The following is a 144,179-nucleotide window of genomic DNA, read 5'->3' on the forward strand; positions in this document are numbered from 1 at the left end:
AGACAGCTATACACAGTTTCAACAAAGAAATTAATTTACTCTATAAAGCATTTTATTATTTTTTTCTAATTGGGACCTCTAAGAGTATTGAAAGTAGATAGTTAAGCAGAATAGCCCTACAAACAACATCCAGAAGCCATGTGCAAGTGAAGATTGTAATAAGAAAGAGGAGACATTTTGAAGTTAGGTTTGGATTTGATCCACAGCTACAATACCTTCCAGCTTCTTAATGTGTACCAGTTGTCTGAGTTATCAGAACCTTTCAAAATGAGAAAACTAAAACCTACCTTACAATAATGCTTTGATAATTATATGACAATCACACACACCCATAAAAACCCTAAACAAATATTACAAAACATAGTTATTCATTTACAAACTGTTACACATTTGAAAAAAGAACAATTAGGTGATAGTCGACTTTTTAAAGACAAGATAGATCAATTTCTTCATATCTGTATTATCTTTAAATGTGTTTGAATCCAATATCAAAGTATAAGGGGGAAAAGGTACTAAATTCAGTGGAAAATTAAATTATTTTTCTTTCAAGCATAATCCAAGGCTATGTGGAAATCCACAAAGAAATCAGATTGAATTTTGTTTTAAAATTGACTGCTTTAGGAAAGAAAAAAATGCAAGTGTTTGAGGGACATAAAATCAGAACAAAACGTGTTTGTGTGTGTGCGCAAGCGTGTGCACAGGGGTGTATGCAATGAGTACAAGATACTTAACAAGTATTTTTGGTTAGTGCTAAGTGTACGAATTCCCTTGGGTCTGTTCTATAGCAAAAATGCATTTTTTGACAGGGGATAAGTTTATATAACATACTTGCGGGGGCATTATCTTAAAGAGAAAACTGAATCTGCCCTTTTTATACTTTAAGTTATTCCATAGTTTAAAAATATTTGTTCTTGATTGGGGTAAGTGAATGCCAGTGGGTCAGTTTCACACTTTATATTAAATCTAATCCTTATACATTATAGAGTACTTAATTCAATACAATTTGAAAGCGTTTACCTCTGTTTGTGCTAATCATGTATGTTGGCTAACACACATCACCGTTAAAATGACAAATGTTTAGGCAAATTAGCAAATTGTTTGATCTTTATTTTTATAAGCATTCGGATAGTTGTATACATCCAGATGATTTAGCAACTTTTTTGCTAGTTTGTTTTTTGTGCCATGGGCACAATTTATTCTGTAAACGGGAAATTTTAAATATATTTAATTATCAAGGTATCTTATACTCACTTTCTTAGAGTTTCAACTATAACCTAGATCATTCATTCTTTTTAATGATATTTCCCTTATATATTGTAACTATTTAAGGTATTCAATAACTTTTTTTTTTTTTTGAGACAGAGTCTTGCTCTGTCACTGTGGCTGGAGTGCAGTGGTGTGACCTCAACTCATTGTAACCTCCATTTCCCAGGTTCAAGTGACTCTCCTGCCTCAGCCTCCCCAGGAGCTGGGATTACAGTTGCCTGCCACCGTGCCCAGATAATTTTTATATTTTTAGTAGAGACAGGGTTTCACCATGTTGGCCAGGCTGGTCTTGAACTCCTGACCTCAAGTGATTCACCTGTCTCAGCCTCCCAAAGTGCTGGGATTACAGGCATGAGCCACTGCGCCAGGCCATCAATAACATTTTTTTTTAAATTTAACAGAAATCACAAATAGATATCAGCAAAGAACGCAATAATACAGAAAGATTTTTGTTTTTATCATGCATTATTTCTTTTAGATTTTTTTGGTTATCTAGCTATATATATATAGTATATCTAGTGCATTTAACTAACATACTTCTTTATTTCTCTTTCTCATCAGGTTTAGAATGTAATAACTCAAGGATTTGATAAGACAGTGAAGTAGTATAACAACTGTCTATGTGCTTCCCATGATATGTTCTCTATATTGTAAGTATATATTTACTTTCTCAATCTAGCTTGACTATGGGAGAAATTGTTCAGTTAGAACTTATAGATGATTTATATTGTTTCAGAAAATTATGAACTAAAACCCATCCAAGGTACAGAATAATTTCAGAAGGTTAGCTTCTATGAGGAGATCTTCCATAAACTTAGTTTTAACATTCTATCAAAGTGAAAGTTTAAAATAATTTTCTATCATAGTAGGTAGGATAATATATCGATCATGTCTAATCACATTTTAAAATAAATCTTACAGTTAATCTTAAAATTTCTATACTCTTGTGTTTTCTAGAAAACTGTAAATAAATATTGGACATGGAAAATTTTATGTTCTCAATATAATTTGCAATCTAATTTTAAATTTAGGTCAATTTCTTTTTATATTAGTTATCTTTTGAAAATGGATTTTAATTTGGGGTAGATAATGCCTATACCACTAAATAATTCTTATATATGAATATAAGAATATATTGAGTATATATATTCATATATATGTAACTTAATAAGTTAAATAAGTTATTAAGTTAACTTAATAAGTTAAATGAAAAGAAGAAAAGTAATCTTTACACAGATGTGAACCTCTTACTGTTCATTTCACATTATTAAAAAATAAGGAAGGAAGTACAATTCTGGGATACTGTGCTTTGTTTTTGAGTTAAGAGATACTATGAAGCAATAAGTGTTACTCATGTCAATGAGAAAGAAATAAAACAGCCTAGTCCCTTTTCCTTGGGTGAAAGCAAACTATGAACTGGAACCCATCAGGAATCAGTAGTGTCCCTACAATTTACAGTATGTTTAGGGCATCAGGAGATGCTGTTCCTTAACAACACCTAATATCGTCAGACCTAAAATCCTTTCTCAAGTCTTACTCTCTATTCTCTTCAGCCCTTGTTTTGCTAAGCTTCTGTCTGAGGATATAAAGCTATCAGAGAATTGGAGGTGTGGTGGATAGGTTATTAACATCCCCGTTTCAGAACTCTGAGTCCACTGCAACACAAAATATGATTTAATACATATTATCATATTCTATAGCAGTGCTATCTAATAAAATTGTAATGTGAACTGCATATGTTATTTAATTTTTTCTTATGGCCACACTTTTTAAAAAGTAAAAAGCAGCAGGTGAAATGAGTCTTAACGATATATTTTATTTATTTACCCTGTACATTCCAAATATAGTTATTTTATCATATGACTAATGTAAAGAAAAGAACGAGACACTTTGCATTCTTTTTTTCACACTAAGTCCTTGAAATCCAGTGTGTACTTACAGAACATCTCAATTCGGATACTAAAGTTTTGTTGAATATACTTGATTTATACTTAGACTTAATAAAATTTACATTCGAAAAAGTAGATTCACAAGCCCAAATTGTCCTACAAATATTTAAAACTGTTCCAATAACTAAATCAAGTGTCAGCTTTTAAATTTAAACTGATAGTCATCTTCTCAATGATGCTAGCTGTATTTCAAGTGCTCAGCTGTCTCGTGGCTGGTAGCTTCCATACTGGAAACTCTGCTCCAGAGGATCACTGATATAATACTTTGGTTCTGTTACCTAACAGGAATTTTGAAGGCCAACTTCAGACCACATCAAAGGAGTATGACTTTAAAATTTCAATGAGAAAAAAAGTCAAACCCTAAACTTATTACTTAAAATGGAGTTTTATAGAATCCCGTGTTTATGAGAAATTATAGAGAAGAAAATATACCAAATGTGTACTTCTAAGCTATAATACATGTTGGAATTTGGGGGCTTTTTATTAGCTTCCATGTACTTGCTTTGTTGTAACTAAAGTAATTTGCTGATCACAGCCCTCCTCATTACAAGGAGTAAATCAATAGAAAAAAAAAAATCTAACATTTAAAAAAATTGTTCCATCAAACACATTCTTAAAAGAATGAAAATATGGGCATCAGATTTGTGAATCACATATCTGATAAAAGATTTGTGTCCATAATATATATAAAAAAAAACTCTTAAAAATAAGAAAGTAAATCCAATTTTCCTAGTAAAATATCTGAGCTTTACCAAAGAAGATGTACGGATGACTAATAAGAATAAGAGGAGATTTTCACTAGGGAGATACAAATGAAAACCACAATAAGGTGCCAGAACATACCTGTTAAAAATGGATAAATAAATTAAAAGTCTAACAATATCAAATATTCGTAAGCATGCAGAGCCACGGAGACTCTCATTCACTACTTTCGTTACTGTTGGCAATTCAAAATGGTACAGCCACTTTGAAAAACGTATATGCAAGTTTGCTATGAAGTCAGATGCTTGCTTAATATATGATCCAGTGATCCCACTCCTAAGTATTTACCCAAGCGAATTGAAAAACATATTTGACACAGAAAAACAATACGGGAATATTTACAGAAACTTTGACTTCAATTGCCAAAATTTGGAAATAACTAATATGCTGTCTTCAGCTGGTAAATGAATGAACAGACTGTGGTAAATCTATAAAAGGGAATACTATTCAAATATTTTAAAAAGATAATTATTGATGTATGCACATCATGGATGAACGTTTTAGTGCGTTTTGCTAAGTGAAAGAAGGGAAGCCCAAATGACTACATATTTAAGATATATAATTCAATGCATCTTAAACCCTGGAAAAGCCAAAACATAAAGATGGGAAATAGATCAATGGTTGCCCAAATTAGAGATATATTGAGTTAGAGATATAGGAGGGTTAACTACAAAATCGTTGATTACATGAGGAAATTTTAATGGCAGTGGAACTGTCCGTGGTGCTGGACAAATTACTGTGCTCGTCAAAACCCATAGAACTGTACAACACAATGAGTAATCTCTGCAGCATACACATTAAAAAAAAAAAAAAAAAAAAAAAAGGAAGAAAGAAAGAAAATGAATAAGATGTAATATCCCCAAATGGGGTGGAAAAGTGACAAGTGAACCTAACCATCTTACAAATGTAATATATAAGCTTACTGAAGGTGATGAAGTCAAAGGATCTAGCCTATATTTTGGAAAACAGTATTTTGAAAGGACAAAACCTGCAAAGGATGAGGCTAACTATACAAAGAACTATACATAGACATTGTATTTTAGTCGATTTTTTTTCAAAGGAGCGCAGGTTAGCAATTATGAAAGTACTTTGCATGTATATTAGGGTGGAATGCATAAGTAAATAAATTATAGATATTGGGAGATAGGTTTCATATTGCTAGAGAAAGAAGTCATAATTAGCAAGGAGAGATGGCTAAAATTAACCTTGTATTGCTAGTTTAGAGATGTAGATATTAATTTGTGAACCCATTCTTATTTTAAAATACATAGATACAGAAATGGGTCTACATACATAACATTTATTAGCTCTATCTACTGAAAAGCTCTAGAAGCAGTGATACCACATTAGCAATGAGCATACCTCATGCCTAAATTTTAGTCTCATGCTCAGAGTTTAGAGGTTTCTGTGTATACATCATAAAGCTTGAATCTTAGAGTGAGCATAGAATGTAGGAAATTCAAATAGCATTCTTTATTTAAACACAAGAAAAGTCTCTGAGAGTTTAAGTGACTGGCCTGGAATCAGCAACTTGTAAAGGATGGAGCATCTACATAGAGCAAATCTTACCTCATTCTTAATCTTAGCTTTTGTACCACATCAAGAAGCCTACACTGTATGGAAATATTCTTATTTGTTGAATTATTTGTTTTTAATTTCCAGAAATAATCAAGCTCTTTTACTGAATTTAAATAAAATTCTGGCAAATTTTATATCATTAAAAAACTATTATTCACATTTAAATTCAAAATTTGTACCTGATACGTCTGTTTCCTGTTGAGTTTCAAAGTCCCATCTAGAGGCCAGGCACAGTGGGCTCACTCCTGTAATCCCATCTCAGTGGGAGGCTGAGGCAAGCGGATCACTTGAGGTCAGGAGTTCAAGACTGGCCTGGCCAACACAATGAAAACTCATCTCTACTAAAAATACAAAAATCAGCCAGTGTGGTGGTGCACACCTATAGTCCCAGCTACTGGGGAGGCTGAGGCAGGAGAATTGCTTGAGCACAGGAGGTGGATTTGGCAGTGAGCCAAGATTGTGCCACTGCAGTCCAGCCTGACCAACAGAGTTAGAGTCTGTCTCAAAAAAAAAAAAAAAAAAAAAAAAAAAAAAGAAGGAAAGAAAGTTCTACCAGACTGGGAAATTACTATTGCTAATTTATTTCTGTCATGGACACACATATGCTTTCGCTTTAATGAAATCCTATGCAAGAACCAAAAATAAATTTACAAAATACAATCATGCACTGCATAACATTGCAGACAATGATTGACCACATATACAACAGCAGTCCAGTAAGATTACAATAGAGCTGAAAAATTCTTATCTGCTAGTAACTTTGTAGCCATCAGAATTTAGCAGCACACAACTCACATGTTTTTGATGAAGATGGTATAAACAAACCTATTGCACTTCCAGTTGTATAAAAGTGTAGTACATACTGTACAATTCCGTAAGGTACATAACAATGATAATAAATGATGATGTTATAGTTTATGTATTTACTATATTTTATCATTAGAGTGTACTTCTACTTATTAAAAAAACTTAATTATTAAACAGCCTCAGGCAGGTCTTTCAGGAGGTATTCCAGAAGAAGGGATTGTTATCATAGGAAATGAGAGCTCCAGGCATGTTACTGTCCCTGAAGACCTTCCAGTGAGACAAGATATGGAGGTCGAAGACAGTGATATTGATGATCTTCACTCTGTGTAGACCTAAGCTAATGTGTGGGTTTGTATCTTAGTTTTTACAAGTTTAAAAGGTAAAATAAAAAATAAAAATATTTAAAAATAGAAAAAAGCTTATAGAATAAGGATTAAAGAAATTATTTTGTACAGCTATACAATGTGTTTGTGTTTTAAGCTGTGTTATTACAAAAAATCTCGAAGAGTTAAAAATACTTTTAAAGTTTATAAAGTAAAAAAAATTACAATAAACTAAGGTTAAATTATTAAAGATAGAAAAATCTTTTTATAGGTTTAATATAGCATTTGTACAGTGTTTATAAAGTCTACCGTAGTGTACAATAATGTCCTAGGCTTTCACATTCACTCACCACTCACTCACTGACTCACCCAGTGCAACTTCCAGTCCTGCAAGCCCCATTCATGGTAAGTGCTTTACACCGGTGTGCCATTTTTCTATGTTTTATACTGTATTTTTACTGTACCTTTTCTATGTTTAGCTATCCAAGTACCATTGTGTTAAAATTTCCTACAGTATTCAGTATGGTAACATGCCGTAGGTTTGTAGCCTAGAAGCAATAGCCTGTGTGTAGCAGGCAATACCATCCAGGTTTGTGTAAGTCCACTCTCTGATGTTTGCACAACAATGAAATCACCTAACATCACATTTCTCAGAACGTATTCCTATCTTTAAGTGACACTGACTGTACATAAAGTGTTTTTTACTGCAAAACAATTATGTCTCACAAAAGCATTCATCATGTATTTTCTTAGATAACAATCTTCCCTGCTGCAATTTTGTTAGATTTATACATAGTATCTCAGAGGAAATAAAGTCATTTTATAAAGACAAGCTAACCTGTGATCCTTTCCTTCAATATCCTCATCACTATGCCCATCTGCTGCAATTTCTGTAAGTAAGTGTGATCTCATAATCCACACAGTTTTAATATGGAGAAAATTTATAGCATACTCTTACTAATCAATAAATCAAGCTTTCTCCCTATTGCTTTCCAATCACAATGATGACTTCTAAGGGAGCTTATTTTATTAGGTAATTTGAACGTACTTTATTAGGCCATTTGAGGAGCTTCTTGAATATGAGGGGATTATTAACAATAAAAGAAGATACACCCAATAGAGAAACAATTTCTATACCTTCAAACAATGGTGTAGTAGGTATAGGAAGCAAATGCAAAATCAGTGTGATCCATTATATATTTAAACCTCATTTGTTATCTGTTGCAATGCATAAATGTGTTTTGAAAAGAATATTATCAAATCTATTTGAATTTTCTACCATATTTAATGTTCAGAATTCTCAGTATTTTATTTTTTTCTGTTTTAAAGTCCTTCTACCATAGTAAAGGTCTGTTTTATCTGTTTTATTTGCTTGTTTTGCTTGTTTTATTTTTGTTTAAAAGACTATTCAGAAGAGTTCCTTTTTATAAGACCACCTTTTTCTGGGGGGTAGGGGGAACGGAGTCTCGATGTGTTGCCCAAACTGGAGTGCAGTGGTGCGATCTAGGCTCACTGCAAGCTCTGCTTCCCAGGTTCACGCCATTCTCCTGCCTCAGCCTCCCCAGTAGCTGGGACTACAGGCGCCCACCACCACACCTGGCTAATTTTCTTTTTTAATTTTTTTTTTATTTTAGTAGAGATGGGGTTTCACCATGTTGGCCAGGTTGGTCTAGATTTCCTGACCTCGTGATCCGCCTGCCTCGGCCTCCCAAAGTGCTGGGATTACAGGCGTGAGCCACCGTACCCTGCCAAGACCACCTATTTTTTTTTTGTACTAAGACTTTCTACTATTATGCCTGGTGAATAACAGGTACTTAAAATATTTGCGGTATTGACATCTAAACAAAATAACATTAAGCACATTTTTTTTTCAGCTAATTTTAGGAGTAATTGGAGTAGCCTGGGAGAAATCACATATAGGAGATGCTCCAGAGTTCCACGGTTTGTGATGATCATTCTATATGCAACATAAAATGAGTCTTGGTGGTGTCTCAAATCTGTCTCCTCCACAAGGAGAAGTAGATGGAGTATAGATGGATGCATGGGTGGATGGAGTAGGACAAATAGATGGACAAATAGTTGGATTGTTCTCACACATACCGTCCAATACCTTCCATACCATGGACAGTATTTTATCCTTACTTGTTTCTAGGAATTAAGGAACATACTTGGTAATATGGAATCCTGTGGAACTCCAATAATTTCAGAGAAAATTGAGGATACAGTATTTTTACCCTCTGAACCCAGGAGAGCATACTGTTTTGTTTTGGTAACTAAAAAATTAACATTAATTTACTTTCGCCTTGATAGTAGGGTCAAAATCAATGTCTATGGAAGACTGCCTATAATAGTGACTACTTTAAATTCTTTTCTTATCCCTTATAAAGATATATCCTTACTTTCAATATGCAGATATAAGCAGTTCTAAGTCAATGCTTCAAATTACATGCTTTGGGGAAAGAATTAGTCAACAAAGATGTCAAGAAAATCTGAATTTATTATTTTCAAATTGTTCTTAAATTTTATTTTTAGAGACTATCATTTCCCTATAGCTACTCTACAAAGAGACAAAAAAAAAAAAAAAAAAAAAAAAAAAAAAAACTTCCCAGTGAACTAGCCCTCCTAGGAAAAACACTGTGGAGTGAATATTTATGTTACCAAGTAGTTAGAATAAGTAGAGACAGATAAAAATACCCTAAACTCTTATTTAAATCCTGTGGGCTTTCTTGCTATCCTTATAAAGTCAATTATCACCCTATAGGTTTTTGAATTTTAATTTCAGTTTATTTTAAATTATCTTTATTTTATCTCTTCATATTAAAAAATTAATCTTCTCTTTTACTTTGTATGTTACATTCCTTTTTAATTCGTGTCACTTTTGTACTCTAAACACAGTAGGATGCTAATTTAAAATTTGTGACCTTAAATTCAAGTCATTTAAATCCCCCAAATGAATATAGTGATTCATCCACTTTTATGTTTGAAATATAATCTGCCTTAAAATAAATCTCTATGTTGCTAAAGGGTAAAACTTAGTATATGCCTCTTGATTTTATGAGAGCACAAGATCAAATCTTCATTATACTCAGAGCTTACACTGAAGATGGGAAGATGCTTTATGTGATAAAGTGAGGGAAACTTATCAGTAAGTCTTCAAGGAGGAGAAGATGAGATGTGCTGGGTAGCCAAAAGAATTTTAGTAAAGTGATGGACTGTGTTCAATATTAGCTTGTGCACTTTGCTGTGATATAACAGCTCTCCATCTAAAACTCCTGCTAACATTACATGTGCCTTGTGTGAAATTTTAGGGGAAATTAAAGAGACTCAGTTTCACATCCAGGTCAAAGCAATCAGAGAAGAAGGAACATTTATGGTAGATAACACATGAATAGAATTTGGAATTCTCTAGTGTAGAAGTTCAAGACCCTAAATAATCATGAGTTTCTAGAACACCTTTAATTCTCGGAAATCTTATGGGACATTGGAATTTCCAATACAATCTTGGATGGGTGGCTGGAACTCTCAAATGCAGAAACTATACTTTAGGTTACTTTTCTTACTACACAACATTAAAGCAATATTTAAAAGGCCAATCCACTCAGAATCCACCTACCACAGAAATTCACAGAATTATTTGCCTATGTTTCCTTTTATTTCTAATCCGTGGGTACACATAATTTTACATGGTATAGTTATAATTTTGTTTTGATTTTCTACTCAGTGTCAAGTCATAAACATTTTAACATGTTGGTTTTTTTGTGCCCTTCTAATGACTATTTGCCTAACCCTTTTCTTATCTTGGGTATTGGAGTGTACTTGAGTTTTTGTATATATAAATAACAATTCAATTTAAATATTTGTCAAATATTTCGCTTTCATCAAATAAAAATGGAAACAAAAACAAGCTTATATTGTAGAGTTGTTGTAAGGATTAAATGCAAAAAAAATGCATAATAAGGATTACATAGTGTCAGTTTGGACCAATTTCTAGAAATTAAATTGTTGACTCAAAGGATATGACTATATATTCTTTCTGAGACTGTTGCATGAATTATTAACTTCCAGAGTATTCAGCTGCCAAAAGATTAAAAACTGGCTGTCAATATCTTAAACAAACAAAAAAAAAAATCAATGCTGAAGTGATCACTTACTTTAAAAAGAACAAAATACAATTGTCAGGCACAGTCTCTCAGAGCAGAGAAGACTGCTAATATTATAGAGGGCTCTGAGGAAGAGTGTAGTTCAGTTACTGGTTGACTTCCAGAGACATAAGTGTGTTTATGTCATTTGTAGAAATATGGTTTTCAGGTGAGAATTCCTTTGATAAATCAACTTCCAGAAGTGTGTTCTTTGAAGTGAATATTTTTCGGATTAACTGACTTTAGGAAGTTAGGGTTATAACTAGTTGGTTGACTTGCAAATGCATGTTCACTGAGATGCAGAGTCATTAATTCTTCAACTTTGTGGAAAATCAGTTCTGATAGTTTCTGGAGCTGTCATTGATTCAGCGGTTTTAAAACCACTTCTGGTGACTACTTGCTACCATAGCTACAGAAAAATATCAATCATTTCCTAGGAGTGTGGGGACATTTTATTCTCAAGCTATAGTTGAAATAACTTATGTGAAAAAAGTCACAGAGGAAATGATGGAAAATGCCAAGGGCCTTTCATGAGGAAGAGGGGGAAATAAGTAGAAATTTGTTTTTAATGTAATCTTCTTCTGCTTGAGAAGTATTATATCAGTATCCAACAATGAAACAGATGTGGAAAGGTAGTACTCATTGAAAAGAGGAATAGAACTAGGATGGAAAGGTAAGCACATTTTATGTAAGTTAGTTAAATTGTTAAAGAAAACTTATTTCTTATTTTATTGTCAAGAAATCATATAATTATACATTTTGTGGGATCACAAATGTCTTTTTATTAAACTTTTTAGTTCTTAAGGCTGCTTTTCTCTAAATTCATACTTACATAGATTACTTGGTAATCTTTATTTTTTATTTATTTATTTTGCATTTTCTCTTGCTTTAATATAAATTGTGTTCTTACTTGCTTATATTCCATTCTAGAATGCCTTCCAGTCTCCTTCCAGAAGGCTGACCCTGCCACTTCTAAATTTTTTTCTGACTCTCATCCTCCTGAATTTTGCTCTCCTCCATAGTCAACAATTTTGAACACCTCCTTTCCTTTTTTTAAATGACATTCAGTTTCTGAAATATTGGCTTCTCTCATTATACTTCCACCCCCATTCTTTCACCATGCAAAAAATAACTCTTCTTTTCTCTTCTTTTGGCTAAACTTTCCAAAAAGATATATAATTTTTTTATTTTTGAGAAATGTGTTAGTGACATAAGTCCTGGTTAACTCATTCCAAGTGATGTCTCTATCTTGCATTCTGTCTTACTGTCCTACAACCTATTCCAGCACCATCAACAGATGACTCATTTCAGCCTGACCTCATGAAAAGAGCTTGCATTCTAGGTTCAGACAGAATAACAAGAGACTCCTATTTTTACCGTTTGCTGGCTGATGTAATCTTACATGAGTAATTTAAGCTATAGGGATCTCACCTCCTTTATCTGTAAAATAGGAATTCTAGTACATGGGATGGTAATGATGATGTAAAGAAATCATGTAGTGAAAACATATAAATAGCATACTCTTTCTACCCAGGAGGAGCTACATAATTGTTAAATCTTGTGTTTATTTCTTATTGTCTCTTACTATGTTAACTGTTCTTCCAAATTGCACAACCAGAAGATCCATGAGGCCTAGTGTCAGAAGCTCAATGTCTTTGTCGTCTTACGAGGCAAGTCAGTTTATCTCATCTCGTTCATTTAGGGATAATCATAATTCCTTCTCTACCTTAATTACATTGTGACAATGGCAAATTGAAATGTGATATTGATTACAAAAGTTTTTAATTATTATAATAGCAATAACTGTTAGCATTTTTAAATCTGGTGTTGTTTATGTGTAAGTCACTGTGCTGGCACTTAATACATGTAAGCTCAGTCTTTATCATTATCTAACAGGGACTAATATTATTTATAATGTTTATGTGAAGGAGCTACAGCTTAGAAAGATGAAGGAGTTGGGTCAAGGATACATAGGTGGGAGGGAACAGGGCTAGAATTGAAGTCTTCTGAACCTCCACCTGCACCCTCAGAGCCCCCTGCAACAGTGAATGATCAAATGCATTCAGTACCTTTCATTAAAAATGCTCCTTGACCACTACTTGAACCATGCTCCGTTACTACCCAGCTCATTTTCAAAGGCTCCTGTTAACTCTCCTAAAGGCATTATAGAGCTAGATTGCGACTTCATTTATTTTCATTATAGCTGCTTTCTTTTCTATGTCATTAATTCATGCTTCTCTTTTGTAATTTTACTGTCAGGTTCTCCACCAAGTGCTCTAGGCAATTAAAAACACATGCACACAATATTTAAGCTTTTCAGCGAGTGAAGATTGACCTCATTTCCTATTTTTCCTCCCTCTTTGTGCTGTCTTCAGGGTTGATGTGCCTCCCTCATCTTCTGCCTCCAATAGTGCTTAAGCCTCTCTCATATGGGCACAGGTTAAAACTCGTCCACAGCCTCTGGATGTTTCATTAGTCGTTTTACATTGCTATAAAGGAATACCTGAGATAGGGTAATTGATGAAGAAAAGAAATTTATGGTATGGCAGGCTGTACAAGAACCATGGCCCCAGTATCTTCTCAGCTTCTAGTGAGGTCTCAGGAAGCTTTTACTCATGGAGGAAGGCAAGGGGAGCCAGTGTGTCACGTGGCAAGAGAGGGAGCAAGCAAGAAGAGGTGCCGGGCTGTTTTAAACAACCAGCTCTAGAGCAAGAAGTCACACATTACTGCCAGGAAGGCACCGAACCGTTCATGAGAGATCTGCCCCCATGACCAAAACACCTCCCTTCAGGCCCCACCTCCAACAAGATGTCATTCTTTGCTTCCCTAAAGTTCTTAGGTCTTCAAAGCACTCACTCAACAAAGTGGAAAAGTATTTATACCATAGTTATGCTATTCTGTAGATCCAGGACATATTGCAAATTATCAGTTACATGCAATGAGTTGTTAGGCTTCAGTGCATTTTAAAGCAAAGGATTCTCTGCCTTTGCTTCAGACTAAGAGACTGAGTTGGTCTTTATATACACAGGTTTGTAAATTCAAACTACACTTTAATTCATGTTATTTACTATTATAAATGTACTTCTTTCACCTAAATAAGTTCAATGGAGGTAGACGCAATATCATTTCTGTATGCTTTAACTTTCCTGTGGAGATTATAGCATGGCCAGGCGGTGAATGAGAATTATAAAGTGATGATTAAAATGGAAATGAACCATCTGTAATAATATTAAATAATTGAGTAGAAAATTTCAATCTAAGTATCAAAGCTTATCAACCAAAATAATTCATGAAAAACTGTTATTAGGAGCGGTTTCAGGTTATTATTGGTCTGAGGATTAATAATCTCTTTTGCTAAAAACTACTTTTTTTTAAACGTTTATTTGAGGTTCAGGTGTACATGTACAGGTTTGTTAGATAGGTAAATTGCATGTCTCAGGGGTTTGATGGACAGATTATTTCTTTACCTAGGTAATAAGCATAGTATCCAAAAGGTAGTTTTTCAATCCTCACCCTCCTCCTACCTTTCACCCTCAAGTAGGCCCCAGTGGCTGGCTGTTGTTCCCTTCTTTGTGTACATGTGTACTCAATGTTTAGGTCCCACTTATAAGTGAGAATATATGATACTTATTTTCTTGTTCTTGCATTAGTTTCTTAGGACAATGGCTTTCAGTTCCATCCATGTGGCTGCAAAGGACATACGCTCATTCTTTTTTATGACTGCATAGTATTCCATGGTGCATATGTATCACATTTTCTTTATCCAGTCTATCATTGATGGGCTTTTAGGCTTATTCTGTGTCTTTGCTATTGTGAATAGTGCTGCAGTGAACATACGTGTTCATGTGCCTTCATGGTAGAATGATTTATCTTTCTTTAGTTATATATCTAATAATGGGATTGCTGGCCCTAATGGTAATTTTAACTTTTTTGAGAGATCCCCAAACTGCTTTCAATAATGGCTGAACTAATTTACATTCCCATCAGCAATTTCTCCTCAACCTTGTGAGCCTCTGTTATTTTTGACTTTTTAATAGCAGCCATTCTGATTGGTATGAGATGATATCTCATGGCAGTTTTAATTTGCATTTCTCTAATGTGATGTTGAGCATTTTTTTCAAATGCTTATTGGCCATGTGTATATCTTCTTTTGAAAAGTCTACGTTCATGTCCTTTGCCCACTTTTAAAGGGGTTGTTTATTTTTTGCCTGTTGATTTAAGTTCTTAGAGATTTGGGATATTAGACCTTTATCAGATGCATACTTTTTTTTTTTTTTATACTTTAAGTTCTAGGGTACATGTGCACAACATGCAGGTTTGTTACATATGTATACATGTGCCATGTTGGCATGCTGCACCCATTAACTTGTCATTTACGTTAGATATATCTCCTAATCCTATCCCTCCTCTCTCCCCACCCCCCCAACAACAGGCCCCAGTGTGTGATGTTCCCCTTCCTGTGTCCAAGTGATCTCATTGTTCAATTCCCACCTATGAGTGAGAACATGTGGTGTTTGGTTTTCTGTTCTTGTGATAGTTTGCTGAGAATGATGGCTTCCAGCTGCATCCATGTCCCTACAAAGGACAGGAACTCATCCTTTTTTATGGCTGCATAGTATTCCATGATGTATATGTGCCACATTTTCTTAATCCAGTCTGTCACTGATGGACATTTGGGTTGATTCCAAGTCTTAGCTATTGTGAATAGTGCCGCAATGAACATACGTGTGCATGTGTCTTTTTCTCCTATTCTGCAGATTTTATCTGTTTACTTTGCTGATAGTTTCTTTTGCTGTGTAGAAGCTCTTTATTTTAATTAGATTCCATTTGTCAATTTTTGAAACTACTCTTTTAAAAAAGAAAATTGTAAAGAGCTTTTAAAGCCAAATTTAACAAGCAATAAACTTTTTAAAGTAATTGATTCAACTACCTGATTATCAAAACTTCGGTATAACAACAAAAGATACTATAAACAAAATTAATTTTGTCTTTAAATTTAAAAACCTGAGAGAAAATGTTCCCCTCAAAATTAAACAAAGGTTCAATTTTGTAATATGTAAAGACTGTTCACAAATTAATTATGCAAAATGACATAATAAAAGACACAAATAAAGTACGAATAGTCATTTCACAAAGGAAATAAAAATGATCCCAATAAAGACAATAATGTCCAACCTTACCAATTAATGAACTGACAAACCCAATTTTGTGGTCTAATGGGGAATTTTTTCATTTGCACTGTATTAATTAGTTCATAACATTCATCATTATTAAGTGTGTGGAAAATTTGATTCCAGGTCAAGCAAGTTGGGCCCGTTTGGATGGCATACTGGTGATACTTACAAAAATTTTGAAAACATATATTGTTTGACCCAGTAATTCTACCTGTGGTGATTTATTCATCAAAACCACTCGTATTCACCACTAAGAAGCCTTCACCAAAATGTTTATTGCAAATTTAGAATGCAAAGTATTAAAAACAATCAAAATGCCCATCAATAGGAGAAAACTAAAATATATAATAATATATTCTTACCAGTCAGTGCTAAGCAACCATTGAAAATAATTTGGTGAGTATATAAAGACAGATTAAAATATCAAACTGAAGGGCCAGGCACAGTGGCTTACACCTGTAATCCCAGCACTTTGAAAGGCTAAGTAGGAAGGATCTCTCGAGCCCAGGAGTTCAAGATCAGCCTGCGCAACATGGTGAAACATCTCCACAAAAAATACAAATAGCCAGGCATGGCGGCATGTGCCTGTGGTCCCAGCTATCTGGGAAGCAGAGGTGGGAGGAGGTCACCTGATCCCAGAAAGTTTGAGGCTGAAGTAAGTTGCAATTGTGCTACCGCACTCCAACTTGGGTGACAGAGTGAGACCCTGTCTCAAAAAATAAAAATAAAAAATAAAACAGCCTCAAACTATTCACTATAAAAAGCAAGTCTCAGAATAAAATAAATGGAAGAGTCTCAATTATCTCTTAAAAATCATATATATGTATAAATATATCTAAATATATGCAAATGTGTATAAAGTTTTGAAAAAGTTCTAAAAGGATATAGGACACACTGAAACAAAAGTGATTACCTCTTGGGGAAGAGAATGGGTTGAAAGAGTGGCAATTAGTATTAACTTGGTATTTGATACTAAAATTTGGTATTATTTATTTTATATACACTTAAATTACTTACATTTTAATAATAAAAATAAATTCTTCTATTACTTTTATACTTCTTATAAGTCGGGCAAATATAGGTAGTATAACTGAAGTAAGTAAATGTTTCCAGAAAAGATTTGATGAATTATCAGTCAATTAGTGATAGTGTTCTGAAGAGTGGGCATTTTTGAACATTTTTCCTGTTTATGCCTTGAGTTTTTTTTTGTTTTTTTTTTTTTTTTTTGAGACGGAGTCTCGCTGTGTCGCCCAGGCTGGAGTGCAGTGGCCGGATCTCAGCTCACTGCAAGCTCTGCCTCTCGGGTTTTTACGCCATTCTCCTGCCTCAGCCTCCCGAGTAGCCGGGACTACAGGCGCCCGCCACCTCGCCCGGCTAGTTTTTTGTATTTTTTAGTAGAGACGGGGTTTCACCGTGTTAGCCAGGATGGTCTCGAACTCCTGACCTCGTGATCCGCCCGTCTCGGCCTCCCAAAGTGCTGGGATTACAGGCTTGAGCCACCGCGCCCGGCTGCCTTGAGTTTTTAAATTAAATTTCAAAAAAAAATAATTTTACCACACTTGTAGGGCTTAGCTTTGGCTAGAATCAAAATTTTATGTAAATTGAGCATCAGTTGGAAACAAATAATCAGAACCTCCTCAATAAAACAGCATTGAGAGGTGGGAGAGAGGGTACGAATCTCAGCATGGTTTTTGGGAGACCATTTTTTTAACTTTATATTTGAAAAGTATTTTTTTTAAAAATTTGACAAGTAAAAAAAGCAGTATGAGACAAAGCAGTATGAGAAAAATTAATTTAAAAAATAAATTTAAAAAAGGAAAAGGAAAAGAAATTAAAATTTGACTTTCTCTGCTATGAGAGATAGTTGTTCTGTAATTTTATAAATATTATAAGAAACTTAACCTGTCTTCATGTATTAAATAAGATGGAGTAAAAATGAAACCTGGAGTGAATGCTAACGTCGCATTAATAATGCCATTAGTTAATATTCTCTCTCCACCATCATCTTGAATGTCTCAGTAACACAATAACATGGTCTCCACTTAGTGCTTGAAAAATTAAACTCCCTTCCTTTTGGGAAAATATCTCTCTAAAAAGCAGAGAGATTGTTCCTGGACATTAAGGAAATTCTGTAGATTGACTGCAATTCATGAGCCTGAGTGAAACTTTCAAGCACTTTAATTGTTGCTACAATTATGAATATCCAAGCTGTTTTTACATATTATTTTTAAAGGATACAAAAGTAATTCTCTTTCCCCCTTCAAGATAATACAGTAAAATTTGTTTTCTTTGACACAATTTTAATTGAACTACACACGCATGTTTTCCAACTTAGTATGACAATAGAAAAAGTGATCATTATTCTTCTGACTCATTCTAAAACTCTTACAGTGTGAGACGACACTCTTGGAGGTTTGCTTTTCTCTTTACCATGACAGTGCAAACTTGTTGCTTGCTACTCTGCAACCATTTCTGAACTCAAATTATTTTAGAAATTCTTCAAAATTTAACATTTTCTCCTGATCCTTTTTGAGGAATCAGTATACCATTGTGGTCATCCCTGCTTATAAAACTGGGTTAATAATATTACCAACTACACTGTTGGTTTGAGAATGACACAGGATGGTGTGTATTTGTTATGTGCAGAACCCAGTACCTGGCTTGTATGGAGCAGCCCTTTCTAAATAAGTACTGCTAGCATGATTTTTTCTTCCATGAGTTCCTATTTCTCTTTTACTCTAAATTTTCATGACAATAGGCTATACATTACTTATTTTCCAAAATAAATGTTATGGTAACCATCTGCATGAAGAAAGGTGAAAAAAAATAGAATGTATTATGAATGACTATTTCCGAAAATTCAACTATCTAACATTGTATAAATAACACCTTGAAGAGCAGCTTGATTTTTCTCATTTTCAGCTTATTTTTTCTTTCCTTCTCTTTCCATATTTATATTGTAAGTGGTTGCCAGCACTGAACAATGCAGTTATCCAGACTACAAATGTACTGTTGTCATACTCCTCCAAACACACACATACACATGAACACACACAATCATTGTCAACCTTAATCATAATTGTTTAAGCAAAAGGAGGAATTCAGGCTACAAATCCCTATCTCTGAGAAGAAAGTTTTATAGAGAGCTTATTCGCATTCTACTGCTTCCAGACCTTCAAAGGAGATATGTGGTTGTTCCTTAATCTCAGGATGCTTTAGGGAATCCCAGCTTCAACATTCATTCAGTGATTCCTCTGGGAGTCATTCTCATAAGTACCCCCAAAGAAATTGAGATTGAGAAAAGATTTCCTATAACTTTGCAGACATTAGGAACCAAAAGAAGTATCCTTTTTTCTTCACCTGGTATACAACAAATTTCTTGCCTCTTCTCAAACAGGTAAACCATTTCTCTAATATGTGAAGAGGAATTAGGGAATGGAAGGTAATCTAAAATTTACTAAATTGCCTAAAACATGTCAGTAAATTACAACAGTTATTTTTCCTATCATCACAGTTCTATGGAGATGATATTATAGTCTTCATTTCTCATATGAACGAGTCTCAGAGAAGTTAGAGATTTTCCTGAGTCCCAGCATGAAATGCAGCAGGTGCAAATGGTGCCACTTATCAATTGCATTTCTTCCTGTCGCCCTACAAAATTCCCATGTTACTCATGATACATTGTGTTTTCTCATCCTAACATTTACATCACTAGATATTGGAATGAATCCAAAAGTCATTTGTTTTTTATATTTTTTTATAAATGCTAATATTTTATGGGAGACAGGAATTCTTTTCCGCTCCATGAAACTTTTTATTAGTACGCAACATCATTCGAGACAACTGACTGAAAAACAAAGGTTGAAAGAACATACATATCTGCTGTTCCATTTCTAAAAGCCTTTATAAGCTGCTCCTGAAAAGTGAGCGAAATATCAGTATTTCTGCCCCCAGTAGAATGCATCCTCTCTGGTTTCAGCGGCAGGTTAGTCATTAGTGTGTGTAAGCGTGCATTCCACAGCAGAATCATGAGGGTTTGGATAAGGAAGGTTAATTCGACTGTAGTAAGTACATAATATAGAGAAATATTTTTCTTCACAAAAAAGCTGAAAATTGTCCCTGGACTGACACCAAAAGAGAAAGGGTGACAGTTTTGGTGGACTTGTTAGCACTAAGCTACATACATTTTGCCAGACATTTACAGGTACTCATCTGTATTATGTTTCATTATGTTCTGTTTTTGGCGATTTAGACACACTCATTTTTTATACGAGAAAATATTTTACAATGTGTTTTGATATACTGTAATGGAATTTGTGCTAAAATGTAAAGAGCATATATTAGTTCCTATAAGCTTTCTGAAAACCTTTATGAAGTATAATTGCCCAAGCAAAAAACTGTTTGCAGACTTTTAGTGCAACATTCAAAGCAAATACACAAAAAGCATATTATTCTGTTCACTTCAGAGGACTTGATGTATCTATACCATTTATTTATTTATTTATTTATTTATTTCCAATAGGTTTTGGGGGAACAGGTGGTGTTTGGTTACATGGATATGTTCTTTAGTGGTGATTTATGAGATCTTGGCATACCCATCACCTGAGCAGTGTACACTGTACCCAGTGTGTAGTCTTTTACCCTCAATTCCCCTCCCAGCCTTTCCCTGGAGTCCCCAGAGCACTTTTTAAAAAATAATAATAATATTCTTGTCTTTTAGGGAAGGTGTGGACCATTTGTATGTGTGTGTACCGGGCAATAATATAAAATGTATTTCTTACTGTTGTTCTAAACTAATTTTCATTGCCAATAAAAAAAAATAGCTCTAGAGAGGTGGAACTTTTAAGAAACTTGTCCATAACCAGAAGCCACTTCTGTGGTGCTTCACTTACATCACTGAAAGCGGCTAGGAGTAGAATACAGGGATGAAGTAAAACCAAAAAAAAAAAAAAAAAAAAAAAAAAAAAAAAAAAAAGGAAAACAGTAGTGAAATCATTGTGAACATCTGAGTGATCAATTGGTTATTATTTTTTGAATAAGACAGATCTTATAATTCAGCTAACAAACGTTGGGTTCAGATCTCAGCTCTACAACTTGTTGGTTAAGGAACCCTGACCAAAATTATTTAACCACGCTAGGCTCCACATTCTCATCTATAAAATGAGGATGAAACTACCGTCCGTCTCCTCAGGCAGTTAACTAAATTAAGGTGTGTAATTCATACATTGAAATTACTGCTCGACATAGAATAAATTTTCAATGACTATAAACTACTCAGTGAACACCTCTACCGGAGGCATCACAAAGTGTTAATTTACAGACTAACCTAAAGTGTTTTTGTTTTGTATGTTTGTATAGTTTATACTTTGCTAAAATTACTTGCTAAATTAGTAGTCTCTCAAGTAAATGATAAATTTTGCTTTTTTATCTTCAAAGATGTATAATTTATTTGTAAGGTCTTATGGTTTTCTAACTATTGAATGAGGATAGTTTCATTTTGTTTAATGTTTTACTGTAGGATATTAATAGTTAAAGTAAGTAGGCATAATTTTTTTAATGATTTCAAAGACATATCCTTAAGTACTTCTTTTTTTGACTCCTAAGTATAGAAGCCCACACAATATGATAACAAGGTTTTCAGATATATGAGTTTTGGAATGAGTTAAATGAGGAAAACAAAAAGAAGATATTTGAACAAACAGAGAAAAAACAGTTAATAAAATAGTTTTCTATTATAGAATTAATACATATTCATTATAAAAATTTAGGTAATAGCCAAAGATAAATTAAACAATATTACTATTTAGATGTATATGTTTCAAATGCATTTGTTGTGCACATATACAGCTAATAACAGTTTTTTCACAAAATGAAATCATACCATACATAATTTTATAAGTTCCTTTTGTCCTGTGACTATATCATGGATGTTTTCTATGTCAAGACATGTAAGTCAATAGTATTGTTTTTAAGAGCAGTATAATATTCCATTCTTTGTTTGGACCATAGTTTTTTAACCAATTACTTATTCAGGAACATTTATCTAACATCTGATATTTAGAAATTGCAAACAATGCTCTGTTGTTTTATAAAACTCTCTGTATCCTTCTCCAAATATTTCAATATGATAAATTTCTCCTTCAGTTCATAAAAGTAGTCACCAATTACTGAACACTATTTGACAATTATAGTGTTGAAAGTTTTATATACACCATTCCATGGGATTATTACAATAATTATTGCAATAATCTGATGAAAGAGATACATTATTCACTACATTTTACCAAATAGGGCAACTGAAAATTAATAAAGTTGAATAATTTGCCAAAAGTCCACAGAAAGCAGGAATTATAACCAGGAACAACAGACTCCAAAACTCATGTGTATAACCACCACACTATACTACTCTCGTGTAGTATAGTTTGAATATTTTAATTTTTTTATTATTCTTACTTAGTTTCCAGTTAATTTAAATTATTTTTTGATGAATGACCTAAATTATACTTTGCAGGACCAATTTCAACTTATTTGTCCTTGGTCCCCCATGAATTGTCTAATATGTAATCTTGTCAAGTAGCTGCATGACACATTCAAATTACATGGCATTTCAAAAAGGTGCAGGTTGCTGTATTGCTACAAATATTCATTACTAAGTTGATGACTAATATGTTGCTTGGAGAGAAAATTATTCTATCAATGACTTTATTGAATGAGCACCACTTATTGGCCCCAAGTGAAAGGTGTTAAGGAGGGAATGGCAAGGTTTTCACCTTAGTGCCAATACTCAAACTGCTTTAGACTGGTAACCAGTTGGCCAGCCAATTTAATTATTCCTCACCATGATTCAACATAAAAGGAAGTAATGAGCATTGGGAATATAATAATATCATGGATGCTAAGTATACTGCATAAAGACATGCACAGCAAATGCAAAACTGCCAGTTGCAGTAAAAAAAAGGTACTGGGGGAGAGGGAAGTGGGAGGGGAGTTGCTGTTCAATGGGTGTCAAGTTTCTGTTACAGAAGATGAATGAGTTCTAGATATTTGGTGTAAAACATTGTGCTAATAGTGAACAAATACTACACTGTGCACTTAAAAATCTGATAAAGGTTAGATATTATTACATGTTCTTACCACAATTTTTTTAAATGTAAAGTAAAAGGAAAAGTACTTTTGAAATAAGAAAGTGGGAAACAAACATTTCTTTCCAAGACCAACACTGTCATCTCTGTGATTTCAAGTGGCTTTCTCAAGCAGCATATCTTAGTGATATATTCGATATCTAATATAGCCTGAATCAATTACCCATTGCCAAAGAAATGACTTTTCTGAGATGAAGGTAATAGAATTCCTTAACAAGTTCCAAAGGAAGTCATGTAAAAGAACTGATGGCTTATAGATTGATTTTTTCCAATCCTTAAAGATTGTCTTTATCTCCTACTTGCCTGAGAAATATATTGATAGGGTATCAGTGGGCATATTTAAAAATCACATCCATATACTGCATTAGATGATTGAGAAATGCATTTGAGTAAAATGTCACCAAGAGTAATTAGAAAGTGATTTGTCTTGACTTCCTAATACTTGAATGAGTAGAATCATTTAACCTTTTAGCTTTGAGCATGATATGTTGATATGTGATGGGGCACCAGAAGTTGGATTCAGTGAGAAATATCGCAGTATTCAAAACTATCTAAAGAGGTTCTGAATGCTTCCTGAAAATATTGACAGATACAATTAAAAGTTTTGACTTAATTTTACTAAGAAATGAACTCATTATGCTTAGGTCAGGTCATCCTTCTTGCAGTTATGAAATAATTTATGTTTATTGTATTTTATCTTTACATTTTCATTATAATAAACATTTTAATGTACCTAACACTGGCAATCCTTTTGAATACTATGTATCCATTAAGTGATCAGCAGATACAGAAAGATTTACATTATGCTTAGGAATATCTTCTTCACAGCATTTGTATGTTATCACAATGCTTTTGTGCACAGAAGAGAACAAATTCTATTCCAAAGAAATGTAGTAGTAAGTGTGGTAAAGCTCTGTGTTTGAGAGGGTAGAAGCATTGTGGGATTTAAAACAATAGCAGAAAAAAAAATAATTGCAAGGCTACTCTCAAACAAAATGCCATTCTCAAATTTCACAAATAACAAATTTGATATAACTTTTAGTATCCCTTATGAATATCAACTTTTAATGACTTATGAATCAGACTTGATATTTACAGCATGCAGACTGCGTCCCCCCAAATAGAATTGGATATGAGAAAATGGAAACCTTTAGACAGAGTTTATAAATCTTTGACATTTACCTTTTCTTCTCTTCTATATACATATCAAATAAAAATTTAGATTCATGGTTATCTGAGATCTATCAGCAAATATTTATCAAGAACTTATTAATTCCAGGCATATTGTGAGGTGCTGTAAGGCATGGAAACCATGAGACACAACAGTGAAGTGTTTAAAAAAGCAAAACAATGGGAGCCCAGCAAAAGAAAAAAATATGAGCCAACCAAAAGAGTCCCCAGTGGCCAATTTTGAGTAACACATAATGGAGTAATTTGATAAACAAAATAAATATTGTAGTATTATATTATACTCCAGTGTATAGAATGAATATCCCTGAGTGCATAGTTATATAAATAAATGATTAAATACATAAATGAGGGAGAAAGACAGATGTGTCATACAGAAGAATTCCCAACAATTTATGTGGATACTTCACCCTCAAGTAGAAGAAGCATAAATTTGAAGTCCATAATTGTGAGCTGCACATAATAATCTCCTCCCAAATAGTACAGTATAGAAATGGAGAAAAAGAGGAACTTTATAGTGGAAAAACCTGATAAACATTGCCTCAGCAAAGTAATAAAAGTTAACATCAAGAATGGTAAGGTGTATTAATAGCCAATAATAACTTGATATGATGTGATGAGAATGACATTTCACCTCCTTTTTCTAGCAACATAAAACAGAGGGAAAAATAAAAACTAAGAAAATAAGCAAAAAAGAAAATATGAATAAAATATTAGGTTTAGTGAATAATAATATATTAATATTGACTCATTAGTTTTGATGAAAGAACCATAGTAATATAAGAAGTTAAAAATAGAGGGAACTGGATTTGGAATATACAACAACTTTCTCTACTCTCTTTGTAAATTTCCTGTACATCTAAAACTATTCTGAAATTTAAAGTTTATTTAAAAGTTACATATTAAGAGATACCTGAAGGTTTAGTCTAAGAGGGCCTATGGAGCATCCCACTTATGACTAAAAGAAGGCAAACCTGTCTCTTTGTGCTCATAACTGCTCATCTGTTGAATTGCTATATAGTTCCCTGTTTATTATTTTGATGGACATTGTACATACTTTCCTACTTTCATATTGCTTCTTTCAGTGACAAGCTACTAAAAGGCATAAACCCTAGTTCTGAGTTACTCATGCCCTCTCTTGATTAAAAAATAGGGCAGCAATGGTTTTCCAATACAAAGCTGGGTTTTCTATATCTCTGGAGAAAATGACTTTGTAGACAAGGAAAGAGGAATTAAAGTGTTTGGATGAATGAGTCAGGATGATCTGAGCAAAGGTGAAGGGCAATTTTTGCTTGATTTTTATTTTTTACTCTTTCTTTTTTGCACGTCTATTTTTTTCTTTGTTTTATTATAAAAATAGATCAGAATTCTGACAAAGAAAAAGTATGGTTTTCCAAAAAAGGGTATGTGCAGGAATATTCTTGAATAAAAAGCACAAGCACCTATGCATTCCTTCCTCTTTTTTGACACTTGGATTTTGCAGGGAAAGTGAAATTAAAAATGGCACTTCTTCATGCAAAAAAAAAAGAGCAAAAACTCTTAGCACAGATGGTTAGCAACAAGGTTGAGGACACAATTAACAGTCTGAAATTATATCCTTGTATAGTCTGTCAGCAACTCCGAAGCTGGGCAGCAGCATCCAGGACTGAATTGGCTTTATTAATAAGGCATCCTTTCATTTCCTTTCTGTCTAACTCTTATGTCACTTGTCACTACAACAGATTTTTTTAAGTATCTGCAAATGAATTTGATCCCAAAAGCTTATCTTTTCTGCAGCATGTGTTATTTCTTCTAAAGTAGAAGTTTCTCTTAAACTTCTACTTACACTTAGTATGGAGCTTTCAGGTAAAACTCTCAAACAAAAAGTGCTTGACACTAGTAAGGCAGAGATCACCCTTTTGGAAAAATATATCTACTACTTATTGATTGCCTTAAATGCAGATAATGCAAATCTCAATTTAATCTCCATGTCTTAAAAAAATGACCAGCAGATAGAAATTAACATTACGGGTGTATATTAGTCCATTTTCATACCGCTGTGAAGAAATACCAGAGACTGGGTAATTTATAAGGAGAAAGCAAGCTAGGTACTTCCTAGATAAAACTGGGGTACAGGCATTGTGTAAATATACCTGTTCCAAGTGGGAGAAAACATCCAAAATGAAGGGCTTGCAGGCCCCATGCAATTCTGAAATTCAACAGGGCAGTCAAGTCTTAAAGCTTCAAAAGACTTCCTTTGACCCCACATCTCAAATCCAGGTCATGCTGATGCAAGAGGTAGGTTCTCATGGTCTTGGGAAGCTGTGCCCCTGTGTCTTTGCAGGGTACAGACCCCCTCCTGGCTGTTTTCTTTTTTTTTTTTTTTTTTTTTTGAGATGGAGTCTTGCTCTGTCGCCCAAGCTGGAGTGCAGTGGTGCGATCCTGGCTCACTGCAAGCTCCACCTCCTGGGTTCACGCCATTCTCCTGCCCCAGCCTCCCGAGTAGCTGGGACTACAGGTGCCCGCCACTGCGCCCGGCTCATTTTTTGTATTTTTAGTAGAGACAGGGTTTCACCGTGGTCTCGATCTCCTGACCTTGTGATCCACCCGCCTCGGCCTCCCAAAGTGCTGGGATTACAGGCGTGAGCCACCGCGCCCGGCCTACCCTGGCTGTTTTCATGCTCTGGTGTTGAGTGACTGCAGCTTTTCCAGCTAGGTGGTGCATGCTGTTAGTGTATCTATTCTTCTGGAGTCTGTAGGAAGGTGGCTTCCTTCTCACAGCTCCACTAGGCAGTGCCCCAGTGGGGACACTTTGTGGGGGTTCACATTCCACATTTTTCTTCATCATTATCCTAGTGGAAGTTCTCCATGAGGGCTCTGCCGCTGCAGCAAACTTCTGCCTGGACATCCAGGCATTTCCATACATCCTCTGAAATCTAGTTGGAGGTTCCCAACCTTAAGTTATTGACTTCTTTGCACCTACAGGCTCAGCATCATGTGTAAGCTGCCAAGGTTTGGAGCTTGCACCCTCTGAAGCAATAGCCTGAGCTATACAGTGCCCTCTTTTAACCATGGTTGGCACTGAAGCCACTGAGACACAGGAGGCACCATGTCCCAAGGCTGCATAGAGTGGGGCCTCCAGGCTTGTGGTGGGAGGGGCTGCTGTGAAGGTCTCTGACATGCCCTGAAGACATTTTGTCCATTGTCTTAGTGATTAACATTTGGCTTCTCATTACTTGTGCAAATTTATGCAGCTAGCTTGAATTTCTCACCCCAAAATGGGGTTTTCTTTTCTATCACATTATCAGGCTGCAAATTTTTGAAACTTTTATGCTCTACTTCCTCTTGCATGTTTTGCCACCTAGAAATTTCCTCCTCCAGATACCCTAAATTATCTCTCTTAAGTTCAAAGTTCTACAGATCCTTAGGGCAGGGGCAAAATACCACCAGTATCTTTGCATAGCAAGAGTGACCTTTATTCCATCCCAGCAAGTTCCTCATCTCCATCTGAGACCACCTCAGCCTGGACTTTGTTGTCCATATCACTATTCAGAATTTTGGTCAAAGTCATTTAAGTTTCTAGGAAGTCTCAAACTTTCCCACATCTTACTGTCTTCCGAGCCTTCCAAGTCTACAGGACGTTACAAATTTTCTAACATCTTCCTGTCTTCTTCTGGGACCTCCAAAGTATTCCAACCTCTTCCTGTTACCCAGTTCCAAAGTCGCTTCCACATTTTCAGGTATCTTTATAGCAGCACCTCACTAACCAGTACCAATTCACTGTATTAGTCCATTTTCATACCGCTATGAAGAAATACCTGAGACTGGGTAATTATAAAGAAAAAGAGGTTTAATCAACTTATATTTCCACATGGCTGAGGAGGCCTTACAAACATGGCAGAAGGTGAAGGAAGAGCAAAGGCACATCTTACATGGCAGCAGGCAAAAGAACGTATGCAAGGGAACTGCCCTTTATAAAACCATCAGATCTCATGAGACTTATTTGCTGTCACAAGAACAGCACAGGAAAACCCATCCTTATGATTCAATTACCTCAGTTACCTCCTACTGCAACCCCCCCATGACATGCTGAGATTATGATCTACTCTCATCACTGAGAATACTCATATTCTTCAATCATAACGTTCAAATATCTGAAGTATGTCATGCATTACTTACCTAAAATCTTCATAGAAATGTAGTTACATTTGAATGATAAATATTTGTTTTATGTTATATTGACCTTAGAACTAGGTAATAATTAAAACAAACACTTCAGTTTCTGGTTTGTAAAGAGGAGTTTTGATAGAATATTCAATTTTTGCTAATATAGCCAGACATGCAATTGTTTTCATTTCTTTGATTAAAATTAATGAGATTTTTGAAATTATCTCAAAGGCATTATGTTCGTGACAAGTTATCTATAACACAATATGGAAACTATCCTTTAATGATAAGTTTCTTCTGAAATGTATTTTTATTACTGTTTTTATACTTTTACAATATTAATCTTAATGGTAAAATCTAGACAGAATATATAGGCTTTTGTATCATTTTTCCAAAGTTTGGAATACTACTAGTAATCAGAGATTTTTATTGACTATTCTATGAATAAAGATAAAGCGTTCCATGAACAAATAAGTTTCAGAAATGTTTCCTATTGCAGTCCTCTATGTATCTTTCTATTAGCATACAAAATGTTCTGGTAAGTCCTGTAAAAAAGACTCTGAATCAGGTGGGATGCAGGAGAATAAAAAGCCTCAAGGGAGAATGAGGAAATTAAAGCAAGAAAGTGGAGGGTTCCAGGGGCATCAGAGAAGCTGGGGTTTAGGTCAAAAGGGAGGAAGGCAGAGCAGCATAGCAGTATAAGGCTGAACAGAAAGGAGAGGGCAGATATTCACAGAGGCTTGCACTTTGTGTAATGAACTAGAACAGTGGGAATAGGAAACATAATGAATTAACTCCCTTCAAAATTTTAAAGAGAACTCAAGAATTATGTTGCAAGCTGAGAATCCAGGGATTGTGGGAGATCTGGGAATGTGACAGTGATAAGCAAGTCTTTGCTAGGACTTATCCCACTGGCACGCTACTACTTCTCCAGATTCTGGCTGTTGCCTTTGAGATTTTCCTAACTATGGCTTGGCTACTTTTCTTGACTACAGTTTATAATTTCTCTCTTCTTGTCTGCTGTATACTCATCTTCCAATTTTAATTTTATCCCGTCTCAATTTTACATCCCAGCCCTCTGAAGTGATTACTTAGTCCAAACACACCTATAAAATATATGTATATTGGTGAAAATATATTTTAATGGCAGTGTCAGTAGTAAGACCAACAGCTTACACACTGGGATTCTTTGCTTGTGAATATTGCTAAGAAACTGTACAATTCTTTTAAAACCTAATAATTTCAGAGATTGAACAGGATATAGAAATATGGCAAAGAAAATCAATCCCATTTACATTTTCTAGTCCTAAGGCAAATTTCTAGGTCCTGAAGTTCATCAGTACAGCTGCTTCTTATATTAACAAGTGATAAGTGATACTAAAAGATAAGATTAATCTCATATCTTGAGAAATACTCAATTTTATTCCTTCTGGCTGTAAATAGAAAACAAATGAAGCACAATCCAGTTATGAATACGGGTCCTGGCCAGCAGAGGTCTGGGCTATGTCAATGTCAGATCTAAGGTAGTAACCTGGAGGGAAAAAGCTGGTGCCAAAAGTGAACAAGAGGCCAAATACCAGAAGATCTATAAAAGAAAAAAATGATCAGAATCGGGACAGACTTCGATGAAGTGCTGTTCAAAGGTTCATCATTAACGAAGATAACACAACTAAGTGAATCTAATCCTACATCAGAGGCTGTCTCTTCACTCTCTTCTGTGTGTGTCCCACCTCCACCTGAGAAGTTCATTATTTTCTGTATGCAGGTATGCTATGAGGTCAGCATTACAGGTTGTTAACAAAATTTTCAGAAAGACATAGCTAATAGAAGGATCATGATATATTATTTTGTTTATGCATGCTCAAAAATATTTTTAAAATACATGTACTATGCATACAGAATAGTATTTACATACAAACACTTTTTGACACTGTATTTTATGCTAATATAGGTTTCTTATTTTTTTCTCTCTCTCTTTTTTTTTAATTATTATACTTTAAGTTCTAGGGTACATGTGCATAATGTGCAGGTTTGTTACATATGTATACTTGTGCCATGTTGTCGTGCTGCACCCATCAACTCGTCAGCACCCATCAACTCGTCATTTACATCAGGTATAACTCCCAATGCTATCTCTCCCCCTCCCCCGTCTCCCCTCCCCAAAATAGGCCCCAGTGTGTGATGTTCCCCTTCCTGAGTCCAAGTGATCTCATTGTTCAGTTCCCACCTATGAGTGAGAACATGCAGTGTTTGGTTTTCTGTTCTTGCAATAGTTTACTGAGAATGATAGTTTCCAGCTGCATCCATGTCCCTACAAAGGATACAAACTCATCCTTTTTGATGGCTGCATAGTATTCCATGGTGTATATGTGCCACATTTTCTTAATCCAGTCTGTCACTGATGGACATTTGGGTTGATTCCAAGTCTTTGCTATTGTGAATAGTGCTGCAATAAACATACATGTGCATGTGTCTTTATAGCAGCATGATTTATATTCCTTTGGGTATATACCCAGTAATGGGATGGCTGGGTCATATAGTATTTCTAGTTTTAGATCCTTGAGGAATCTCCATATTGTTTTCCACAATGGTTGAACTAGTTTACAATACCACCAACAGTGTAAAAGTGTTACTATTTCTCCACATCCTCTCCCGCACCTGTTGTTTCCTAACTTTTTATGATTGCCATTCTAACTGGTGTGAGATGGTATCTCATTGTGGTTTTGATTTGCATTTCTCTGATGGCCAGTGATGACGAGCATTTTTTCATGTGTCTGTTGGCCATATGCATGTCTTCTTTTAAGAAGTGTCTGTTCATATCCTTTGCCCACTTTTTGATGGGGTTGTTTGATTTTTTTCTTGTAAATTTGTTTGAGTTCTTTGTAGGTTCTGGATATTAGCCCTTTGTCAGATGAGTAGATTGCAAAAGTTTTCTCCCATTCTGTAGGTTGCCTGTTCACTCTGATGGTAGTTTCTTTTGTTGTGCAGAAGCTCTTTAGTTTAATTAGATCCCATTTGTCAATTTTGGCTTTTGTTGCCGTTGCTTTTGGTGTTTTAGACATGAAGTCCTTGCCTATGCCTATATCCTGAATGGTATTACCTAGGTTTTCTTCTAGGGTTTTTATGGTATTAGGTCTAACATTTAAGTCTCTAATCCATCTTGAACTAATTGGTTTCTTATTTTTTTAACCCAAGAAAGGGCATAGTTATAGGGGAGAATATACATAGGATAATCAAGATTTTATTATAATTATAAAATAAATTCATAACAACATATAATTTTAAAAACTATTTTTACATAGATTATATCATGTTATCTTCATAAAAAGCCTGTGGTTTTGATGAGGTAAATATTTTGTCTACATTTCAGAAATAAAGAGAAATAAAATCTTAGTGAACTTTAGGGTTGCTGTGGTCTGAATGTTTGTGGCCCTCCCAAAATTCCTGTGTTGAAAACCTAATCACCAATGCTATAGAATTAGGTAGAAGAGGAGATTAGGTCAGGAGGGAGAAGCCCTTGTTACTGGTATTAGAGTCTTTATAAAAGAAGCCCTAAAGAGCTGACTCGCCCCTTTCTGCCATGTGACGACACAGTGAGAAGATGGCCCTCACCAGATACCTAATCTGTTGGCACCTTGATCTTGGACTTCCCTGCTTCCAAAATGATGAGACATAAATTTTTGTTGTTTATAAGACACTCAGTTTATGGTGTTTGTTACACAGTCCAAAAGGACTAAGACGGGAGTTTTTTGCTCATCAATGTCATGGCTAGAAATGAAGCCAAGAGAATTTTAACTCTAAAGAATTATGTACCCTAGAACTTAAAGTATAATAATAATTAAAAAAAAAAAAAAAAAAGAATGTGTTCTTACCTACTATCTCTTTCAGATCAAATTATCTGTATTCATGTGGTTGTATGACCTTGGACGAGTTACTTAACCTCTCTATATTTTAGCTCTCTACCTGGAAAATGCTGATACTAATACCATTGGCCTTGTAAGTTTTGTGATAAGGATAAATAATATAAGGAATCAGCAGCCTGAATCACACATGAATGCTATTCCTGTGTGACTCATGAATCACACATAAATGCTATGTGTGATGTTATTTCTTCTATGCAGTAGGAGGAAAAAAATATTGAGAAGCTGGGGATTCCTTCACAGACATTCATTCCATAAGCATTCATTGAGTCTTTCATTATGTCATTCATTATGCCAGGCACTGTGCCAGGTCCAAAAAGACCCAGAGCATAAAGGTATAACTCCTTGCTTTGAGTGGTTTCTGGCCCAAGGAAGGCAAGTACTCATACAAACTAATATTTGTCAAAAGCATTTCAATCACTAAGAAAGAAACAGCGGTGTAGGCATCAAACACAGTGGTGGTCAGGAAAATTCTAGAGGTTTAGAAACTGTTTCCTAGAATGTGGCATTTCAGATAGGGAGGAATATGAGCAGAGGCAATGAATGGAATGAAACAGGAACCACCTTAGTGTGCTTAGAAAACTGTCTTTCAGTATGGCTAGAGAGTGAGGTTGATAAGGACCCATAAGATAGAAACTAATAGTTAAATAAGGTTCCTTCCTTCATTCATTCCTTCTTTCCTTTTTTCCTTCCATACTTTCTATCTTTCATCTCCTCCTCCTTCTTTATCTCTCTCTATCCTTTCCTCCCATCCCCTCCCTTTTGTCCTTTCCTTCTCCTCATTTTTAATATACTCTTTCCCCATATCTCAACCCCTAATTATCAGAAATACCGCATCCTCAATACATGTGTGTTAAGCACAGGGCCATTTGGAACTGTTTACTACCAGTATTTGTCCATTCAGATTATTTTTAAAATATAAAAATATAAAATCATTGGGTGGATTGAAATTTTAGATAAGATGGCCGAGTCACTGTATTTTTGTCAAAGGTAAGTGGGAATGTACTATCCTGAAAAAGGTTGCTAGGAGGGAGTCATATAACAGAGGATAGAGAAATGCCCATTTAAATAATTTAAGCAGATTGCCCTTGCTTATTCCACACCACCCAACTGCATTTAATTTTTACCACTTGGAAATAGGTAACCCTGGTTGTGTACTTAGAAATCCCCAATTCAGCAAGTGAAGAGATGAGTCTTCCCAGATAAAATAGTGAACTGTCCCCCTTAATCCCTGTGCTCTTCCTCTCCAAACTGGCTCTCCTGTTTACCCTGCTGTTGTTCAGTACTTTGTCCTGGATATGTTTTCTCAACATGGAGCCTTCAGCTGCACACACACATACACGTAGAGTAATGCAAACTTGTTTATTATATCATCTGTGACTCCTGCTTTTGGGAGAAGTTAGTTTCTAAATCCTCTTTCTTCCTTAGTGATTTTTTTTCCAATTAGTTGAACGAATGATGGTATTTGTTTGCAGCTTCCAGTGTTGCCCATAAAAAAGAGTAGTTATTCATTTAGGGAAATTGCTTGATCAATGCTACGCAGGGCCATTATATCTTTTTTGTGCTGATAGGAGAAAAGAGTGATATTCCAGATTGAAACAACTGGAAAAACAGATTGCTGAATTAGAAGTGAAGATATAATTAGATGCACCCTCCAATAATTGGATAGAATTGAAAGCATTTAAGTCTGTACATAATCAAATATTGCCTGGAAATGCTACAGCATCCTCATTTTATGCTAAACAGATTTTTATGGAAGAGCAATAAAGGAGGAAATCTGCTTGCTAATTTGATTAAAAACACCATGGATCTCTGCGATTTCAGCTATTAAGATTCCAAATGGGAGGAGGCTAATTATAAAAGAAAATAAGAAATTGATTTCATCTTTAGGATTTATTATCAAACATTGCATATTTTAAGTGGAATTATTCATAACAATTAAAGATGCACTTTAACAATTACTCTAAGAATAGATATATTTTTAGTTTCACTTTAAAGTGAAAGGAATCTAAAGAAAAAGCAACACTGTAGCTTCAGTATTTATGGGAGAGAGATGTATTTTGTTAACCACATAAGCCCATTTTACTGAGAAGAAAGCAAATTGAAAGAATATCACTTGCTGAAACACAGATATGTAATGTCTCATAACTTAAGAACTGTATTCATTCTCTGTTTATACTATTTAATTTCTTTATTATATCATAGCTATTAGTAGACACCTCCTTTTTATCTTATTATTTATTCATCCATTAAACAGACATTTACGGAGCAGCTACTATGTGGCAGCCAGTGTTTCAGGCACAGGAGATACAGCAGAGAATGAAAGAGACAAAATTTCCTACCATCAAGAATCTTACATTCTGTTTGAAAAGGGATAATGTAAAAGATAAATAAGTATGATGTATAGTATGTTGGATGGCAATGAATGCTGAAGAAGATAAATATCAAGTGGAAGGGTGAGTTTTTTTTTTTTGAGATGATGGTCAAAGAAGGCCTCATTGTGGAAACTTGAGTAAAGATTTGAATGAAGTGAAGGAGCTGACCATGCTGATATCTTAAGAAAGCCTCTAGACAGATATGCAAAGGCCTGAGGCAGGCTGTGCATGGCTTGTTTGAGCAACAGCAAGAAATGATGTTGATAGAGTACATCTAGGTAGGTGCTGGGGAGAAGGCACAGGTTGTATGTAGGTCACAAAGCCACAGTAAGGATTTTGATTTCTATTTTAATTTATTTTACTTCATTGCATTTTAGTTTTTTGAGGCAAAGTCTCACTCTGTCACCCAGGCAGGCATGCAGTGGCATGACCACTGCTCACTGCAGCCTCAACCTCCCAGGTTCAAGTGATCCTCCTGCCTCAGCTTCCCAAGTGTCTGGGACTACAAGCACATGCCACCCTCCCCACTAATTATTTGTAGATAGTCTCATTATGTTGCCAGGACTGGACTCGAACTCCTGGGCTCAAGGGACCCCACCTAAACCTCCCAGAGTGTTGGGATTACAGGCATGAGCTACCACACCTGTCCAAATTTTGACTCCAAATTGAGATGGGAAGGAGTGGTAGCATTGAACAGAAGAGGCGTGATCTACCTTATTTCATCAGACATGAGCTTCTCAACTGCAGGGGCTTCTCTGGGCCATGCAGCTTTGTAAAAATTATCTTAGTGATATACTATTCTATCTACTGGGTTGTGGATAGCTCAAGAACCTTCTATCTGTTTTATAATTTAGTACACAGTTAATCCTGGAAAGTGTTTATTAATGATGCTGGTTACCTTTTAATGTGGGCCTAACTTAATCATAAAAATAAAAAATTTGCAAACTACACAGGAAAATCTGAGGGGTTACATCTTTTTAGTCCAGTTTAAATGCCTGTACTTCCTAAGAACTGAATAATTTGGTAAGTTAAAAAATATTTTTATTCATCATGCATATGGTAAATGTTCTTTGCTTTTCCTTTTTAGAACTACATTTAAAGAGAAATGAATTAATTCTGGAGTGCCACTTTGTCACAGAAAGAAGGCAAAGGGATATCTCTAGATTCTTATTTTATGTACCTTCTCATTCTTTTCCATGTTACCATAAAACAGTATTACTGCTTGGTGAAAGTTTTGTTTTATTGTAAAATGGTAAAATGCAGTTTAAATTTATTTCAAAGGATGAATCCAGGAGCCAGCTAAATATGCTCATGGGTCTGCTCAAGCCAAGGTTTAATTGCTGCTAATTGACAAGCCCAGTTGTACAGCACCAAATTTGGAACTGAAAATTCCCTGTCTTTGAATATCTGTAATTTAATCAAGCTTGCTTTAGCTCCTTTATTACATCATAATGAAATATAAAATACCTCACACACAAATGCTTCTCTTTCAGAAATTAAATAGAAAGCAAAGAATTAACAGGCCAAGAGTAACAATCAGTGCAAACACAATTACCTTCTCACATGCAAGATAAAGCAACTCTCCCCATTTTGCATGGCAAAAATGGGGAGAGTTGCTTTATCTATCATAGTAGCATGATCTTTTCTCCCTACTTGCCCAATTTTTTTTTTTTTTGAGATAGAGTCTGACTGTGTCACCCAGGCTAGAGTGCAGTGGTCTGATTTCGGCTCACTGTAACCTCCACCTTCTGGGTTCAAGCAATTCTCCTGCCTCAGCTTCCAAGCAGCTGGGATTACAGGTGCACACCACCATAGCTGACTAATTTTGGCATTTTTAGTGTATGGGGTGGGGTGGGGTTTCATCATATTGGCCAGGCTGGTCTGGAACTCCTGACTTCAGGTGATCTGCCTGCCTCAGCCTCCCAAAGTGCTGGGATTACAAGCCACCGCGCCTGGCCCCAAATCTTCGTTATCTTCATGTTTGTCCTAAAGCAAAAGAAAAAGATGAGCAACTGTGGAAAATAAAAATACCAAAGTGATTGGTATGTTTTCTGAGAAAACTTAAGCTTCAGGATGCTTATGACTATAATTATTAAACCCAAAGAAAGAAGTAAACCTTCTTCATGTATTTAGAAGCAATGTGAACATTTGCCACTAGTAGGATATAGAGTGAAGATTTCTTAACTCTTCATCCTTTCCATGCTAATTGAATGATGAAGACCTCAGGGGTTTTTCAAAAAATCTCATACAGAGTGCTAAAGCATCACTCGTTGATGGCCGGCCACGATGGATTCAGGCTTGTATAAATAATCCGCAGGGGTTCTTTGAATATATCACAGCCACGCTAGATAAAAGATGATCTGGGACTACAATATAGTTAATATTCCAGAAAAAAAGAAAGTGCATTTGATATGGTTCTACATCAGAGATTAAGGTAAAAGAACCACTGAACATGGGATAAAGAGTACCGAAGTGAAAATTAGTTTTAGAAACACTACAAAGCAAAGACTTTAAAAGCAACATTTATGTTGGAAAGAAAAAAAAGTGTTGAAACTGGGCAGCCCATGTGCAATTAATTGAAGTCCAATCCTTCCTTAAAAGCCCTTTCTAACACACCAAATATCTCACAAAGCTGATGGTAACTAAAAATCTTTCCAACTGTTTAGTGCAATAGACTTATCACTATTCTAGAAATGTAAAAATCTAAGTTCTAGTTGATTAAGTGATCTTGAGTAATTAACTACCACTCAGGGTCTCAGATTCTAACCTAGAGAATAGGAAATTGGGTCTAGAAAGATTGCCAAAGTCCCTCCTATCTCCATAACTATTTGATTCTAACAGCTTCATGGAGCTCTAGGGAATTTAATTATCAAGCAAGTCTCTCCATTAAGGTGGATAATTAAAATGAGTGAGTACTCTGTAGTGCATCGAAGCGGATTCAGATTGCTGGCTTTTTCAAATTTACAGTTTTGCTTTCAGTAAAAATTACACAGTATAATCAGTCCAGCTGTGGAAATGTGCTCTGAAGGCTATTGATTCCTGAGTTCTTGATACTTTCATTGACCCTATCAAAACACTTAAATATTCCAAAGCCTGGAGGGGCCCTGGAGAAGCTCAAGTTGTAACAATTTTGTACTGCCTGAGGTTTATATTGCTCCAGATAGTATATATTTTGTAATAGGGTTGAAAAGACAGTAAAATTTTTAAAGTGGCCACTCCTATAGTAGTGTAAATACATGAAAATCTAACCAAATGTTGTCTTTATTCTGAGTGTGTATGTGCACACAAATCCCAACAAAATGTTCTCTAACTAGTCTTATGTGACCCTGGCTTAAAATGTGGGCTGTTAGATTTTGAACTACTTGAGGTCAGGCATGGTGGTTCACACCTGTAATCCCAGCACTTTGGGAGGCTGAGGTGGACCGATCACCTGAGGTCAGGAGTTCGAGACCAACCTGGCCAGTATGGCGAAACCTTGTCTCCAACTAAAAACACAAAAATTAGCCAGGTGTGGTGGCATGTGCCTGTAATCCCAGCTTCTCAGGAGGCAGAGGCAGGAGAATTGCTTGAACTTGGGAAGCAGAGGTTGTAGTGAGCCTTGAGCCGAGATCGTGCCACTGTACCACAGCCTGGGCAACACAGTGAGATTCGGTCTCAAAAAATAAAAAATAAAAAAATCAAGATTTTGAACTACTTGAAAATAATAGACTGCTTTTATTATGTACAGAGTTAGTATTCTATGCAATTTTGTTGAATTAAATTTAATTCTTCTATCACCAGAGAACAATTTTTTTTTAAATGAGGAACATGATTACTAATTTAGATGACATGTAACCAAATTTAAGGCAGACAAAAAACAAAAAAAGTCTCTATTAGAAACCACAATGGAACATTTTTGGGGATAAAATGAAAATATTAACTTAAAATTCATTCTTCCATCCCTTTTAGCCCAAGTGAGTGAATAATTTTAAAACCTGAAACAAATGTTTTCTTAGTATAACCCTTCTAAAGAAGTCCTGTAATTTCACTAAATCACAGAACTCCCATTGCCTTAGATCAGGTGTGTGTGTATTATCAACATCAAACAAAACTTAATTATTTGTAATTGTCAGCAAAGCTGAGAAAAAACCTTATTGAAACGTGAACATTGTGAGAAAAAATATATCTATGCATTCCATAAAAAGCAAGCATTTCTTTGCCTGAATTTTTAAAAATTGTTTTATTTATAATTATTGTGGATATATAATAGTTGTACATATTTATATATATGTGATGTTTGGATACAGTATACAATGTGTAATGATCAAATCAGGGCAATTGAGATATCCATCGCCTTAAGCTTTTATCATTTCTTTGTGTTAGGAACATTTCAATTCCACTCTTTTAGTTATTTTGAAATATACACTAAGTTATTGTTAACTATAGTCACCCTATTATGCCACCAAACACTAAATTGTACTCTATCTAATTGCGTTTTTGTACTAATTAACCCTACCCTCCTTATGCCCCTTCTCCATTACCCTTCCCAGCCTGTGGTAACCAGCATTCTATTCTCTATAATTTGTAATAATTATACTTCTAGAGTAAAAGATAAACTCTGCCTACCTGGGTCTTGATTCTCTTAGGAGGGATAAGTCATGTCCAAGAATAGAATACAAAAAGAGAAAATGGGGTCGGTAGTATGATGTTATACTATACTTGGTGTGCTATACTAAATGGTGTCAGTTTCAGATAAAATGACATTAGAATTCAGGAGGGAGACATTCCAGCTGGAGCAATTAGGAATCAGGGAAGTCATTGTAAACAAAGTGGTATTTTTGATAGACCTGGACTTCAAAATATGGAAATTAGTGGGGAGGGTGATGATTCCAGCATTCCAAGGAAAAAGCAAGGGGAGAAGGAAGTGTGAGGCACCAACTGAAAAGAGGACTTGATCTTTCTGAGCCTCTAGTGTGTGAAAGAGATCAATGGGCTGTGAGGGGCTAGATGGTGTAAAGCTTTGGAGGCCTGACGTGCACTTTAATCATCAGACGTGGACCAGGTATAGAGGGTTTTAAGAAGGAGAATGACAGAACCAGAGCTGTGCTTTTGGAGATTTATTCTGACAGCAGTGTGTAGGATGGATTGAAGGAGGTGATGCCAGCTCAGGCTCAACAATTCCTTAAAGTGGAGAAAAGGCACAGTTGCAGTAGAGACTAACCCACGTGCCACTGAAAATTGTCCTGTGTTCCACCTGCAGCACCAATCTGAAGACTGTCCACCTCTTTCCAGAATACCATGGATCTGTGAACAGTTAAAACCTATTACATGAGCTGTGTGGAGCTGACCTGATAGGGATAATTATAATAAAAGGTTTATATCATTCCCTAGGACTAGGGGTAAAGGCGGTATAACACTCTTACACTCCTACTTTGTTCCTGTTTTAGCTTTTGAAGTTTTATAATAGCAAGTTACTTGATTTGTCTTGAGATTTGTGCTGTATCACCGATATAAGCTTTCTAATTATCTTTATCAACGTGGCTACAGAAAGGAAAAATGTGATTCCATAATTTAGATTTGTAGATAGCAAATAGAATGCTAATTGATACTTTGGAAATATGATTTTCAAACTTAGCAGAGTAGGTAACAGCAAGAAAAATGTTTTAACCTGAAGTCATTTTGAAGGCTAAAATAGATGTTAAATTTAACCTGAAAGGGAAAGTGAGGAGAACCCTGCTTGAGGCTTTAATTCTTTGATTAAACTTGATAGTGGGTTATCTTTAGGGTAACCTCTACTCCAATATGAGCCTCATTCTATGGGCCAAGCCATTGTAATTATATATAATAGAATTTTTTTTTCCAAAATACATTACAATATCTGAAGGAGATAATCACATTTTAGCAGAGAGAAATGAAAATCTGTCAAAGAGAATGAAGAAATTGTATTTGCCTTTCTTGTCTTTGGTGCCTAAAGTGAAATGAAATTGTTTTCCTGTTATCAGGCCAAGTGCAGACATACTTTAAGGGACCAGCCTTCCTTAACGATTTTACCAGGTAAAGACATCAGTTCTGCCTTCCTCCTTGCTTTAGGGCACTGCAAATGGCTTCAGAGCACATCTATATGCTAGTTCACTGGAAAGAATCGTTGTCCAAAGTTTTGCAGAACAAAACTCCCCTCAATTCTCAAGAGACCAGTTACACAAAGCTGTGAGCTGAGTTTTGTTATATTCAGATTCACTATCCAGATCTCTCATGAGCTTTGAGTTTCAGCTAGGATATTTTGAACCTAAGGAATATTTTACCCTTTCTCTTTCTCCAGGAAGCAACAATCCAGTATAAAAGGAGTTATATAAGCAAGACATAACTGTGAGCTTTGAAACTATTTTTAATCACCAGAGCCTGCTTCTTACCATAAAACGATTTCTCAAGCTCCATAATTTGGGATAGAAAACAATGGCAATCTTGAAGACATACCAGCAAGGACATTATTGAAGTAGAGAAGCATTCAAAATGGGATCAGAGGACGCATCTATTCACAGGTCCACTTGATGCCAAGGCTTATAGAAAAAAATCAGAGATATATTTAGTGTCATTGAAACTGTTCCCATTTTTACATAGGGAGAGATCAGCATTATATTTTGAGAAACCATAGGGAAGGAGCCTGTCTTTTAAAGTCTGGTGCTACCCAGGATTCTGTCTTTGGTCATGGGCTCATCTAATGGGTCATCTCTTACTCTGTTATAGTTTTACCTATTACACGCTGTATACGCTGCTAACATCCAAATCTAAAAATTCAGCCCAGACCTAATCCCTGAGGTTCAGATTTGAAGATTTGTGTGATGACCTAGATATATATGTGGATATCCCTCCCACAGGCATCTGGCACCCGCCCTGTCTTCTAGAGCACCCTGTCCCCACTCATAGCACTCCTTGTATTGAGTTCTAAGTGCTTATGTCAGGGCTTATCTCCTCCACTGGACCAAAAGCACTGGGAAGGTCAGGGTGAGGTCTGTTTTGTTCATAATTAAAAGCCTTGCTCCTGGTACATAGCAACTGTTCAATAAATATTTTTTAAATAAGTGAATCACTGGAGTGGGGCTTGAAAAATTCTGGAATAATTATAATTTTATAAAATGTCCTTCTAACGCAATCTGCTCTCCAGCCCCTGCCATTTAAGATGAAGGGACTGCATTAGGACTTACTTAAGTACCTGTCTACTTAGGGTCACAGCACACTGATTCGCTGTGTAGGCATTTTGGACTATGATTTGTTGTATGACTTTGCCTATGAATATTCTGCCAAGTACAAATACTTTAATATGATTGAACATTCAGTTGATGAAGTTGTAAATAGATAATTATTGCCTTTCAGAAGAAAGTTGCTAAAAATGCATATATATTCAAAGCAATACCTGAGAAGCATAACATAAAAAGCGTTTGCATTCCAATGAACACGGTTCAGTGAAAGCTGAGCTTTGCCTCACAGAGGCTAGGCAAACTGCATCTGGGAACCTTCTGGGAAAACTATAGAAATCCAATTAGGAACAGTCTTCAATGGACTCAGAATGTTTAGGTATGATAGAGAAACCAGTAATTCTTCTCATCAGTAAAAGTAATGAAGTGCCTTTTAAAAAGCCCTTCCGTGTCTCCTGTTTAATAAGTAGATATAAAATTGGGGTACTTACAAAAAGTATTTAATTGTCATAGGTAATTGCCAAGATACATTTTTAAGAATCCAAATTTGGTCAAGAAATACATATAAACAACTTTTGAAGAACATCAAAAATTGAAGAGCATATCAGACCATCTGGGACTGGATTCCCTTCAACTCGTCTGGGATGTGCTCTCTGCCCCTCCCTGAGCCAGCTGCTTCATTTTTCCCTGTCCTCCTGTCTTTAAAATCACAAAAGGACATTAGACATTAACTGATGCCTTGCATTAATTTATATTTGGGGGATACTGGAAAAACTGACATTTCTTCTAAGTGTGCAGGATTCTCCTGAGTAGACAGTGTGAGAAAAAGTTATAAATACTTTTCAGGTCTCTTTTCAAGTATGAAATTGAGAAATATCCTGAAAAGTCAGAGTCAGACTGAATTTAGCTAAGAAAATACAAATCCTATGATTTCTGCTACAATGGTATCTGAATCAAGATAATGACCATTAAATCTCAGACCTTTACAAAGGTCTTCAGTCAGGCAGAACAAAAACAGTAATTTGTTAAATGAGACTATGGGAAATACTACCCATCTCCTGAGGTCCCTCATTTATCACTTTGTCTTGAATCTTACTTCTCCAGTTTCCTTATAGTTTTCAATTACGAATGCTAGAATCACTGCTGTCACTTAAAAAAATAGAATGTCTTTATTTCTTTATACCATTTGCATTTTAATTTCCTGTCCCTTTCAGAGACATTTCTTTTGCTAAGTAATGGCTAGCAGCCAATCTCAATCTGGAGAGGAAATGATCAAAATCTTAATTCTCCTGGAGGGGGAGCTACTATATTTGTCTTTTGTTTCTGGATTTGATCATCAGACTGTATGTTTCTGCCACATTAACCTCATTTTAGCAGTAGTTTTCAATGAGTGAGAGGAAAAAGTAGAAGAGATGCTTTCGATCCAATGGTTAATTTGTTTGACACAACATTTGCTTCCACACAATGGGTGATGGTAGTTTATATTACTCTTTAAATCAGAGTTCAACACATGTTTTATAGTATCAAATTAATAATATTCATTGTGGATCTTAAAGTTGGATATTAGCAAAAGTGATAGAAATACATGAACACAGAGCAGCAAAATCATCTTCACAAATGGTGATCCTCTGTTAATGTTGAGTTTTTGTTCTTCTTATTCCCTTTAGTCATCTATATGGTCAAATTATCTGGTCAAATTTTATTTTTAAAAATTATGATTTTTCTTAGATTCCAATAGTAATACAAAAGCAAACAAACAGTACTTAGTTACTTTTTACTTGTTAGTTGAAAATTGTAAGGTATAAAAGTAAACATGTTTTTACTTTTTTGTAAAGTAAGATTGTATGAGACAGAATGTACATCTTAAATTCTCTTAAAGAAAGTAAATTTATTAACTTAAGAGTTCAGAGGTTAGTGGACTCTGGGTGTAGTCTGATCAAGTCACTCAATTTTTTATAATTCTATTGGCTCTTTTTTATTCCATGAAAAGCTTCATTCTGTGACTTTACTATTTTTGTGCCTGCAAAGAATGATTGCATTTGTAAGTATCACTTCTTCCTATAATACTGTCCAATTATAAAGAGAATGTCTTAGATTAAGTAAAAAGATAACTACCTTTTTCCCAATGTCAAAAATTTTTGGCTTCATCTTGTTTGAAACAAAGTATTTCATGTGAACACCTCTGAATCAATCAGTGTAACTGACAACTCCTGGATATGCAGATTGGAAGACAGGCATAGGCAGTGGATTAGGTCTCATGCACTGGGGTCAGTCCTTCAAAGTGCTTGCTGCTGTGCAATAGGAGAGAGGCACAGCACATGCTGAGGAGGCAATGACAGTCACTGCAGATACCCAAACTTTCTTAACATTTCAATTGGCTCTTAAATCACAAAAGTATTCTCTCTAGCATACAGAAAAATGACCCCCAATCATCAGAGCAAAGATTCTCTCAATTCTACAGCAGTCAAGGTTTACTTGCCTATAATGCCTGCCTTTTTTTTTGAATGCTCTTAGCAAGCTTTATAGCAATTTTAAAATCTGATTCTTTGAAATCCAGAAAGTTACTAATTGGGAGTTAGAAGGGGGAAAAAAAAGAGTCAGTGTCAAAAGGTTTATTGTAAAGGTCTTTCTTGTCTTTTTGGGAGAGGGGGAGAGAGCGTTATGGTCTGAAATGTGTTCTCAAATTCATGTTGAAGTCCCAATCTCCAGTATGTTTTTGGAGATAAGGTCTTTAAAGAAGTGATTAGGCCCTAATCTAAAATGACTATCAGAAAAGCAAGATGTCCCTATAAGAAAAGCAAGAGCTGGAGATCGAGACCATCCTGGCTAACATGGTGAAACCCTGTTTCTACTAAAAATACAAAAAATTAGCCAGGCATGGTTGTGGGTGCCTGTAGTCCCAGCTACTTGGGAGGCTGAGGCAGCAGAATGGTGTGAACCCAGGAGGTGGAGCTTGCAGTGAGCCGAGATCACGCCACTGCACTCCAACCTGGGTGACAGAGGGAGACTCCGTCTCAAAAAGAAAAAAAAGAAAGAAAGAAAAAAAAGCAAGAGCTACCAGAGGTAAGAGCACACAAAGGAATGACCAAGAGATGAGGCAGCGGGACGGCAGCCATCTGCAAGCCAAGAAAGAGTTTCAGAAGGACTCAACCCTGCTGACCCCTTGATGTTGGACTTCCAGCTTCTAGAACAGTGAGGAGATACATTTCTGCTGCTTAATCTACCCAGTTTGTGGTATTTTGTTATGGTATCCCTAGCAAACTAATACAGAACAGTGGTTTGTTTGCTTTTTCTTAACTTTTCTTTTGGAGGCTATAAAACCAACTGCTTCTTCCAACATTTTAATTTAGGATTTTGTTGCAGTAGGAGACTTGATTTCATAGAAGTAATAGTTATTTTGCTGGTGTTCAAAGGATACTTCTGGTACTTGGTTAGGTTGATGCGTTTCTCTTCACCAGTGAAGTCTAATGCTACAGGAAAGTTTTCAAATTTCACACTGGTCCAGGACCAGTAATTTTCCTTCCAACTGGCAAATACTTTGAGGATGACAGCTGTGAGCCAGTGCAACTTTCACCATGGTCTCTTTCTAATTTTTTTGTTGGTGTTTATGAGTATAACTTTTCCCCTTGGAGCCTTGGGTTCATTCCTGGTGATGCAGGATTTTATCTCCTTAGCTCAGCTAGGTCTGGGTTCTTGTCTTGTCTCATGACCAGGAAAAATCAAGAACACAGACACTTGAAGAGTGAGTGGAGTAGAATTTATTAAGTGAAAATGAAAGCTTTCAGCAAAAAGGGCATCCTGAAAGCAGGTTGCTAGTTGCCCTTCACAGTACTGATGGAGCTGGATTCCCTATTTGTATAAGGCACAAATTCCAGGTGGCTCTGCCCCATTCACCCCAGTGTGCATGTGGACACTTAATCGTCTCCGGGCATGTTTAGGCAAGCCCCTGTGCAAGTTCTCTTATCTGCACAAAATATCTGGTGTAGGTGCTTGTAGGTCAGGTCAAGTCAGATGTTCTTCAGGGACCCTTCCCTTACTGTCTGCCTAAAGCAAGCTGGTTAACTCCTTTCAGTGGCTTTGAACGTTTTTTGCTGTTGTTTTTCTAAGCACTATCTCTTTTCATTTTATTTCACCATAAATCCAGTTCTTATAATGTATAAAAGAAATATCTCCTTTTAATGTGTGCTGAGGTTTGGAACTCAAATGTACAAATTATGACTGCCTATGTATAAAAAATAGAAATATGTTACCATTAAATAAAATAATAGGCAGACAATGTTAGTTTGAAATGTTCTTTTTCCCCTCTGCTCCTATTAAATTTGGGTTGGTTCCTTGTTAGAGAAAAGAGAAAGAAATAAAGTGCAATGCTTTTGCCTAGAAACTTATCCCCAAAGGAACTGAGTTAACTGTACCTAGCCCCAGAGAAAGACATGAAATTATGACTGGCTAAAAAGGCTAACCAAGATGTGTGTTTTTCTAGAATTTCTTCTTATATTCTTTGAGCCTATATAATACAATATGATCAGTACCTTCACTTTCATTGTTTGTTGTAATTGTGAAATGAGTGTGATAATTCTGCCCATGATACCTCAGAGTCTGTTACCAAAGTCACTGAAAACATCACAAAGGAGGACCTTGTGCTCCTCAGAATATGTTGAATAAGTATTAAATGTGATAAACTGTAGAGAATCTGGGTGTTTTCATAATCTCTTCATTATTCTGGTGAGCTTATTTTTGTGTTATTCCTTTGGAAGAGAACGCCTAATAAAATGAGTTGAGTAATGTATACTGTGTCAGAGTGAACAATACTCCTGGATTTGGGAGTGTTTATTTTAGTTATAAAGGAAGCTGCAGTTTAGAATTTATTCTAGAGTAGTGGTTCTCCCAGCACGGAGTTTGAGATCTGAGAATGGACAGACTGCCTGCTCAAGTGGATCCCTGACCCCCGAGTAGCCTAACTCGGAGACATCCCCCACTAGGGGCAGACTGACACCTCACACCTCACACCGCTGGGTACACCTCTGAGATGAAGCTTCCAGAGGAATGATCAGGCAGCAACATTTGCTGTTCAGCAGTATTCACTCTTCTGCAGCCTCCGCTGCTGATCTCCAGGCAAACAGGGTCTGGAGTTGACCTCGAGCAAACTCCAACAGACCTGCAGCTGAGGGTCCTGACTGTTAGAAGAAAAAATAACAAACAGAAAGGACATCAACATCAAAACCCCATCTGTACGTCACCATCATCAAAGACCAAAGGTAGATAAAACCACAAAGATGAGGAAAAAGGAGTACAGAAAAGCTGGAAATTCTAAAATTCAGAGTGCCTCTCCCCCTCCAAAGGAAAGCAGCTCCTTACCAGCAATGGAACAAAGCTGGACAGAGAATGATTTTGACAAGTTTAGAGAAGAAGGCTTCAGAGGATCAAACTTCTCTGAGCTAAAGGAGGAATTACAAACCAGCGCAAAGAAACTAAAAACCTTGAAAAAAGATTTGACGAATGGCTAACTAGAATAACCAATGTAGAGAAGTCCTTAAACGACCTGATAGAGGTGAAAACCATGAAACGAGAACTGAGTGACAAATGCACATGCTTCAGTAACTGACTCGATCAACTGGAAGAAAGGGTATCAGTGATTGAAGAGCAAATGAAAGACATGAAGTGAGAAGAGAAGTTTAGAGAAAAAAGAGTAAAAAGAAATGAACAAGGCCTCCAAGAAATATAGGACTACGTGAAAAGATCAAATCTACGTCTGATTGGTGTACCTGAAAGTGACGGGAAAAATGGAACTAAGTTGGAAACCACTCTGCAGGATATTATCCAGGAGAACTTCCCCAACACAGCAAGGCAAGCCAACATTTAAATTCAGGAAATACAGAGAATGCCACAAAAGATACTCCTTGAGAAGAGTAACTCCAAGACACAAAATTGTCAGATTCACCAAAGTTGAAATGAAGGAAAAAATGTTAAGGGCAGCCAGAGAGAAAGGTCAGGTTACCCACAAAGGGAAGCCCCTCAGACTAACAGCAGATCTCTCAGCAGAAACTCTACAAGCCAGAAGAGAGTGGGGGCCAATACTCAACATTTTTAAAGAAAAGAATATTCAACCCAGAATTTCATATCCAGCCAAACTAAGTTTCATAAGTGAAGGAGAAATAAAATCCTTTACAGACAAGCAAATGCTGGGAGATTTTGCCACCACCAAGTCAGCCTTACAAGAGATCCTGACGGAAGCACTAAACATGGAAAGGAACAACCGGTACCAGCCACTGCAAAAACATGCCAAAAAGTAAAGACCATTGATGGTAGGAAGAAACTGCATCAAATAACGAGCAAAATAACCAGCTAATATCATAATGACAGGATCAAGTTCACACATAACAATATTAACCTTAAATGTAAATGGGCTAAATGCTCCAATTAAAAGACACAGACTGGCAAATTGGATAAGGAGTCAAGACCCCTCAGTTTGCTGTATTCAGGAGACCCATCTCAAGTGCAGAGACACACATAAGCTCAAAATAAAGGGACGGAGGAAGATCTACCAAGCAAATGGAAAACAAGAAAAGGTGGAGGTTGCTATCCTAGTCTCTGATAAAACAGACTTTAAACCATCAAAGATCAAAGGAGACAAAGAAGGACATTACATAATGGTAAAGGGATCAATTCAACAAGAAGAGCTAACTATCGTAAATATATATGCATCCAATACAGGAGCACCCAGATTCATAAAGCAAATCCTTAGAGACTTACAAAGAGACTTAGACTCCCATACAATAGTAATGGGAGACTTTAACACCCCACTGTCAACATTAGACAGATCAACGAGACAGAAAGTTAACAAGATATCCAGGAATTGAACTCAGCTCTGCACCAAGCAAACCTAATAGACATCTACAGAACTCTCAACCCCAAATCAACAGAATATACATTCTTCTCAGTACCACATTGCACTTATTCCAAAATTGATCACAGAGTTGGAAGTAAAGCACTCCTCAGCAAATGTACAAGAACAGAAATTATAACAAACTGTCTCTCAGACCACAGTGCAATGAAACTAGAATTCAGGATTAAGAAACTCAATCGAAACCACTCAACTACATGGAAACTGAACATCCTGCTCCTGAATGACTCCTGGGTACATAACGAAATGAAGGCAGAAATAAAGATGTTCTTTGAAACCAATGACAACAAAGATACAACATACTGGAATCTCTGAGACACATTTAAAGCAGTGTGTAGAGGGAAGTTTATAGCACTAAATGCCCACAAGAGAAAGCAGGAGAGATCTAAAATTGACACCCTAACATCACAATTAAAAGAACTAGAGAAGCAAGAGCAAACACATTCAAAAGCTAGCAGAAGGCAAGACATAACTAAGATGAGAACAGAACTGAAGGAGATAGAAACACACAAAACCCTTCAAAAAAATCAATGAATCCAGGAGTTGGTTTTTTAAAAAGATCAACAAAATTGACAGACCGTGAGCAAGACTAATAAAGAAGAAAAGAGGGAAGAATCAAATAGATGCAATAAAAAATGATAAAGGGGATATCACCATGGACCCCACAGAAATACAAACTACCATCAGAGAATACAATAAACACCTCTGTGCAAATAAACTAGAAAACCTAGAAGAAATGGATAAATTCCTGGACACGTACACTCTCCTAAGACTAAATCAGGAAGAAATTGAATCCCTGAATAGACCAGTAACAGGCTCTGAAATTGAGGCAATAATTAAGAGCTTATCAACCAAACAAAGTCCAGGACCATACAGACTCACAGCTGAATTCTACCAGAGGTACAAGGAGGATCTGGTACCATTTCCTCTGAAACTATTCCAAGCAACAGAAAAAGAGGGAATCTTCCCTAACTCATTTTATGCAGATGACACATCTTGATACCAAAGCCTGGCAGAGACACAACAAAAAAAGAGAATTTTAGACCAATATCCCTGAGGAACATTGATGCAAAAATCTTCAATAAAATACTGGCAAAATGAATCCAGCAGCACATCAAAAAACTTACCCACCATGATCAAGTGGACTTCATCCCTGGGATGTAAGGCTGGTTCAACTTATGCAAATAATAAACATAATCCAGCATATAAACAGAACCAAAGGCGAAAACCACATGATTATCTCAATAGATGCAGAAAAGGCCTTTGACAAAATTCAACAGCCCTTCATGCTAAAAACTCTCAATAAATTTGGTATTGATGGAGTATATCTCAAAATAATAAGAACTATTTATGGCAAACCCACAGCCAATATCATACTGAATGGGCAAAAACTGGAAGCATTCCCCTTGCAAACTGGCACAAGACAGGGATGCCCTCTCTCACTACTCCTATTCAACATAGTGTTGAAAGTTCTAACCAGGGCATTCAGGCAAGAGAAAGAAATAAAGGGTATTCAATTAGGAAAAGAGGAAGTCAAATTGTCCCTGTTTGCAGATGACATGATTGTATATTCAGAAAACTCCATCCTCTCAGCCCAAAATCTCCTTAAGCTGATAAGCAACTTCAGCAAAGTCTCAGGATACAAAAGCAATGTGCAAAAATCACTAGCATTCTTATACACCAATAACAGACAAACAGAGAGCCAAATTATGAGTGAACTCCCGTTCACAATTGCTTCAAAGAGAATAAAATACCCAGGAATCCAACTTACGTGGGATGTGAAGGACCTGTTCAAGGAGAACTACAAACCACTACTCAATGAAATAAAAGAGAACACAAACAAATGGAAGAACATTCCATGCTCATGGATAGGAGGAATCAAAATGGCCATACTGCCCAAGATAATTTATAGATTCAATGCCATCTCCATTAAGCTACCAATGACTTTCTTCACAGAATTGGAAAAAAGTACTTTAAAGTTCATATGGAACCAAAAAATAGCCCACATTGTCAAAACAGTCCTATGCTAAAAGAACAAAACTGGAGGCATCACATTACCTGACTTCAAACTATACTACAAGGCTAGAGTAACCAAAACAGCATGATACTGGTACCAAAACAGAGATGTAGACCAATGGAACCAAACAGAGCCCTCAGAAATAATACCACACATCTACAGCCATCTGATCTTTGACAAACCTGACAAAAACAAGAAATGGGGAAAGGATTCCCTATTTAATAAATGGTGCTGGGAAAACTGGCTCACCATAAGTAGAAAGGTAAAACTGGATCCCTTCCTTACACCTTCTACAAAAATCAATTCAAGATGGATTAGAGATTTAAATGTTAGACGTAAAACCATAAAAACTCTAGAAGAAAACCTAGGTAAAACCATTCAGGACATAGGCATGGGCAAGGACTTCATGTCTAAAACACCAAAGCAGTGGCAACAAAAGCCAAAATTGACAAATGGGATCTAATTAAACTAAAGAACTTCTGTACAGCAAAAGAAACTACCATCAGAGTGAACAGGCAACCTGCAGAATGGGAAAAAATTTTTGCAATCTACTCATCTGACAAAGGGCTAATATCCAGAACCTACAAAGAACTCAAACAACTTTACAAGAAAAAAACAACCCCATCAAAAAGTGGGCAAAGGATATGAACAGACACTTCTCAAAAGAAAACATTTATGCAGCCAATAGGCACATGAAAAAATGCTCATCATCACTAGCCATCAGAGAAATGCAAATCAAAACCACAATGAGATACCATCTCATACCAGTTAGAATGGCGATCATTAAAGAGTCAGGAAACAACAGGTGCTGGAGAGGATGTGGAGAAATAGGAATGCTTATACACTGTTGGTGGGACTGTAAACTAGTTCAACCATTGTGGAAAACAGTGTGGCAATTCCTCAAGGATCTAGGACTAGAAATACCATTTGACCCAGCCATCCCATTACTGGGGATATACCCAAAGGATTATAAATCATGCTGCTATAAAGACACACACACCCCTATGTTTATTGTGGCACTATTCACAATAGCAGAGACTTGGGACCAACCCAAATGTCCATCAGTGATAGACTGGATTAAGAAAATGTGGCACATATACACCATGAAATACTATGCAGCCATAAAAAAGGATGAGTTCATGTCCTTTGTGGGGACATGAGTGCAGCTGGAAACTGTCATTCTCAGCAAACTATTGCAAGAACAGAAAACCAAAGACTGCATGTTCTCACTCATGGGTGGGAATCGAACAATCTTAGACACAGAAAGGAAACATCACACACTGGGGCCTGTTGTGGGGTGGGCGGAGTGGGGAGGGATAGCATTAGGAGATACACCTAATGTAAATGATGAGTTAATTGTGCAACACACCAACATGGCACATGTATTCACATGTAACAAACCTGCACGTTGTGCACATGTGTCCTAGAACATAAAGTATAATTAAAAAAAAAGAAACAAAGAATTTATTCTAGACAAATAATGACTTTTAAAGGCAACCATGGTTTTAATGGTTCTCTCAATCAAGCGAAAACAATGTAGGAAAATGTAAACATTTAAACCTCAGAAATGCCAGTGAAGACTATAAAACTAATTCAGTTATGATTTCAAAATCGTATTTGATCTATTTATATAAATGTTTTATAAAACAGGAATGAAACCACTCCTCAGCAGGAACTACTCAGTCCTGCAATTATAATTTGAATCAATATCATATGAATATTGAGCAACATTGCCTTGCAATTTTTTCTCTGTTGATTCAAAAATCACTTGTCCTCAAACCTACTTCTGTCTTTTCTTTAGAGACAGGCTCATTTTTGCTTAATGATACGATGCAAATGAAAGGAATACATTTGGGAAAATACGATTTCTCTAGCTCTTTTTTTTTCTAACTCTATAATTTTACTTGTAAATATCAACTATATTATCCAGTCTTTAAGAATCACTAATAGAACAAGAATTATTAGAAAAGAAAATCAGATAAGGCCTCAACAATGGTGACTTTTAATTAGCACTTTTGCAATATGATGTTCTGAAGAAAATATGATTAGTGGTTACTATAATGTTTACAATGTCATTTACCTGAACTTTACATTTGTGTCATTTTTGTAGATAAATAAAGGGACACACTCTCAAAGATTCCATTTCTGATTTATATTTTTTAAAGCAAGGTGATGGTTTAATGGTCTTTAATTCATTTTCATATCATAATGGACAGATGGTGGAGAAGGATTTTCCCCACTGTGTAGGTGTATGATATTAAAGCAATAAACACTATACAAAGTAAGTTAAATTTTCTATAATATATATGATATGTGTGTGTATGTGTGTGTATTTCCTGAGACTAAGATATTTTATTAAGACAAGTTATTCTTCAGGAGCATTTTGTGAAATATCAAATATTAATCTATTTGAATTTATGATTTGATAAAGGGAGTTATTAACTTCTTTCTGATGGAAACCTTTTTGCAACAGGGCAAAATAGATTGGTCCCTAATTTCTTTTTTTTTTTTCTTTTTTATTATACTTTAAGTTCTAGGGTACATGTGCACAGCGTGCAGGTTTGTTACATACACATACATGTGCCATGTTGTTGTGCTGCACCCATTAACTCGTCATTTACATTAGGTATATCTCCTAATTTCTTAATCACTCCTTCAATAATTCTAGGGACAGACATTCATTAATCAGCTCTCAGATAAGAAACTTGCTCTGTTCTTTTAATGATCAAGTATTCTTGGGAGACTTGATCATTAAAAGAAAGCGGAAAGAATCTCCAACCACCTTTTCCGCTTTCATAATATTAGATTTGTTGCTTCATCACCGAAATTGCCTTTGACTTTCTTCTATACCATCAATGACTAAAATTCAAACTCTCGCTTCTTTTTCCTGAATCAGCCTCTTAGGCTTGAATCCTCAGAACTTTAACATCATTTGTTAAATTATTTTTAAGCACTTGCTTGTAGATTATCTGCTGCATTCCTATTGTTGATGGGATTGATGTTGATCAATGTAAAGGTAAAGGTCCATGTTCAGGTAAATGACGTTGTAAACATTATAGTAACCACTAATCATATTTTCTTCAGAACATCATGTTGCAAAAGTGCTAATTAAAAGTCATCATTGTTGAGGCCTTATCTAGTTACCTTTTCTAATAATGCTTATTCTATTAGTGATTCTTTTTTTTTTTTTTTGAGACAGAGTCTCTCTCTCTGTCGCCCAGGCTAGAGTGCAGTGACGCGACCCCGGCTCATTGCAAGCTCCACGCCATTCTCCTGCCTCAGGCTCCGGAGTAGCTGGGACTACAGGCCCCCGCCACCACCCCCGGCTAATTTTTTTTTTTTTTGTATTTTTAGTAGAGATGGGGTTTCACCGTGTTAGCCAGGATGGTCTCGATTTTCTGACCTCGTGATCCACCCGTCTCGGCCTCCCAAAGGGCTGAGATTATAGGCTTGAGCCACCGCGCCCGGCCTCTATTAGTGATTCTTAAAGGTTGGATAATATAATTGATGTTTACAAGTAAAACTTTAGAGTTAGAGAAAATAAATAGCTAGAAAAATCATATTTTTACAAATGTATTCCTTTCATTTGCATAGTATCATTAAGCAAAAATGAGCCTGTCTCTAAAGAAAAGACAGGAGTAGGTTTGAAGACAAGTGATTTTTGAATCAACACAGAAGAAAATGTTGATCCCATCAACCACAGGGATGCAGGGATTGATGCTGATCCCTCTGAATGATGATATACTGCTAAGTTGAGCCAAAGAAAAAAAAAATTAAAAGCATCTTTTCTCTATAACTTCCTTCCAAAAATCAAAGAATGAAATAAGACATGAGAAATTAGAACATAAATTATTAAGATGGGTTCTATAAGACCAAATGTGTTGGTAGACCTATATGTCTGTAAAATGACTTAAAAATGTGTAATTTGTAGAAATATCTCCCAAAATAAGCTTTCAGAAACAGGCTAATTATACTGACTAAATCTTTTTGACCTGTTTTCCTTCACTCATGTAAGATCTGCCTGTGGTGTTTCAAAGCACCCTTCATGCTTTAAACTGTTTCTGCTGGAGCCAGGATCCAAGTTCCATTCATTTTTCTCCCATTTTAGTCCTTAATATGGTATTTAGTAACTGTTAAACATGACTGAATGAATCAAGCATTATAATTTTATATATGAGTCTTATATCAACAGGATTCTAAACACATTGATTATTTTAGCAGTAGATGTAATAAATTGTCTTGATAAACTGCATCACTGATCCATGCTTTACTAGTGAAACAGTTAACCATGTCAACTTTTAGTTATGGCCACAGCTACTTTCTGCTATCCTACTTTATATTCATTGATTCTACCTTGAATATAATTTTCCATTAGCTTAAATTTATATTATCAAAGAAACAAAAAATTAATTAGGCTGACAGATAAAATCAGAGGATAGAAGAATTATCAGGACACTTGTTAGTTACATTAAGATAAAAGGTTTTAGACTTTTGCCCTTACAGACATTTTGATTGAGCTTTTAAAAGTACTGCCATTCCCTGTTTCCAACAGGCTCAAAGCTTAAACTACTAATTTAATTTTTGGCACACTGAATAAAAACTGGGAATTCTGAAATCTGTGTCAATGATGGAATTGTGTCTCTGTTGAAGAGTCGGGGGAAAGAGTGGGGAGGAAACTGTGAGTACAGTTCTCGATTGCCCAGTCCTTTCAGCACCTCATAATTTGTGCTGATGAAAAATACCACAGTTATGCTGCCTGAGTTTGCAGAATAAATAGCTTTGGTTTCCATTACTAACTGTGTTTCTATTTGAATAGCAAAGACTTGATTTACCTGATTTGTAGAACAGTCACTCTAGTCAATCCGGAGTGAAACAATTGGTAAGTGTAGTTGAAATAATATGTATGAAAGTTTTTTAAAAAGTAAGTGCTATAAAAACTCAAGGCATTATTTATTAAATTGTTATATACAATGATAAAAAATTTGTCCAACTTGATGATTCACTAAATTGTTCCAAATAAGTCAAAAAAAGGGGAAGAGAGAGGCTAATAATAGATATTGATGACTTTCACAAATACATTATCATAGATAACTAGCTCTTATCTATGGAAATAGACTTTGGTGATAACATAGAAAAATGAAAATGCAGATCTATGTATAAATTCATATTGATTAATATATAATCTTTTTACAAAGCAAAATTATCACATTTGGATTTTTCTTTACTATTGTTTATTATGTACTTAAAGTAGTAGAAATAATAATAATCAGAAGGTGCTAATGATTGAGAGAGAGTGTATGGCTGACAGAGAAAAATAATGAAAGACAATATTCTGTTTTTAAACTATGATTATGAAAAGGTGAATTGTAATTACTGGATAACCTCCATCTACTTCTATAGGGTAAATTAAGAGGGATTTTATTCCTCAGTAGAGGAAAATCTGGATTCATTTTGTAATACCAGAGTAGAAACAGTAATTGGCACAAGATCAAACTCAAGGAAAAGACTTTATAGCTAGAAATTTGCTATCATCTGAATGTTATATCCGCCCCAAATTTATATGTCAAAACTTAATCCCAAATGTGATGATATTAAGAGATGGGGTCTTTAGTGGGTGATTGGATCATGAGTACAGAGCTCTCCTGGATGGGATAAGTGCCTTTATTAAAGAGGCTCAAGGAATATCATTGGCCCCTCCAACCATAATCGGACACAGCTAGAAGATGTCCTCTGTGAGGATCAGGCGTTCCCCAGACACCAAATCTGCCAACACCTTAATCTTGGACTTCCCAGCCTTCAGAGCTGTGAGGAATAAATATTTGTTGTTCATAAGCCACGCAGTTTATTATATGTTGTTGTAACAGCCTGAATGGACTAAGACAGAAGTATAGATACAGATAAATATAGATATAGCTAGAGGCAGACAGATAGATAGATAGATAGATAGATAGATAGATAGATAGATAGATAGATAGATAGATGATAGATAACCAGGTTGATTTTGACATCTTTTGAAGAATATAAATAGTTTCACTGTTAGAGGTGACTGCCTGAATGTGGATGTGAATATCTACAGACCACACAAATACTTAAGGGATCTAAAATACAATTTCACACCTGTATCCTCTGAATTTACATTTTCTGTTCAATAAAAGCTGTATTATACATTATGTAGATATTTAAATCAGTACCTATAACTTCTGCATTATTAATATGTGAGCACCAGATATCCAAAAAAACACACCCACTTCACTTTGCCTTTTACCATGGGATGTGAAGAAGTGATAATCACCATTCCAATAATTTGTACTAGTGGATTTTGACTTCTTTCCTCTGTAAACTGAAAATAAAATTCTGAGCCCCACTACAACCATCTGAATGGATTCCCTCCTCTCAGCCAGCGTATTCCAAAATTAACCTGAAAAGTTGGCTCAGGCCATGGCGGGATGGTAGAGGGTGAGACATGCCTCATTATGTTATCCTCTGTTTTGGGATTCAGGAAAACTGATCAGCATTTAACATAAACATAGACCATAAGTATGATAAGAAACATTTGCAAGCTAGTCTCTCTGAATCTTGCTCCCTGGAGGTTTCATCTACATGATAAAACTTTGGTCTCCACAACCTCTTATTATAACTCAGACATTTCTTTCTACTGATAATAACTCTTTCAACCAATTGCCAGTCAGAAAATTTTAATATCTACCTGTAACCTGGAAGCCCCCCTGCCTCGAGTTGTCCCCTTTCAAGACCTGAACCAATGTACAGATTAAGTGTATTTGATTGATGTCTCATGTCTCCCTAAAACGGCACCATTAGCCACACATAGCTATTTATGGTGCTATTCAGGTCAACTATAATTTTACTGATTTTCTTCCAAGCTGTGCCCCAACCACATTGGGCACATATTTGCAGGAACTCCTAAGGCTGTGTCATGGGTACATCCTTAACTTTGACAAAGTAAACTTTCTAAATTGATTGAGATCTGTCTCAGATACTTTTGGGTTCACACCTCCAAACACTGCTCCAAACACAGTTTGCTCTTAAGCCCATCAGATGAGTTTTTAATTTCAGGCAATATATTTTCACTTCTAGAATATTCATTTGGTTCCTTTTTCACACATTCCAATTTTTGAAATTCTGCATTTTTTCTTGCAATTGTCCACTGTCTTAATCATAAAAGGGCCAATTTTCTTGACATCCTAAGAGATCAAAAGATTCTCCAGACTTTTCTTAATACTTGACTTTAGGCAGAATCCTAGGTACAAACAATATTTCAAGATTATACGTTTAATGCCCTAAATTTTTGTATGTTATCTGCATGATGAGTTGCATTTCTTATTAAATCTCTTTGTAATAGCACTACATATTCTCTGAAACATCCAGATCCACAGCCCAGACAATGATGAGATACAGCAAGATAGTGAAATATCACAAAGTACTAGCATTACTTCCTTGGAGCAAGTTCATCATGTATGCAGCAAAAGAGTGGCCTTGCTAAAGTAGAATAAGAGCATTCTACTTACAGACTCTTTTACTGGGGGACAGAAATACTGGCAATATCAGTTAGAAAGCAGTGTCCTTATCTTTCGAACTATTTGCTTGTATCTACCACACTTCAGATAAAATATGCAAAACATCCAGCATAATAAAATGTTTCTAGTCAACGTTTTCTTTGATGACAAACAGTATTAGCATGCTAAAAGTCAACTACTCCTTCTGCTTAAACTAACAATTGATTCACAGATCTTTGCTAAAGTAGAATGTTTACACATATTTTTCTAGACTAGAAAGAATCTTTGGCATTATACTGCTATTCAGGGATGTTGTGTTCAGAAACAAGTTGTGTGTAATAATCCTTAATATAATTCTGTAGTATCATCATTTGGTAATGATTTCTTAGCAGGTACATTCAACACATTATGGAAGGTCTCAATGTCAAATACAAGAGCCATCAAGACCCACTGAAATAGGCTCACGGTTTAGTCAAAGTTATTTGTTTATTAAAATTTTTGATAAAACTTGTGACAGTATGTCAAAGATGAGGGTGCTTTTTGGTCTGTTCACTGGGGGAAAATGTCAGCACCTCTGGATTGCTGGAGACTCCACTGGGTTTTGCTACGTGGACACTGAAGCAAGTCAAGTTATAGAATGTAGTTTGCTTATTTCACCAAATATTTTCAGGGGCCTTTGGGCATGACAGAATGTTGGGTCTAAGATTCTACCATTCCTCTGAAAATGTTTGCTGGGGTTGACCAGACAATTTGCTCTACTGCAAAACTTTTCAAGTTTTCTCATGTCTGCTTCCACCTCTTTTCTTCACTGTGTCTGCTTCCCATTCTTTCCTGTAGTTGTGCCTGTTACCTGTTAGGAAAAGCTAAATGCCACAATTTCTTTACGTTTTTCCTACTGTTTATCTCTTATGATCCCTACTCCTTATCTCTTATCGTTCTTCTCACTGAAAGGCTTGGCATTTTAGTAAGAACCAGTCACCTTTTTAGGGGAAAATTGCCCATTGATGTCATATGAATATTATTTGGGCCATCCATTGTTTTACATTTCTAGATTATATGAATAATCTCTTATAGACTGATGGCTATTTTTTCACTGCCTTAAAGCCTATGTCTCTTCTCTGATTCTGATGCTTTTCTGGATATGTGAAATTATCCATAAGACACACTCCATATATTTGAGGCACTACCACACATAAAATTTATGGTTTGAACAAGAAGAGTGCATATAAAATCTGTTCATAATCTGCTGTAGACACAGTCATAGGTGGTGTTTGGTGGAAAGTGTGTTTAGGAGCTTGGAGAATGACTGCCCTGAGAATTAAAAATGTGTTGCTTCTCTTTCGGCTTCTGGAGGATGCCAATTACCACCATGCTGTTTTTATTTCCTGTCTCCAGATATGATCCAAGGATATTTAGCAGTAGCCAGTGCTAATAATCAGAGTCAAAAGATAGTAGTAGTAGACATTTCAGTCTAATTCTGGAGAATGCTTTTGTTTTTCCTGATGATCTAGTACAATGTTTTTGAAACTTTAATATGCATACAAATTAACTGGGCGTTTTGCTAAAGATGAACATTCTGATTCAGTAGGTCTGGGGTGTGACCTGAGATTCTGGATTTCTAACACACTCCAAAGAAAAACAATGCTGCTGTTCCAAAGACCATACATTGAATTGCAAGAAAGTAGGGTCAATACAGGCGCCATTAGCCACACACAGCTATTTATGGTGCTATTCAGGTCAACTATATTTTTACTGATTTTCTGCCTGCTTGATCTGTCAATTATTGAAACAAGAGTGTTGAAATCTCCAACTACAAACATGAATTTGTCTATTTCTCTCTGCAGTTCTATCAGTTACTATCTCATGTATTTTGATACTCATTTATTGTTAGGCACACAGACATTAAGGATTGTTATTTAGCTTCTTGGACAGTTGAACATTTATCATTATATAAGGTTCATCTTTTCCCTGATACTTTTTCTTTTTCTGAAGTATGCTGTTTCTGAAATTTATAGCTATTCCAGCCTTCTTTTAATTACAATTAGCATAGTATGTATTTGTGTATCCCTTTACTTTTAAACTAGCTGAGTCCTTATATTCAAAGTAGGAATTTTGTAGGCAGTTTTCACTCACTCTGCCTTCTTTCAAGACTTTTTGTTCTGTCTTTGACTTTCTGTAGTTCGAATATGTAAACTGCCTAGATATAAAATTGCTGGCATTTTATCTTATTTGTTGTGCTCTGATCTTCCTGAATCTGTGGTTTGATTTCTGTTATTAATTTCAAAAATATCTTAATCATTATTACTTCAAATGTTTCTTCCTCTTTGTTTTCTCTTACTTCCTCTGATATTCTAAGTATGCATATGTCATTCTGTGTGAGATTGTTCTATAGTTCTTGGATATTCTGTTCTGTTTCTTTCTCATTCTTTTTTTCTCTTTGCATTTCAGTTTGGGAAATTTCTAATGACATATCTTCAAACTCATTGATTCTTTCCTTATCTGTGTCTAGTCTACTGATGAACCCATCAAAGGCATTTTTTCATTTCTGTTACAGTGGTTTTGATCTTTACCATTTCCTCTTTATTCCTTCTTAGCACTTTCATTTTTCTGCTTCCATTTCTCATCTTTTCTTGCATGTTTTCCAGAGAGCCCTTAACATATTCATCATTGCTATTTTAAATTCTGTCTGTTAATTCCAAAATCTGTGACATATCTGAGTCTAGTTCTGATGCGTGCTTTTTCTCTTCAAAACATGTTATTTTGTTGTTGCCTTTTAGCATGCCTCTGATTTTTATTGATATTTTTACTTGACATGTAATAATTGTACATATTTATGGAATACAGCATAATATTTCAGTATGTATGTCATGTGTCAAATCAGGGTAATTAGCATATCTATCACTTCAAATACAGACTTGCAATTTCCTTGTGTTGGAAACATTCGAAATCCTCTCTTCTAGCTATTGGAAAATATACTATATTATTGTGACCCATAGTTAACCTACAGACCATGAATGTCAGAACTTACACTTCCCCATCTAACTGTAATCTTACCCCTTCCAGTCTCTAGTAACTACTATTCTACTCCCTTGTAATTTTTTGTTGAAAGCCAGAAGTAGTGTATCAGTTGATGTGAATTGAAGAAAATAGGCCCTAAAAATAATCTAACTCCTGGTCAGACTAACATAAAACCACACATTTATGTTTAATGATTGTTATAGTATTATGTGTCACAGACCAACCTTAACTAGTGTCCTCATTTTGTCTCCAGTGTTGTTTTTGTGCTTACTTAACAATTCTTCCTTAAATAGAGGCTACATCTGGCACTCTTTCCGTTGTAATTCTCTGCTATTATACTGGAGCCCTTTTGGCCTGATATTAAGGTATAGGTGGTAGAGAGGTGTTCTTTAATCTTATGATTAGGTCATTCAGAAAGGCTAGAGGATGATAGGGAATGCCTTTCCTCTAGGCCAGATAAGGCTCAGGTAAAGTCTTTTCCCTTGGAGAGGAGACCTTTGTCATGGAGATTGCTCCAGGTGTATTTCACAAAGGTTATTTTCCTCTCCGCCTCTCAGAGCCTGGAGAGGATTTTGGCTCTTCCTTGTGAGATTCTTTTGGAAATTCTAAGAAAATGTGAGAGGTCCTCCAAGACTGCATCCTTTACAAGTTTCTCACTCTCATGCTAGTTCATAACCAGCTTCAACAATTCATGAAAGTTACTAATTTAAATGTCCCTACCAGTTTATGGCTCAAAGAAAAGTGATTAATTACAAGTTGTTCTTCTGTTTCCTTGTTTCAAAGATAGCAGTAACTACTTCCAAGCTCTTTTTTTTTTTTTTTTTTTTTTTTTTTTTTGGAGAAAGGGGATCTTGCTATGTTTACCAGTGTTAAAACAAACTAAATATAGCCTGAGAAGGACTTCATACTTCTATATTTGAGTACTTGTGGATGAACTGTAACTTAGCTTAATAGGCAGACAAGATTGAAAACCTAACAAGAGTATGTGCCTGTAACAATAGCTAAGCCGAGTCTTGGCCAATCCCAGTGGCTATACTTCAACCACTCACAGATTGCTAAGTGTTCAAATTGTGTTCAAATAAGGCAAACACCAACCTGTAACCAATCCAGCTGTTTCTATGCCTTACTGCCGATTTCTGTATATCACTTCCTTTTTTTGTCTATAAATTAGTTCTGACCACGAAGCATCCCTGGAGTCTCGCTGAATCTGCTGTGATTCTGGGGATTGCCTGATTCATGAATCATTCATTGCTCAATTAAACTCCTTTAAGAAGTTTCTCTTTTAACACCAGACCTCAAGTATTCCTCCTTTTTCAGCCTCTTGAGTAGCTAGGATTACAGGCACAAGCTACTGTGCCCAGCTAAGCACTTCACATATTGTAGCTAAAACCAGAATTTCCATATGTGTCTATTTAAATTTAAATTGTAAACCAAAAAGTACCTGAGACAAGTCTCAGGAGTTTGTTTTGCCAAGGTTAATGACACGCCTGTGACACAATCTCAGGGGATCCTGACAACATATGCCCAAGGTGGTCAGGCTACAGTTTGACTTTATACATTTTAGGGAGACATATGACATCAATCAATACAGGTGAAATGTGCATAGGTTCAGGATACAGAACTGCAGTGCAACTCTATGTTGGGGATGGGGGTTGACTCTGCAGGTCTTAGGTGTATTCAAAGATTTTCTGATTGGCAGTTGGATGAAAGAGTTTCTCTAAAGACCTGGAATCAATAGAAGGGAGTTTCTGGGTTAAGATAAACAGTTTTGGAGATCAAGGTTACTATTATTCCAGGTAGCAGACTTCAGAGAGAATAGACTGTAAACGTTTCTTATCAGACCTGAAGAGTCTGCTCTGTCAGTCTTAAGATCTCCATTTTAATGTTAAAGTTGGTCAGCTATGCCCAAATTCCAAAGAAAGGAAGGTAAAACGAGGCATGTCTGACCACCCATTCCCATCACGGCCTGAACTAGTGTTTCGGGGTTTTTGTAGAATGCCCTTGGCCAAGAGGAGGGATCCATTCAGTTGGTTGGGGGCGCTTAGAATTTTATTTTTGGTTTACAAAACTACGTGAAGTTAAGTAAAATGTAAACATTTGTTTCTTGGTCACACTAGCCATATTTCAGATGTTCAATAGCCATGTATGGCTAGTGGTTTCTGTATGAGACAGCACCCATGTAGAACATTTCCATCATCACAGGAATTTCTATTAGTCAGAGATGGGCTAGAGGAATTCTCTAAAGAAATCTCATGGGGCAATTAGAATCACAAGACAAAATGGGTCAGTATAAAGTAAAATCGTTTAGGGTGATGTAAATCTTTGTCTCAGATTCACTAAATGATAAGAGAGAAAATTCACAAGAGAGGATAACTAAAGAGTTGACTCACGGACCGGGCATGGTGGTTCACACCTGTAATCCCAGCACTTTGGGAGGCCGAGGCCAGTGGATCACCTGAGGTCGGGAGTTTGGGACCAGCCTGACCAACATGGAGAAACCCCATCTCTACTAAAAATACAAAATTAGCTGGGCGTGGTGGTGGGCACCTGTAATCCTAGTTACTCGGGAGGCTGAGGCAGGGGAACTGCTTGAACCAAGGAAGTGGAGGTTGCAGTGAGCCAAGATCCCGCCACTGCACTCCAGCCTGGGTGACAGAGTAAGACTCTATCTCAAAAAAAAAAAAAAAAAAAAAAGAGTTGACTCACAATAGTCTGCAGTGATAAAGATAAAAAGTGATCTCTACTTTATTATAGCAATTAACCTAAGGCAAAGAAAAAAAAAAAAGAAAAAAGACCCAACCCAATGCAAAGACCTTTATATTTTCATAATATAGCTAAAGCCAAACTTGGATTTTTCTGCAACTGACTGTCGCTTGTGGATTTAAAACTGAGTCTTGCTCTGTCATATGTCACCCAGGCTGGAGTGCAGTGGCGTGATCTCGGCTCACTTCAACCTCCACCTCCCAGGCTCAAGCGATTCTTGTGCCTCAGCCTCCCAAGTGGCTGGGATTACAGTTGCGTACCACCATGCCTGGTTAATTTTTGTATTTTTAGTCCAGACAGGTTTTGCCATATTGCCCAGGCTGGTCTTGAACTCTTGACCTCAAGTGATCCACCAGCCTCGACCTCCCAGAGTGCTGGGATTACAGGTGTGAGGCACCACACCTGGCCTTGTTTTTATATTATTAAGTATATTTTTCCTGTCGGACAAAAGTCTGAGAATTAGCTAGTAAATTCTAGCTTCAGCTTGTGGTTTTGAGTGTGTAATAAAATTCCCCAAGGATGTATGGTGATTCAGCCCCAGGAATTATTCAGAAATTAATTTCAAAAGCATATAATCCAGAATAAAAGTAAAAAATTTTTAAACGAAAGACAGAGCACGCACACAATTCACTTGCTTCAGAAACAATTAAAAAAAAAAAAAGAAAATGAGATCCTCTGTACTTTTACTATTAAAGAATGTCATATAAGTGACAGGCTTAATGACTGAAACCTTTGAGGTAATTATACTGCCAGGACAGTTAAATATGATAACACAATGTTAGACCGGAGAAGCATAGTAATGTTGGCATAGTCTGTGCATTGTCGGTTGTTCAAACATTGTCTTACTAGTATAATACAGCAGTTAAAAATATCTTTTTATATTTTTTCTTAATAATGCTGTATATAACTGATTTAAAATGCCAATATGCTGCTCTGAGTTCCTCACAGGAGCCGCAAGTTTTTACTTTGAACAATCTGTTTTTTAAATTGAATGTTAAAATTAGAAGTTTATCATTTTGCCTTTGATCCTTTACTGTTATCAGAGAGTTAAGAGCCATTCATTCTGGAATGCCATTGGTTGAAGAAAATAAAATATTTCCTATACTATTTTTTTAAATGTGATATTTGGACAAAATGTGATACTTATTAGTAAGAGGCTGATAAATGTATGTTGCACTCCATAGTTGTCCCTCAGTATCCCTTGGGACTTGGTTTCAGGATCTCCCACAAATCTATGAATGCTCAAGTGTCTGATGTAAAATGGTGCAGTTTTTTGTCATTGCATACATTGTACTATTTGTATATAACCCCTGCACATCCTCCCGTACTCTTTAAATCATCTTTAGATTACTTATAATACCCAACACCATGTAAATGCTAAGTGAATAGTTGTCATATTGTATCATTTAGGGAATAATGATAAGGAAAAAACATCTGTAGATGTTCAGTACAGACACATTTAAAAAAAAATATTTTCAATCCACAGTCAGTTGAATCCATGGATACAGAACCCATGGATACGGAGGGTTGACTGTATATTAACTTTGTACCTTCTTACTCACTGATTAAATGCTTTCATTACTGAGATTCTTAAAATAAATTCCTGAAAATGTAAAATGGTCATTTTAAGTTTGAGAGAAGCAATGTAATTAAGAATAATTTAAAGACTATTTCTGGGACTGGAAGTTATTGGATGTGAACCTTAATTCCTAATAAGCAACTATGTATCCTCAAATCTTGAAAATTGAAAATAATAATAAAGATCTTGAAAATTTCTAAATCAAATGCCTGGGCCAACTTGATGGCAAATATGTGTAGACATCAATAGAGCCAGCAATGAGCAAAGATATAAAGAAGGAAACAACTGTAATACCATAAGATCTTCTGCCTTCACTTGCAGCATCACGAGGTGGAGGGGTAATATGGAAATTGCAAATATAGCTAATGTTTATCAATCATTTACATGTACCAGGCACCAAACTAATTATTCATTCATTCCCTCAACAAATATTTATGAAGCACTTACCATGTGCCAGAAACTATCTAGACATGTGGGACACTACAGATGAGCCAAGTAGACAAGATTTTCTGTCCTTTTGTAGTTTCTATTTTAGTAGAAACCACATAAATAAGTAAATAATGATCTCAAAAGTACTATGGATAATAAAAAGAGTAGAGTAAGAAATTTGGAGGGTGCCAAGTAGAGGAGAGTAGTTGCAACTTGAAATCTGTGGGCCTCATTGAGAAGGTAAACATTTGAACAAAAGTGTAGGAGAGAAGAGTGCTCCAGGTAGAGACAATAGCTTGTACATGACCTAGGGTGGAGAGTGCTACTGTGCTCAAGATGCTACATGGAAGCCATTGTGGCCATAAAGGAGTGACCAGAGAACTGGGGGAAAAGATAGGGAAGAAGAAGAGGTCAGAGAAGTCATTAAAGGCGAAACTATAAATATAAGTTGAAGGTAGAGCCAACTGGATTTCCTGCTAATTGGGTACACATGCAAGTGAAGGAGTGGAGTCCACCATATATCCCAAGATTATAGCTTGAGCAACTGAAAGGATGAAATTGCCTTCAGGTAAGACAGAGAAAAAAACAAGTGGAGAAGACTGAGTAGAACATTGAATTTCAATTTTTCTTTTATCTGAAAACAAATTTGAGATTTGATGAGCTTTATTTGATGATTTTTCATGGATTTGAGATGTCTGTGGGAAATTCAAATGGAAGGATCAAGTAGGCATCTTGATATATGAATCTAGAGTTCGGGAGTGATCTACTCTGGAAATACATAATTGGTAACTTTGCACATATATGTGGAACAAAATTGGGTATGTGAACCAGGTACTAAGCTCTGGGACACCTGAATCTTGACTGCTAAAGAAGAATGGGCATTACCAAGAATGGAGCAGAGAAAGAGTGACCAGAAACGGAGAAAACTAAGAGAAGGTGGTATCTTGACCTAAGAGCAGAAAGTTTATGAAGGACAAGGGAAGAAAGCAATTGCATCAAACACCATTCATAAGTAAAGGAAGAGTGAATAAGATGAAGACTGAGAATTGACCATTAAACTTGGGAAATAGAAGAGTTTCATGAAGTAGCAAGGGAAAGTGGCCAACTGGAATGTATGTAATAGGCATAGAAGTAGAAAAAGTGAAGAAAGTGAACATGTAGACCACTAGTTCAGAGAGTTTTGCCGCAAAGTGAAATACAGGAGTGAATCAGTAGATGGCAGGGACGTGGAGTCAAGAGAAGTTTGATGACTTCTTTTAAGATGAGAGACGTCTTTGTATTGTGATGGGAATAATCCCATAGAAAGTGAAAAAAAATGATGATAGAACAGGGCTGAATTTTTTTTATTAGTCACAAGGTGATGGGACTTAGTGTACAAATCAAGGGATTGGTTCTCATAGGAATAAAGCTTATCCTGTCTGTGGCAACAGGCAGGAAAGCATGGCATATGGGTACAGATGCTGCTAGGTCTGAACAGAAGGGAGTAGAAGCACATATGTGGAATAAAAGTGAGCTGACATTCTCTTCTTTACATATATCGTCAGCAGTCAACATGCCCAGCAACTGGGGAAACCTGTGAGTACCAAGACCCTGAAGGAGGGAGCTGGGTGATGCCCTACAGGGTCCACTACAGTGACTTACCAAGCAGTGAGTAACTAATCTGCTGATGGGCGATTTAATATTGCCTACATAAATTCTGATGAATATGAAGCAAATATGCTGATTTTAATTCTAACTTCAAAGTAAGCTGGGCTGATGATTTCAGTTGTATTTTACATTCATTTCCCAATTAAATACAGTAAATTCATGTCATTATCATGGAGGATAAGGTTATTTGAGAGTTCAGTGAAATTGTGCAAATAAAGAACTCAGCATAGTTATGACACAGAGTAAGTACTAAATGAATCTCAGGTATAAGTTAAATAAAACAATCATAATTCTTAGAAAGTAATAATTTATTTTTCATTATTGCTAGGGGAGGAGGGGGTGGCTTTGTTGCTGATAGTGTTTTGTTTTTGTATTGGGGGAGGTCTCGACTGAAGATCAGAATTAGATTTATCTTTCAGGAAAAAAGTTTTATTTATTGGAGATGGGCATAATCATTTTAAATGTAAATCTTTCTCTCTTTAGGTTTTTTTAAATTGAAGAACTGTTCTAAAGGACTTAGGCATTATGATTAAGACTTTGTTTCTCTCATATTCAAATCTCTTTTAAATGCCGTGTGTTTACCAAATTTCTCTCTTTTGCTCCTTAAAATTGTTTATTATTTTGACCCATTTGGCGAAATTTAAAGAAACAATTTTTTCTCCTTTTGAAAAGAAAGGTAAATTAATTTCTTATGGCAAAGATGAGTGAGAGGTTAATTTTGCCAACCAAAGAAATTTGGAGAAAACTTGAGTGAGTGATTTCCCCCATTCGCCTGTGAACAGGTTATTTATTTCACATGAAATTATAAAACAAGTAATTCTGACTTAATGAAATAAAACCAATCCTGAAAACAAATAGGACTCATTTGCAGTTCTAACTGAATTAGATACTGAAAAATGCTTGCATTCTGATATGTTTTGAAAAGTCTAATGAAATTATAAATATAATATTTCAGAGAAGGAAATGTGCATAGACAGCATAATAAGAAGCTCATATTCACTTTGCCATTTGAAACATTTCTTATCTATAAGTTGGTGATGTGAAATAATTCAGGAAAATTGAGTTTCAATCCAAATCTCATGAAGTTGCTAAGTATATGTAGTTTATAATGTGTACAGTAGGTCAAATTGATGTTGTCATGCTTAGAGTTAAATGTTTTATTTGATAAATGCAGAAACCCAAGTTTGACTCTAATCGAAGTTTAAAATAAGTTATAAATAAGATTTAATGTTAACAGCAGGGATTTATTCTAACCATAAACTGAAACAAAAATACCCATATTAATAAGTTAGGATTATGTACAACAGTATATCAAAATCAAACTGTTCTTTTTTTTTCTTTCAAAAGAATAGCTAATGAGCTAGTTAGAGCTAGTTCAACCAGAATGAAATCCCTTTCTCACACAAACACACACACACACACACACACACACACACGTGCTATTGAATAGTAATAAAATAAGAAAATAATGTTATTGTCACTTATAATCATTGCCTTCTAGGTTGAAAACAGTGGTTTTCCTGTGATATCTTTATAAGTTAATAAAAATCAATAAAGTATATAATAATGACAAAAGAGCCACTGTCCTGAGATTAGTAAGAAATATCTTTTTCTAACTCTCCATTCATACAACATATTTTTAAACCCTGGAGAATGGGACATTTGGGGATTGTGTTCTGAGTCAAGTAGATATTCAAAGAAAATTCCAGTGATAAAACAAACTGTCCCACTTTCTCTAAGTTACTCGTAACAGTGATTTAGTTCATAAATGAAGTAACTGTCTACTCTTTTGAGGACAACATGTAGTTCACTCATTCTGCTTTTTCCCCCGCTTTTCCCCTACATTCTCACTGTTTCAGCTGTAGTACTTTTGAGAAAAGGGCCTGAGACAAAGACTTGATTGCCAGTCATTTGGAGGAGCATACAATCCTAAGAAACAGAAGTGCAGAACAGGGCAAGTGAAAATGAAAAGGAGCGATAACTGATTCCAGAATGCATTTTCAAGTTGGCAACCAAATACGTGACTGAGACTCAAGCCCATGGCACATTCTGAAGAGGCTTCAGAGCCGTTTTCCTGGAGGATGATAGATGAAAACATTTATCTGTCAGTTCCAACCTTCATTTGGATAAGACTGACTCCTCAGACATTAACTGCCATGCTCTTCTGGGTTGCTCATGCGTGAGTACATTGCAGGAGCTCAATAATGTTCTATACTCAAGGCAGTAAGCAGTTGGTTTGTAGCCCAAGAAAAGGCACTGTTGGGTTCCAACTGCCACAGCTAGTGGAGGGCTGAATGGAGGCCGTCACACCACAGAAACAGGGGCTGGAGTTCCCAGTAAGGCTTAGAGAATGGTGAAATGAGACACAATAGTTGTCTGAGACGCTCTTCCTCCTCCTGTAATCTAGACTCCTTCAAGCTCCTCCACTTATGGCCCACAAAACATTTTGCTTTTGTTGCTACTCTGTACATACCAAGATTATTTTATCTTAATGCATGACTTATTTTTCTGGAGCAGGATAAAAACAAAATAGTGATATCTTCAACCTTAAGTATGTAAAAATTCTAAATAGCAGCTTTAGCTGCATGCAGCATGCAGAAAACCTTTGAATCCCTCTACCTTATCAAAGACTTTCCATCACCTCATGGGATTTCTACTCTTGGTTCCCTTTATTCATCCTAACCCTTAAGTTAGTCAAGTGTCCTGAAACATCATCCTACCCTCGTCTTGAAATACCATCCTACCCTCGTCTTGAAATACCTAACAGAATAAAGAATTTGTCTGATGTAATATCTAAGACCTTTTGTGGTTCACTACTATTTGACAATTCTTGTGGTAGAATGTATTTCCTCCAAACATCAGTGTCTTAGTTCAGGTTACTGTAACAAATGACAGTAGACTAGGGGACTTAAACAACAGAAATTTATTTCTAAGAGCTCCAGGGGCTGGAAGTTCAGGATCAGGGTGTGAGCTTGGTCAGGTTCTGGTGAAGGATCTCTTCTGTTTGTATCCTCACATGATGGAAAGAGTTTTCTGGGATCCTTATCACAAGGCCCTAATTCTATTTATGGGAGAGGGGGCTACATTCTCAGACCTAATGAATTCCCCAAATCCCGACCTCCTAATACCAAAACACTGGGGTCAGGATTTCAACATATAGATTTGGGAGAGTAGGACACAAACATTCAGTCCATTGTAATCTGTGTGAGATAATTGAATGAAAGATTTCTTTTAACATTTTTCTTGGAAACATTGCCATTTACCACCATATACATTTTTCATATCATTTTATTCTTGTCAAAATGCTTAGTAATGATTATGGGTCTGAATACAATTTCAGGTGATTGTTGTTATGTCTTTTTGGAAAGCATCACTACCACACTGAGAGATGTTTAGTTTATTAAATACTTGACCCCTGTATATTTTTGCCCCTTTCTTGAAAATTGGGGTCTTAGTAGAGTGTGGGTTTCTACATCATACCACCAGTGTTTAGAGATTGCTGCCAAAAGTCAAGAGAAGGAGGAAAGGAAACCTGTTATTGAAAAAAAAAAAAACTGGACAAACACTAAAAGTTTAAGGTTGACAAGTAGCAGCAAACAAGCAGGTTCTTCATCAAACCAAAAGATTGTCTGTACAATACATTGATAAACATGCACGAAATTCTAATTTGTCCAAAAAGATTGGCACTATGACATAACATACACTCTGATTTAGGTGGAAGGTTCCCCGTACCATTGAAAAAAATTTAAAAACAGAAACATTTTTATAAGGCTGGAGTCAAAATGAATGGTTTTATGGATTTAGAGGAGGACTTGTAGAAAATGAGAGGTTTGAATTTGGGCTTGTGGAAAAGGCCAGAAAATGCATTTCTTGTGAGGAATAGTATATGAGTAATTACACAGACACACATTATTCTGTCCAGTCACAATGGCATTTTTCCATTTCCCTAAGTTCCTCTCTGCTGATTTTTCTTGAGATGAGGTGCTGGCTCCCACTTGTCATTTAAGTCTTGCCTTAAGAATCCCTGTATCATCTTACTTGTGTAGACACTAGTCTCTCTGTAGAATTATGCCTTATTTTATTTTCCTCAAAGGACTTGCCTTAACTGATATTGTCTTACTTACTTACTTGTGTTTGTTTTGTCTGCCATCCTCCGCCAAAATGTTAGCTACATGAGAGAAGAGAACTTTTCCATCTTCTTTACCTACCGTTCAACAGCAATTTGAACAGTACTCAACATAAAGTTCACGACTAATCATATTTCTTGGATAAGTTGAAGAATGTATCACACATAATCATATGACCTTGCCTCTTCCGTGGCAAGAATTGGGACTTCAGTATGTTCTTTTCTCAGTCTCTCTATTAACTAGAGGTTTCCTCGATTCATGTTCTTGCTTCATTTAAAATCTATTCAACAACAAAAAAGAAAAAAAAACTGGTGACTATTTTATCAGATAAAATATTCTTACATCTGTCTTATAAAGGTATGAATTTGGCAAGATGAAACATCTGGTCTTTTATATTTACAATATGATAAATAAGATAATTTAAAATGTATTATGGACATTTAAAATAAAAAAATCACACAAATTTTCTTTTGTTTTCTCTAATACTGTTTATCTTCTACGATCTGTTGCTGTCTTCTTACAGCATTGCTAAAAGAGTTTTAAGTTTTACATTAAATGTGATAGCCATATTGTTGTCATTAAAATTTTCTATTAAAAAACCATTTTGCGGCCGGGCGTGGTGGCTCAAGCCTGTAATCCCAGCACTTTGGGAGGCCGAGACAGGCGGATCACGAGGTCAGGAGATCGAGACCATCCTGGCTAACACGATGAAACCCCGTTCTACTAAAAAAAACAAAAAACTAGCCAGTTTGGCGGGCGCCTTAGTCCCAGCTACTACTCGGGAGGCTGAGGCAGGAGAATGGCGTAAACCCGGGAGGCGGAGCTTGCAGTGAGCTGAGATCCGGCCACTGCACTCCAGCCTGGGCGACAGAGCGAGACTCCGTCTCAAAAAAAAAAACATTTTGCAAAACAAAATAGTTAATAATTTATTTGTGTTGATTGTTGTTTAGTTTTTATAAAAAGGAATGTGAAATTTTACTATATGAATCAAGATTAAGAGAAATAGAAAAAGTATTTAGGACTTCTAAAATGAAGAATTTGCTCTACTGGTTGAGACAGGAAATATGCAATCCTGTGGCCCAGTAATTCCCTCACGGGTTTTGCAGTCACAGACCATTTCAAGCACTACCTTAAAAATCCACAAGCAACACATTAAAGAGATGTGAGTAAATAAATACAAACTTTTCACCACTCCTGTAAAATGACTCAAAATTAATGTCCTCACAATTCCAGCTTTATATTTACAGGCAGCACATTATTATAGAGATTTTAAAGAAACTTAGATTATTATTAAAGAAATGTGAACTGAGGGTTGTTAATAACTGTTTTCAAGCATATAAAAAGTGCCGTTAAAATGAACAGATGTTTTCCATCTACATGGGGACAGAATCAAATTAAATGATGGCAAATTATAATAAGAAAGAAGTAAATTACACCTAAAAATAAGCATCCCTACTGGATAAGATTATAGATTGACACAGTCATCTTTCACCAGTTACGTATAGCAATACTTGCAGGCAGAGAACGAAGAGGCAATACCCACCAGGATTTTTCTTCTGGCAGAAATAGACACAGGGGTCTCTAAGAGGCTCACTATCACCATGATTAACAAAATACACACATTTGGTCTTGTTTGTCCCCAGTTCATCGTGCTTTATGAACCAGGGAAAGAAACAATAAAGTGAACTGAGAAAGTGTGACTAGATTAGAAAAGTTGAAGAAGATGGAAATAAATGAGGGAAGATAAGAATGCACAGTTAGAAAGTAAATAATAGTAAACTCAAAGACTTTTGCAATACATACCAGTTCTGAAGTCCTAAACTGATGACCTAGAAAACATCACAAACCAAAGCTCCTTGAAATTCAATGCAATCCATTTCATATATGTGCATTTAGAAAAAAAGTCATCAGATTCTAAAGCATTCATCTATTCCAAAGGGGTGGCTGACTTCAAAAACTTTCAGGATCTTAGACTAAACATTGCTGTGGACTAAATAATTGTGTTGCTATTCCGATCACGATTTTACCTTAATAATTAGGCATTAGCTAGATTGAAGACTTTTTGTTTTCTGGAGCTGGACTGAGAAAATGTCCTCAGCAAGATATCAAGTGTCTTTCAGGGACTATTTAAAGCTAAAGGAATATCTTGTGGCTCCCAGTTACCTGACATTACAGTTTAGGAGAGAAATCTTGGAGCTCATTAAAGAGAAAGAAACAGTGCTTCTCCAAGTCCATGGCCCCGTCACCTGGTTCTCCTTCCCAGATAGCACATTCAGCTCTGTCTTTATTGAGTAAAGGGAAGGCATTGTATTTTTGTTTCCGATCTGTCTCATTCCATCTTTGGTCTCAACAAAATACATCCCGAATACTACATTGTCTGCTAATAAATGTGTAAGCTATATGGTTGCTTTGAAAAAAACAGAGAAAAATTAATGGTCTCGATGCTAAATATATAAATCAAAAACTAAATATTGTACCTGTTCTGTGGTTAGCTGTGATACTTACGTAAATACAAATACCACGGGGCACCTAGTTTAATGCAGATTTAACAGGCATGTAAATTGAAAATATAGAGTTTCTTGTTTAAAACTACTCTGGCCTTCTACCTGAGCCTCAAATATTATGAAACAATAAATAAATAAATGCGCATTACACTTTAAAATAAATTTTACCTGGTGCTATAAACCAGCAATTGAAATCTTTCTACAGAGGGCCAGAGAGCAAATATTTTAGGCTTTGTGGGCCATTCAGTTTGTAATGGTTAATTTCAGATGTTAACTTAATGGGATTAAGGGATAACCAGATAGATGGTAAAGCATTATTTCTGGGGATGTCTGTTTTGAGGGTGTTTTCAGAAGAGACTGACTTTTGATCAGCAGACTCAGTAAGGAAGATCTGCTCTCACCAATGTGACTGGGTACTAACAAATTTGCTGAAGGCCCAGACAGAACAAAAAGCAGAGGAGAGGAAAGAAGAATTCTCTTTCTCTCTCTCTCTCTCTCTCTCTCTCTCTCTCTCCCCTCTCCCTTCTGGAGCTGAGACATTCAGCTTCTCCTGCTCTTGTACATCAGAACTCCAGGATCTCTAGCCTTCAGACTCCAGGACTTGCGCCAGTTCCCTCTCTACCGGTTTTCAGGCCTTCAGCCTTGGACCGAGAGTTACACGGTGCACTCCCTGGTTCTCAGGCTTTGCACTTGGTCTGAGCCACACTACCGGTTTCCCTGATTCTCCAGCTTGTGGACTCCATACTGTGGGATTTCAGCCCTCCATAATCACATAAGCCAACTCCTCTAGTTAATCCCCTCCTATTTATATCTATCTTCTACTTTTATAAAATATGTTTTTGAAATATTTTATATCGTATATAATGATACATAATATGTAAGGTATATTTATATATATATATCTTATTGGCTCTGTTTCTGCGGGAAACCCTAATATACAGTCTGTGTTGCAACTACTCAACTCTGTCATTGTAGCACAAAAGCAGTCATGGACAATACATAAAAGGGTGAGTTTGGCTGTTTTACAGTAAAATATTATTTAAAAATTAGACAGTAGCTGGATTTGGCCACCAGCCATATAGTTTGCTGACTGTGGATTTCAACAATCCCTTCGGGAAATTTTGCTTTTTTACTCACTCAGATATTCTCTCCTTTCACCTATTTTTCTTGCTCAGTTGAAATTCAATAGAATGAGTAAAGGCATCGTCTCATCCGCCAACCTCAGGGCCACGCTTCCTGGCTCCTTGCTTCTGGCTTGCCCAGCTGGCTTTGGTTCTGAGGCCAGGATAATTTGTAATCTGGGACTCTCCAGGAAGGGCACTATGTGGAGCTGCCTGGCTGTCTTGGTTCTCCTCAGCTCCTTTGGTGCTGTGACTTTTCAGGGGTCTGGCTGTGACTGCCGCTTAGTCTTAGGCTCTGCAGTTCCACAGCTACTTCATCACTTCATCACATTATGGTAATCCCCTCTAACTAGCTTCCCAGCCATCTCTACATCCCACCCATACTATACATAAAACAAGGGCAATTTGGAGAACTGTCTTAAGATCTCAGGTGTCTGACTATACTGTTGGCCGTTCCTGTGGTTTGTGAGAGGCCGCTTCTCTCTCTTTGAAATATTACCCTAAATTATGTGATACTCCTCACTTAGGTCAAAGCCCAGAGAACTTCTCTCAGTCCTAAATCTTGATATGTTTAAAAGCATTAAACATTTTTTCTCTAAAAATAATTGAGTTTGTATCTTTTACTATATGTCAGAACCTGAAAATTACAGTCTTCTTTCTCTTCTTACTCCTTCTCTAATAAATCTGAATTTACTTATCCTACCCAACCCTAAGGTAGATTAGATGACAGGCCAGCTAGGATAAAGGTCATGCATTGACAAAGTTCAGAAAGGAAGATAATGTAATTACATGTTATGTTAAATTTCCCCTGCAGCAGTCCTCCTAGGTAGGTATTGTTATACTCATCTAGAGATGAAAAAATTAAGGTTCACAGAATTTGCTAAATAAAGCTTGACCAGTTACTTTATAAAAAAGCAGAAAACATACCTGTTTCTGACTACACTCCTAATTCTCATTCAACCACAATTCCTGGAAGACAGGAAGTTAACTCCTGGTAAAGCGCTTGGTTTGGGTTCTAGCCCCAAAGCCTCCAAATAAATGAACTTCTCTCCACCTTTGCATGGAATCATTGGGATTAAATGAGGTAAATATAGTAACAGCTATCTTTCATCCAGCCCCTGGGTGAGCCAGGTAGTTTCTAAACATTTAGATATATTATCTTATTTAATTCTCAAAACGATCCTATAGGGTATTAAAATTATTATCATTTTTTGGTTAATGTTACTAAGGTCCTCAACATAGAGTCTGCCACATACTAAAGGCTTAGTAAGAACTAGTTCTTCTTAAAATTATTACTCTTCCATTCGAATTACACCCACCAAGAATATTTATACAGACATCTTTTTCCCCAGAGCAGAAGCATCTTTGATGGGCAGCCTTTGTTTGCTCATAGTGTGAGGAACTCCCATTCTTAAAAGGACTAAAAGAGCATCACATTGAAGAACAAAGTCTGGTGTCTGCCTACACTGCCATTCTCCTCAGCTCCCATGATGCCAGACCTTGCTGAGTGCACAGGCCTAGAACATAATGGCAGTGTTGGAAGCAGGAAAATGATAGGAAAGGATGTGTACCAGGATGGCCAAGACAAGCCACTGGGTCAATTCAATATCCAGGGAAGACTTTTCCCTTTTCAATTTACATTTGTTTAAGTTTTAATCCTAACCCACTTGATGAATTCAATTTGGACTTTTTCCATTTTGAATTCTTAATATCACAACTGTATTTCCTCACTTTATGAAAAGGGGAGACATTGTATTATGGAAAAAGTCTTGAACCAGAAGCTAATATACGTGGTTTGTTGTTTCTATTGTGTCACTAAATATGTGATATTTAACTAAAATATAAGTGGAAGGAATATGAACTGTAGTATCTAAGGGTCTTCTTTGCTATCATTATGTTAATCATTTAATATAATAAACACAGAGATATCCATTACGCATCTCCCTTTTGCACTGTGCCAATATTTGCCTCACATCGGCATTCACTATTTGCAGTTCATAAAATCACATGGTGAAAAAAATATATTCTTTTGCTTTAAGGATCTCATTGTACTTTGATTTCACAATTTAAAAAAACGAAATTAAAAAAATTTAAAAAAGAAACAAACCTTTTGTAGTTTCCTACATTTTGGGATTTCTGAAGAATCTGGGTCTTATTTTATACATCAAGCAGCAAAAACCTCATTCTCTCAATGCAATGAAATCGTTACAGCTATAAATTTATAGTTATTGGGATCTTAGGTATAGTCATCCCGTATTGTATATGACCATAGAAGATTTGTCCTTCTTCATTCCAAAGAAAGAAAGAAAAAAACTATCAAGTTAGAATGTTTGATTGAACTTTCATTCATTCATTATTTATATTTATTTGTTCAATACATATTTACTCATTTAGTAGATATTTATGTCTCCTGTGTACCAGAAATTGTGCTAAGTACAAAGAATAGAAAGTCAAAACAAATTTGGTTCATGCCTTCATGGAGCTTATGGTCTAATGGGGGAGAAACACAGGCAAATCAATTATAGTGTCATTCTAATGCAAGTGCGATGTCAAAGATGCACAGCAGCTATGGGAGCACAGAGGAGGAGCACCTTTCTTATTAAGACAAAAATCTTTCAAAGGTGTTTATTATTCAACAGGATTTATATGTTACTTTAACAATTTTTTTTCACTTGTGCATTATTTAAGAGGGATTCTATTCAAAACACTATGTTACATAAATACAGGAACTTAAAAATATTTAATGAACATTTTTTATATGCAAAGTTTTGGTTAAGTTACTTTGCTAGCTGAAAGAAAAAATGGAATTATTATACATAAGAACAATAAAAATTAAGAAAATGATAATAAGTGAAAATCATTTATTCCCAAAGAGAATACCTGAAAAAAAATATGTTTTCATAAGTTGAAGGTCAAAGAGGGGCAAAGCACATCAGAGAAAATGAATTTCTTAATCTCGTACAGCCAGATTTGCCTACTGAACATACAGCTTATGACAAAATAATTGTGCAGCAATTACTCTAAAAGATGAGACAAAATCAAGTTAAAATGGAGCAAATTGCCTTTTACATTGTGGCCAATGACAATTAGTGACACATTCATGCTGTAAAATACCACTTTCTTCTTGTGAGAGGTGACCTATTGCTCGATGGTTAAGTAACTAGGTTACTTCATGGAAAATCTTCTGCAATCCTGTCTCTCAGAGGAAATGAAAAGTTTATTATTGCTACTGCTATTGGTGGCAATTTCATATTCAATAACAAAACAAGTATACATCTTAAGTCATGCATGTGTAAGTGCAACAATTATTCCTGGTCATGTTTACTGAGTGTTTGCTATGTCCAGGGACTGTCCCAGGGAATTTACATGTATCAGTTCATTTTATAGGCACAAATCTAGCATAGTGGTATTTTTTCAGTTTTTAGATGAATAACTGAGACATGGAAGGTTGGGGATGTTGCCCAAAAGTTTCACAGAGAGCCGACGTAGATCCAGGTGTGGTGATTTGAAACCAGGTGTGCTGTGTCCAGAGTAAGTGTTGTCAGAATAATGTGCCATGTGCCCCACATAGTCCAGAAACCAGTGGATGATCTTCCTGTTTACATTTTTTAAATGTAAGTGAAGGTTTTTTTATTATTTTTAATTAACATGTAATAATTGTAATATTTATGGAGTACAGTGTGATATTTTAACACATGCATACTTTTGTATCAGTTCACCAACCTTTGGCTTATCCCCCTGCCAACACTCTCCTCCCTCTAGTAACCACTATTCTGCTCTCTGCTTCTGTAAGAACAACCTTCTTAGCTTCTACATATGAATGAGAACATACAGTATTTATCTTTTGGTGCCTGACTTATGTCACTTAATGTCTTCCAAGCTCAGCATTTGTTCTTTTCTATGGCTAAACAGTATTCTATTGTGTATATTTTCTTTACCCATTCATTTGGTTATTGTAAATAAAAATGAATTTTTTTTGATGACTTAAGCAAATGCTCCCAACTTACTGTTAAGTAAAAAAAAAAAAAAAAAGAAAAGCAGCAGAAAAGTGATCTTTACCTACTGGTTCTCATTACTATTTTTAAAAATAACATACAGAGTTAGTCATTGAAACTAGATAGGTAAATATATAGTTAAGATAAGGAAATAGATCTATACAGTAAAGACTAGAAATTGTCATTAATTCTGTGAGTTGAAGTATAGATTGCTTTCATTTACTTATGTGTGTATTTTCAAAATTATATACAATAAACATTAAGTTAATATAAAATCAGATTGTCATATCAGACTCACTTCAATGAGAGATTGTGTCCAGTATGAAGCTTTACCTGTAGTTTAAGGGTTCAATCAATGAAGAGGCAAGAAGAGGTCTGAAACACCCTATTAGCCTCCACAGCCCTCTTTTTCACATTAGACATATAATCTCTGGTTGATGATAATAGAAGTCTACAATGTCACCTCACCCAATAGGAAGCATTTATGTTAGAAAGCATGTCCATTTTATTTTTTTCTCCATAGTTCTTTTTTAAAAAATTTTCCCCATAGGTTATTGGGGAACAGGTGGTATTTGGTTACATGAGTAAGTTATTCAGTGATGATTTGTGAGATTTTGGTGCACAAATCACCAAGCAGTATACACTGCACCCTATTTGTATTCTTTTATCCCTCATGCCTTCCTTCCCTTTCCCCCTGAGTACCCAAAGTTCATTGTGCCATTCTTATGCCTTTGCATCCTCATATCTTAGCTCCCATTTATGAGTGAGAACATACAATGTTTGGTTTTCCACTCCTGAGTTACTTCACTAAGAATAATAGTCTCAAATCTCATCTAGGTTTCTGCAGATGCCATTATTTTATTCCTTTTTATGGTTGAGTGGTATTCCATCGTATATACAACCCACAGTTTCTTTATCCACTCATTGATTGATAGGCATTTAGGCTGGTTCCACATTTTTGCAATTGTGAATTGTGCTACTATAAACATTCATGTGCAAGTATCTTTTTCATATAACAACTTTTTTTTTTCTGGCTAGATACCCAGTAGTGGGATTGCTGGATCAAATGGTAGTCCTACTTTTAGTTCTTTAAGGAACTTCCACACTGTTTTCTATAGTGGTTGTAGTAGTTTACATCCCCACTAGCACTGTAGAAGTGTTTCCTGTTCACCGCATCTACAACATCATTAATTTTTGACTTTTTGATTATGGACATTCTTGCAGGAGTAAGGATATCACATTGTGGTTTTGATTTGCATTTTCCTGATTATTAGTGATGTTGAGCATTTTTTCATATGTGTATTGGCCATTTGTATATCATCTTTTGAGAATTGTCTAGTAATGTCCTTAGTCCAGTTTTTGATGGAATTGTTTTTTTCTTGCTAATTTGTTTGAGTTCATTGTAGATTCTGTGTATTTGTCCTTTGTCAGATGTATAGATTGTGAAGATGTTCGCTCATTCTGTGGGTTGTCTGTTTACTCTGCTGATTATTCCTTTTCCCATGAAAAAGGTCTTTAATTTAATTAAGTCCCAGCTATTTATCTTTGTTTTTATTGCATTTGCTTTTGGGTTATCGGTCATGAAATCCTTGCCTAAGCCAATGTCTGGAGGTTTTTTCCGGTGTTATCTTCTAGAATTTTTAAGGTTTCAGGTCTTAGATTTCAGTCCTTGATCCATCTTGAACTCAGGTTTAAGTCCTTGATCCATCTTATGTACAGCAAGAGATGAGGATCTAGTTTCATTTTAATACATGTGGCTAGCCAGTTATCCCAGCACCATTTGTGGAATAGGGTGTCCTTTCCCCACTTTATGTTTTTTGTTTGCTTTGTCGAAGATAAGCTGGCTGTAAGTATTTGGGTTTATTTCTGGGTTCTCTATTCTGTTCCCTTGGTCTATGTGCCTATTTTTAAACCAGTACCAGGCTGTTTTGGTTACTATTGCCTTATAGTATAGTTTGAAATCAGGTAATGTGATGCCTCCAGATTTGTTCTTTTTGCTTAGTCTTGCTTTGGCTATGCAGACTCCCTTTGGGATTCATATGAATTTTAGGATTATTTTTTCTAGTTCTGTGAAGGATAATGGTCGTATTTTGATAGGAATTGCATTGAATTTGTAGACTGCTTTTGGCAGTATGGTCATTTTCACAATATTGATTCTACGCATCCATGAGCATGGGATATGGTTCCTATTGTTTGTGTCATCTATGAATGCTTTTGGCAGTGTTTTATAGTTTTCCTTGTAGCAGTCTTTCACCTCTTTGGTTAGGTATATTCCTAAGTGTTTCATTTTTTATTTTTTGGCAGCTATTGTAAAGGTGCTGAGTTCTTGATTTGATTCTTAGATTGTTCATTGTTGGTGTATAGGAGAGCTACTAATTTGTGTACATTAACTTTGCATCTGGAAACTTTGCTGAATTCTTTTATCAGTTTTAGAAGCTTTCTGGAGGAGTCTTTAGGGTTTTCTAGGTATGTGCAGTGGCAATCTCGGCTCACTGCAAACTCCGCCTCCCGGGTTTACGCCATTCAGCCTCCCGAAAGCTGGGACTACAGTGACAGTTGGACTTCCTCTTTACCGATTTGGATGTCCTTGAGCCACCGCGCCCTTATAATTTCAGCAAACAGTGACAGTTGGACTTCCTCTTTACCGATTTGGATGCCCTTTATTTCTTTCTCCTGTCTGATTGGTCTGAGACTTCCATTAGTACGTTGAGGAGAAGTGGTAAGAGTGGGCATCCTTGTCTTGTTCCAGTTCTCAGAAGGAATGCTTTCAACTTTTCCCCATTCAGTATTACATTGGCTGTGGGTTTGTCATAGATGGCTTTTATTACATTGTGGTATGTCCTCTCTATGCTGATTTTGTTGAGAGTTTTAATCATAAAGGGATGCTAGATTTTGTGGAATGCTTTTTCTGTGTCTATTGAGATGATCATGTGATTTTTGTTTTTAATTCTTTTTATGTGATGTATCACATTTATTAACTTCCATATGTTAAAACATCCCTGTATCCCTGGTAGGAAACCTACTTGATCATGGTGGATTATCTTTTTGCTATGTTATTGGATTTGGTTAGCTAATATTTTGTTAAGGAATTTTGCATCTATGTTCTTCAGGGATATTGGGCTATAGTTGTCTTTTTTGGCTATGTCCTTTTCTGGTTTTGGTATTAGGGTGATACTGACTTCACAGAATGATTTAGGGAGGATTCCCTCTTTCTCTGTCTTGTGTAATAGTCTCAATAGGATTGGTACCAATTCTTCTTTTCATGTCTGATAGATTTCAGCTATGACTCCATCTGGTCCTGGACTTTGTTTTGTTGTTGGTAATTTTTTATTATTACCATTTAAATCTCACTGCTTGTTTTTGGTATGTTCAAGGTATCTAATTCTTCCTGATTTAAGCTAGGAGGGTTGTATCTTTCCAGAAATTTATCCATCTCCTCTAGCTTTTCTAGTTTATGCATATAAAGATGTTCCTAGTAGCTTTGAATGATCTTTTGTATTTCTGTGGTGTAAGTTGTAATATCTCTCATTTTGTTTCTGACTGAGCTCATTTGGATTTTTCTTTCTTCTTGGTTAATCTTGCTAATGGTCTATCAATTTTATTTTTATTTTCAAAGAACCAGCTTTTTGTTTCATATATCTTTTTTTTGTTTGTCTGTTTCAGTTTCTTTTAGCTCTGCTCTGATCTTGCTTATTTCCTTTCTTCTTCGAGGTTTGGGTTTGCTTTGTTATTGTTTCTCTAGTTTCTTGAGGTGTGACCTTAGATTGACTGCTTGTGCTCTTCGGATTTTTCAATGTAGGCGTTTAGAGCTATGAACTTTCCTCTTAACTCTGCCTTTGCTGTATCCCAGAGGTTTTGATACATTGTGTCACTATTGTCATTCAGTTCAAAGAATTTTTTAATTTCCATCGTGATTTCATTGTTGACCTGATGATTATTCAGAAGCAGGTTATTTCATTTCAATTTATTTGCATAGTTTTGAAGGTCCCTTTTGGAGTTGATCTCCAGTTTTATTCTGCTGTGGTCTGAGAGAGAAGCATCTCTATTTTGTACCTAAGATTGTTGTATAGCTTATGTGACATTCCCTTTATGCCATGTCTCATAAATTCATCAAAGTTTAGGTTTCTTTACAGTAAGCAATTCTAAATCAAGAACAACTTTCTCAAAGTAGCTCATAGATAAAAATGCTTTTTTTTTTTTTTTTAGCAAACATTCTTAGTCTGTTGCCCTGGGCCCCAGTTGTTATGTTTACAAAGAGATTAGACCAGGTCACCAACCTTCCTTCCCCACTCTCCAGGGGAATCCCCTGATAGTCAGAAGGAGTTACAGGCTAGCTACTTTAACTCCTTCCTCCTCAACAATACTTTTAGAATTTTTTTTTAACAGAAGGAATGAAAGGGGGGAAAAACACTCAAGCCATCGTGTTTGTTTTGAATTGGAGGAAAGCAAGACTAACATCATTTATAATAGTGAATGGTTCATTATGATAATCCAGAAAATGATATAAGCCTAAACAATGAAGTAACAATAGGATGGAGACAGGGAGTGAGATTTAACAAATACCACAGCATTTCAATGGACTCAATATAGTAATTGACTAGATGTAGGATTTAGGGAATTGAAGAAATAAATAATGACTTCCAGTCAGAGCCTTAGGCAGGTATATGAATAACATGGCTATTTGAGAAAACAGAGGAGCAATGTGTGGGAAGATGGAGTTCTTTAATAGAAGATAAGAGAACTTTGATTTTATTTAAATTCTGATAGAAAACAACCAGTAAAAACATAGAAAAGGATGATGTAGCAAAAATATAAAATAATCTATGGAATGAGATCACTTTACCCATTTAGATTTCATAATTTAATGAGGAGAGATCAGCTTTAGGTGTGAGGACAGATGCCTTTTCCATTCTGGTGGGAGGGAAAAAAGCAAGAATGTTCTCTTTGATGTATTCTCTTCTAGTGGCCTCCATTTTCACTATTGTGTTCACAAAATTTGGAACTTTCTTCTGAGTAGTTAGCAACTTGGTAAACTTAATATTGACAAGATTGTTTATTAAGAATGAAATCAGACAAAAGTATAAGATGACCCTTGAGGATGTTCTGTTCAGACTATGGAGAAAGAAATGGAGCCAAAGAAATTTCCTGATATAAGAAAAATCCTCTCCTCTAAGGTTCGAGAAATTTATCTCTCTAAGATTAGTGATTTCTTATTCTTGGATTTTCACTTCTAAACTCTGCCTTTCCACCTTTTTTCTAGTAACATCAGTTTCTAAAAAGTATGTTCATTAGTTCATTTTCAGATTACTCAGCTGCAAGTTGATTAAACTTGCCTTTTTTCTGAAAATCTCTTTAGCTACACTTTTATCATATTATTTTTTAGGCTGTTGACTTCTTTGTGGCTTATTTTTTCCATTTAGTTTGTTCTCTTATTGTAAATTGAACTTGAAGTTTCAGAGCTCCTCATTAACTATAGTGATACATTTTTATTTAATCTCAGCAAAGCTGGTGCTAATTAGTTTCCCATGAGTTCAAAAGATGATCAGCCTGCAAAATTTGGTCTGATGCAGAAACTGTTGTCATAGCAATGCCCCATCTAAAGTAATACTCTCTTTCACTCCTGCAGCCTTCTTCTTAGTATGTTAACGTCCCTTTATATGCATGATGGTGTTTGTTTTGTAACTGTGTATTAGGGTTCTCAGAGAAACAGAACCAACAGGAAAGAGATTTATCATATATATAGAATACATATAAAATAGAATTATCTGTATAGGAAAAGATTTATTATAAGGTTTTGGCTCACATGATTATGAAAGCTAGAAAGTTTCACAATCTGCCATCTGCAACCTGGAGCCCCAGAAAAGCTGTGAGTGGTTTGAAGGCCTGAAACCCAGACAACCAATGGTGTCAATTCCAGTTCAGATCTAAGGGCTGAAAACCAGGAAACCTGAGGACAGAAGATGCATGCTCCAGTCCAACCAGTCAGGCAGACAGCAAGTTCAGTCTTTCTCTATCTTTTTGCTTTATTAAGGCCCTAAAATGGGTTGAATGATGTCTACCCACATTAGGGAGGGCTATCTGCTTTACTCAATCCACCAATTTAAATGTTAATCTTTTCCAGAAACACTCTCACAGACACACCCAGAAAGAATGTTTAACCATTTATCCAGGCATCCTATGGCCCAAGCAAGTTAGCACATAAAATTAACCATCACAAACTGGAAGAGCAAGAATTTTATGTATACATAATAGCAAAAGATTAGAGCAGGTTGCCGGCCTGGCCTAATGTTAGAAAAAAGGGTGTAGGAAAGAGTCAAGAAGGGTAAAGCAATTGGTTTCCCATGGATTCTCTACCTTGCTCTGTGAACTGGACTAAAACCTCTATCATTAGCAGATAGAGGACCAGAAATTAACGGAAGTGTTCTGGAAGAGATGCTGTGAGTGTTTCAGTGAATTCAAAGCCACTGAAATCAGCAACAAAGTTTGATGCAGATAGTCAGTTTTCCTCAGCTGCAACATGAAGCCAGACTGGCAGTTGCAGAGTTAGAGGTCAAGGAACTACTGAATTTGGGATTCTGGGCCCACACATCCAATAGGGAGGAGCAGAAGTGAGCTTGCATCAGACAGATTCTCAGACGAGTGGCAGCCAAATGATAAACGGCGAGTAGGGTGGGTGCAGACTGTAATTGCTAGAAATGTTTGGAATCCATATAAAACTCCTGTGGTCCTTTACAGAAACAACTGGGGAAAGAAGAGAAATGCCCAGTGGTAAGATCAACAAAGGATCAAACTATCACAATATGGTCAGTAAATGTCTGACCTTATACAGTAGTTTGGTAAGATCCAGGGAATTTGGATTATAAAAATTTACAGAGAGAGAATTCTTTATTTTGTTTTCAGTAATTAAAATAAATACTTGCAAATATTTAAAAAAATATATCAGCTGATGATGTGTGGAAAACTCTGGGACATAATTGAAATGTTTACTTACAATCTTCCTTTTCTCTCCCTATATTGTTTTTAGGCAACTTGGTTCTTTGAGGTTAGTTAATTTTCAAAGCTGACTCAACAGAGCAGCACATAAGGAATTTATCTGAAAGAGAATGTGGTTAGGAGGGGATACAACTATCACAGAGGCTTTGGATCAGCAATTAATGCATCATTAATCCTTGATGTTCCTTGAATTGCTTCATAAACACTCCAACAATAAAACAAATCTAGACTCCTTCACTGTTCTGATTCACCTTTCTATCCTCTCCTGATGGCACGTGACCACTGTTCCTGGCCATTGGCTTCCAGAAAGAGAACAGACAGGGAAGTGTTGGTGAATCTAGTTTGTTCTAATTAACAATGACTCCAGGGAAATATATATCATAAAATCAATTTTCAGTCATATAATTCATAAAAGTCTTTGCAACTGTTAACTGAAATCTTCATATTCTCTCTCTTTCATGTGTGTGTGTGTATGTATATATATAATTTTTAGAGATGGGGCCTGACCCGTTGCCCAGCCTAGAGTGCAGTGGCACGATCATAGCTCACTGCAGCCTTGAACTCCTGGGTTCAAGCACTTTTCCTGTCTCAGCCTCCTAAGTAGCTCAGATTACAGGCATTGTCACTACACCTGGCTAATTTTTCTTATTTTTGTAGGGAAGGTGTCTCTCTGTGGCACCCAGGCTGGTCTCAGACTCCTGGGCTCAAGCAATCCTGCCTTGGCCTTCCAAAGTGCTGGGATTACAGTAGTGAGCCACTGCACTCAGTTTATTCTTAAAGCAATATGTGTGGCCTGAGGCAGAAAGATGTACACCAGTTTCCTCATCTGGAAAAATTGATGTGATTCTAACCCGTATTTCATCTGGTTGTGAGATTTAAAGGAATTATTACCTGCAAAATGCTTGGAACCATGCTTGGCACATAGAAATAAATATACATATATGTTTGTGTGTGTGTGTGTGTTTAAACACATGCCCATATATTGTTCATCTAACAAATATATATATAAATATTTGTTAAATGAACAGTAAGAAATATATTTTTCCTGAAGATTAAATGGTAAAATTTATATAAAAATCTTAGTTTGGTGGTTTAAACATTGGAAATGCTGAATGATTGTTAGCTCTTTGGTCAGTCATAAAACATATGTTGAGAGCAAGAATATGACAAGTATGCTTTAGGCACTAGGGATTGAAATCTGAGTGAAAATACCCAATCTTTGCCTTATGAGCCTAGTTACAATTGAACAGAGATAACAACACTAATCATATACTCACACAAATCTAGGTAAACTTGATACTGTGGCAAATGCTGTGCAAAAATGACACGTGGTACTATAAAATGTGTACTTGGGGCTTTGATTTAGTGTGTTGGGGGAAGGTGGGGAGACTGTCAGGAATTTTTCCATAAGCTACTGCCAGTAGAACTGAGAGCTGAAAAGTGAAAAGGAGCATATCAGTAAAGAGAGGAGGGAATCTGCGCCAGGGAGAGGTGGGGGCTGGTGGAGCAGCTCTGTGAGAGGGACAAGTATGGTGATGGAGGGAATGCAACATTGGCATGTGCTGAAGCTGGAGACAAAAGCTGTGTCCCCATTATCCAGGGCTCTTTAAGCTACATGAAGACTTTTAACATTTTTTTTTAATCTTATAAGCAATTGGAATTCATCAACAGGCTTAAAACAGAATGGTAATATGTGATCTGCAGTTTGAAACATCACCCTGTTGGAGGAATCCTCAAATTTTAGTGTACATCAGATCCACTTGGAGAGGTCTTCAAAGCATGTTGCTGGGCCTCTTTCCAAAGTTTCTGATTTCATATGTCTGGGTTCCGGTAGGAGAATTTGCCTTTCTAACAGGATCCCAGATCTTGCTGATGCTGCTGGTCTAGAGTCATCCTTTGAGGACTACTAATCTACTGTACGGTGAACAAATTGAAAGGATCAAAAGGGAGCACCAGGTGGACCACTTACAAAGAAATATCAGTCTTCCACACAAGAATTCATGGACATTTGACCTAGGGAAATAGAGAGAAGTTTACTAATGTAAGGAATATTTTGGAGGTAAAATTGGCAGGATTTGGTTCTAGGTTAGGTATGGATATGAAGGACAGGGAGATGTCAAGATGTCACTGGGTTAGTTGCCCTACCTTATCATCTAGAAGGAAGACATTCTCATTTATAAAGTCCAAAAGACTACAGCCCAAAATGAGAGTTTTGGACTGTTTTTAAAAGGTTCTCCTGGCTTGCACTGGTTGGCTGCAAGGGACTAAAACCTGACAATAATCATGGAAAGTGCTGGTACTGACAGCTAAGTTATGAAAGACTGCTGGCCTCAAAGGGTGCTGGAAAGCTTGTTCTGAAAAAATGCCAGCAAGGAACCTCCTGGTCCTGTCTGTGGTATTCCCCAAGGGCACGTGAAGCATGAGCCAGGTTACACTTGGGCTCAATGTCAGATCGCATGGCTCTAGCTGCAGCTGAAGCCAATAAACAGAGCTTCTAAAGTTAACAAAGACAGTGATGAAGGACTAGTGATTGAGTGGAGAGGAGAGAAAGCAGATGAAAGATCAAACTAAGAGAGGCGAATCCCTGAATTTGAAAAGAAAATTTCAAAGACAGAGATGGTAGAAGGTGCCTAAAATAAAGAAATTTGCAGTACAGGAAAAGTGGTAGTTGCCAGCTCTCTTGCCTGTCGAAACGAATGTCTGAGACAAAAATGAAAGAAGAAAAATGAATATTACAAAGACATGCATTGGACTGTCTAAAGACAACCCCACTGCAGAAATGAATCAGGGACTTGTTACTACCAGAGAGCATTCTGAGGAATATTTAGGAAAAGTGTTGGTGATCAAAATTGGTATAATTTGGTGGCAACTTCCTCAGGGCTTGAGGAAATAAAATAAAGGTTTACCTGTGGAAATACCAGAGATTATATCTAAGGATCTTTGAGAAAGGTTCACAAACACAAATTTTATAGCATTCCAGAGATCAACCAGTGTCTTCATGCCAAAAAAGGAAATGGCATTTCTCCCAAAGGCAAGAGATATTTGGCTCAGAATTTAATGGAGAAAATTGTGAGAACTTAGAGGAGGAATGCCCATTAGAGAGGTTCAATAGAATTTGAAGTTTCAAGGGAATTTTTCAAAGCACAGTGATGAATATATAAAATTTTACAGGACTCTGAGACAGAATATAATTTGGTGTATAATAGCTAGCTAAAGCGTAAAGCTTTTGTTTTTAATCTTGCATAAAAATTGTAGGCAGGAGTAAAATAAAACAAAAACCAAAAAACCTAAAAAGTAAAGATAAGCCACCCAATTTAAATTATAAGCATTCAGTGTAGTATTCAGATTTTTGCAGAATCCTGTACTAATACTATGATAGTGAAGATCACAGTGATTATATGGGGAGCAAATTTGTATTTGAGCCTGCATAAACAGATTACTAATAGTTGAGAGTCAGATAACACCAATGGCTTATATAAAATAAAGAGATTTCCTTGTAGTTTTGAGAATTTACATATAGTATTGTTGTGGGGTGTTTCGGCTTATTTGAAAATCTAGATAATTATGGATATACTTTGAAGGATTCAATATACATACTTTGAATCCTGGAATATTAGGGGAAGAAGGGGAAGCGATTGCCAGTGTGGGAATAGAAAAGTGGTGGTCTCTTTCCTCCCCATGATAAGGGTCATGGCCAACTCCCCTCTAACAAAGACAGATTAATAGAAGAATAGTTGAGTATAATAGACAGATTAATTTAAAAATTAATAACAGCATAAGAAATTTCTCTGATCATAGCTTTATGTTACATGGGAGCCTTTAGAATTAAGACTCAAAGGCTCAAGGTGAACTATTCATTTTTATGCTTGGGATTAATGAAGAACGGACAGTCATATAGAAATGTGACTGGGCAAAAAAGGTCTGATCTAATAATGATAAACAAAGGAGGGACGGGCGCAATGGCTCACGCCTGTAATCCTGGCACTTTTGGAGGCTGAGGTGGGCAGGTCATGAGGTCAGGAGATCAACATCATCCTGGCCAACATGGTGGAACCCCATCTCTACTAAAAATACAAAAATCAGCTGGGCGTGGTAGTGTGTAGCTGTAATCCCAGCTACTTGGGAGGCTGAGGGAGAAGAATCATTTGAACCTGGGAGGCAGAGGTTACAGTGAGCCGACATCGCACCACTGCACTCCAGCCCAGTGACAGAGTGAGACTCCGTCTCAAAAAAGCAAAATAAAATAAAGTAAATAAACAAAGGGAGAAACCCAGCAAGACCAGTCTGTTAAGATTCTTCCTGGCTTCTCTGTAGCATTCCTTCCTTCTGGTAAAAGGCAGGATCTTCTCTGGAATGCAGGTCTTATGACCTACAATCGAACAAGGTAGGTCAGGAAATTTCTTCATGGCCAGTTCTTACACAGAAAGATGGTGCAAGGTGTAGGAATATTTTTAGGTTTTATTAGTGGCCTTGGAGGAAAAGGGTTCTTGTTTCTATGAATGCCTTGGGAAAGAGGGATTCTAGTTTGTACTGCTTGCTTTAGGAGATAATGAGTGGTGAAAGACAGGAGGGCAGAAGAAAGTCAGACAGAAACTTTGTTTCTGAGGTTGCTTCTGAGGCCTTTGCTAACTTTAATTCACCCTTCAATTTGTCAGTGATTCATTTGTTGTCTTTGGAGTCGGTATGAATTTATCTTGAAGATCCTCAGGTTGATCTAAAGTTCTGTTCAAATAGTCTACGTATTTCACATATTTTTACCAGCTATCAAAAAGTCTTATTAGGAATGGTTTGATAGTATACACACACACACACACACACACACACACACAAAAATAGTAAATGTACTATACAGTGACTGTCAAATGTGCTGACCCAACAACTCCTAATGGCATAAGGGAAAATCTCTTCCAACTCCACCATCCTGCTAATGAGAGATAGGGGAGGTGGGTTGAAGAGGTAGGTAGTGACTGCAATCTGGGTATAATGCCCCAAGTGACAAGTTACAAGCTCAGCTATCCTGTTCCATCTCCACATTTTAAGCAAGCATTGAACTTTGTTCTATAGTATGCTCTTGTTTCTTTCCATTTAAAATAAGGATTCAATGCCTACCTCCCCGCAAAATCAAAACATACAGTAGGACTGCCTCTCCTTGAGGGAGCCTCCTGTTCTCCTTAGTTTCACATTTTTTCTTCCAAATACCTTGATACGTATCTGTGGTTTGAGAATTACAACTCTAATCTTTTTCTATTTCAAGTTATCTTCCATTCTTTAACATTCAGTAGAGAGTTCTTAAAGAATGACTATAGATAATCTCTTAACAGAAAATTGAATCATACATACCACGTCTTGTTAAGCAGTACTTTTAGCACAGATTCTATTATTTTTGATGGTAAAGTCTTTAAGTTACATTCTTTCATAGTACTTAAAACTACTAAAAATAATTGAAAAGGTTTAATTATCCTATTTACTGTTACAATTTGCTTTGTGCTATACATTTATTGCTATCTCTAGTGAGTTATAGAAACACTGCTGCAGGTGTTTTTAAAATAGATTGTATTGATTACCAGTATAAGACACAGTGAGTATCCAACTGAATTTTAGTTATGAGGAATAGGTGAAAAGGATTCTGTCAAGGAGATGTCAATTTGGCCCCAAGGGGCAAACTTTTTTGACAGCTCTGTACAAAGTAGGGGTTACTGAATAACTGCCCCTGTTATTTAGTAATTGACCCTGACAGCAGTGAAAAATTGAGGGGAGAGGGTGAGCAGAGAGTTAACAAGGAAAACCTCAAGTTATATAAAATATCCAGGAAGCATGAAAACTGGAAATCACACCGTAGAAGGAACATTGTTCCTGTCTAGTGACCAATTCCTCATTTGACTAATAAAAGAGAGAGAGAGAGAGAGAGAGAGAGAGAGAGAGAGAGAGAAAATTGAGACATGAAACTAAAATGTTCTGGGTAGATACTAACTTTGAGACAAAACAAAGAGAGGACTGGGAGATTTTGCTCATCTAGTGGTAGGAATAGCCACATGCCAATTTTAATGGGAGTCATTCCATAGAGAGCTCCATGGTAAATGCACAGAGGAAAAAACAAAGTACATATTCATTCATTCATATTTGGTTCATTTTTGTGTATCTGGTTACCTATCAAGCATAATATCTGTACATAGTTGAGATGCAGCAATTCACCCATTCATTCCTATGAGATATACAGCATTTATTAAGCATCTGCTACATTCTGGTGATAACAATACAGCAGTGAAGAAAACATAGCTCCTCACAAAGCTTACGTTCTGATATCACTAAAATGATTGCATATTCTGGCTGCAACCTGGGGAAACAGTGATCTAAAATGTTAATTATCAAGTGCCCAGATTCTAAAGCCAGTTGGCCTGGGCTTGAAAAGTATTCTGTTCCATTAACTCTCTGTGTGGTTTTGGACAAGTTACTTAATCATTTTGGGCCTCAGTTTCTTTATCAATAAAATGGGGATATAATGAGTTAATACGTGTGTATGTGTGTGTAAGTTAATATAAGTGCTCAAATCAGTGTTTGACACTGATAAGTGCCATATATATGTGTCAGATATCCTTCTTGTTAAGAGAAAATAATCTTAATTTAACTCATGGGTAAATGGTTCTTAATTACAGAATAAAAGGTAGAGACCAGGGAAATCAAGACAACAAAACTTGAGACACGAAAAGCAAATGGATTATTCATGTTTGTATTATTTGTTCAAAGTAGATTATAGAAGAAAAGAGAGAGCACAATCCAGTGGTTAAGCTAGTTACCTGTATCTCTGGCCTTCAGTTTCCTCATCTGTGAAGGAATGAGAAAAGATGTCCTTTTTAGGGGTTCTGGAAGGATCAAAGGAAATGATGTGTGTAAAATGCTTGGCACAAGGCGTGGCTAAGGGTGAGCATTTATTAAATGGTGGCTATTTCAGTAGTAACCTGATTATATTGAACTGACGTCATTTATTTAATAGTTTTTGCCACTGCATTTCAGTTCAAGAAGGATTTAAGGAAACTGTCAATCAGAGCATTTCATTTCTAAAAACCATTAAACATTGGTCTCACAGGAAGAAAACAATGCAAAAGTCAGTCAAATCATGCATATTAGAAGTTAATGTTTTTCCAATGAAAAGAGACCCTTCCGGTAAGGTTTTTCAGTCTGTAAATTGTGGAGTCTAGGTGGAATTGAGAGATGGTCTAATTAGTTAAATTTATACTTAGGATCAAATGCAACTAAACTTCCATAAACTTACTCCTGAATCACATCATGATCTATTTCCAATACTTATTGTTGCTAAATTTTTGTATTTTTGCATCTGTGTTCACAAACACAAATGACTTTTTTTTTAAAAAGTCATATCTTGCTTGGGTAACAAGATTATAATTGACCTCATGAGTTCTTTATTTTTATATTTTCTAAAATGATTTTTTTAAAAAGGTGGATGGTATTCCCAATTTATTAAATTGTTGATATTATTGGAAAACTATTTAGACCTAGTATTTGCTTTTAGTTGTTATTGTTTATAAATTCCATTTCTTTAACTGTTATCTTTTGAATCAGAATTTTTCTTTTACAAATATTTGTACAAAAATACAACTATTTAGTAATATTTCAAATTTTTCAACAGAAAATTACTCAAAATAGTTACTGCCATTTTTATCCATGCTAAATCAACAAATATTTGCTATTTTTGATATTAAATTTGAATTTCTTTTTTCTTCATTATTCTTGCCTACAGTTTGAGTATTTTCAAAACTTGTGATGTTATTACTCATTTCAAATTTCTGGTCCTTACCTTAACATTTTTCCTTCTTATTTTTTTAGCATTTTACCATTTTTCTTTGTCTGGCGTCTTGAGTTGACCAATTTATTATTTTTCTGTAAAGTATGCAAACCTGTAATTTCCTTCTGTTTAAATATACAACAAAATTTGGCATGTAGAACCTTCAGTGTCATTTAATTCTGAATAACTGAAATTTCCTTCATAATTCTTTCCTGATTTTCTCTGTATTCCAAGGGTTGATTAATAATTTAGCTCCTAGACATATTTAATATATACCTTTTGTTTTCATTTTCTTATTGACTGTAGAACTAAAGCCAACTTTGACAGGAAGCTGCAATATTTGATTCTAATGTAGTTCTGGGAGTGATCTAGAATGCAATGTCCAAAATCTTTGGACTCACAGTCAAGCTTAGATACTCAGAGAGTCTCACATGCTTTAAAAAAAACTACACAGCAAAAGAATGTGCTTTTTTTTTAATGTTCACATAAATTTAGGTAACTAAATGAAGGGCAATTTCTCCCCTTTTTTGAAGGAAACATCTAATGTTCCTATCCTAGCTTCTATCAAAATTTCAAAGTACTTTAATGAGTCTGAAATTTATAGGCCATATTATTTTCATAAGAGAAACAACACAAATTTCAAAGATCTGTGAGGATTTTATCAAGAAACAGTTTTTGCAAATATATTTTTGTGTTCATACCCATAAAGAGGCATGAATGCCGAAGAGAAAAAAACTCAGAGACACTTTTTTTCTTTAAAAAAAAAAAAAAAAAGGCTTCACTCATCTTTTTAGCCACAATCTGTTAAAATCCTTGAGATCAAAGTTGTTCTTCATGAAATACAGCCCTTTTTTGAGAATTTGTTTACATTTATTTTTATAATACCAGTATCATCTTAATACAAAGGAAAACTGTTTTAAAGCCCTTAAGCTATATAAGTGAGAAAGTTGTTCCAATACAAATAGAACATTTGATTATTACATCTTGGTAGATATTGGATGTACTAACAAATTATTAAAAGTAAACAAAGAAAACTGTAAGAAAAATATATAAATAAAAACAAAACACTGTGAGTTTTAAATTTATAAAATTTGCCTGAGTGTACTTGTTTTTTAAAAATGTATCAAATCAAGAGTTGCCATTTTTTTTACCGGATGATTATAGTAATGCATTTGCAAACTGTGAAGATAAATTTATAACGAGAAAAACAAAAATGTAACTTTTTAAAAAACAGTTTAGTTTTCTATTGAATTCCATCTGAACCACAAAGTTATAGTACAGTCTGAATATGAGAGTAAATAAGTGATTATATCAACTGGGAAATGTTTACAAATCTGATGTGGTTACAAAATACTAAAACTTCTAGTCATGGCTTTAGAGATAACAGTTTAGGTTGTGCCAGTTTTCTACAAGCAAATAAAAATAGAACAGTTAAGCATAGCGTTGAAAAAAAAAGTTTCTTGGTTTGAAGATATGCTGGTACTTTTAGAAGAGTTTTTGGGAAACTTCCTTTTGAAAGCAGTTTCTTGGCTTTGAGGAAAGTTCTGTTTCTCTTAATGGTTTGATAACACTGAAAAGGAAAATGCAGTTGATTACTACCTGTTTATCTCATATTTGTGATTTTAAATATATCTCAAATATATTTATGATTATCTCTTCATTCCCACCCCACCTCCCCTTCTGTCTTTCTCTGTTTCATAGAAAAAATTATGACATCAACATCCAAAGGAATTCTTCGCCCATTTTTAATTGTCTGCATTATCCTGGGCTGTTTCATGGCATGTCTTCTCATTTACATCAAACCTACCAACAGCTGGATCTTCAGTCCAATGGAATCAGCCAGCTCTGTGCTGAAAATGAAAAACTTCTTCTCCACCAAAACTGATTATTTTAATGAAACTACTATTCTGGTGTGGGTGTGGCCATTTGGGCAGACCTTTGACCTTACATCCTGCCAAGCAATGTTCAACATCCAAGGATGCCATCTCACAACGGACCGTTCACTGTACAACAAATCCCATGCAGTTCTGATCCATCACCGAGACATCAGTTGGGATCTGACAAATTTACCTCAGCAAGCTAGGCCACCCTTCCAGAAATGGATTTGGATGAATTTGGAGTCACCAACTCACACTCCTCAAAAGAGTGGCATTGAGCACTTGTTTAACCTGACTCTGACTTATCGCCGCGACTCAGATATCCAAGTGCCTTATGGCTTCTTGACGGTGAGCACAAATCCCTTTGTGTTTGAAGTGCCAAGCAAAGAGAAGTTGGTGTGCTGGGTTGTGAGTAACTGGAACCCTGAGCATGCCAGGGTCAAGTATTACAATGAGCTAAGCAAAAGCATTGAAATCCATACCTATGGGCAAGCATTTGGAGAATATGTCAATGATAAAAATTTGATTCCTACCATATCTACTTGTAAATTTTATCTTTCCTTTGAAAATTCAATCCACAAGGATTACATCACGGAAAAGCTCTACAATGCTTTTCTGGCTGGCTCTGTACCTGTTGTTCTGGGACCATCTAGAGAAAACTATGAGAATTACATTCCAGCAGATTCATTCATTCATGTGGAAGATTATAACTCTCCCAGTGAGCTAGCAAAGTATCTGAAGGAAGTCGACAAAAACAATAAGTTATACCTTAGTTACTTTAACTGGAGGAAGGATTTCACTGTAAATCTTCCACGATTTTGGGAATCACATGCCTGCTTGGCTTGTGATCATGTGAAAAGGCATCAAGAATATAAATCTGTTGGTAATTTAGAGAAATGGTTTTGGAATTAAAATTTTTCATCACTTGCACACTTGATAAATATTTTGATGAAATATCATCCAAGTATTGAGGATAAGAAGAGATGCAACATACTACTATTGTGTCACAATTTATTTTTCTCACCCTCTGTAGGGTAACATGTATATTTTGGTGGAGATTTTTAAAAGCTCAGCATGAGCAATCATTTCATTTGGTTTTAAATTATCCTGTATATACCTAATTATGTGCACTGGAGAGTAATTTATTCTTCATTATCATTTGTAAACATTGTTTTTTCACATTTTTGTAGTTGTCTATAATGTAAGCTTGTGGTTTGATTATTGTTTCTACCCTGATCAGCTGTTTAATCTATTTGGGAAATGAAGATGCGCATCTTAAAGAATGAAAAATTTTCACTGAGTATTATAATGTCTAGTTCCAACTTTGCATACTATAACAAAGGAAGAACATGTTGCTATTGAATTCTAACCTCTTTGACTCTGAAGTTGAACGAAGTGTTTAACTGTCTCTATTTGATCTATTTTTTACCTGTTTACCACATTTGTGAAGGTGAAATTGTTCATGGAGTGAATTAGAAATATACGAAGCAGAACTGTTCTATTCAGAAAGCTATTAGACTTCTCATTTATTTTCATTAAGGTGATTTGCAACTACTTATTCGCATGATCTTAAATTATTCAAGTATTTTTAAATATCCAATTTGTTGTGATTTTCAGCACCTGGGAAGTAATCCCAATAATATTTTAGAAAATCGAAGACAGTTCTCTTTCTGCTACTGATAACAGTCATTGTCATAATAAAACAAATGATTTCCTCAAATAACAAAGAAAAATGATACCTATAAATATATTTATAAATGGTGTCATTTATGAAAAATGTTTAATTACTTACCAATTTAAGATTTTTTTCTGAAGCCCTATTATTTAAAATGGTCTTATTTTACCATATAGATATAAGATTTGGCTCATAATGATGAGCCCTATCATTTGATTTGAGTTCTATCATTTCAGAGAGCCTAAATAAAATTATCACCAAGGAATAAAATATAAGATGTTAAATATAATAAAGTGGGGATATATAGAAAACGCACAGTGTTAGCACAGAGTAAGATCTCAATGCACATTTGTTGGATGAATAAATAAATGCAATTGAATTCACAGAAAAATGTTTGTTTGTTTCAAGGAAGTGACAGTTCTACTTTAGAAGTACTAATTGGAGATGACTTTTATATCCCATTTTGGTAATTATTCATACATAGCACATACGACCATGATGTTCAGGGCTTTACAGAACCAAAATAAACCTACCATTACATGAAAATTTTGAAAGTATATTCCTGAACGTGCAGCTGCCTATAGCATTCTCCTCCATAAGGCTAGAGAAGAGGAGAGCTGGATATAAGCAGAGACAGTAGGTGAAAAAAGACGGGCCACTAAAGATTCTTCAAGGAAAGCATTCCTCAAAATAATCTTTAGTGCCTTTATTCCATTCAGGCCAAAAATCCATCCAAAAATTAGAATGTTCTGAGGACATCCATTTGGGTCTATTTGTGACTTATTCCAGTAGTCCTATTACAAGTTGACATCAGCAAAATTCAAAAAGAATTCAGTAAAAAGGGCGTAGATCCAGCTACCCAGACTATCTTGTGAGAGAATAAGCTCACCCTAGCACCAGAAAGATTTGAGCAGAGGAATATTCCTGTAATGAATAGAGGATTGTTTGATTCTCAGGTATATTTCTTAAGCCAAAATTGAACGCAGTGTCAGACACTGCCTTAACACCCACAGAAATAAGATGAACAAGGTACTATCACTGCCTAAAATGAGCTTACAATTAAGTGGACAGACATATAAAAACTTCCTTTCAATTCAGTCTGAGACTGTTTACATGCATGTGCTACTCTCAATGAAGTTTGTATGAGTCAATGCTGATTTAATGGGGCAAAAAAGTAGCAAATTTCCCCAATTGCTTAGCTGTTTGACATGTTTCTGAGTTGCAAACTTTGTTAACTCTTTTGACGCAATATATTATTCTCTCTGTATTACCTCTTCTAACCACAATGCATTAAGAAATAATATTTTTATGTGGATGTCCTCCTCAATAAGTAAAGATCTCCATCCATATTTAATTAATTGGTAAGACAGTCAAATTCATACATTTACATTTATTTGTCAAATTTTTGACCTGTAAAAAGCATAGAGATCTAAAGAGGATACACTGCTAACAAGTTTAGAAAGCACCTGCTTTTTTTTGTTGTTTGTTTTGTTTTTTTGTGATGGAGTCTCGCTCTGTCACCCAAGCTGGAGTGCAGTGGCATGATCTCGGCTCACTGCAACCTCAGGCTCCCAGGTTCAAGCGATTCTCCTGTATCAGCCTCCCGAGTAGCTGAGATTACAGGCATGTATCACCATGCCTGGCTACTTTTTGTATTTTTAGTAGAGATGGGGTTCTCCATGTTGGCCAGGCTGGTCTTGAACTCCTGACCTCAAGTGATCCACCTGCCTCAGCCTCCCAAAGTGCTGGGATTACAGGTATGAGTCACTGTGTCTGGGCCACCTGCTTTTTTGAAGGCAGAAAAGCATTCGATATTGTTTCAACCCACCTTGGCTCTAGTGAATGTTCATGATTTGAAAGGACTGAAAGACCTAAAGGCATTGTCTCTATTGTTGACTACAAATTTAGGCTCTTTGTTGGACTATGACTATAATCACACACTGATAATACGACCCAAGTCAAGGCAGTACTAAGTGTCTAACAGGTGCATTGAAACCCCATTACTAAGTCCCAGAAGACTGTTTCCTAAATTTGAAGTGAAATAATTAAACGACTCAGTGGAACCATTTAGCTCTGGTCCATTGATCTGTGAGTTTTAGGGCTAGAAGGAATTATAATTTTGTTGTTTATAATTGCTATAATATAAAAATTATAATTGCTTTTCTTTCTACTTATGAATTAACTAGATCCAGAAGTATCTATTCAAGACACACATTCACACACACATACACACACATGCACACACACATCACAGCTAGTGACAATAGTTAAGATTAGGATTTAAGGATCCTATTTCTCTAAATCCCACTTTTTTTTTCAATCGCATTCCTACCTTATCATAGAATTATGTCTCAATTTTTACAAATGTGAATGTCTTATTGGTATTTTTAGGACCTATAGAATGGTATACCTCGTGTAGAAGAACTTCGACTTTTGAAGGTATACGATAAATGAAACATCAAACTTGTTAGCATTCGTTCTGGTTTAAATATTTTAGGAGTTGAGTTCAGCAGAAGGAAATGGGCTATCACTATATTTAAGTGAAATACAGCCCTCAAGAAAGTGTATGGTTCACAGCCACTCCTTTAATAAATCCTGTGGATTGCAATGCTTTGTAAGAAACTTATGGAAAAGATATACTGATTCAACAAAATTGGTTTGCTGTTGATTATACAAACAAATAATTCTGCCTGAAATTAAATTGTGGACACAAAAAGGGAACAGACCGTTTAAAATGTTTTATTTCAAAATATTGAAAAGCTATTACCTTCAATACTCTAAATATTTAAATATTAATTATTGTAGTCATCAGTAAGAATGAATAAATATTAGTCATTATAGACCTTACTAATAAGAATATATACTGAATTGTCCACATCCAGAGTACCACACCCTGAACAAGAAAGACATGAGAGCCTGACAGCCATATATATTATGACAGCTGTATATCTGACAATATGAAGCAGAAAATGAAAAAAAAAATCATCTTAGTGGGAAACAAATACATGCTTAAAATAGTTATATTTACTGTAACACTCCTGATAATCTCAGATTGTGCAGAATTTTTTTTTTTTTTAATTGTGAGGGGCTTAGAAAGCTCAGAGCATTTGATGTGTAAAGCAACAGAATATTTAGGAATTATTTGCTGAGCCTTTCAATTCTTGCCTCCAATTGGAGGTTAAATATGAAAAGAATAGGAAACTATGCCTCTGATATTTTTGTCAGTCTATTTTTAAACTAGATTCCATGAGTCTTAAGGTAATCACCTAGAATTTTTTTTTGCATGAATTAAAGTTACCACAACTTTCAGGTCCTTACCTTATGACTGTGTTTGATCATATCTTTGAGCTCCCTTGAACTCCGATCTCATTTTAGAAAACTTCTTAACCATTACAATCAAGCTGTTAAATATAACAAACATCAGAACCTAAAGGATAAGCACAGTGCCTAATGTACAGGAGGGTCATATCAAATATTTGTTGAATAAATAAATGAAAGTCATTAGTTGTCGTAAAATATTTTTTAAGAGTACTGATGGTGTTTTTTGGCACCAACTGGAGATGATATTTTATATTTATTTGATTAGTCAGTTTGTCGCCTGGATGCGAAAGTAAGGCATTTTAACTCCTTTCTATCTTACCACATTGTAAATCATCAAAAGAAGTAACATCGCAAGAAAGATTAGAAAGGATTTGGATCATGTTAACATTCTATGCAAATATTAGCAACATATCAACTGTTTCTAACAGGAAAGAAAATTGGTATTTAAGGAGAGTATAAAGTGCAAGCACTGTGAAGGGCAGATATCTATTACCAAACCACATGGAGAGAAATATAGTCTCTCTCCTAACTTCATTCCATTGTATTGCAATCAGTCAATTAAAGTGATTTTTTTTTTCCTGGATGTCTCATTTAGAGATTTTGTAGCATTTTGCAAATGGGTATGCTTCACTACTATCCAAAGTGTTCTCCCCTTTAGTAATTCATATTGAATGTATCCATATTCATATTCATTTTATAAAATGATTAACAGAACCTAAGTAACAGCCTGCTAAACCTGGAATATGAGTGCTACCGTAGGTTATGAGTTCAACAAACTGATTTTGAAAAAGCCACCTAACCTCTCTGGACCTTGTTTGTAAAGTTTCTTATAGCACTATTACTCTTATCTAAGATCAAATTTGATATATGGATGAAATTCCTAATGGAATTTCAATAACCATCACAAAGTAATTTTTTAGAATATTCCATACAGATTTCCTTCTCATTTCTCTGGGTAGATACTTAAAGTATGAAACTGATTATTTAAACTAACATGTGGAAAGAACCTAATCCAGAGCTTGGAATATAGAAAGTGCTCAATTAACTGACATTCCTCCTGTATTTCCTCCCTCCCTTTAGTTGTCTATGACTTTTGAACTCACTACTCCCTGACACCTTAACTGCCTGCAGAAAAATCAATCATATTTGGGGCATTATTTTGAAATATTTTGAGTTTTCTGTACCATGAAGATTCTTATTACAAAAATCTGAAGATATTTATTGATGCAAAAAAATTAGGGAGTCATTGGAAATACCTAAGGCAATCCCAAGCTAACGATAAAATAGCATAATTTTAAGTAAGCTACATTGAGTTCATTTAGAACATTTAGCTATTTTTTAACTCATAGTCAACATATGTCCATGCATTTGATTTACTTTAAAAATACTTTTATTTAAAAATAACCTCTCTAACACCAGTTGCTTCCTCTCAGTTTTACTCAAAGCACGTTTCCTAGGTCACCCGACCTAGAATCACCAGAAATGTTAACAATACCGATTTCTGGGCTTTGAGCCATGAAATTAGAATTTCTTCAAATAATCCATGCCCTCCTGCCATCCAAAAAAAGAGCATGCTTTTAATACATTTCCAAAATTATTCTGTTTCTGCTATAACTGGTAAACCATCCTGTCCTAAACTAGCAGTTCTCAAACATGCATATGCCTTTGAAACTTCCTAGATCATATGCATAAAAATCATTTGAAAGATTGTTAATAATACACAGCTTCTGAGTCTCTGGGTGTGAGATGGGACCAGGAATCTTATTTTAAAAATCTCCCCAGATGGTTCTGGTGTCCTGCTAGTTTTGAGGTTTGCATCCCACCTGTTTAGATGGGAAGTATTCTATTACATATGAGGTATTATCTGTCTTTGGTTCACCTGGAATCTTCTTAAATACATAGGTAAAGTATTCTACCTCAAGATCCAAGACATTTTCTATGTCTAATTATTTCACACATGAGCATGGAACTCACCAGTCTTGTGATTTAGGGCAAGTTATTTCTAGTCTCCAGACTTTTTTTCCAGTTGCAAGTTGCTTATAGTAGTTCACGAACTTGAATGCACATTAGAACCATCTGGAGAGGATTTAAAATTGTAGATGTCTAAACCCCACCTCCAGAGAGTTAATCTATTTAGTTTGAGGAAAAGCCCAGAAGTCTAACAGGTGTAAAGGCTCCACAGGTAATAGTAATGTGGGCATACCTCAGGAAATCACTAGTTCTTGTCCTGGAGGAACTTTTAGGAAAATAAAAGGCTACATATCTTGAAAAAAATATCTCTAATTTACTTTCTAGGTTCTAACTGCATGTTTATATTTTGCAACAGGAAAGACTGGTCTAGACAATTACTGGGATATATGCTTCTGTGATCTGCTTTTCTATTGTATGTGTTTAAGAGATCACATTCTTGGGTTCCAAAGTCTCTGCCTGATAGATAGAAAGGTAATTTGCATTTGAGATATGGCAAAGAATTGCAGCATCCAAATTTTTGACAACTACAGATTTAGAATTGAATCCAAGGTCTGCCATTCACTAGCTATGTGCAAGTTACTCGACTTCTCTTACCCTCAGATTTTGCAGCTGTAAAATAGAGGTAGCATATTTCTGAGAAATTATATTCAAGTGACTAGATATGTGTTCAAGTGTTATCTGTTATTCTTATGAAAGATAATTGTGAGGAATCCAGGGCTATTTTCACAGTTTTAGGTCTAAAACTCTGAAGATGTTAAACAGGCAGCTTGTAGGAATCATTGAAATTTTATACAAGCCGAAGGAACAACACTCAGCAAAAGGGAAACAAATAAATACAGCGCTGAAGCATATATTCATGTTTCCCATAATTACTAAGTAATGGAAGAGGTGTGAGGAGCTGGCAGTGGTGGTGAATAGGCATTGTTTGCATTACTAAATACATATACCATTTCTTAAAATAATTGGAACTCAAGGAGGCCTAATTTTCTCTCCCTGTTATGAGCAATCAATAAATTAATAGTCAATTAACTTACTATCAATTGGTATAGTTCATTTCACAGAATAGATAGCAAGAAGATTCTCAGAGACCATTTTCTGGTAAAGAAAAATGCCTAGGAATATTTAGCAGTTTGACTTAATCTATCACTTCAGCTGGTTCACTAGTTTTGACACAGGACTAGTTAATGATTTCTTAGGAAGTCTCCATGTACTTTTCGTAAAACTAATTTTTAAAAAAGTTAAAAGTTACTTTAAAAATGTTAGGGTATAACTTCAATAAACAGGAATATTTGTCTAGTGGTGCAGAAATAAAATAATTGTTAGCCAGACTGTGATTAAGGCTACCCTAATTGCATAATAAATAGTTTTGACATGAATAATCTCAATTGTTCAAGTGTACAGTTTTAAAGCCGTACTGTGTTAGAACAAAAAAATAGGCTCAAGGAAAATTTCTATTTTTCTATATGAAAAAGGGAATGATATTCAAGATAGTATTTTTAAGTAGTTTCTAATTGTGTTCCTTTAAAGAGCATTAGAAATGTCTGTTATGTCAGTAACATTAGAAAACTTCAAAAACTGATTTATTTTTCTGAATTCTCTGGAAACCAAACAATTTTGAATTAGTTGTGTATGTAAAGTAAGTTAAGTTATAGCTTGCTGGAATTTTATTGTGGAAAACAAATATAGGTTTTATCTGAACAATTTTAAGGACCATTTCTACAGAAAGTTATGCTAATGTGCTAACTTTCTACACATGGCTGCATTCCATTTAGATTAATGAGGATTCAGGAAATAGTAAGGCGGGCTCTGCAGAAGCCGTATCCAAAGACTAAATTAAAAACCCAGGACTACTACTCATTATGTGAGAAATATGGGCCACAGTTACAATATCACATCTCCAGTCTCAGATTGGCCTCATTAGCCATCTTCAGTTCCTCAAATGAGATAATCCTGAAGATGCCATCCTTATCCAAGGTGAGATTGCCAGAGGATATGAGCTCATCTAGGGTGGAATACATGTCTCCAGGGACTGTAATGAGATCGGGCTTTTCATTTACTGGTTTTCTTCCTCAAGAGTCCTTAAGCAAATGAAGATCATCTGATTATCTATGTAAAGCTGGAAGTAGTTTACTTTTTAGATAAAAGATAATCTATCTTGAATATTTCATATATGATTTTTAAATAATTAATCAAAAAACAAAGACTGTCATATTTGAGAACAAGATTTTACTTAGAAGGGGGAAAAAAAAAAGAACTTTCAGCTTATAGATGCTCTACATTCAAATCAATGAAAGCTCTTGCTCTGGAAGTCTAACAGGCTCCCTGTCATTGGAAATGGATACGAGGAAGGAAATTAGGGAAATAATGATGCCTTTTTATCCTTAAATAAAAATGCAAATCTTTAGAGCTGTTGTCATTATGACAGCTTTCAAAACAATATATATTCATGTGCTTAAAAGAAAGATTGGGTTTGGTAGGAATCAGGGTTAAGGGAGTAATTGTGACAATATAAAAAATGGCATTGTTATAGAATCCCTAAGAGGTAAATAATGTATGAGATGAAGGTAGGAAGTAATGTATGCTTGCAGAAATGCAACTGGTCAAAATTACTTGAATGAAATTGTTGAGATTAAACATCTTCATTATAATAATATGTCTCATTCTGATTCCAAGACAATATGAATGTAGAGAAGAGATTTTTAAATGGAAAAAGTAAAGAGCTAACAAGTCTGTATCTAGATTCAAGCTCACAAAGCGGCAAAAAGGAGAAAAGTGTCAATGAGAAACAAGAAGAGGAGTAGTAAACTAAGGATCAAAGCCCAAGTTTCAGTTTTCACAATCTACTGTATTCACTAACATTTCTGGGCCATAGATTTTTAATCTGTAAAGGGAGTGTGGTGGACTGTACATTAGAAGTACATGAGAAGCTCTTAATAAATCTTGATGAATTGGTTAGAAATTCCAATTTAATTAGCCTGGCACAGTACACGAACTGCCATATATTCTTGCAGTTTTTTTCTTACTGCTCCTTTCCATGTGGCCATATCACTACAAGGGGTAGGGAAAAAGTTAACCTGTAATTGCTTCAGGAGCTCTGATTAAAAGGTTACTGAAGCAAAATACTCCAATGAAGTTCTGAAAATGAACAGTTGGGACTTTACACGATTTCTCTTTGTCTCATTCCCTCAAGAATGCACATATAGACACACATATGCCAATATCTTTTTTATGTAGTTCAAGTATAACTTTGAATAAAATGACTTACATTCAAGGAAGGTCAAAACTATTGTTCTGAAGCAAAATGTGCCAATTCTAGCCAATATGTGAATTGTAAGGGTCAGTAATCCATAAACTATTTGGATGGTAATTGTATGTTTTATTAATGTGATGTAATTTTGCACTATTGTATTGTCATATTTAATCAAACTCTTAAAAATACCCTGAAATGTAATGCCAAATGTACAGTTTATAGGTTCATGTTTTTTCTGATAAGAATTTAATTGCATTGTGCTAATAGTTGTTTCTTGCTATTAACTTTCTGTGTATGTATTATTGCGATGCAGACCCAATAGGGTTATTTTAAGCACACTAATTAGTCATCTGGATTTTTATAGATAAAAATCACACATTGATCAGAAATCATTTTTCTATTTATTTTTTTGTAGAGTATTTTTCCACACTTGAAAAAAAAAACATGATTATTTTATATCAAACATCGGCTTTTCTTTAAAATCTTATTTTAGTAGCTAATGCATGTTTGAAATAAGATGTGTTAGAAATTATATGACTATATTAAGGTTGTGTTTATATTAGGTGAAAAAATGCATGCAGTTGGTGAATCATGCAGCTTTGGGGACATTTGCACTGCCACTCACACACAGGCTCTGTCTCAATCCATTTGCATGATTCACGTCCTTTCAAAAGTCCTTTTTCAACATTTGGTAAAGTGAAAATGCTATTCTTAGTGCTAATGAGCCGATAAACAATGCTGCATTTCTTTTTTCTAACTTTGCAGCATATTGTGGTAAATTTTCTCCCAAAACTTTATTTTTGGAGTTATTGTTGGCAATAAATACAACAAATTATTTGTTGGCAAGTGATACAATTTACTGTATAGCAACTTTATAGCATAAAGCATGAAGATGTGAAAATATCATCTTAACCAGTTTCATTCTATGAACATAATATTCTGGCAGCTTTTTCTATAATGAGAATAGTATATCTTTTTATACACTGCCAAAATCAGTACTACTGCCAGTCACCTGAGGTCAGGTCTGCACAACAGTAAATTGGGCAATAACATAGAACATCTAGGCAGCCTTGACAGTCAACCAGTGTAATCACTAGGGGAAGAAAAAGTAGGCCTACCCTTTTACTTAGTAACTTAAGTAATAAAAATTGTATAAAAACACAAATGTTGGCTGCAGAGGAGCCTTTGCATGCAGATAATTTACAGCAGTCTTTGAAAATAACAAAAAATATTCCATTTAATGAAGGGTTTGTTTTGTTTAGCTTTTCTCTTTTATTCAGAAAATACACCTGTTCTTTTGAAAGGGCTTAATTCCAAACAGGTAATATATGTGGATGAATCATCTCTCCTCCTATGAAATTAATCATTCATAGTAATATATTAAGGCTAGAAAGTAGCTCTTAGTGACTTAAAACATGATGTAAGCATTTACACTGTTGGAAGGTAATTTCATTGCAATGTTATTAAAATGATGGGAATCCTATTTATACATTTATTTATTTATTTATTTACAGAAGATTGGTTCCTTCCAGTTCAATTTAACAGCTTCAGTGAAGTTAGTATAATGATAAGAAAAAATTGACTCTAGCTATTATTCCAAGTGAAATTCATGCAGCTGAGTCCTGCTGCATCCTGGGAGTAAAGCATTAATTCAAATGAGGAGTAGCCAGTCCTAGCACTATAGATGCCAACTTTACCAACCAAGATATGGTAAGTGTGTGACATTCAGCTAGCATTGATCTGGGCACTTAGTTTGCTACCACATTGTTCCCTTCATTGATTAAACTGTAAATAACATAACACTTTAAGGCAGCTAAGCAAATATTTTAATAAGCCATGAAAGGCAAGATACCAGAGGAAATCTGTATATTCAGCTATTTGGAGAACTTGTGTTTTCCACAAATTAAACTGGAGATGTCATTTGAAATTTTCTTCCCTTAAACATGCTGTCACAACATGGATTCCTGCTCATGGATGTCTTTCTAGGCTTATAAATACACGATGTGATTGCTATAATTTTGTGAAATTTTGTTCAGCAATTAATAGTGACTTCAGCAATATGTGCTAAGATTCCAAGGCAGAAATAAATGTATAAAGGATTTGAGCCTGTGTGTGTAAGAAGAAACTCTTCAGTCATATTTCCTAAATTCAGTGTAAGTACCTCGCTGATTTAGCACTGGAGTTATTCCTTGAATGTGTAAATAATGATGTTCTATTCTGACCTAATGAATTCCTGTAATGTGAATATTTAAAATAAAAGAATTCAATTTAAATGTATACTAGCTAGTGCTGGTTATTTGTAATTCTTACAATCAAAATTATTCACTTGAGAAGACTCATTTTTACTCAGATGCAAATCTAGATTCTATATATATAGTGAATTAAGATTTTAAAACTACATAAATATATTTTCCAGATTATACACTCATTACAAATATTGCATCAAAAAGGACAGTCAGTGTTCATATATAAAATGTTCTACATGCTTTGTTTCCTTACGCTTGCATTGCTTTAATGGATTCAGGGCTGCAATTAGACCCATGATTTGGGCTTGTATGCATGGGGAATAGGAGAATCCATTCAACCTTCTCTATTCTGCCTTGATCTTGGCTTTGCAAATGTCTCACCTTGCATTCTGAATTATCTGCCATTCTACATACTCTTTTGGTTGTTTATATTCAGGCCTACAGAATCAACAATTACCAATATGCTAAGATCCCAAGTGTTTATATCCAGTTTCCTACTGTCATCGAACTTCCTGCAGATCCATTAACAGGGATAGCCCACTGTAAGGGAATGGAAACACCAAATGGCCTCTAAACTTTTATTCCCTTAAGGGCACTATTATAAATTATGTTGCCTAAGCCAAAAACTTAGAATTATCCTTAATTCTTCTTTTTCCTTTTCCCCACATTGAATTGACTATGAAATTTCTCTCAAATATGTCATTTTCTTCTGATCCACTGCATGGCTTCATTCAGTCAATAGGGCCTTCAATATTTCTTACCTGGGGCAAAGCAGTAACTTCTTAAGTCTCAAAAAATCTACACTCGACACTGCCACCGCTGGAAAAAAACAGAGGAAAAGTGATACAGAGAGAATTCAGCTTAAAATGTTGATTAACCAGTAGTTTTTTTCCCCAAAGTCACATACTGATTACGATTTTTTCATTGGTTCCTCATAGTTTTTAGGACGAATTCTTTATTTGGGAGCGGATCATATACTGTCCGTTAACATTTGACTTATATTAAATTTTCTAAGCTCTTTTTCGCTCCCTTGTGTTACCCTATGACGTTTCATCATCTGTGATACCTCTCACACCTCCCAGGGCTCAGACAGCTTTTCTGCCCAGTGAATTCTCAGCATCCTTAAGATTATAGTCCAGGGTCATATTCATTGTGATGCAAAATACATTTCAGATGCAAAAGATATTTCAGATGTGTTCAAAGCCTAAGAGGCAAGTAAGGTTATTAGCAACATCCTGGAAGAAATGAGTTGTGAGACTGTCCTTGAAAGAAGAATTTAGTTAAACAAGCAGAGAGGACATGTGGATAGACCTTCCAATGAGGACATGAACAAGGTCTTGGGAACAGCATAGAATGAATAAAAATGGCTCATTTTAGTTGTACATTCATGAAGAAGAATAGTGTTAGATAAAGCATTAGTGATTTAAAAATGAAAAGGTCAGAATACTTGGAGCTTGACACTCAAACTGATAAATGTAAACTAGGTTGGTTGATTTGCATTGAGTTAGTTTGATTCGGTTCATACCGCTGCATGATTTAAAGTCACTGAATAATTATGAGCAGATGTATGGGTGTGTGCAAAGCCGTGAAATGTATCTTTTTAAAACTCTAAATCATTAAAAAATGTAAACTAGCATCATAACATCTTATCCACCCTCATGGCCGGTTCCAAGGTGTTTCAGTGGACAATGTCTCCCTTTGGCTGAGAGAAACCATGTGATATCGTGGCTCTAAGTGTTTGGGTTCTGAGGCTGGACTGCTCACATTCTACAGCTTCCACACATTCCTTGGGGACAGCCCTTCCACTTTTCTTGTAGTGGTGTGTAAAGATTAAATGAGTTAATGCACATACATTATTTAGGGCAAGTTATTTTAAAAGGAACACAAACATTTTTACAATACTTTACTTCACCTTAAAATTTGTCTTTTAACATATTTTTGTTGTTCTTGTTCAAAACATAGATATTCAGGCCTAGCATGTCATGTACCTAGTACTAACATGACTGGATGCTTCCTTTCACTAAGCTGTGATTATTGTGCCACTGCACTCCAGCCTTAGTGAATATAACCCATATTTCACTTTGATAGCTTCAAGTTACTGCTCATTCTGTATTCTAGTTAGGTACTCTATAAATATTTGATAGCCTATGCTCAATAGTTAGGTACTCTGAAAAAAAACTCCACACTGAACACATTCTGATTTGGGAATTACATCTGAAGTAAGCTGGCAATAGTGATAATTCAGAATTTCTCATATTGTAAGCAGTCCAACAACCTTTTTTGAGCATAGAACTGGCTTGAAAGAAACTGAAACTCCTTTCCAGATGGATGATGGAGTTTTGCCCTCCTTGTCTTTTGTTTTCACTCTATCTTATACTGTAAAAAGGATTTTTTAAAAATTGGAATACCTTTATCAACAGATTGCTCGCTATAATTCAGGAGAAAAATATGCCCAATTACCCAAAACCAGCAAGGACACAAATACCTATAACATACAATCTGGCAAAAGAGACCAAATGGATTATTCTCGAAGATTCAATGTCCATTTGGGATTGCCAGATTCTGCCAAAATGTTAAATATTATGCCCCAAAGCCAGAGGCAGATCTAAAACTCAGGATTTTAATTATTCAAAGCCAAATTATATCAAGCCAAAATTCTAATTTTAGAGTATAAGAGTTTAGAATTACAAGAAAATATTTGTATGGCCATTTGGCCATTTATTAAATTTGTCAACACATGTTACTTAGTTTAGTAAATGACCATGTTTGCAAATGATCACTCAGACTGAATACTGCATCAAAAGGTGTCCCTTAAGTCTATGTCCCAAATTATGCTAGTGCCAATGTTTTTTATCTTACTTCTTTCTCCTTGCCCTCAACCTAATCATCTCCAGGCTCAAGTGCCTTTACAACATGACCTAGTTGAGCGTAGTGAAACAGGACAAACTAGAATCTGTGACCTAGAATTACTTTTGCCAAGTGAAGCAGGGTAACTAGAGAGGTAGACCCAAGCTATAGGTGCTAAAAGAAAGTTTATTCTAGAAAGTTAAGGATTAATGTGATTTCACAAGTTAGGGAAACAGACAGCAAATAATATTCCAGGTACAGACAAGTGATTAGAATAAGATAGAAAAGAGAAACAAATGCATATATCATATATATGTGAAATGCAGTAGCAAAAAACGGTAGCAGAACATGGCATAGAAGGTAGGAGCAGATGTCAGGAAGAAGAAAAGGAGGGGAGAGGGAGTGGCTGGGATCCCATTCATCTGAGAGAAGGCTCACCAAGTGCAGATGTGGATACTACAGACATATACGTTTTATATTCTGTGCTAACTACACTTTAGGATGTCTATTTTTAAAAGATCACCTCAGGCCAGGTGCGGTGGCTCATGCCTATAGTCCTAGCACTTTGGGAGGCAGAGGTGGGTGTATCATTTGAGGTCAGGAGTTCAAGACCTGCCTGGCCAACATGGTGAGACCTCGTCTCTGTTAAAAATAGAAAAATTAGCTGGGCGTAGTGGCAGACGCCTGTAATCCCAGCCAATTTGGAGGCTGAGGTAGGAGAATCCTTTGAACCCAGGAGCTGGAGGGTGCAGTGAGCCAAGATTGTGCCACTGCACTCCATCCTGGGCAGCAGAGTGAGACTCTGTCTCAAAATACGTAAATAAAAAAAAATTTAAAAAAAAAGATAGCTTCGGACTAAGCAAGAAAAACAATTAAGAAGATAACTGTTGTCCTTACTTTATAAGTAGGAAAAAGCACTCTTTCGATCCTTACTAGGATCAAAATAGCAATGATCATTTTAGTGTGGAAATGAACTCTAACCATAAAATAAAACTATATCTGTTCTGTGTGCGTGTCTCTGTGTATGTGTGAATGTGTGTGTGTGTGAATGTGTGTGTGTGTGAATGTGTGTGTGTGTGAATGTGTGTATGTATGTGTGAATGTGTGTATGTGTGAATGTGTGTATGTGTGAATGTGTGTATGTGTGAATGTGTGTATGTGTGAATGTCAGTTTAGAACTAAAGTGACACAAGATAGTGCTAGTTTATTCATTAAGTCTTTAAGAATTGTATTTCCACATTTTTTAATGTTTTAACTTTCCATTTTATAAGAACTAAAGAATTATAAAAAAATTAAAAATTTTTGCAGGGTTCTGCTATAACCCTCATCCAACTATTAATTATGTGTGTTCCTTAACTATTAACATCTTGTCAAATGTTAACATAGTTTAAAGATCAAAAACAAAAAGTTCGTACAATATCATTAATTAATCTATAGACATAACCTGAATTTTACCAGTTGCCCCACAAATGACCCTTATCAGGATCAGGATCTAATCCAAGTTCACACATAGAATTTAGTTGTCATGTCTCCTTAATTTCTTCCATTCTGAGATACTTCCACAGTCCTTTCTCTTTTATGACTGATACTTTAGAAGAACACTAGCAAGTTATTTTGTAGAATATTACTTTTCTTTTCTTTTTTTATTGTACTTCAAGTGCTGGGATATATGTGCAGAACGTGCCAGTTTGTTACATAGGTATACATGTGGCATGATAGTTTGCTGCACTCATCAACCCATCATCTAGGATTTAATGCCCTGCATGGAGTAGGTATTTCTTCTAATGCTATCCCCCTCCTTGCCCTCCACCCCCCAACAGGTCCCAGTGTGTGATGTTCCCCTCCCTGTGTCCATGTGTTCTCATTGTTCAACTCCCACTTATGAGTGAGAACATGTGGTGTTTGGTTTTCTGTGCATGTGTTAGTTTGTTGAGAAGGATGGTTTCCAGTTTCATCCATGTCCCTGCAAAGGACATGAACTCATTCTTTTTTATAACTGCATAGTATTCCATAGCGTATGTGTGCCACATTTTCTTAACCCGGTCTATCATTGATGGGCATTTCGGTTTGTTCCAAGTTTTTGCTATTGTTAATAGTGCTGCAATAAACATACATATGCATGTGCCGTTATAGTAGAATAATTTATAATCCTTTGGGTATATACCCAGTAATGACATTGCTGAGTCAAATGGTATTTCTGGTTCTAGATCCTTGAGGAATCGCCACACTGTCTTCCACAATGGTTGAACTAATTTACACTCCCACCAACAGTGTAAAAGCATTCCTATTTAGCTTCTGCACAGCAAAAGAAACTATCATCAGATTGAACAGGCAACCTACAGCATTGGAGAAAAATTTTGCAATCTATCCATCTGACAAGGGACTAATATCCAGAATCTACAAGGAACTTAAACAAATTTAAAAGAAAAAAAAAAAAACCACATCAAAAAGTGGACGAAGGATATGAATGGACACTTATCAAAAGAAGACATTTATGTAGCTAACAAACATATGAAAAAAAGCTCATCATCACTGGTCGTTAGAGAAATGCAAACCAAAACCACAGTGAGATATTATCTTGCGCCTGTTAGAATGGCGATCATTAAAAAGTCAGGAAACCACAGACGCTGAAGAGAATTCACATTCAAATTGTAAGGAATTTTACAACTTTACAGCTTGTAAAGTAGTCATTCAAATCTATCTATTTATTTATTTATTTATTATAGGTGAGGTTTTGCTATTTTGCCCAGGCTGACCTTAAAACCTGGGCTCAAGAGATCTTCCAAAATCAGCCTAATGAATAGCTGGGACTACAGGAGTATAGGACCACGCCTGGTCTCATCTAAGTCTACTTTCTAAAATGGTAAATCAGCAAATGTTGTATCTTCAATCAGATCCAGAAATAAAAACGTTAACGTACTTCTCACTAGGTGTCTTAGAAAAACAGTAGAATCATTGTTTAGAGTTGCCAATGAATTAAGACACAATAAGATATTTTTCAACAAGTCCGAAACCCAAAATTCTCTGATATTGGCACCCTAGACCCTCAATAGTTACTTAATAACAGGAAATATGCAGATGAAAATCTTTATTCTACCTAAAAGTAGGAGAAGACATTGATTTTATGTTATATCATTTATTTCACCTGAATTATTCAGAAAACTTTATGCAGTTAATCACCTATGGATTCATATTTGGATTATTTCATAAGAGATGCTTTATTTACAGTCACTTAATTTGATGGCAAAGTATTTCCAGTTTTGCTGGGAATGTGATTTCATGTGAGTTTTCTAACTCACAAAATTCACCTCAGAATCTTCTTATTTGTATCAATCAGTCAAAATTTTCTAATTATGTCCTTATGGGCCAAATCATTAATTTATTTATAAAATTTTAAAGTAAAATTTAAAAAATCATGATTTCATTAAGATAATTAAGCAAGCATATTAATAATCTCTGTTGACACTATCTTTAGTTTTGTTACTAAACTACTTTCTGATTTCCAACTTTTATACATGATACATAAGTGTGTCATGTTTCTATCTAAACCTCTAAATAAAGGATTTTTAAAACTTTGAATTTCTATGGGTTCATAGTAAGTGTATGTATTTACAGAATGCATGAGATATTTTGATACAGGTATGCAATGTGTAATAATCACATCAAGGTCAATAGGGTATCCATCACCTCAAGTATTTATCCTTTGTGTTACAAACAATCCAATTGTGTACTATTTTCGTTATTTTTAATTGTACAATTAAATTATTTTTACTATAGTCACCCTGTTGTGCTAGCAAATACTAATTCTTATTCTTTCTATATTTGGTACCCATTAACCATCCCCACTTGTCCTCCCCAGACCCCTCCACTCTTCCCAGCCTCTGGTAACCATCCTTCCATGATCTCCATGAGTTCAATTATTTTAACTTTTAGCTCCCCCAAATAAGTGAGAATATGCAAAGTTTGTCTTCTCTGTCTGACTTATTTCATTTAACATAATGATCTCCAGTTCCACCCATGTTTTTGCAAATACCAAGATCTCATTCTGTCTTATGGTTGAATAGTACTTCATTGTGTATATGTATGCCATTTTCTTTATCCATTCATCTGTTGATGAATGCCTAGGTTGCTTCCAAATCTTGGCTATTGTGAGCCTGGTGTGGTGGCTCATGCCTATAATCCCAGCACTTTGGGAGGCCAAAGCAGATGGATTACTTGTGGTTAGGAACTTGAGACCAGCCTGGGCAACATAGCAAACCCTACGGCTACCAAAAAATAATAATAATAAAAATAAAAAAATAAAAAACAAAATAAAAATAAAAAAAATTAGCCAGGCATAGTGGTGAATTCCTGTAGTCCCAGCTACTCAAGAGGCTGAGGTGAGTGGATCCATTTCAGAAGTCAATCATGACACAGCGTTCCAACCTGGGTGACAGAATGTGACCCTGTCTCAAAAAATAATAGATTAAAAAAAAAAACAAGCAAATCTTGGCTATTGTGAATAGTGCTCTAATAAACATGGGAGTGAAGATATCTCTTCACTATACTGATTCCCTTTCTTTTGGGTAATTACCTAGGAAAGGGATCATAGCGTAGCTCTATTTTTAGTTCTTTGAGGAACCTCCAAAGTGTTCCCCATAGTGGTTGTACTAATTTACATTCCCACCAACAGTGCATGAGGGTTTCCTTTTCTCCATATCCTCACCAGTATTTGTTATTGCTGCTCTGTGGGAGTTACAACTCCTACAGAGTTGTTTGAGTTTCTGATATATTCTGGTTTTTAATCCTTTGGCAGATGGGTGGTTTGCAAATATTTTCCCCCATTCTGGGCATTGTCTCTTCACTTTATTGTTTCATTTGCTGTGCAGAAACTTTTAACTTAATGTGATTCTATTTGTCCATTTTTGCTTCGGTTGTCTGTGCCTGTGGGGTAAAGATGAGTTTTTTTAAAGCTCAAAACCATTTGTTTAATCCAGTTATAAGAAATCTCATGTTTATATTGATTTATTGATCTCTACTTTTGAAATTTGAGAAGAATTTGAGGTTTTACCAAGTTCTTTTGTTGTAATGAAATTTGTGATTCAGGTATTTCTGAAAAAAATGCTAATAAGATATATTAACATGAGCTAAAATAAGCCAAAAAGGGGGCTTAATGATATTATTCTTAAGTGGCTTAGAGAACTCAAGGTGCCAGGCCTTCTGAGAGTCCTGGACTTGGAACAGGGAAGCCTGCAGGAATCTCCGCAGTGCTCTACAGGTATGAGTATGACTTATGTGAACAAGTTTGGATTTCTACACATGTGTTTTGATGTGTGGGTTGGTGTGTGTGTGTTTGTGTGTGCACGTGCACATGCTCATGTGTAATTGTGTGTGTCTGTGTTGTGCACGGGTGAAGGGTGTTAACTTCTTTAATTTTTCTCATCTTCATGCCTTATTCTTTTCTCTGGATATAGAACTGTTATGTTTCTCAGTGTCCATGGGGGTAGACGAAAACTCAGCTCCATAATTCTGAGTTTGCAACTTGTTTCCAGTCACATACAGGCATTAACTGTTCCCTGCTTAGGTCAGTTATCTTTCCCCCAGGTAAGCACTCAGAGACAGGAAGTAATTTATCTGGGCAGACTTCCTTCTATTGGCTACTGCATCAAAATCTTTGTAACAGTCCTCGCAAAGTTTGTATACCACAGTGATTCCAATAGTTCTTTCTCCAAAATAAAGAAAAAAATCCTGGTCATATATAAATGATTATAATAGTAAATATAGACTGAGAGTTTTCAGAGGGCAAGGTTGTATTCTAAGTACTTTACAAGTATTATTTCATTTAGTCCTCCCAACACTACAGTTCTAGCATTACCTCTTTTTTTCCTAACCAAAAAGTTGGGAAATTCACCCAACTTTACACAGCTACAAAGTGTGAGAGCTGGAATGTGAGAGCAGGTCATCTGCCTCCAGGACGTCAATGTTCAACCACTAAATTCTACTGTTTGGAAACGCTGGATTAAATGAGGTTGAACCAATATCTCATTGATTAATTTTTGCCGTAGGATTTCTTATGACCTTTAATATGTTACAGTGAATTACGACTTTCTCAGAGCAGGATATACCATAAAGTTTCCAAAATGTATATAATCGTTTTAATTCATTTGTATTTTTATGAACTACTGAAAGGCACTAGTAGATGATTCCTTCTGAAATATGGCTATAATTTGCTTTTATTTCTGAGTTAATAAAGTAATACATAAGAAACAATTGTGTCATAAGGAAAACTGAACAAAAATTGAGTATATTTCTTTTCAGGTTTAATTTTAATTAGTTATAGAATTCTCTTCTCATAGATTCTAAAATTAATGAATATTTCAACACTGGCAGAAAAATCAAATTTTGTGCAAACAACCCAACTCCTAAAATTGTTCAAAAAAATCAAGAGTAAAGAAGGAAAGAAGCTCATTTTTCAGACAAATAACTGGAAGCAAAATGTTAACTAGTCCCTATATGGGACATAATGCTTCAAGAATTTGTAGTTCACAGAAATAGTAACTTAGGAAGAGTATAATTCAGTTGAATTCTTGGATGATAAATGTATAACGAGTCCATAATGGAATCTAAAGAAGCAGTTCCTTTCAAGAAGAAGTTTAGGAAAGACAATCAGTTTCCCCTCTCACAAAACAGCAGTTAACTCATTTAACAAACATTTACTTGGTCCCTACTGGACTCAGGGAACTCTGATGTATTTTTAGAAGACAACGCATGAATACAGTGAATTTTGTCCTCACATCTTTCATGATATATCTTTATATATATATATAAAACTCACACACTCAGGGGAGAAACCGCATTCAAAGGAGAGAGAAATGCACATGAGATGATGAGGAAAGGCTTTAGAAAGTACATGTCATTTAAACTGGACAGGATGGACAGGGCAGGTATTAGGACAAGAAATAAGTGAATTGTAAGGAAAGGGAACCCGATGACATGTAGAAAATGTAAAATACAGGGCCAGGCACAGTGGCTCACACCTGCAATCCCAGTACTTTGGAAAGCTGATGTGGGCTTTCAAATCATGAAGTCAAGAGATCAAGACCATCCTGTCCAATGCAGTGAAACCCTGTCTCTACTAAAAATACAATAATTAGCTGGGCTTGGTGGGTGCACCTGTAGTCCCAGCTACTTGGGAGGCTGAGGCAGGAGAATCGCTTGAACCCAGGAGGCCGAGGTTGCAGTGAGCCAAGATTGTGCCATTGCACTCCATCCTGGTGACAGAGCAAGACTCTGTCAAAAAGAAAGAAAGAAAGAAGAAAGAAAGAAAAGAAAGAAAGAAAGAAAGAAAGAAAGAAAGAAAGAAAGAAAGAAAGAGAGAGAGAAGAAAGAAAGAGAGAGAGAGAAAGAAAGAAAGAGAGAGAGAAAGAGAGAGAGAGAGAAAAGAAGGAAGGAAAGAAAGAAAAGAAAGAAAGAAAGAAAGAAAGAAAGAAAGAAAGAAAGAAAGAAAGAAAGAAAGAAGAGAAAGAAAGAGAGAGAAGAGAAAGAAAGAAAGAAGAGAGAGAGAGAAAAGAGAGAGAGAGAGAAAGAAGGAAGAAAGAAAGAAAGAAAGAAAGAAAGAAAAAAGAAAGAAAGAAAGAAAGAAAGAAAGAAAGAAAGAAAGAAAGAAAGAAAGAAAGAAAGAAGGGAGGGAGGGAGGGAGGGAGGAAGGAAAGAAGGAAGGAAGGAAGTGTAAAATACAGAGAAGAAAAAGAAATAATTCAGATTAATTATAGTTTTTTGTCTGTAAAATGAGAAATAAGCAGTGGGATAGAGAGTTAGTGGAAACGAGTGTATTCCCCAGGGCAGAAAGTACCAAGTAGACGGTGCAGTATCATGGTTATGAGCATGGGCTGCAAAGACTGGAAAATGCCTTCCTGCTTCCAGTAGCAACGGTTCTCACTAGGAGTAATTTTGCTCCCCGTGGGATATTTAGCAAATTCTGGAGACATTTTTAGTTGTCATAACTAATATATTATTTAATATTTAATATTGTGATAATTTAGAAGATTCAAAGTAATACTACATTTAATATTTAAGACAGTGACATTATAGCTACAACACACTGCTTACTGATATTTAAAGGGAAAAATAGCATGACTTTCATTTCTGAAATCAGTGGACTAAATGTTTCAGAAAAACTTTTCTGTTGAACATTAAGATGCTGAATGAACTCTAACGATCATCTTCTGAAAACAAATAGCTTGATGAAAAAGAATTAAAAGGCCAAGGCACTGGAAAGAATGTGAATCCAGTGATTTTAACTTGACAATTGGGAATATTTTACTCTGCATTATTATCTAATCATAATTGTTCACCACTAAAAGCTGAGCTGCTTTTTATTTCAGGCATTTCTAACATCATCACAAGTCTTGGGTGGCAAAAGTCAGCACTTAGGACCAATAAACAACGTAATCCTGCTACACTTCACTGTCTGCTTTGAGCTGGGGTCCAAAGAACCACATTGCAGTATTAGGAGGAAAGAAGGAACTGCTCTTGTACAGAATGCAGTCAGATCATGTGGGTAGAACAGGAAACCTCATGCCCCAAGCACAGTTTCAAGTTATGTGGTCTAATAGTGATCTCAGGTATCCAGTAGAAGCAATAAAAATCTTCTTTAAAGGATGGTAAGTCATCCTGAGCTCCTGATTGTTTTCTATAAATTATCTTCTTAAGACATTGTCTATTATGCAAAAATAAATAGGAAAATGAGGAAATTAATTATGGGTGAAAAACAAGTAAAACTACTTCTGAAACGTCAACAGAAATAGATTAAAAAGATCCCTGAGTTGAGGACACAGAGTTGGTAGTCTGGAGAGGCAAAGGCAACCAGTCATATTTTCAAAGCACAGTACCAAATAGCAGGAGAGACAGAGACAGAGATGGAGACAGAGAGAGAGAAAGAAAGAGAGAGGGAGAGAGAGAGACAGAGAGAGAGAGAGAGAGAGAGAGAGATTGAGATCTGAAGTTCTGCAGAGGGTTCACGTATTCAGCTGAGAAATCAGCTGATGCTCTTTAAAACATGTATGTGGGGAAATTATCTGAGGCCAGGGAAAGAACAACCTCAAAGGATTCATGTGTGCAATCCTTGGAAATAATACAAGGCTGAGACTAGTTTGTGTTCCTACCAGTGAGTAAAGGAAAACCTTGAAATTAACAGGACTTTCAGTAAAGGATTCAAAATATATTGCCTCGGTAGGAGGAAATATTAACCCTTGAGTACGGGCTGCTCTGATTCTGCCTGACAAAGCTTAAAAGCAATTCTTAACAGAGCAAAACCATCTCCAAGTACTTTAACTGTGTCCAAACCAGAGTTCAAACACATTTACAGACTTAAAATGTATATATTATTCAACAAGATAAAATATTTAATGTCTGGCATCAAGTCAAAAATTAAATTCAAATTAAGTAGGAGAAAGTAAATAATAAAAATGAGGACAGATACTAACAAAACAGAAAATGGAAACTTTATAGAGAAAATCAGTGAAACCAAAAACTGATTCTTAGAAATGATTAATAAAATTGATCAATTTTTGGCTAGACTGGCCATGGAAAAAAGAAAGAAGACATAAATTACCAACACCAGAAGTGAGAGAAGTTATAGAACTACATATTCTAGAGTTATTAAAAAGCAAATGAGGGAATATTATGGACTACTCTATGCCAATAAATTTGACAACTTAGATGAAATGGAAAAAATTTTCAAAGACACAAACTACCAAGGCTCATTCAAAATAAAAAAATAATCTGAATAACCCAATATCTGTTTTCAAATTTTAAGTTTGTAGTGTAAAATATTCCCACAAAGACATTTCCAGGCCTGATGACTTACTGGCAAACTCAACAAACATTTTCAGAAATTCAACAGGATATGTTTATTGTCTTTAGTGCAATGATGGCTTCACAAGTGTATACATATATCAAAACTTATGAAATTATATACTGTAAATATATGTCAGTTATACCTCAATAATCTGTTTAAAAAGGTTTTTAAAAAATATGCTTCCAGTAAATAAGCAGTGGACAGTTCCCATAGGAATACATCCAACATTTATTAAGAAAATGCAAATAAAATAATAATGAAAAATTATTTTATACCTCCCACCAAATTTTAAAAGATCAAATAAATGCTGAGAAAATTGTGATAAGAATTTTATATTTGATAGTGCTGGTGGAATCATAAGCTTTTTTACCCATATGGAAAGTAATACGGAAATACATGTCCTCAGTAATTTCTTGGAAATTGCAACTTTAATCAGAATGACATATAACAAAACCATTTATTTTCTCATCTACATTATAACAAAAGTACATTGAATGAAACAACTTTATTCGGGATCTGCTACATGTCTTTTTGCTTTTAAAGACATAGTTTTCAAGAACCTATCAACAAAGTGAGGACTTACTATATTGTAGTAATGTATGAGATATATGTGTGTATGCATGTGTGTATGTATCAGCTGTCATAAATAAATTGATACTTATGTTTCCAATAAACTTGCTTTTATCATAGTGTAAGAAAATGATTTTAACTGGATCAAGATGTTTAGCTTCTGTAATGGAAAGATAAATTTCTAGGGAAACCAAACATATCACATCTAAGTAGCTATTTTAAACACATGTTGCATATGGAAACAAGATGGAAAACACTGTATTATGAATTTATATTTTGATTGCCAACATTATTAAATTTGCGCTTGTGTGAAATATAATATTTAACCCCAAATCATTTTTTTCAGTATTTGAAAGAAGTTTACTTTTGAGGAGAATGTGTTGACTCTAAACTAATGCTAACATGATTGCTTACTTTTTAGTGCCTGACACAAAGTTATGATTCAAAAATTATTATTCAAATGAGCTAAAAGCCAATTTAAGAATACAAAAAACTTAGAAAAAATTGCTCAATTTTAATTTAGAGTCAAGAATAGAGTCTATACTACAATGGAATCTAGGGAAATTCTTGGCACACTTAAGGAATACTTCAATGTTCACTAACTCCTCTCCTTCAAAAGTTATCATGAAACAAACATGCAAGCAGAGACAAAGTGAATAAATATTTATTTATTTATTTATTACATGTTGACCACCACTATTCTTCTTGCTCATCAAACCAAGATTCAGCCAAAATTTCCACATGAATGTAATTGTAACAAGAAAATAACACTGTAAATAATTATTGTACTGGACCGTTCTGGCATTTCTTTATAGAAATTTCTATAGAGAAAATCAATGAAACCAAAAACTGATTCTTAGAAATGATTAATAAAATTGATCAATTTTTGGCTAGACTGACCATGGAAAAAAGAAAGAAGGCATAAATTACCAAATTTCTATAAAGAAATGCCTGAGACTGGATACTTTATACAAAAGGAGATTTAGTTGGCTCATGGCTCTGCAGGCTGTACAGGAAGCATAGCAGCATCCGCTTCTGGAGAAGCCTCAGGAAACTTCCAATCATGGCAGAAACCAAAAGGGGAACAGGCATGTCACATGGTGAATGCAGGAGCAAGCAAAGGAATGGTGGCCACACACTTTTAAAGGGCCAGATCTCATGAGAACTCACTCACTATTGCGAAGATGGCACCAAGCCATGAGGGATCTGCCTCCATAAGCCAAACACCTCCCACCAGGTCCCACCTCTAGCACTGGGGATTACAGTGCAACCTGAGATTTATGTTGGGACAAATATCCAAACTATAGCATTTATTTTTAAACATTTGGCATTTCAATCAACACAATGTTTTAATTCATCTTCACTAATCTTCCATCTTTTGGTTATTAATTAGCAAGAGGTCTTACATTTGTATTACATATGGAAGTATGGGTAAAAATCACACTCATTTAATTAGGTAATATTTATTTAATTCTTAATTGCAAAAATGCCTTCAGTAGAAACTGAAAAATAAAGTGATAAGCTAAAAGCATTAATCCAACTATCTTTTTGTAGAACTAGAAGAGATTATACGAATTATTGAGTTTCAGTGTCTTCATTAAAGAAGAAACTGTAACACAGAGATAATGCACAGCTGTAAGGCTTTGATGGCAAGAACAGAAATACGCTTCTTGTGTCTTGCTTATTCTTTCCTGAGATGGTTGAATATATCTTAAGTTATGTATCTAAAAATGTAAAGCCCCAGGATTGGGTTCTCAAGTTGATAACTGCATGACTATAAGCCCAGAATGATTCTATTGATAGCGTTTTCAACTCTAATCTACCTTTAGAACATGTAATAAATAAAATAGGATCTTAGACATTTGCAGTCAAGCTTATCTCAGCTTTCCACCTTAAAAACTGAACTTATTGAATTTGCTTTATATGTCACAAGCCAGGTCCCATCGAAGAAGAAAGAACAAACCCAATGATTGAAATAAAACAGAAAGCAATGGTAAAAACAGGAAGATATGAAAAAATAATTCTATTAAAGAAGCTTAATGTGCAAAAAATAGAAGTGCCATTTTTGAGAAGGAATAAATACATCATGAAGGTGGATGGTTATAATAGATTACAAAGAAGCTCAAGAAGCATAATTTACTAGAAACAAAAAACAAAGGCATACTTAACCACTGACAGAGGAAGAATCTTCTTTCATACATATAATTAGCCTGTAGGTTCTGGTGGGAAAGAGATATAAGAATAAAAAGACATCTTTAATAAAAGATAAGGAAAGTCATGTTTGGCTCAAATGTCAGATGGCAAAATCAGCAAGCATAGGACTTCCCATACACCTAGGGCTCCCACCACCATAGGTAGAATAAAATGAGGGAAAAAGTCCTCTATAAACACCTTGGGTTAGTAACTCACACATACACGCACATGCACACATGCAGATACGCGCACACACACAGCCTCCTCCCCACACACACGCATACACAATGTGAAAAGAGGAGGAGGGCCGTGGGCAGAGACATTGCACACATTCTCATTCCTAATGATGAATCAGTTCCCTAGGATGGGCTCCTGTTTCTAGAGCTCCTAACAGTCACCATCTACGTTCTTCTAATCCAGGCCTCTTCCTGATTCCATCTCCATGTACCCCTTCATGGACTAGTGGGTTAGGATTCTAAAAATCTGTCCTGTTCTAGTAGATTAGTTTAAAACTATTAGTGTCACATAATTAAAATAAGTGAAGCAGTAAACTTCACTAATGGGCCCAAATGAAAAAAAGATAGCAAATATTGAGAGAGATCCATCTGGCCACCAAAGCCATCTTTCTAACTTCAAATAAAGAGTATTTAATATTAGAATCTAAGGATTATTAAATTTGGAATAACTGGAAATGAATCTGTTTTCAGATATATAAGTAGTAGGGCCTTTTCCTACGAGTTTAATTATTGGCCTAGAGTTAATAAACACATATTCTGGCCAGATGTTCAATGGTATTATGGCAAATTATAATTAATATACATACATATTGTCTTCACATACAGGTTACAGGATAAACAACATAGAAATACCTACACTCTGAGGTCGTGGATTGTTTCTTCTTGGGCTCAGGATCATCACGAGAAATAGCTTCCATCATCTATCATTCATTGCACAGCACTGAAAACTGAATGTCTTCCCATCTTACTAGTTTTTCTAAAAGCAACCATGGTGAGTAAATCCAAACAACTGATTTTCAGATGAAAAAACTGTGGCCTCTAACTAGAGGGCCCCACAAATCAACAACATAAATAAATTTAAAACAATCTTCTTTGTGTTGTGGACATTCAAAATCCACTTTTCTAGCCTTTGAAATCATACAATAAATCCCATAAATGTGTACAATTATTATGTGTCGACTAAAAATAAAAGGAAAAAAGAAGCAGTCTTCTGACTCCCCTACATCGCATATGATAATACTGATACACAATACCTCATTCAGTGGCTCACATTATTCAGTGATGTGGCTGAGGTTCTCAATTCATGTTTTATCTAGTAACCTTGAGATTTTACACCACTTAAGTTTTATTACCTGGAAATTACATCTAATTTGTCTCCACAAATACATTGGAATCAAATAACGTAATGTAAATCAGTAATCAGGTGGCTTTAGGACCGTCTTTAATTAGACCTGCGGTAATTTGTCTAACAAATACATCACTGTACAATCAAATTAATGTATATAATAAATTCTAAAGTGGCTCCTCTGCCATTGGAAGACTGTAAAGCATGCTGCATACCAAGTAGTAATAAAGTGTTCTCTGGCCTGCAGCTTTTCCACAATGAGTTTTTCCTCATTAGGGAGTTAGTCACTAACTCATGTTCCATGCATATTCCGCCTCTTGTTTGGGTAACCCAAAGCCACAACATGACTAAAGATTTCCCATGTAGCTTTTAAGTGATGCTTTCTGCTAGTGACATCTTGCCCAGCCCACAGCCTTTCTGTTATTAAAAATTCTCGTGGACCTATTTATAAATTTCAAAGGCCCCTTTGTCAGCCACAGCACTCCACCTGTGATGATGGAAGTCAGTAGAAGGAGAAAATTGATCAACGGCTCCTTCTTATACAGGAGACTCTTATATAGAGACAAAAGTATCAAATAGATTAATCCTTTCTAAGCACTTAAAGCTTCATAAACCTACATAAAGCAGGGTCATATGGAGAAGGAACAAGTCTGTCTTCAGCTCTCAAATGTATCTCTAATCTGCCTTTCAATTTATCAGAAGCACCTTTAGTAAAATGGAATTACTACTTGTGTCTTTCACCCTAAACTAATAACTCAGTTATTTTCTTCGAATACTCCTTGCTCCAAAAATCCTTAAGACATCATGCTCTGTCAACTACTAACGTGTTTTACTTGTTGGCTCTACTGGTAACTTGCTCAAAGCATACTCCTAGGCTGCATTCTCTTGAATTATTCAGATAAAAATGCTGTTGCCATTCTTTCTAGCTACTCTAGAGGAAAAAATATGCCATTGCTCCTTATTAAATTTTAATGATTATAAGCAGATTACATTTAACTTTAACATAGAATGAAGATTTTATATATGATATGGACAATTATTTATTTAATGTATATATTATTATAATTATTACTATGTGTATTTAACACTATCATTTATTGTATGAATACCAAATACATGTACTAAAGTAGGTCTTTCATTTACATTATCCTGCTTAATACTCAAAAGACAAAACTCTATGCTGAATATTTTAGCCCCATTTTCCAGAGGTAGAAACTGAGTTTCAGAGAGGTTGTCTAAAGATAATTGGTTCATTGACTGACAGAACAGAACCCAGATTCATCTGACTCCAAAGATAGCATCCTGTCTATTCAACAATGCTGACTCTGTCCACAAAAGTTTTGAAGTATCTTATATTAGAATTTAAGAACTCTGTTTCTCCACTTCATTCAGTTATACATTCAAGTATTTTCTGAGATTCCTAAGTGCCAGGTAAGAAGTAGAGACAGGTGATGCAATGAAGAGAAAAACAGACCTGACTCCTACCCTAGTGAAGTTTACCAACCCATAATCACACAAATAAATAGAAATTGCCAGCTGTGACAAGTGCTATGTAAAAAGAGTATGTATTTATCAGGAAGATAGGTATTTGCAATATCTCTGGAGCAGTGGGGTGAAAGGTATTTTCAATGAATGGAAAAGGCTCAGTGGCCAAAGCTAGGCTGGGACAAGATGAGACAGAGCAAAATCATGTATGTGGTCAAGAATAGAGAAGGCCATGGCATGGGAGCAAACGGAGCCCTGCTATGAATCAGAAGCTCAGGCTGCTAACATAAACTCATACCATTAACTCTCATGATTGTGTTTAGAAGGATAAATTATTGGCCTCCTCTTACCCAGGTGGAGATGGAAATTACAATGACTATCGAGTCCCAGAGCCAGGAAGCAGAGGGCTGAGTTAAATTGGAGACTGCTTCACCTGAAAGTAGACATGTTGTCACCACGCTACATTGCCTCAGAATTTGCCTTTTAGGCAAGCTGTTTTAGACAAACACACATAGATGACCATCAGCTAAAACTTTTCAAAACTGATTAAGAACTTTGTGACAAGGTTCCACTGAAAAATCTCTTGAAATGAGAGGAGCAAAAGGATGAGAGATCTATTAAAAGTGAAAATCATTTTTCAAAAGTATCACTGATGTGAAATAACACTTGGATGTGAATTTGATAAACATATCAATCCTTGCCTCCTCTTTTTTCTTTCTAAACTTCAACTCAATGCACACTTTTGAAAGATTTGTTCAGAGAGAGGTTCCAAGACGGCTGAATAGGAACAGCTCCAGTCTACAGCTCCCAGAGTGAGTGACACAGAAGACAGGTGATTTCTGCATTTCCAACTTAGGTACCAGGTTCATCTCACTGGGGCTTGTCGGAGAGTGGGTGCAGCCCATGGAGCATGAGCTAAAGCAGGGCAGGGCATTGCCTCACCCAGGAAGCACAAGGGGTCGGGGAATTCCCTTTCCTAGCCAAAGGAAGCCATGACAGATGGTACCTAGAAAATTGGGACACTCCCACCCTACTACTGCACTTTTCCAATGGTCTTAGCAAATGGCATGCCAGGAGATTATATCTCGCGCCTGGCTCAGAGGGTCCCATGCCCACAGAGCCTTGCTCACAGCTAGCACAGCAGTCTGAGATCGAACTGCAAGGTGGCAGTGAGGCTGGGGGAGGAGCATCCACCATTGCTGAGGCTTGAGTAGGTAAACAAAGCAGCTGGGACGCTCAAACTGGGTGGAACCCACTGCAGCTCAAGGAGGCATGCCTGCCTCTGTAGACTCTACCTCTGGGGGCAGGACATAGCCAAACAAAAGGCAGCAGAAACTTCTTCAGACTTAAATGTCCCCGTCTGACAGCTTTGAAGAGATTAGTGGTTCTCCCAACATGGAATTTGCAATCTGAGAACATAGAGACTGCCTCCTCAAGTGGGTCCCTGACCCCTGAATAGTCTAACTGGGAGTCACCTCCCAATAGGGGCCAACTGACACCTCATACAGCCAGGTGCCCCTCTGACACAAAGCTTCCAGAGGAAGGACCAGGCAGCAATATTTACCGTTCTGCAATATTTGCTGTTCTACAGCCTCCACTGGTGATACCCAGGCAAACAGGGTCTGGAGTGGACCTCCAGCAAACTCCAACGGACCTGCAGCTGAGGGTCCCAACCGTTAGAAGGAAAACTAACAAACAGAAAGGGCATCCACACCAAAACCCCATCTGTACATCACCATCATCAAAGACCCAAGGTAGATAAAAGCACAAAGATGGGGAGAAACCAGAGCAGAAAAGCTGAAAATTCTAAAAATCAGAGCACCTCTTCTCCTCCAAAGAAATGCAGCTCCTCACCGGCAACTGAACAAAGCTGGATGGAGAATGGCTCTGACGAGTTGAGAGAAGAAGGCATCAGACAATCAGTAATAACAAACTTCTCCAAGCTAAAGGAGGATGTTCAAACCCGTCACAAAGAAGCTAAAAACCTTGAAAAAAGATTAGACAAATGGCTAACTAGAATAAAGAGCATAGAAAAGACCTTAAATGACCTGATGGAGCTGAAAACCATGGCACGAGAACTATGTGATGCATGCACAAGTTTCAGTAGCCAATTCGATCAAGTGGAAGAAAGGGTATCAGTGATTGAAGATCAAATGAATGAAATGAAGCAAGAAGAGAAGTTTAGAGAAAAAAGTGTAAAAAGAAACAAACAAAGCCTCCAAAAAATATGGGACTATGTGAAAAGACCATATCTATGTCTGATTGGTGTACCTCAAAGTGACAGGAAGAATGGAACCAAGTTGGAAAACACTCTGCAGGATATTATCTAGTAGAACTTCCCCAACCTAGTGAGCCAGGCCAACATTCAAATTCAGGAAATACAGAGAATGCCACAAAGATACTCCTCAAGAAGAGTAACTCCAAGACACATAATTGTCAGATTCACCAAAGATGAAATGAAGGAAAAAATATTAAGGACAGTCAGAGAGAAAGCTTACATTACCCACACAGGGAAGCCCATCAGACTAACAGCGGATCTTGCTGCAGAAACTCTACAGGCCAGAAGAGAGTGGGGGCCTAAGTTCAACATTCTTAAACAAAAGAATTTTCAGCACAGAATTTCATATCCAGCCAAACTAAGCTTCATAAGTGAAGGAGAAATAAAATCCTTTACAGACAAGCAGATGCTGAGAGATTTTGTCACCACCAGGCCTGCCTTACAAGAGCTCCTGAAGGAAGCACTGAATATGGAAAGGAATAACCAGTACCAGCCACTGCAAAAACATGCCAAATTGTAAAGACCATTGATACTAAGAAGAAACTGCATCAACTAACAAGAAAAATAACCAGCTAAGATCATAAAGAAAGGATCAAATTCACACATTACAATATTAACTTTAAATGTAAATGGGCTAAATGCTCCAATTAAAAGATACAGACTTGCAAATTGGATAAAGAGTCAAGACTCATCAGTGTGCTGTATTCAGGAGACCCATCTCACATGCAGAGACACACATAGGCTCAAAATAAAGGGATGGAGGAAGATCTACCAAGCAAATGGAAAACAAAAAAAGCAAGGGTTGCAATCTTAGTCTCTGATAAAACAGACTTTAAACCAATAAAGATCAAAAGAGACAAAGAAGGCCATTGCATAATGGTAAAGGGATCAATTTGACAAGAAGAGCTAACTATCCTAAGCATATATGCACCCAATACAGGAGCACCCAGATTTATAAAGCAAGTCCTTAGAGACCTACAAAGAGACTTAGACTCCCACACAATAGTAGTGGGAGACTTCATCACACCACTGTAAACATTAGACAGATCAATGAGACAGAAAGTTAACAAGGATATCCAGTAATTGAACTCAGCTCTACACCAAGTGAACCTAATAGACATCTACAGAACTCTCCACCCAAAATCAACAGAATATACATTCTTCTCAGCACTGCATCACACTTATTCCAAAATTGACCACATAGTTGGAAGTAAAGCACTCCTTAGCAAATATAAAAGAACCACAATACAATCAAACTAGAACACAGGATTAAGAAACTTACTCAAAACCACTCAACTACATGGAAACTAAACAACCTGCTCCTGAATGACTACTGGGTACATAACGAAATGAAGGCAGAAATAAAGATGTTCTTTGAAATGAATGAGAAAAAAGACACAACATCTCCAGGACACATTTAAAGCAGTGTGTAGAGGGAAATTTATAGCACTAAATGCCCACAAGAGAAAGCTGGAAAGATCTAAAATTGACACTCTAACATCACAATTAAAAGAACTGGAGAAGCAAGAGCAAACACGTTCAAAAGCTAGCAGAAGGCAAGAAATAACTAAGATCAGAGCAGAACTGAAGGAGATACCCAAAAACCCTCAAAAAATCAACAACTCCAGGAGCTGTTTTTTTCAAAAGATCAACAAAATTGATAGACCACTAGCAAGACTAATGAAGAAGAAAAGAGAGAAGAATCAAATAGGTGCAACAAAAAATGATAAAGGGGATATCACCACCGAAACCACAGAAGTACAAACTACCATCAGACACCTCTATGCTAATAAACTAGAAAATCTAGAAGAAATGGACAATTTCCTGGACACATAGACTCTTCCAAGACTAAACCAGGAAGAAGCTGAATTCCTGAATAGACCAATAACAGGATCTGAAATTGAGGCAATAATTAACAGCCTACCAACCATAAAAAGTCCAAAACAAGTCAGACTCAGTCAAATTCTACCAGAGGTACAAATATGAGCTGGTGTCATTACTTCTGAAACTATTGCAATCAATAGAAAAAGAGGGAATCCTCCGTAACTCATTTTATGAGGCCAGCATCATCCTGATACCAAAACCGGGCAGAGACACAACAAAAAAACAGAATTTTAGACCAATATCCCTGATGAACATTGATGCAAAAACCTCAATAAAATGCTGGCAAACCAAATCCAGCAGCACATCAAAAAACTTACCTACCATGATCAAGTTGGCTTCATCCCTGGGATGCAAGACTGGTTCAACATATGCAAATCAATCAATGTAATCCATCATATAAACAGAACCAAAGACAAAAACCACATCATTATGTCAATAGATGCAGAAAAGGCCTTCAACAAAATTCAACAGCCCTTCATGCTAAAAACTCTCATTAAAGTAGGTACTGATGGGATGTATTTCAAAATAATAAGAGCTATTTATGACAAACCCACAGTCAATATCATACTGAATGGGCAAAAACTGGAAGCATTTCTCTTGAAAACTGGCACAAGACAGGGATGCCCTCTCTCACCACTCCTGTTCAACACAATGTTGGAAATTCTAGCCAGGGCAATCAGGCAGGAGAAAGAAATAAAGGGTATTCAATTAGGAAAAAAGGAAGTCAAATTGTCCCAGTTTGCAGATGACATGATCGTATATTTAGAAAACCCCATCGTCTCAGCCCAAAATCTCCTTAAGCTGATAAGCAACTTCAGCAAAGTCTCAGGATACAAAATCAATGTGCAAAAATCACAAGCATTCCTACACACCAATAATGGACAAACAGAGAGCTAAATCATGAGTGAATTCCCATTCACAATTGCTTCAAACAGAATAAAATACCTAAGAATCCAACTTACAAGGGATGTGAAGGACCTGTTCAAGGAGAACTACAAACCACTGCTCAACTAAATAAAAGAGAACACAAACAAATGGAAGAGCATTCCATGCTCATGGATAGGAAGAATCAATATCGTGAAAATGGCCATACTGCCCAAGGTAATTTATAGATTCATTGCCATCCCCATCAAGCTACCAATGACCTTCTTCAAAGAATTCGAAGAAAACTACTTTAAAGTTCAAATGCAATCAAAAAAGAGCCCACATTGCCAGGACAATCCGAAGCCAAAAGAACAAAGCTGGAAGCATCACGCTACCTAACTTCAAACTATACCACAAGGTTACAGCAACCAAAACACATGGTACTGGTACCAAAACAGAGATATAGAACAATGGAACAGAACAGAACCTTCAGAAATAATACCACACATCTACAACCATCTAATCTTTGACAAACCTGACAAAAACAAGAAATGGGGAAAGGATTCCCTATTTAATAAATGGTGTTGGGAAAACTGGCTAGCCATATGTAGAAAGCTGAAACTGGATCCCTTCCTTACATCTTCCACAAAAATTAATTCAAGATGGATTAGAAACTTAAATGTTAGACATAAAACCATAAAAATCCTAGAAGAAAACTTGGGCAATGCCATTCAGGACATAGGCATGGGCAAGGACTTCATGAGTAAAACACTTCAAAAGCAATGGTAACAAAAGCCATAATAGACAAATGGGATCTAATTAAACTAAAGAACTTGTGCACAGCAAAAGAAACTACCATCAGAGTGAACAGGCAACCTACAGAATAGGAGAAAATTTTTACAATCTATGCATCTGACAAAGGGCTAATATCTAGAATCTACAAAGAACTTAAACAAATTTACAAGAAAAAATCAAACAACTCCATCAAAAAGTGGGCAAATGACATGAACAGACACTTATCAAAAGAAGACATTGATGCAGCCAACAGACATATGAAAAAATGCTCATCATCACTCACCATCAGAGAAATGCAAATCCAACCACAATGAGATACCATCTCATACCAATTCGAATGGTGATCATTAAAAAGGAAACAACAGGTGCTGAAGAGGATGTGGAGAAATAGCAACACTTTTACACTGTTGGTGTGGACAGTAAACTAGTTCAACCATTGTGGAAGACAGTGTGGCGATTCCTCAAGGATCTAGAACTAGAAATACCATTTGACCCAGCCATCCCATTACTGGGTATATACCCAAAGGATTAGAAGTCATGCTGCTATAAAGACACATGCACATGTATGTTTATTGTGGCACTATTCACAACAGCAAAGACTTGGAACCAACCCAAATGTCCATCAATGATAGACTGGATTAAGAAAATGTGGCATATATATACCATGGAGCACTATGCAGCCATAAAAAAGGATGAGTTCACATCCTTTGTAGGGACATGGATGAAGCTGGAAACCATCATTCTGAGAAAACTATCACAAGGACAGAAAACCAAACACCACCTGTTCTCACTTATAGGTGGGAATTGAACAGTGAGAACACTTGGACACAGGAAGGGGAACATCACACACTGGGGCCTGTCATGGGGTGGGAGGAGCGGGAAGGGATAGCATTAGGAAATATACCTAATGTAAATGACGAGTTAATGGGTGCAGCACACCAACATGGCACATGTATACATATTCAACAAACCTGCATGTTGTGCACATGTACCCTAGAACTTAAAGTATAATTTAAAAAAAAAAAAAGAAAGATTCATTCGATTCATTCAAATCATCTCAGTTCCAGGGAATGCTGACAGTTTCACTGGAGTTCTCTCAAATTGTTGCAGACTAGGAATCCAAACAAATGCCAAGTAACTATGTCAGTAAGAGTAGATGTAGCTGCAAATATTTCCAAGTGAGATAGTGCAACTGTGCATCTGCTGGAATACATTCATTTCTCCTTGCAATAGAAGTAAGTTTGATCTAGGAAATGTGGCGCATTTATATGGAGATTTCTAGTATCTCATAAAACTAACATAAAAGTGTTTACACCAGACCCATATCCTACACTTGTATAAAAATTCCTTGCAAGAAAACTTGTGCTTCGTTGTGCAAAATGCCTTCTAAAGCACATCACAGGAGTGCTGGGATCATGACCTAAGCTGCTTCAGACTCGTTGTTTGAACCCCTCTGGAGACTCTTCTACTGACCTGTCAGCCTCCAGATTAATACTTTCACTGAAATGACCTTGTTTCTTATAGCTATTTCTGAAAAGTTTCCTCATTCCTTAAGGTCCAGTGTAAATGATGAATATTTTAGGAAGCTTCCCAGATGTCCTACGAGTTATTTTTCCTCCCTACACTCCCATGAGACTTTTTCTATCTTTACTATTTCACTTATTCCTGAGTGATGTACTGGAAATGTATCCTATCTCCTCTATTCACTGTATAAAAAATTCCTGAAGGTCACGAAAGGTACTTTCCCACCTTCCCTCAACACAGGGAAGTGTACTAACTGCACTTAGTGTACTAAGACTATATTTGTTGACTTGTAGACTTTTCTATCTTAATGATCTAATTCTATACAGCCACACATTTGCCTTCTTGTTTATAACTGTATGTCTTATGTACATGACTTTGGAGTTACAATCTATCATGTTGAAAATTATAATATAGTTATCTTGAGGATAGCTAAATTCTTTATTGTCTTCCCATAGTGCCTACAAAAGTGCTTTTAACCTACCCTAAATTCTGAATATATATACACACAGACACACACATGCACACACACCTCAAAAAACATTTAAAACATTAAACTTTAGTCAAACTAGACTGCTGTCTAGATTATAGGCACACTCACATGTTCATACTTCTGTCTGTCTCTCCGGATTGTTGACTAAGTTGTTTGTTTACTTGTGGAATAGAGATTAGAAACCCAACAATTCTCTAAAAGTACTTGAAACACAAAACAAAATCATCTTTACAACATTGTATTCAAATACTTCAGAGCCGATAGGAACCTTGGGCACTGTGGGATAGCCTCTTAGCTTCATAGACGATAAAACCAAAGTCAGAACACACAAAAGTGCCTCTTATTCAATGATGAAATCAGGAGTCCTGACTTCCAGTCTGCTGCCCTAAAAGGTCTGATATTTGTAAAATATAACATGTTGACTTCAACAACTCAAGAAAATAGTTCACAATTCAGAAATATTTGGTTTAAGTATATATATATACACACACACACTTTTTTTTGTTTTGTTTTGTTTTGTTTTGTTTTAGGACAGGATCTCACTCTATAGCCCAGGCTGGAGTGCAGTGGTACAATCATCACTGCAACCACAAACTCCCAAGTAGCTGGGGCTACAGGTCTGTGTCAGCACGCCATGCTAATTTTTTGCATTTTTAGTAGAGATAGGGTTTCACCATGTTGCCTAGGCTGGTTTCAACTCCTGGACTCAACGGAGCTGCCTGCTTAGGCCTCTCAATATGCTGGAATTACAGGTATGAGCCACTGCACTCAACTCATTTATTTTTCTGGGAAAAAAAGAAAACAACTGTATTGAGATATAATTTATGTTATATAACTTATATCTAATTTAATTTTACATTTCTAAAAGTTTTGAAAATGTAAGCCGCTCACTTTTAGAGAGCATTTTACTCTCACCAAAACATTTCATCAGGCCCATTTTCAGTCGATACCACTCCACTTTCTGAGTCTAAGTGACCACTCATTAGCCTTCTGTCATTGTAGAGTAGTTTTTGCTTGTTTCCAACTTTCATATAAATGGAATCATGTGAATGTACTTTGTTTGACTTTTTTCATGTAGACCATTTTTTGTAAGATTTATCTATGCCATTGCTTACATTAGTAGTTCATTTTTAAAAAATTAGCAAAACTTCAGGCTTTATTTGATTTTCACAAGTTTTCCATTAAAATCGACTGATCACCACCATAGTGGTCAATTGGGAAGAAAAATACAATGCACTGATTTGGTAAAGAGTATAGATATAGAGTCAGACAAGTATAATTTGGACTGGCATTAATTTTTATTTTAATTCATGTTGGCCGTGTATGACATTAGGGAACTTATTGACTTCCACGAACTTCAGATTCCTCATTTGTGAAATAAGAATGATAATCCACAATGCAGGGTTGGTTTTCAGATTAATGAGATAATACATGTGCATGTTTAACTTAGCACAAGAACTCAATAAAAGTTTGCTAAATAAAATTATAAAACAAATAAGGAGAAAATACAGCAGACCACCTTAACATGAGATACTAAGAAGTCATATAAGATAAAATTAACCTAATTGAAGACATTCACTTATTAATTCAACAAGTAATTATTGAATGACTGTTTTGTGCCAGGAATTGGTGCCAGGCATTCTGTATTGGCTCCACAAAATTTACATTCTAATATGAAACAGAAATGTGTACCTGTGTGTGTGCAAATGGTGATGAATACAATGCATAAAAATATAACAACCAGGTTAAAGGGACAGTGGTAGAGGGTGCTCTATTACATTAGATAGAGAAAATTATGTAAGGTGACATTTGCACACAAAATATCTGTCCGGAATGAATTAAGGAAGCAAGTCATGGCTTGGGTGAAAGCATTCAAATTCAAGAGAAAAGCAGATTAAAACCCCAAGACTGGTGTGAGTTTAGTATTTTGGAGGAAAATCAAGCAGTCCTTGATTGTGGAAGAGAAACACAGGCTGAAGTGCAGAGAACAAGTGGGCATCAGTCATAAGAAACGAGAAGAAGTAACCAGAGACCCAACCATGTAAAGTTGTACAGACAAGATGAAAGGTTTTAAATTTCATTCTAAGTATGATGGGTCATAATAGACTGTTTTCAGCAGTAGAGTGGCATGACCTAATTTATGTGTTAAAGAATCACCAATGTCTTCCATTTCTAATATAATGGCAGAAAAGATATAAAGAGAAATACATTCAGGTACAATACAGTTTTTTAAAAGAAAGCTAGGTGTAAAGTAAAAGAAATCTACAAATGTCAGAAATAATAAAAATCTATACTCTGTGTTTTGGAGCTGCACTTACTCTCAAATTGGCTCTCCATCTCTGGTAGATTAGAGCTTGGGCTTTAACAAGCTGAGTGTGCTGAGGACAGGACAAAAAACTGAGGAAGTCTAATTGGAGATCACTGATAACATTAGAGGCACAGGAGTGTAGTTTACTCAATGGCTCGGCCAGAAAATAAAGCCTCAAAAAAAGAGACTATCCAGTCAAGACCAAGACCTGAATTTGGCAACAAAGAAACAAAAAATTACTCATTGAGATTACAAGCTCACATTCACACAGGTTTAACTCTGATTTCATACTAGTCTAATGGGCCCAAAAAGCACAAGCTGCACATTTATCACCATGTGTCTAACTTTTCCATACATCAGGCTGAAGCAAATAAATGAAGACACATAGAACTCAGAATTCAAGTAATTTCCAGAGTTTCAAAAAATGTGAGCTCACAATGAACATTTACTAAGATGTAAGGAAACAAGCCAACATTACAACCATCAGTAACAAAATCAAACTACAGAATCTGCGCCACATTAAAAAAAAGATATTGGAATTATCCAGTACTAAATATAAAGTAAACATTCTTACTATGTACAAACAAATAAGGGGAGCAATGAAAGCATGATGAAAGCAGAAGAGTAACAAAATTGGCAGGTAGGTTTGAAAGAAACAGAACAAAACAGAACTGTTGGACACAAATATACTAACAAAAACAATAACATGGATTAACTGCAGACGAGAAAGTGCTGGAAGTAAACTGGAAAACACATCTAAAAAAATTACGAGGCAACACAAAGACAAACAGATAAGAAAGAAATTATGAAAGAAGAGTGTGAAGGCCTAATATAAGAGTAACTGAAGGTCTAATATAAGACTAACTGTAGTGCCAGAAGGAAAGAATAGTAAAAGGTAATGGTCAAGAATTTTTTCAGAAATGAAGAAACAGTTCAATTTGCAAATTCAGAAACTCCAATGAAACCTAAGTGAGAAAAATTAAAAAGAAATCCATACCAAGAAATATACTAAAAATGCAAAACACAAAAGAAAACAATGTAGTATGAGCAACTATCAATTTTTAAATATATCATAAACAAAGTAAATATAATTAAACTGATAGCTAATTTATCAATGCCTATAATAGAAAATGGAAGAATGCTATTTTCAGATATGAGAGAAAGTAATCATCAAAGTAGAATTCTGTATTGACAAACAATCTTTCAATAGCAAGATTGAAATACAGATATTTTCAGATCCTGTTAAAAAAGGAATTTTACTACAACTACTTTATAAAAATTATTTCCAAGGACTCTACTTAAGAAGGAAAGAAAATGATCAAGAAAATATGTGCAGGATTAAAAAAAAACATGATGAGCAAAGAAAAATAGGAAATTGGGCAATAAAGCTATCCAAGTATTGACTACACTATTAAAATTATAATACTCTTGCTATATAGAAAATAAACATAAAAATTTTAAAAAAAGAAAAATCATATATACTGGAAGTATTAACCTCCTAAATCAGTGTAGACAAAATTGACTTCCTGGCAAAAAGGCCTTACTAAGGATAGAGTTATATTGTAATGTTTCAGTTCACAGGATGATAAAATTCTAAATCTTTGTGAACCTAATAACAAGGATCCAAAATACATAAAGCAAATGTTTATAGACTTCAAGAAGAAATTGATGGATATGTCAAGTTAATGAGAAAAAATGTACACATTTCTATCAATAATTGACGAAGTAGAGAAAATAAAAATGATTTTAAAAGTTTTTTTAAATCACAATCAATTCACTTAATTGGCATATATTGAACCACAACAGCCAGCAACTGGAGAACATTCTTTACTAAGCATACAGAACATTAAAAAATACTGACAATTGACTGTGTAAATTTTTTGGACATATTTAATAAAATCTATATCATAAAGCTGGTAATACTGGGATACAAGTCAATTAGGTTAGGAAATAAAAATAAGTTAAAAACAACATATTTAGTAAAAAATGTTTTAAGTCCTTAATAATTTATGGATTAAAGATGAAATTGTAATTGAAATTAGAAAACAATTAGAACTATATGATAATAAAACTTCTTTTAACTTTTTAGGATATCACTAAATCAAAACATAGGAAAATTTTATTCTTAAGTAAATTCATTTTGGAAAAGAAATAAAGCTGAAAATTAATGAAGCACATAAGACATTTGAAAAGAAAATATAGAATTAATATACATGAGAAAAAAATTAAAGAAATATAAAACTTTAAAGCTACAATAGAGATGACAGGCAAGCAAAATTTGGCTAATATTAAGACTAATAAAATTGCTTAATATTTTGCAAAAAGGATGAAGACATATTAAAATAGAAAAGAGAACATGGGCCGGGTGTGGTGGCTCACTCCTGTAATCTCAGCACCTTGGGAAGCTAAGGTGGGCAGATCACCTGAGGTCAGGAGTTTGAGACCAGCCTGGCCATCACGGTGAAACCCTGTCTCTACTAAAAAACAAAAACAAAAACAAAATGCAAAATTAGACTGTCGTGGTGGTGCACACCTGTAATTTCAGCTACTTGGGAGGCTGAGGCAGGAGAATCACTTGAAATCGGGAGAAGGTTGCAGTGAGCCAAGATTGCACCATTGCACTCCAGCCTGGGCAAAAAGAGTAAAATTTCATCTCAAAAAAAAAAAAAAAAAAAAAAAAGAAGAACATAATTCTAAATTCAGGCAAAATTAAAACATAATAAAAGAGTTTTACGGACAAATTTAGGTCAGTATATTTGAAAATTTAAATGAAAAGAAATTCATCTCAAATATAATTAACAACATTGTCTCAAGAATAAACAGAAAGTCTGAACTGTCTTAGTAAAGAAACTGGATCAGTTTAAAAACCTTTCCATAAAGAAAATACCAGACTAAACATTTTTTCCAGTCAAATGCTACCAATTTTTCAAGAAACAGCTTATTCTAATTTATAGGATATTGTGTGAAAATAGAAGATGCAATACTCCTGGACTCATTTTAAAAACCTGGTATAATCTTGATTCTAAAATTAAGTAAGAAAAATATGAGAAAGAACTACTGTAGATCAATATTTCTCATTACTGTAGAAATGAAAATGAAAAAAATTAAATTCCAAAATACACTTACAGCTGGGCAAAGTGGCTCGTGCCTGTAATCCCAGCACTTTGAGAGCCCAAGGTGGGCAGATCGCTTGAGCTCACTAGTTGGAGACCAGCCTGGGCAACATGGTGAAACCCTGTCTCTACAAGAAATACATAACATCTGTGTGTGGTGGTGCATGCCTGTAGTTCCAGTTACTCCGGAGGCTGAGGTAGGAGGATCGCCTGAGCCAGGAAGCAGAGGTTGCAGTGAGCAGAGATTGTACAACTGTACTCCAGCCTGGGCAACAGGGAGACTCTGTCTCAAAAAAAAAAAAGAAAAGAAAAAGAAAAATGTACATTTACTATATAATCAACAAGTTTGTTTCATCTCAACAATAGATCAATAATAGGGAGTCAAATAATTTATTTCACCATATTAACAGATTAGAGGAAAATAAATTATTATCATCTGTACAAATGTAGAAAAGACCATCCTCATTAAAACTAAAAAATACAAAAAACTATTTATAATTTAAGAAGAAAACCAAATCTCAGAAATATAACTATAAGGAACTTCCTTATTTTGATAAATGATATCTATAAAAAACAACACATCTACCATATTTATTTCAATATTAATAACCAAAATCATTTTCTTTTAAATTAGAACTCCTACCATTACAAATTTCATTTAATATTGTATTAAAGATGCTAACTAGTGCAACTATTTTAAAAAGACATAAGTATTGGAAACAAACAAAGATCTGTAATTATTTGCAGATGACATTTTTGCCTATACAGAAATCCCTCACAATACTTAAAAGATAATTATTAGATTAAATAATATAATATGTAAAGGTTGCTGAATATAAGATCAGACACAAAATGCAGTGGCATTTTATTAAAAAATAATCATAAGGTGAAATTTACTAGGAATATATCTACCCAAATATATATAAGGTTTTATGAAGAAAGTCATGAAGTTTATTAAAATGAGAAAAGACCTAAGAAAGGAAAAATAAATCATTCATGATTAGCAAGAAAACATTCAATGACATTTTAACAAAAAAGCAAATAGAATTTTTCATGTCACATGACGAGCTGTTTCTAAAATTTATGCCAACAAATGAAGGGTCAAGAATAGCTAAGACCCTCGAAAGTAAAACCAGAAGAGGAGATATACTCTATAGTATGTACAGATTTTCAAAATTTATTAAGAATCTTTAATAGCTAAGATGCATTGTCATTGGCACAGAAAAATACAATGAAACAAAAGAACAAAGGGAGGAAACTGGAGACAGATATGTGCACATATATATTTGTTGAATGATGCAGATGACATTGAAAGTTAGTGGGGAAAGAACGGCATGTTCAAAATATGGTGTAAGTTGAAGATGCATATCCCTGATAGCTCAACCTTTCCACTCCTAAATTATCCTAGAGAAACTCTTACACATGTACATCAGGAAGTATGTGCAAAGATATCCATAGAACCATTGTTCCTAATGAGAAATAAATCAATAAATAGATAAACAGAACCAAAATGTTATACTCTATAAACAGCATATTCTTACAATGGAATAACATATACCAGTTAAATGAATAAATTATAGCAGTAAACACCAACAATGAAAAACTTCACAATATGTTTCATAGAAACAAGTTCAATATCAGGCAAAATAAAAAAATGTATTGTTTAATAATGCACATGTATATGGAAAAACATTTAAGAAAAGTAAAACAATGTCTAACATAAAACTCGGAATAGCAGTTGCCTCTGTGGTGGAAAAATGATGATATAAACAAAAGGGACAGACAGAGCCTTCAGATATTTTGGAAATATTCTATTCCTCAAGCTAGCTGGTGGGCACCTGAGTGTATACTTTAATTAATTTTTGTTATTTAAAATGTATATATAGTGCCAATAAAATACAATTTTTATAATATTTTATTTATTATTTTATAATAAAAAGGTAACAAAAATAAACGTGTCACTGGCTGAGACGTGGAGAGTAGAGAGTACAAGTGCAAACAGTCTACCAGTCTAAAGGCCATACAGTTGTATAGGCAGAAGATGGTGATGGCTCAAGAAGGCATGGTAGAGCGGACAGTGGAAGCAAGGATCAATATAGGGAAGTATATGAGTGATGAGTTAAAAAGAGTTGCTGATGTAAAATGGAATATTTTAAAAGAGGGTCAAGATGGCATCAAGGTTTTTAGGGTTTTTTTTTTGTTTTAGTAAGGCTGAATGCATGCAAGTTGTTTTCTCTGAAATGGGAACAGCACCAGTTTTTTGTATAAGATTTCAGTGGTTTCTCCTGAAAATCTGGAAAGTGATACAGAGCCACCGCGCCCGGTAGTAGAAGAAAACTGAAATGGGAAGCTAAATTTAAGTGATAAGAAAGATGTACTGGAAAAAAAAGATAAGAAATGTACTGGAAAAATCATTGTTCATGTGGTGGACAAAAGATTAATGTAGAAAATACATAAAGACTTTTAAGAATCCTAAATAGAAAGAAAAAAGATGCAAAAAGAAAAAAACAGGAAGGAATATGAGGAGGCAAGTCACAGAATAAAAAATGTAAATGACAAATATATGGACAGTCACTCTCAGCAGTAATCAGGAAAATGTGAATTAAAAGAAGAATGAGATACTATTTTTCAAAATTGGTTGTAGGGAAAATCTGTGTGATAAAATCCAGTGTTATCAAAAGAAGGGGAATGTTCACTGTCCTATATTTTTTATACTGGTATAAACTGATATATAACTTCTTGTAAGGTAATTTGTGATGGCTTTTGATTTAATATTTTCACTTTTAGAAATTTATTTTACAAATTTTCCCACCAATGTACAAAAAGGACTTTTAAAGAAGAATTGCATTTTCATTGCATTTACATTGCAGAATTATTTTATAGTGAAAACCAGAAAATAAGTAAACTTTCCAATGATAAGGCAATGATCATTTATATTATTATTAGAGGGTTCATCAGAAAAGTCTCCCTATATGGCCTGAAATTCCCTCCAACACCATATAATATTTTTTCTTCTTACGGAAATAAAGAATTTTATATTATTTTGTTGTACTAGGCAAAAATTGGCAAAGCCATTGTTCCTTACATTCTGCAATATTCTTATACATTTGTACCAAAGAGGGAGAAATACCATGAGCAAACCATCTGGTGTGTGTTCTTAGAGACTTTGCTGGCTCATCCTGTTGAATATATATTCCCCTAATCTATTTATACAATGTCAATACAGTTGCTTAAGTTCTAATGAAATTCCTTGGTATAGTAGTCCGTCTTATCCACAGGGGATATGTTCCAAGACCCAGGTGGATTCCTGAAACTGCAGATAGTACTTAACTCTATATTTTCTCCTATGCATGCATACCTATGATAAAGTTTAATTTACAAACAAAGCACAGTAAGAGATTAACAACAATAACTAATCATAAGGTAAAACATTTATAACAATGTATGAAATAAAAGTTAAATGAATATGGTCTCTCTTTCTCAAAATATCTTATTGTACAGTACTCATCTATTTTTGGATTGCAGTTGACCACAGGCAACTGAAACCACAGAAAGTGAAACTGCGAATAAGCGGAGATTCCTGTATCTGGCTCTAGAAAGTTTTCATGTTGCAGATACTCACTGCCTCTTCATATGTATTCTCTGGCTAGAGATGCTGTTCTCCCAGGGGCTGTCCATGGTCTACTTCGAGCCTATGATTTTTACTCTATTATTCTAACATAGACTTCAGCTCTGTACATTTTCTACTCTAGTCATTCATGCCAGTTTCTTATATAATGAGATATATAATCACTGCTCTTTACTTGTCTGTATATTAAACCTACAAAACATCTTGGATAATAAGCAGAATGGTGGACATGGGAGCTATTTTAGTTAGGAAGATCAAGCAAATCCCACTTCAGGTGACATCTGAGCAGAGACCTGAGTAAAGTAAGATA

General features: G+C 35.6%; 1 protein-coding gene across 1 annotated transcript; it reads left to right on the top strand.

The window, feature by feature from the left end:
• Positions 1-1,827: 1,827 nt before the first annotated feature.
• FUT9 (fucosyltransferase 9) lies at positions 1,828-108,721 on the top strand. Its single transcript, XM_050789380.1, has 2 exons — positions 1,828-1,916; positions 96,052-108,721. The coding sequence occupies exon 2, from the start codon at positions 96,060-96,062 to the stop codon at positions 97,137-97,139; it is 1,080 nt and encodes a 359-aa protein (XP_050645337.1). The 5' UTR covers positions 1,828-1,916; positions 96,052-96,059; the 3' UTR covers positions 97,140-108,721.
• Positions 108,722-144,179: the final 35,458 nt, after the last annotated feature.

This window comes from Macaca thibetana, chromosome 4 (genome assembly GCF_024542745.1).
Source record: "Macaca thibetana thibetana isolate TM-01 chromosome 4, ASM2454274v1, whole genome shotgun sequence".
Lineage (NCBI taxonomy): Eukaryota > Metazoa > Chordata > Mammalia > Primates > Cercopithecidae > Macaca > Macaca thibetana.

Coding starts and splice junctions, on each gene's coding strand:
- FUT9 (XM_050789380.1), top strand. CDS start 96,060: ATGACATCAACATCCAAAGGAATTCTTCGCCCATTTTTAATTGTCTGC.